The 144,179-nt window shown below is 45.2% G+C and overlaps 1 long non-coding RNA gene across 1 annotated transcript; it reads right to left on the bottom strand.

The window, feature by feature from the left end:
- Positions 1-56,274: 56,274 nt before the first annotated feature.
- LOC144695386 (uncharacterized) lies at positions 56,275-119,878 on the bottom strand. The gene is made up of 4 exons (XR_013579948.1): positions 119,684-119,878; positions 100,037-100,165; positions 89,170-89,290; positions 56,275-56,382 (listed from the first exon to the last, which is right to left on the bottom strand). It is a non-coding gene; the product is annotated as an uncharacterized LOC144695386 (long non-coding RNA).
- Between the last annotated feature and the right edge of the window lie 24,301 nt (positions 119,879-144,179).

Here is a 144,179-nt window from a genome sequence, read left to right as displayed (position 1 = left end):
TGGAACAGCTTGGCTAGGGGCATGGCAAGTTCTGGAGCACAAGTCTTCAGTACTATTGCCGGAATATTGTCAGGGCCCATAGCCTTTGCAGTATTCAGTGCCTTCAGCCATTTCTTGATGTCACGTGGAGGGAATCGAATTGGCTGAAGACTGGCATCTATGATGTTGGGGACCTCCAGAGGAGGCCAAGATGGATCATCCACTTGGCACTTCTGGCTGAAGATTGTAGCAAATGCTTCAGGCTTATCTTTTGCACTGATGTGCTGGGCTCCTCCATCATTGAGGATCGGGATATTTGTGAAGCCTCCTCCTCCAGTGAGTTGTTTAATTGTCCACCATCATTCATGACTGGATCTGTCAGGACTGCAGAGCTTAGATCTGACCGGTTGGTTGAGGGATCGCTTAGTCTCTGTCTATCACTTGCTGCATATGCTGTTTGGCATGCAAGTAGTCCTGTGTTATATCTCTACCAGGTTGACATCTCATTTTTATGTATGCCTGTTACTGCTCCTGGCATGCCCTCCTGCACTCTTCTTTGAACCAGTGTTGATCCCCGGCTTGATGGTAATGGTAGAGTGGGGGATATGGTGGGCCATGAGGTTACAGATTGTGTTCGAGTACAATTCTGCTGCAGCTGAAGGCCCACAGTGCCTCATGGATGTCCAGTCTTGAGTTGCTAGATCAGTTTGAAATCTATCCCATTTAGCACGGTTGTAGTGCCACACAGCACAATGGAGGGTATCCTCAATGTGAAGGCGGGACTTCGTCTCCTCAACGACTGTGCGGCGGTCACTCCTACCAATACTGTTCTGGACAGATACATCAGCGGCAGGCAGGTTGGTGAGAATGAGGTCAAGTATGTTTTTCCCTCTTGTTGGTTCCCTCACCATCTGCCACAGACCCTGTCTAGTAGCTATGTCATTTAGGACTCGGCCAGCTCGGTTAGTAGTGGTGCTACCAAGACAGTCTTGGTGATGGACATTGAAGTCCAAAACCCAGAGTACATTCTGTGCCCTTGCCATCCTAAGTGCTTCTTCCAGCTAGTGTTCCACATGGAGGGGTACTGATTCATTAGCTGAGGGAGGGCGGTACGTGTTAATCAGCATGGGTTTACTTGTCCATGTTTGTCCTGATACCATGAGACTTCATGGGGTCCGGAGTCGATGTTGAGGACTCCCAGACCAACTCCCTCCCAACTGTATACCACTGTGCCACCACCTCTGCTGAGTCTGCCCTGCCGGTGGGACAGGGCATGCCCATGGATGGTGATGGTGGTGTCTGGGACATTACCTGTAAGATATGATTCCGTGAGGATGATTACGTCAGGCTGTTGCTTGACTCGTCTGTGAGACAGCTCTCCCAATTTTGGCACTATATCCCAGATTTTAGTAAGGAGGACTTTGCAGGGCTGACAGGGCTGAGATTGCTTTTGTCGTTTCCGGTACCTAGGTCGATGCCAGGTGGTCCGTCCTTTTTCATTCCTTTTTTGTGACTTTGTAGCAGTTTGTTACAACTAAGTTGCTTGCTAGGCCATTTCAGAGGGCATGTAAGAGTCGACCATATTGCTGTGGGCCTGGAGTCATGTGTAGACCAGACCAGGTAAGGACAACAGATTTCCTTCCCTAAAGGACATTAGGGAACCAGATGGGTTTTTACAACAATCGACAATGGTTCCATAGTCGTCGTTAGACTTTTAATTCAAGATTTTTATTGAATTCAAATACCACCATTTGCGACAAGACCACTATGCCATCACCATGATATATTTCCAAGTCAGGATGGTGTGTGGCTTGGAAGGGAACTGGCAGGTGGTGGTGTTCCCATGTGTCTGCAACCCTTGTCCTTCTAGGTGCTTGAGGTCGCATGTTTGGAAGGTACAGTCGATGGAGCCTTACTTTAGACTAAGGCATGTGTGCCCCTCAAGGAGCTCTAGCCCCTTACAATGTTACCCCACAGTGTTAACTCGTGCCACCCTGGCACTTGTACAGCAATGGTAAGTCTCTACCAAGCCTCCACATGGCAAAACCATCACTGATATATCAGACCACAAAATACCTTCCTTTCACTATCATGTCATCCTGTCAAGCTAATGATGAACCACACACATATACAACACACACACTGACCCATGCTTCTCATCTACTCCAATAACATGATGGCTGAAAGTAGAAGCAGCCAAAAGACAAGGACAGGCCAGTTCCACAGTTCATCAACTGAGACCTTAACATTTTGGTCCAGCCGGTCAAACGAAGGTGGGATATTCTCTTCCTGACAGGCCTCAAACTATCCCCTGACATCACCAAGGGGGCATGGATAGAGATCATTCAGGTGGCCAGCACTTTGGGGGAGCACTGACAGAGGCAGAGCAGTGAAGTGTTGTGTTCTGGCAAGATGAGTGAGACTTCCACCCACTCAATGTATTCCCCTGGAATGCAGCATGAAACATGCAAAGCATCTGGAGAACACAGGGTGCATGTTGCTCTTCAACCTTGGAGCAGTCTATGTTCAGGTTAACCCTGCTGAGGTGCAGGCAGTACAGTCCCAGAAGAGGTTCCGAGTATACCGACCGCATGGCCCTCACAGCCACACAGCCAGACAAGTGAGCAGGCTGTTTCCACCTCCTCCATGCCAACAAGGGGAGCACTGAGTAGGAGTGAAACCTTCACAGGACAACACATCACCTTGAACAATGAGTCGGTCACTGTGGTTTGTAGTCCATTTATGTCGATATGGAACGTATCTGACAAACTCCATAGTAAAATAACTAGTTTATACAGTGACCAGCATCTATTTACATTATTCATGTTAACGATTATTTACTATACACACCGAGGTCATCTAGTTCTCACTGAGGCCTATAGAGGCTGCAACCAGTAGATCATCTATATGTGCTGATTGTATTGGGAATTATGATGGCTTGGTTGCCATCCATGTGCTAGTGCCAGGCATGAGTTCCATCACTATCTACTCAGGCATCCTTCAACTGAACCACTGCAGGATCAGGAGGTCCCCAGTGATGATGATGTCCTGCATGGACTCCTCACCGTGTCTCTGGGCCCTTCTGGCGGCATGTCTCCATCCTCCACCCTGTGAATCAGCCTCTGCCTCGGAATCCACAGCCCGTCTTCTCCACCCTCATCCTCCTCTTCCTCTGATGAGGATATGGGGCCTTCCGCACCCTCTGCCTCCTCGAGCACCAAGCTCCTCTGCTGCACCATGTTGTGCAGTATGTAGCACACAATGACCATCTGGGAGACTATGGCAGGCGAGTATTGGAGCGCTGTACCAAAATGGTCAAGGCATCAGCATCTCATTTTTAGCAGCCCTATGCCCTTCTCAATGAGTGTCCTGGTGTGGAGGTGGCTCTTCCCCTGGACAATTACCCTGCATCTGGTACCCTCTCAAACTTTGAGTTAGAGTCAGAGACTTTGGATTGTTCCAACTCATCAGAATAGTTCAAAAGATTAAAATCAGTTCTAACTCCTGGGTAACTATACTACTGACCCCCTAACTCCCACTGGAACCACCAGACTACCCCGATCCCCCCAACCACCTGGCTACCTCCCCACCCCCTGACTACACCCTGACCCAACTCCCCCGGAGCCTGACTACCCCCCCAACCCCCGACTACCACCAACCCGACTCCCCCATGGCTACCCAACTACCCCTCAATCCAACTCCCCCCTTAACCTCCTGACTACTCCCCTGACTACCCCTTGAACTGACTAACATATCCCAATCCCCTGACTACCCCCAGAACCGACTCCCCCCCCGCACCCCCCATCAAACCCAAATACTGCCCTGACCTGGCTACTTCCCCATCCCAACTGCCCCACAGAGCCCCCTGACCCACCCCAGTCCCTCACCCATTTACCTGCCATCCTAGCCCCTCACCCACTTACCTCAAAGACTTACCTTCTCTCCGTAGCTTCTCAAAGTGGCTTTCGGACCTTTAACTCTCTACTTCCCAGAATATAGCAGCTAGTGCCGTAAATAGGGGGCATGGATTGGCTTTCCATGGTGATTCTGCACTGCAAGTAAGGAATCCCAGAACAGGTACGCTGCGCATTTCTGAGGAGGCCCGGTTCGGGGGTCCCGGTAAGAAATGTGGAGCTCTGGTGCAAGACAAGAAAATAGGAGTGGAGTGGCAAGCCAGTGGTGATTGTCATTCCACAGAAGATCCAGTGCTTTAGCTCACTTGTTTGCAGGAATCTTGTTTGCGGCAAATGAATCACATTAAATATAATTGAGATTTATCATGGCAAGTAATTTTGCACTTCATTTCTGATTAATGCCGACTACCTTCACAACCCCGTTTTTCAAATGGACAATGTCACCAAGACTTACAGAACAGACTGGTTGGGCAGTGAGTTGATTTGCAGCTTCATTACAAACCTCAATCAGGTGATACAGCGAAGGGGATAGAAGGCCAGGAATAGAGGCAAAAGGTGGAATTCAGGGAAATTGCTTATTTAAATGAAATGCATTACATTAGAGAAGCCTGATCAGTGTGAATTGTGTAAGATACACAATTAAAATGCCTACAGTTTGTCTGTGCATTATGTAGTGTGCAGCTTGAAGCGTGCAGAAAAAAATAGGAAGCAGAAATGACCATTCACCTGTATCCATTCTCTCTCACTAATTACCGTATTTATTTTTTTGTACAATGCATCATTGTCTCACATTTAATCCAGCTTTTAGAAGTTTCAAATTTAGATCAGGGACCCATACCGCAAAGTTTGCTGGACAACTATATATTCCATGGCAAGCTCCTGGTGCAAATATTTGTCTTCATCAAAGTAAGGGATGGAGATTGGAACACTTTCTATTTTGGAGAACAAACCTTAGAATCAAGCACTCCAAGGTGAAATGCAGCACTGTTTGCAAACTCCCCTCACTCCACCCCATCTGTGTGTCTCAGTCCCAAGCTCAGGACAGGCAGTGTAACATTACAATTTCCCAGATCAGTCATCTTGTGAGATTATTTAGTTAATGCCAAACTAGGAGCAATTAAGTGATGTTGGCTCGTACCATTTACAAACTGAGCTGAGACCGACCAAACTTAATTCATGAAGACCTCTTACAGCTAGCAGACAGAGGAAACTATTATCCCATATGTCTAGGGTATTAGAGGTATCCATTTAGTCTATTTAGTCTATCACTTGCCACATCATGCACTATTACATTTTAGTCATCTCAGAGCTAAGCAATGCATAGGGTACGGAGGTAAGTAAGTAAGATCAGAGAGCCAAATGCATTGCTGGAGGATTGGAGTGGGTGAATAGGTTTTGATTCTTGGACTGCTGGCCACCAGTACTGGGGAAACAGGGGGCTTTACCACTGGAACAGTCTTCAGCAGAACTGCACAGTGAGACGATGGAACTGAGAGCTTATAATAGTGGGAGTTCGGAGAGAGGGATTAAAATAGTGAGACTTCAGGAGAGGGGTTAAAACAGCTCACCGCCAGGAGCCAATCACAGCCCGTGTTCAGAACAGAAAATTGAGGTGTGACATTACAGGGCAGCAGATGGTGATTGGCTGGTGAGTATTTTCTACTTAGCTTACCTAAACTAGGGAATTTCAATCGGGCTTAATAAAACATTAATTGAAATAGGAGTATAAGCAGCAGCAGGAGTAAAGGCATTAATTAAAATGTAATTTTTAAAAAATTAATTAATTAATTAGTAAAATAATTAATTAGTTAATTAAAACACTGTAAAGATGGCAGGGCAGGTGATGTGTTGTGGCTGCAGTTTGTGGGTGCTGGTGGGCATCAGTGTGATCCAGAGCAACCACACCTGCAGTAAGTGCCTGCAGTTTGAGGAACTTCGGCTCAGAGTTACTGAGCTAGAGTCTGAGTTTCAGACACTGCGGTGAATCAGGAAGGGGGACTGTTACCTGGACACTTTGGATAGAAGCTGGTTGAGGGGTCAGGGGCCTCGCCTGCTAGCTGGAGAGCCAGCGAGAGACCCACGCTGTCGCTTCGTCAGAAGGCCTGATGAACCACAGGCTAATCAGGCAGTGACAAGGCCAGATGGTGGGTCTTCCTCTGGAATCAAGACCCCGAGGGGGCAGAAGTCTCACCTACTGAGAGTTGCCAACCAATCAGAGACTCTTTTGCTCAGTAGCACCACTGGGGAGGCCGTGGCTGCTGGTGAAGGGACAGGAACCAGAGTCCCAGGATCATGGAGCAACCCAGGCAGGTAACGTGGGAGGTGGGGTTTGTGGAGTTGGGGTCAAGGGAGAAGCGGTGTAGGGGGCTCGGCAGCAAAGGCAGGGTGGTGGCTCTCAGCAGGCCTCCCTTCCCAATGTCAAGTCCCTCAATCAAGCACTTGAGTGCCTTTGATCAAGGGACCCCCACCCTCAACCATCCCCATCCCCGAGGTGACAAGCTGGCTGCATGGTTTTAGCTCCTGTGCGCACCTCATCGTGACAGACCCATTACTGGGTTATAACAACTGTGGTGGGATGAGGCCATTATGCAGTCATTAATTGGCCACTTAAGGGCACCAATTGGTGGCAGGGAGCAAAGGTTGACCATGGACCTTCCTGTCTAGAACTTAATTCTGGCAGAGGCAGGAAGGCAGCAGGGTTCGGGTATGCCACCATCCCACCTTATCGAAAACCTTCTGAAACTCTATTTATGCCACATCCACTGGTTTTCCCTCATCCATACTGCTAGTAACGTTCTCAAACATGTTTGTCAAACATGATTTCCCTTTCACAAATCCATGCTGACTCTGCCGAATTCCACCATTATTTTCTAAGTGCCCACTTATCAGATCCTTTATAATAGATTCTAACATTTTCCCTACTTCTGATGTCAGGCTAACAGGTCTGCAGTTCCCTGTTTTCTCTCTCCGTCCTTTCTTTTTTTCACTCATTCATGGGATGTGGGTGTCGCTGGCTAGGCCAGCATTTATTGTCCACCCCTAACTGCCTTTGAGAAGGTGGTGGTGAGCTGCCTTCTTGAACCACTGCAGCCCATGTGGTGTACGTGCACCCACAGTGCTGTTAGGGAGGGAGTTCCAGGATTTTGACCCAGCGACAATGAAGAAATGGCGATATATTTCCAAGTCAGGATGATGAGTGGCTTGGAGGGGAACTTCCAGGTGGTGGTGTTCCAATGTGCCTGCTGCCCTTGTCCTTCTAGATAGCAGTTGTTGTGGGTTTTGAAAGTGCTGTGTCAGGAGCCTTGGTGAGTTCCTGCAGTGCATATTGTAGATGGTACACATTGCTGCCTCTGCGTATCGGTGGTGGAGGGACTGCTTTGTCTTGGATGGTGTCAAGCTTCTTGAGTGTTGTTGGAGCTGCACTCATCCAGGCAAGCAGGAAGTATTCCATAACATTCCTGACTTGTGCCTTGTACATGGTGGACAGGCTTTGGGGATTCAGAAGGTGAGTTACTTACTGCAGAATTCCTATCCTCTGACCTGCTGTAGTAGCCACAGTTCAGTTTCTGGTCAATGGAAACCCCTAGGGTGTCAATCGTGGGGGTTTCAGTGATGGTACTACCATTAAATGTCAAGGGGTGATGGTTAGATTCTTTCTTGTTGGAGATGCTCATTGCCTGGCACTTGTGTGGCGTGAATGTTACTTGCCACTTGTCAGCCTAGGTTTTTCTGCATTTGGACATGGATTGCTTCAGTGTCGGAGGAGTCGCGATTGGTGCTGAGCATTGTACAATCAGAGAACATTCCCACTTCTGACCTTATGATAGAAGGAAGGTCATTGATGAAGCAGCTGAAGGTGTTTGGGTGTAAGACACTACCCTGAGGAACTCCTTCAGTGATGTCTTGAGACTGAGATCATTGACTTCCAAAAACCACAATCGTATTCCTTTGTGCTAGGTAGGACTCCAACCAGCAGAGAGATTTCTCTCTGATTCCCATTGACTCCAGTTTTGCTAGGGCTCCTTAATATCACACTCAGTCAAATGTGGCCTTGATGTCAAGGGCAGTCACTCTCATCTCACTTCTTGAGTTCAGCTCTTTTGTCTATGTTTGAACCAAGGCTGTAGTGAGGTCAGGAGCTGAATGGCCCTGGCGGAACCCAAACTGGGTGTCAGTGTGAAGGTTATTGCTAAACAAGTGTTGCTTGATAGCACTGTTGATGACCCCTTCCAGCACTTTACTGATGGAGGCTAGACTGATGTGGCAGTAATTCGCCAGGTTGGATTTGTCCCGCTTCTTGTCTACAGGACATACCTGGGCAATTTTCCACTTTGCTGGGTAGATGCCCATATTGTAGCTTAAATAGTGGGGTTACATTTCCTACCTTCCAATCCACAGGCACTGTTCCGTAATTTATAGAATTTTGGAAGATGATCACCAATGCATTCACTATCTCTACAGCCACCTCTTTCAACACTCTGGCATGTAGATCATAAGGTCCAGGGGATTGATTAGCTTTCAGTCCCATTAATTTCTCCAGCACTAACTTTTTACTCATACTAATTTATTTCAGGTCCTCAATCTCATTAGCCTCTTGACTGAAGTGGTTAAAACTTCTGTTACTAATGCTATAATTGCCCTGTCTGATTGACGCTTTAAAAGGGTTTTAGGAACAGCCGTTATTTTATTCAAAGAAGATTTTTGAATGGGTGTTTATTCTTGCATTTCAAACTTGCCATTGTTAGTATATGGCTCATTGGTTCTGTAAGTTGTGCATCCTGGGTGAATGGTCATGGAAGGCACATGGAGAAGGCATGGAGCGGGCGTGGAAGGGTCTGGCATGGTGAGATCATTGAGGATCTGGAGGTAGCATGGAGGCCTTGGAGGGCACTTGGGGTCAATGGAGGAGATATGCAGGGCATAGAGGTGGCATGGGTGCATGGAGGATGCATGAATGGTATGGAGGGAGCATGGAGGGCTTGCCGGGGGCATGGAGGACATTGAGATGGCATGGGGAGTAGGTGGGTGGCTGAGGGATGAGGGCTTTTGGGTAAAACGTCTCCTGATAAAACTGGGACCAAGTCCATGAGAACCAAGGCGGGCCTTCTAACCAGACTGCCTCAGCACTCATCAGGTGTAGGTGGCCGCCTGCATCTTGCTTCCAGAGTTGTCAGGCCAGATTCTAGCCTGTGCCGCCCTCCCTCGTGTGAAAATTGGGCATAACAGGGCTCTTTAAACCGAGGCTGGCCTGCTGAGTCGGCAAATTTCCTGACCCAATCTCCCCAGCTTGGTTGCAAAAATCCAACCCTTTGTGCCTGTCTTCACCGGAGAGACATAAGTTCCATACTAGAAATAGAGGGTAACCTAGAGGCTAATAAGAATGAGGAAATGAAGGTAATAAGAGTAGAGAAAAAGTACTGGAGAAACACAGCAGGCTACAATCCGACAATTCCCCAGGACCCGATTGCTTAAAAGGAGATAGCTGCAGAGATAGTTGACGTGCTGGCTACAAGTTTCTAAAATTCCCTAGATTCTGGAACTTTCCCAGCAGATTTGAAGCTAGAAAACATAACACCTCTAGTCCAGAAAGGAGGGAGAGAGAAAACAGGAAATTACAGGCCAGTTAGCCCGACATCAGTCACTGGAAAAGTCTATTATTAAGGAAGTCTTAACAATGCACTTAGGAAAACATAGTATGATCAAACAAAGTCAAAATGTTTTTATGGAAGCGAAATCCTGTTTCTTAAATTTATTGGAGCTTTTTGAGAATGTAACTAATAGGATCGATAAAGGGGAACCGGTAGATGGTCTATACTTTGATTTCCAAAAGACATTCAATAAGATGCCACATAAAAGGCAATACACAAGATAAGAAATCATGGAGTTGGGGTGATACATTAGCATGGATTTAGGATTGTTTAATGGACAGAAAGCAGAGTCAGAATAAATAGGACACTTTCAAGTTGTAAGGCTGTGATGAGTGGAGAGCCGCAAGGATCAGTGCTGGGGCCTGAACTATTTACAATTTATATCAGTGGGAGAAATTGTCCCAGATTTGCACTAAGTGTGGTAGCGGGTATGAAAAAAGGCCTTTTATCCATCGGCTGCAATGGCGGATTTTCACACTGTATCATCCCCTTCCCACCTCATAAATTATGCAGTCACAAGAAACATACTGGATCACTGGCGGCCAGCCTCTGATTTTCCCGCCATACTGTGACCTTTCCTCACTTCGGGTGCCATATATAAACTGCAGCCACGCACACAGTTCTCAATGCCTGCAGCCCAGGACTGCTCCAATGAAGACATGGCCCCAAAAAACCAAGAAGAGTGCAGCCCCCCACCCAATTCAGTGACACATCCCTGGATGCTGTGTGGATGCTGTTGAGGCCTGCCATGATACCCTCTACCCCCCACTCTGGCCGCAGGAGGCCAATCAGTCTCATCACTCCAGTTTGGGAGGCCGTGGCAGAGGTGGTCATTCTCTCTGTGTGCTCTCAGCACCTTTGAGGTGGGGCTGGCCCCCCATCTCTTCAGTATCTGTGTCCAGTAATGGTGTGGTCCTGAAGGGGACAAGTGCTGAAGGCTGCCAAAGGATAAGGTGCACTTTCAAGGCTGCATCTCCATGATATGGCCCTGATCACAGAGCACAATCGATCTGCCCTCAGCCAGACAGGAGTCAGGCATTCACAGAGGCAATGTGAAGGTCTGTGGAGTGTCCTTACTGCATGTTTTTTAATATTATTCATTTTTGGGATGTGCGTATTGTGGCTAGGCCAGCATTTATTACCTAATTGCGCTTGAGGAGGTGGTGGTGAGCTGCCTTCTTGAACCATTGTCGTCATCATCTTCCTGGGGTCTTGCAACAATTAGGGCCCCTGCTGCTTCTCCATGACATGAGCCTGAGCACTGAGGGTATGTGCACTGTCATCAGCCACACAGGAGTCAAACATTCACAGATGCAAAGTGAGGATGTCAGAACTGTCCTCACTGTATCTTGTCATCATCCTCTACAAATCCTGCAGCTATTAGGGCCTCATAAGCACTCCTGCCTCGTCTAACCAGCGTGATAACCTCATCGCCAGCATCAATGCCTTTGAGGACCTCAGCACCCTCATCTCTTTCAATGTCCTCCTCATCGGACGAGGCGTGCAGCTCTTCTAACTCCTCCTCAAACAGGTCTGCCCCCCCACCCACTGTTGCAGCGCCAGGTTGTGCAGCGTGCAGCAAGTGCCAATGATGCGCGATACCTTCTGGGGACTCCATTGCAGTGCTCCACTGGACCTGTCGAGACACTGGAATCTCATTTTCAATATGTCTATCATTTGCTCCACCAAAGTCTAGGTTGCAGAATGAGTCTCATTGTACCGTCCCTGCTGAATTCTGAGGCCGTCGCGCGGGCGTCATCGCTCACATACTCTGTGAGTAGCCCCTGTCTCTGAGGAGCCAACCCTGCAGCCTCTGTGGACCCTGGAAGATGTCAGGGATCTGAGACCTGCTGAGGTGTAGGAGTCATCGACGCTCTCTGGGAATCATTTGCAGACCTATAGGATACGTTTGTGGTGGTCGCACAGCAGCTGAACATTCAGCGAGTGGAAGACCTTGCAGTTGATATATTTGACTGCTCGTTGCCATGGAGAACTAGAACCATAGAACCATAGAACACTACAGCACACAAAACAGGCCATTCTGCCCTTCTAGTCTGTGCCGAAATATTATTCCACTAATCCCATTGACCTGCACCCAGTCCATAACCCTCCAGACCTCTCGCATCCATGTATCTATCCAATTTATTCTTAAAACCTTAGAGTGAGCCCGCATTTACCACGTCAGATGGCAGCTCATTCCACACTCTCTGAGTGAAGAAGTTCCCCCTAATGTTCCCCCTAAACCTTTCCCCTTTCACCCTAAAGCCATGTCCTCTCGTGTTTATCTCTCCTAATCTAAGTGGAAAGAGCCTACTCGCATTTACTCTGCCTATAGCCCTCATAATTTTGTAAACTTCTATCAAATCTCCCCTCATCCTTCTACACTCCAAGGAATAAAGTCCTAACCTGTTTAATCTTTCCCTGTAGCTCAACTCCTTAAGACCCGGCAACATCCTAGTAAGTGCCACTTAAGTGTAGTCGATGGCATCCTGTACCTGTGGAAAACCGAGACATGGGCAAATCCCAGCGCTCTTGTTTCCTGGCTTTCCTGATCATGATTGAAATGCATAAAGTTGTGTGCCTTTGAGAAATTTGTATCCATGACCTCCTGAATGCATTTGTGCATGAAGGCTTGTGAGATCCCATACAGGTCACCTATGAAGCCCTGGAAGGAACCACTGGTGTAAAAATTAAGCGCCGTGGTCACTTTCACAGCCACTGGCAGTGGATGCCCTCCGTGTCCCGGTGGTGTCAAATCCTGCAGCAGGCGGCATATGTGCCCGACCAGTTCCCTAGATATACGCAGTCTCCGACAGCACTGGTTCTCAGTCATCTGCAGGGATGACAAGTGCCATCTATAGACCCTGAGTCTAGCGAGGCGCTTACGAGTGACAGCTTACCATGGATCTTCAGCTGCGAGCGCAGGAGGCCCTGTCACACCTTCATCTTGAGGTTCGTGCTCCTCCCATTGGCGAGCCAGACACCTCTGCCGCTCTCTTCTCCTTCTTCTCTGAGCTCTGTAAGCCATGAGGCAGACCACTAAATCACCAGGCTCCATGATCCTGATGTTCTCCTCCTGCAGGGTCAAAGACAGAGACGAATGGGTTAGCATATGTGTCTAAGTACCTCTCTTGGTTAAGTCTGAAGGCCCCTTCATGCATGCAGGAGAGTGCTGGCCACCACTTGGATAGCCAATGTGCAGGTGCTTCATGGCTGTCCAAAACCCCACTCACCTCCGCCCCACTCCACTTGACCAATTGACGACACCTTCGGCCACTGGACTGCATGCTGTGCTCTCAGCTCAGGCACAGGCATTCTCCTAACCCACACTGCAAGGCTGTGCTGTAAGCCTGATCCATGGGGGAATCTGGTCCGCACCTCCATAAAGACATTGCAAGGGGCTCTGAACATCTCCACCAGAGACTGTGCCATGGCCACCTTTCACAAGCGGATTCTACAACTTTCTCATTTATCCAATTGTTCTGCTGCCCCCTAAAAGTCACATTAATTTGCAGCCTGTGCCCGAGGGGTGAAGAGTTCTGGAGCATTTGGTGGCACTTTCATGCTTTTTGTTGCTTGAGTGGGCAGAAATGCTTCAGAGGCCCGTCTCCAAGCATGTCAATGGAGCTGCTGCTGAAAGGTCTCAGCCGCAGAAGAATGCTCACTTTTGATAAACTTTTCCAAGTCCATGGCTGCTTCCTTCACTTTCCACCAACCCCCCAGCCCCCTGGCATGTGCTTGAGTATTTCCATCAATCTATGCTGCATGGCCCCACCCCCCCATCCCAGCCCCACACACACTGGAGCGCTTGCCCCAGCACCGCATTAAAGCCAGCTGGGAAAATGCGACTTGCCTGTGCCCACCGAATGCGCGGCACCTCTCCCTTGATGTATGGGTGATCCTCATCAGTGCTGTACAAGGTTGTGTGCACTCACCTCGGCGTTCCCCTCAAAGTTCAGCTTGCCAGGTGCATTCCTTTTAAAGGCAGCCATAAATCACATCGTTCTGAATCATGATGACGTGGGGGGTAAATTTGACAAGGGTTGGAGGGATGATTCCAGTGTGCAGGAACAATGATCTTTTTTTATTCGATCATGGGACATGGGTGTCACTGGCTAGGCTAGCATTTATTGCTCATCCCTAATTGCCCTTGTTCAGATGAAGAGACCCAGAGTAATGTATCTAAGTCTGATGATACAAATCTGGGGAATGCAAACTGTGAGGAGGACACAAAGAGGCTGCAAAGAGCTGTAGACAGGTTAAGTGAGTGGGCAACAAAGTGGCAGATGGAGTGCAATGTGGGGAAATGTGAGGTGATTCACTTTGATCCTAAGAATAGAAAAGCAGAATATTTTTAAAAGGCATGAATTTGTAAATGTTGATGTTCAGAAAGACTTGGGTGTGTTCATACAACGGACACAAAATGTTATACAGGTGAGGTGAGGTGAGAGTGACTGCCCTTGACATCAAGGTAGTATTTGACCAAATATGGCATCAAGGAGCCCTCGCAAAACTGGAGTCAATAGGAATAGGGGGAAAGCTCTCCGCTGGTTGAAGTCATACCTAGTACAAAGGAAGATGGTTGTGGTTGTTGGAGGTCAATCATCTCAGTTTCGGGACATCACTGCAGGAGTTCCTCAGGGTGGTGTCCTCGGGCCAATCATCTTCAGCTGCTTCATCAATGACCTTCCTTCCATCATAAGGTCAGAAGTGGGAATGTTCACTGATGATTGCACAATGTTCAGCACCATTCGTGACTCCTCAGATACTGAAGCAGTCCATGTCCAAATGCAGCAAGACCTGGACAATATCCAGGCTTGAGCTGACAAGTGGCAAGTAACATTCGTGCCACACAAGTGTCAGGTGATGACCGTCTCCAACGAGAGAATCTAACTGTCGCCCCTTGACATCCAATGGCATTACCATCGCTGAATCCCCTACTATGAACATCCTGGGGGTTACCATTGACCAGAAACTGAACTGGGCTAGCCATATAAATACTGTGGCTACAAGAACAAGTCAGAGGCTAGGAATTGTGTGATGAGTAACTCAGCTCCTGACCCCCCCAAAGCCTGTCCACCATCGACAAGGCACAAGTCAGGAGTGTGACGGAATACTCTCCATTCGCCTGGGTGAGTGCAGCTCTAACAACACTCAAGAAGCTCAACGCCATCCAGGAAAAAGCAGCTTGTTTGATTAGCACACCTCCCACACACATTCACTCCCTCCATCACGGATGAACAGTGGCAGCAGTGTGTACCATCTACAAGGTGCACTGCAGAAACTCCCCAAGGGCTCCTTAGGCAGCACCTTCCAAACCCACGACTACTACCATCTAAAAGGACAAAGGCAGCAGATACATGGGAACACCACTGCTTGGAAGTTCCCCTCCAAGTCACTCACCATCCTGACTTGGAAATATATCGGCATTCCTTCACTGTTGCTGGGCCAAAATCTTGGAACTCCCTTCCTAACAGCACTGTGGGTGTAACTACACCACATGGACTGCAGTGGTTCAAGAAGGAGTCTCCCCCCCACCTTCCCAAGGGCAATTAGAGATGGGCAATAAATGCTGGTCCTGCCAGTGATGCCCACATCCCATAAATGAATAAAAAAAGGTGCAGAAAGCAGTTAAGTAATCAAAGAGCATGTTGGCCTTTATTATAGGGGGATTGAGTCCAAGTATAAAGAAACCTTGCTACAATTAGTGAGATTAACCTAGAATACTGTGTGCAGCTATGGTCTCCATATTTAAGGTTAGATATCCTTGCATTGGAGGCGGTACAGCGAAGGTTCACTAAATTGGTCCCTGGGATGAGTCGGTTGTCCTGTAATGAGAGGCTGAGTAAATTGGGTCTATATTCTCTGGAGTTTAGAAGAATGAGAGGATATCTCATTGAAACAGTCAAGATTCTGAAAGGGTTTGACAGGGTAGATACTGTGAGGTTGTTTCACCTGATTGGGGAATTGGGAACAAGGGGGCACAGATTCAGGACAAGGGGCCAATCATTTAGGGCTGAGATGAGGAGAAATTTCTTTACCCAAAGGGTTGTGAATCTTTGGAATTCTCTAGCCCACAGGGTTGTGGATTCATCATCATTTAATTTATTTAAGGCTGGGATAGACAGATACTTCATTCTCTCAGGGAATCAGGGAATGGGGAGTGAGTGGGGAAGTGGAATTGTAGCCCAAGGTCAGCCAAGACCATATTGAACGGTCAAGCAGCCTTCTCCTGCTTCTATTTCTTATGTTCATTCTCCAGTATTTTCCTGTTTTTCAACCCCTGAATTATTCTCATTTCATAAATCATCCATACCTAGAAGTCAGAATTGCCACCTCCCCCAGCCCACAGGCAAAGCTGCTCTGCGATTGGCCGCTGGGTGTGAGACTGACCTGCAATGACTCTCCCTCTGGTCTGCCTTCCATTCCTGTGTAAATTCACTCATCACTTTCTGTGGCATTGGGTGTGTCCCAACTGGTATACAAGTGTAAACGCCAATCAGAAATACCTGCCCTAATGCTGCTGAGCCACTTGTTAAGCTACTATCCCTACATTGAGTGAGCTCAGTCCAACATACATTGGCTAATTCTCCTGCGTGGTTCACAAGCCTCCATTGTTTTTCCCCTGTGCATAAGGATGTGAGAAACCCAATTTACCCAGGAACTCTAATGTGCATCATTTTCCTATTGCCAACTATTTTACTATATGTATAAAAATATACTGTCTGATGTTCTTTCTATCCAACATGTTACGAACTGGAAGACATCTAAGCATCAATTCGTGGAACAGGCCAATGATTTTTATGATGATGAAATCAAGTAATGTTTCTCAACAGGAGTTGTTCGCCAAGAGTGTAAAATAAACACTGTCATACAGAAAAAGACAGCTAAGTATTGCCTGTTATTTTGGGGCTTATCTATCAGCTGAGACAAATAATTGTGATGTCGGTCAGCTTTTTTATTTTGCGCTGAAAATAATGAAGTGACAAAGCATGCAAACTTAGGGAATGGAATAGGCCTTTCAGCCTCTCGAGCCATTCAGTTAGATTGTGGAACATCAGCATCCCAATCCCATTAACCCACATTTGCTACAGATCCCTTTGGAGCACTAACCTAACAAAAAAAAACTATCAAAGTCAGTCCTTGAGAGGTTCAATTGAGCCCCTGGGCAGTATTTTCCAGCCCCTCCCACCGCTGGGATCGTCCACTCCCACTGAAAGTCAATGGGCTTTTGGCTGGGCCGCTGAATCTCCTGCGGCGGGTCCCGTTATGGCAGGGCCGGAAAATCCGGGCCCTCGTATCCGCAGCGTGCGGAGGGGCATTAAATTCTGAGCTTTCAGTAGCAACAGCTGTGCTCAGCTTAGTGTGGCCTGTAAATGCTCAGGTATCCTTTTTATGTCTCCTAGTTCGGGGGCCTACATTGTATGTGGAGTATTTTGCTGAAAGGGCCTAAGCTTTTCTGCAGACTTCCTGCATTTGTCTCAGCCAGGGAGAAAAAAAAAACACTCCCCACAGGCTGGATTTGTCAGTTCCAAATCACCTTATGTAACTTGTCGTTCTTTCCACTGCTTTAACGCTGGTACCACATCGTTTTTTTAATTACCTTTTACATTTACGAGTCAAACCTAGTGAGAATTACTTCAGCTTCCCTTCAACAAACAAAAATAATTTTAAACAAAAACAGAAAATGCTGGAAAAACTCAGCAGGTCTGGCAGAATCTGTGGAGAGAGATACAGAGACCAGGATTTTTCAGTCGGCGCGCAGAGGCAGGCCCGACACGCCCGAGCGTTAAATGACGCGCGACGACTTCGGGCTTATGCCCCGACATCATCGCTCTGCCTCGCGATGTTTCGTTTGGCAAGCACAGGCCGGAGTCAGCTGCGCGCCTGCCGATATTTAAAAGGCCTATTAAGGCTATTAAGGGAGTAATTAAGGTCAACTTTACGCTGCCCGTCCAACCTTATCGTTGACGAGCAAGCGAAAAGGCCAAGCGGCCTTTACATTTTTTAGGAAACCTCATCCACGAGCGGGATGAGGCTTCCTAAAGCTTTTATGAAATAAAGAAAAAGTTTTTCTGAAATATAAAAAACGTGTCCCATCTCATTTGACATGAGGAGATAAGTTTAATTAAATTTTTTTCCCACTTATTTATTTATTTCAAAAGCGCTTCAATCTCCCTGAGGCAGCTCCGTGCCCCAGGGAGATTGAAGCGCTCTCTTGCATAAAATGGCGATGCGGAGCCGATCGCAGGCGGTGGTTGGCTCCGCAGCTGCCCCCCGCCAAGCCCGCCCAACGCGGGAAGAATTCAGGCCAGGGTTAATGTTTCCAGTCCGTATGATTCTTCTTCAAAATAATTTTAATGCAACTTGAACAGGAATTACACCTGGCCTCTCCCAATAGCAATGTTAAGATTATGAAAAGCCTTTCCAATTTCTTCACTGATGTTAGCAAAGTTGCAATTTACCGCACACTTAACACATGCAGCTTAACTGACTGAGCATCTTTGCATTCTAGGGGATAGATTTTTGCAGCAATTCTTCTGCTTGTTCATAACGTCAGTGGAAAGAGTTGCAGCAACCCCAGGGGTATCATTTATGCCTTTTTCCCTTTAGGAAGAATGTCAAGGCCTTGAACAGGATGCAGAGAAAATTTACTAGACTGGAACCAGAACTTCAGTCATGTGGAGAGACTAGGAAAATGAGGGTCAGTCTCCTTAGGCCAGAGAAGTTTAAGGTAAAATTTAATATCGGTGGCCAAATTCAGAAGGATATTGATAGGCTAAAGAAGGATATTTTTTTCCCACTAGCGGAAGGGTTGGTAATCAGAAGACACCAATTTAAGATAAATGGCTCAAGAACCAGAGAGAAGATGCTTTTACAAGAGAATGTTTTTGTGCAGCACAAAGGTACAATCTGGAATTCAATGCCCGAAAGGATGGTGGAAGGATATGCAATCATAACTTTCAAAGTAAATTGGATGTTTATTGAAGAGAATAAATTTGCAAAGTTATGGGGAAAGAGCAGGGTACTGGGACTAATTGGATAGGACTTTCAAAGAGCCTGCACAAGACACCATGGGCCGCAAGGCCTTCTTCCGTGCTTCCGTTCTACAATTCACAAGTGGTTCTTCCGCTAGAGTTACAGCAAATGAGTGGGAGTTGTAGCATGGGAATTCACCTCCTAAGTGTTTTCTGCAGATGTCTGATACAGAGAATTCAGTACTAGTTTACTTTCTCAGAGTCAAGGGTAGCCCTGACATTGATTTGTGTCGGTCACAGAAACTCATGAAGTCAGCTGCAATAGTTTGTCAATAGTGGGATTTTGTGTGGGTGAAAAAAGAAATATGATGCTAAAAGTTGAATTTCTTTGTTAATTTTTTCATTGAAGGTATAAGGTTAAATATACACATATAGATATAGATATGGACATACAGATGTCAGAAAGGTTAAAGAGCACATCAGGTGCAACCAGTTTTAATTTTATCAGTGAAGTCCTCTTCAATATGGAGCCCCAAGTATAAATGCGGTCTTATAAATTACTTTTCCACAGTTGGTTAAAGCTTTACACTTTCCAATAAAAACTAATGGCATCCATTAGCTGTTTGGGACAGTCTCTGTATCACAGAGGACAAAGGCATCGTGAAGCATGGGAACACCGGATCTACACCAAGTGCAAAGGGGACTGGAAAAAGAAGTAGATGCTAAGACAATTGAAATGATCGTTAGTTAGGGATAATGAGTCTGTGATGATCTAATTAAATGTCGTAACTGGCTCGAAATGCTGAATGTCCTCCTCCTGTTTCTTTGTAAGTGGCTAACCTGCCTGCACTTCAACATAGACAATATTTTTTTGCAAAGGAATTGATTGAGCATCACAGTAGTTGTAAAGCTATAATTCAGCATTCGTGATCACTCAAATCCTTCACTCAATGTTCACGTTAAATTACTTCATGCTGAGCAACAATGTAAATGGAGAACTGCTTTTCATTTCAGATTATCAGATGAACAGAAATACAAATTCTTCTACATACTATTTTAGCATGGTTAACTTATGTTAAAATTATTTCATTAAAATGATTAAAAAAATTACTGCATTGAAGCCGTCCACAGGACTTCCTGCCGTGGACAATCCTCTGATCATAGAATCATAGAATAACAGAATTGCTGCAGCGCAGGAGACCATTCGGCCCATCGAGCCTGTGCTGGCTCTTGGCAAGAACAACACACCATGTCCCACTCCCCTGACTCTTTCCCATAGTCATGCTTCTTTTTTTCTTCAGATAATTATCTAATTGTCTCCACCATACTCTCAGGCAGCACATTCCAGATCCTAACCACTCACTGAGTAAAAAACTTTCATTTTGTGTCGCTGTTGCTTCTTTTGCCAATCACCTTAAAACAGTGTCCTCTGCTTCTGGGTTCTTCCACAAATGAGAGCAGATTCTCCCTACCTATTCTGTTCAGGCCCCTCATGATTCAGGCCCCTCTATCAAATCTCCTCTTAATCTTCTCTTCTCCGAGGGGAACAGCCCAGGTTCTCCATTCTAATCATGGAACTGAAGTTTCTTATTACTGGAACCATTTGAATGACAAACAACATGCAGAAACATAGCCAGTTGAAAAAAAGTCACACACAAAGGCCACTCTTAGGCTCACTGGTTAGCATCAGTACTCCTGAGTTTATATGAATAAGGTTTCAACCCTCTAGGCTGGCCCAGAAAAAGACCAGGGGAAGAAGCCTTTGGGGCAGCAGGGGACTAAGCTGCTGGCTAGAGAGTCATAAAAAGCCCCATGTTACCTCTTTTCAGAAAGGCCCACCACATCTTGTCCCACTCGGGGACTTGACAGGCCAGAGGTTGGCCTTCCTTGGGATTAAGGACCCCAGGGGTGGAAGTTCTACCCATCAAGAGCTATTGGCCAATCAGAGGCCAGCAGTTCTATTGAAAGGCAGTGCCATGGGGAAGCGGTGGCCCATGGTGAATCCCAGGCCAGAGGTAAGTGATGGCATGAAGGGAAGGTCACAGGCTAGGGTTCTGGGGAAAGGAGGTCGGCAGCAAGGGCAGGGTGTATGCTCTCAAAAGGGCTCCCCCTCTTCCTAATGATGGGCCCCTCGATCAGGCATTAAGTGCCTTTGAAGCAAGGACCCCTCTGAGATCAGTGACCACACACTAGTTTGCTTATCGCGCACCTGCGTCACAAGTCACCCCGCCTGATGCTGGGTTAATACCAGCGGCAACAGGATGGGGCCTTTAAGTCGACACTAAATGTCTACTTAAGAGCCTCAATTGGTGGCAGGTGGGAAGGCCACAAGTCGGAGGCAGGAAGGTGGCGGGGTCCACACCTGCCACCATCCCGCCCGATTAAAGGCCTCCCCCGCCACCAAACTCACCACACGCGAGGGCACAGGATTCCACTCAAGTCTCTGCCCCAGAGCTTCAGCTCTGAATTCTGGGTTGAGAACTAGCAGGGTACTCAGGTCCAATGGGTGTGAGAGGCTTGAGCCCAGCAATTAGTTGCGGGATCTCTGAAACCCTTCGCTGGATAGGGCTAAGCAATCAATTGGCTGGTATAACCTGGTTATGGAAAGTAATCATTCACTGGCAACAACAGCATGCCTTCCCAAAAAAAGGTCACTCTACCATTCCTGACTATCCAGTCATCAAAGAGAATAAATAGTACACAGCCTCTTGCCTATGCAGTCAAAAAAATGAGTATATGCACATGATAAAGCACAAGGAATTGAATGCCTAACATCTAATGTTTAATATTTAATACCTTCCCTGTCAGATTATTCAAAATATTTATTGGTCAGAAATAGCTGGCTGACAGTGATATGTATCAGATTTTTTTTAATTATAGCATTTATGAGAACTTGCTATTGTTGCTATGGCTCCAGCCACAGATTGTGGATAATGTGATGCGCAGGAGTATTTTTGGAAAAATACTGACTCCACAGGAGAAATATATTCAATGCAAAATAAGTTATATTAATAGACTCAGAGAATACAACATGTTGTGCCTCTGTGAACTGATACTTTATTCGATTTCACCAGATAAGCAAATTCAAAATGAAACTGGACTAAATTTAGACTATATAAATCCTGAAATAAGTTGGCTGCTTTTCACTCCAATACATTTACACCAAAGGAAGAGCTTCGAATTATACAGAGGAAAGTTGTATTGATGGAATCGAACCTTCAAAAAGAGTAATAGAACCCATGCTGTGTAATATGTTGGTAAAAATTAACTGCTAGAACACTGAAGATTCACCCCAACCAGCCAGCATCAATCAGAATGTTGTAGATCCACCAACCAGTCAGGATCTACCAGCAACCTAAATGCAACTTTTCATGAAATCTGTTTAGTCTGGTAAAGGATTAACCACACAGTGAGAAGATTTTTTCAAGAGCTATCCATTCAGCAAAGAGCAGTTTACACACTGAAATCCTTCCTACTTTACTGGTAGAATTTTACGGCGACCCCGCCAGTGGATTTTCAGGTGTGGAAGGTTGGTGGGTCTCCATAAAATTCTCCTAATGTCCTTCCTGTCCCTGACCTGGCCAAAATTTTGCATGGCATGAGCAAGGCCTAGTGAAGCCCACCAACCTTCCTCCCAATTGAAGCCCTGAAGTGGCCAATGAAAGGCTACTTGAAGGTCACTTCTCGCCCAGCTACAGTTTTCAGGCTGGGTGGAGGAGGTCAAGGTCTGTAAGCGGGGTTGTGGGGTGAAACTTGGCAGGTTAGCCTACTCAGGCCTCACGTGGGAAGAGGTGAGCGCCTCCTTCACAAGCAATCTTTCCTGATTGGGGGCATCCTCCCCAGGTTTCCCCTCAGCAAATGCCTCCTGTCTCCTGACATTTGTAACTGGTCACTGCACCCCCCCACCCCGGCACACATTCCCACACCCCCCACCCCCACCACCCAACTTATTTGCCTTCCTACCTCCTGCCCTTTGGCACCGTATAATACAATGGAATATATATTAATCTATTCCCCTGAAAATCAATAAAAATAATAATCATGTTACTCATTTTCTCTCTTTTGATCCTGAGATGAGCCACCGACCTCATATTTGCACCATCTCTAAGTCCACTTATTTCCACCTCCATAACATCGCCCAATTTCACCGCTGTCTCAGCTCATCTGCTGCTGAAATCTTCATTCATTCCTTCATTACCTCTAGACTCAACTATTCCAACACTGGTTGATCTCCCATATTCTATTCCTTATAAACTTGAAGTCTTCTAAAACTCTCCAACCATGTCTTAACTCTCAGCAAGTTCCTGTCATCCTGCGGTCACTGATCTACATTGGCTCCCAGAGAAGCAATGTCTTGATTTTAAAATTCTCATCCTTGTTTTCAAATCCCTCCATGGCCTTGCTTCTCCCTATCTCTGTAAACTTCTCTAGCTTCACAACCCTCAGAGATATCTACGCTCCTCTAATTCTGGCCTCTTGTGTATTTCCAATCATAATTGCTCCACCAATGGTCACTGTGCCTTCAGTTGCCTCGGACCCAAGCTCTGGAATTCCCTCTCTAAGTCCCTTCGCCTCGCCACCTCACTTTCCTCCTTTAAGACACTTCATAAAACCTACCTCTTTGACCAACTCACTGGAGGATGAGGCTCCACAAATATCCCCAACTTCAATGATGGAGATGCCCAGCACATCAGTGCAAAAGCTAAAACTGAAGTATTTGCTACGATATTCAGCAAGAAATGCCGAGTGGATGATCCATCTCGGCCTCCTCCCCAGGTCCCCAGCATCAAAGATGCCAGTCTTTAGCCAATTCAATTCACCCCATGTGATATCAAGAAATGGCTGAAAGCACTGGATACTGCAAAGGCTATGGGCCCTGACAATATTCCAGCAATAGTACTGAAGACTTGTGCTCCAGAACTTGCCGTGCCCTTAGCCAAGCTGTTTCAGTACAGCTGCAACACTGGCATCTACCCGGCTATGTTGAACATTGCCCAAGTATGACCTGTCAACAAAAAGCAGGACAAATCCAACCCGGCCAAATACCACCCCATCAGTCTGCTCTCAATCATCAGTAATGTAATGGAAAGGGTCAACAACAGTGCCATCAAGCAGCACTTGCTTAGTAATAACCTGCTCACTGATGCCCAGTTTGGGTTCCACCAGGGCCACTCAGCTCCTAAACCTCATTACAGCCTTGGTTCAAACATGGACAAAAGAGCTGAACTCCTGAGGTGAGGTGAGAGTGACTGCCCTTGGCATCAAGGTCACATTTGACCAAGTGTGGCATCAAGGAGCCCTGGCAAAACTGGAGTCAATGGGAATCAGGAGGAAAACACTCCGCTGGTTGGGGTCATACCTAGCACAAAGGAAGATGGTTGTGGTTGTTGGAGGTCAGTCATCTTAGCTCCAGGACATCACTGCAGGAGTTCCTCAGGGTAGTGTCCTAGTCCCAACCATCTTCAGCTGCTTCATCAATGACTTTCCTTCCACCATAAGGTCAGAAGTGGGAATGTTCACTGATGATTGCACAATATTCAACACCATTCGTGACTCCTTAGATACTGAAGCAGTCCATGCCCAAATGCAGCAAGGCCTGGACAATATCCAGGCTTGGACTGACAAGTGGCAAGTAACATTCATGCCACACAAGTGTCAGTCAATGACCACCTCCAACAAGAGAGAATCCAAACATCGCCCCTTGATGTTCAATGGTATTATCATCACTGAATCATCCACTTTCAACATCATGGGGGTTACCACTGACCAGAAACTGAACTGGACTACAATATATGTACTGTGGCTACAAGAACAGGTCAGAGGCTAGGAATCATGTGACGAGTAATTCACCTCCTGACTCCCCAAAGTCTGTCCACCAAAGACAAGGCGCAGATCAGGAGTGTGATGGAATACTCCCCACTTGCCTGGATGAGTGCAGCTTTGCAGCTCCCACAGCACTCAAAAAGCTTGACACTATCCAGGACAAAGCAGCCCACTTGATTGGTACCACATCCACAAACAACTCCCTCCAACACCAATGCAGTGACAGCAGTGTGTACCATCTACAAAATACGCTGCAGAATTCACCAAGGCACCTTTAACAGCACCTTCCAAACCCATGACCACTACCACCTAGAAGGACAAGGGCAGCAGATGGATGGGAACACCACTGCCTGGAAGTTCCCCTCCAAGTCACTCACCATCCTGACTTGTAAATTTCTCACCGTTCCCTCACTGTCTCTGGGTCAAAATCCTGGAACTCCCTCCCTAACTGCATTGTGGGTGTACCTACACCACATGGACTGCAGCGGTTCAAGAAGGCAGCTCACCACCACCTTCTCAAGGGCAACTAGGGATGGGCAATAAATGCTGGCCCAGCCAGCGAAGCCCACATCCTGTAAATGAACAAAAAAGCTTTTAGTCATCTGACCTGATATCTGCTTATGTGGCTCAGTGTCATACTTTGTTTTATAATGCTCCTGTGAAGCACCTTGGGATATTTCATTATTTTAAAGGTGCTCTTTCAAGGTAAATCGTTGTTGCTCTTGTTGTTGTACACGTGGATCTTAAAGTGCAGCTTCATTCTTACCTAATAAACAGGCTTCTCTTTAAGATCTAACTTAGCTGTACGGCCAGTTGGCTCTGCAACTTTTAAACAACACAGCCATGCAGGTGCTGTCTGTAAGCTTCACACACTGACTGCTGATTGAAACTCTCTGTCAATATAATTCTATATTATTAAAATTCTGATCTTGAGCTGTCAAACAACAGCACAAGGATCCTGGCCAAATCTCGAATGTTTCAGAAACCACTGTCAATCAAAGCCATAACCCAAAATAAGGACTATACTTTGATCTACATCCACATAACATCGGACCATCCCCATAGCCACTATTAATCCAGAGCAGTAAATCAATTCCTCTTTCGTAATAACATTAGTACAAGTAACTGTGCATCTGTGTTAAAGGCTGCTATCTTATTTAGAAAGGGTACTTGTGATTATAAGTAATGACATGGATTAATCAATTAACACTCGAAATAGTGAACCATTAAAAGCTCACACCTTATGGAATCTTTTCCAGGTATCTTATCTGTATTGAAGTGATGGCTTTCTCTGAAGGGGGTGCTCTGTATGTCCCTGGTGTTAAACCATACATATTGTCTCTAGCAATACAAAATCTAAGTAAAACAATGGATGTATTTTTGTCATAGAAACAAGATAACCTTTTTTTCCTCTTTATTTTCTTCCTGTCTGTTCCACAGACATTGAGCATCGTCCAGTATCTTATCCAAGTGGTCAGTCTTCATGTGTAAGGTCATATACTGACAAGGCAATCTGATCATGGAGGAGCTGTCATAGCTGAACCTATTCCCAATCAACCTTCTGATACACAGGCAGAAGTACAATCAGGATGGCCAGAAATTCAAATCCATTTGCATCCAAAATACTGGCTCAAATGTATCCCAATATTAACCGGATGAAAAGAAGTCTAAAAAATCAAGATATTTAAAGAGCTGGGGCTATGGAGTCTTCAGTCCAACCAAACGGATAACATTTATAATGATTCATAACATTTATAATCAATTTCTGCCAACATAGATATATGATTTCAAACAAGTATCTAAATTTATCTGGGGTGAGTTTTTTTTTGTTTTAGCAGCCTAATCCATTTTTAAGGTTTCATTGCTAAAGGTCTAATTAATTTGCGAAAACTACACATTCCAAGGCACTTCCGCACCACAAAGCCCTTTAGTGCATTTAGTAAATTTACTGGTTAGTAACATTCTGGAATTGCATTTGAAATGGATAAAATACCGAAACTGTATTGCCCCTTAAAGGATTAGGATCTAGTGTATTTGTTATACAGAAATGTTTCAACCATACTGGTCCCCATTATATATAAAATAAAAGGACAAATAAGTCTGAGGAAGAAATTTCCCCCCGTTGGGGGGGAAGTGCAGGCGCAGCCTCCAATCGGCACCCCCAATCAGGGGCGTGCTGCCATTTTACGTGGGTGGGCCAATTAAGGCCCGCCCAGCGTGACGTCTGCCAGGAAGCACTGTGCACTCCCTGTGCGGGCTGGGGCGGGGGTGGTGGGGGGGTGGATACCCCCAGCCGGGAGTGCGCTCTTTCACATGTGCACACGTAAGAGCTTACTGATCTCCCTGAGGAGATCAGCTCAGAATTAAAACTTTTAAGGTAAATGTTTAAAACATTTCCCTGACATGTCCCCTCATGTGACACTGTCACATGAGTTGGGACATGTCCATCATTTGAACTCAAAACCTTTATTAAAAATTTTAAAACCCTCATGAATCCCACCCGTGGATGAGGTTTCACACTTTTTCTGAAGCCCGCCAGGGCCCCTGGCCTGCCTGCCAACCCTAAGGTTGGATGGGCAGGTCCATTAATTAGGTTAATTACTTTTTAAATGGCCTCAATAGGCCGTTGACAGGTCGGCGGGCACACAGCTGATTCGGCTGCGCACCCCCTCCCACCCCCCCCCCCCCCCCCTCCCCCAAGACCTGAAAATGGAAATGACACAGGGTGACATCGGGAATTCCACCCAACGTCATCCCAGGTCATTTTACGTGTCGCCGAGCGGGCCCCATCCCGTTTGAATGCCTCTATTAAATTTCCCCTTAACCTCTAAGGGGAATAATCCCAGTTTCTCTAATCTCTCCACAAAACTGCCACCCCTCAAACCTGGTATTAACCTGCTAAACTTCCTCTGTACCTATTGTGCTTTGCACCTCAGAGATATGCAGATATGACTCTCACCAGCTTTCGCATAATGTCCCTGGGATAGAATGACAATAATTTATCATTTTGTGGTTTATCTTAATACAGATTTTATTATAAACATCAAAATGGAATTGTTCTATTTTTCCCTCAAATGAGGTTTTCCCTCATATTTATATTTAAAAAAGAGTGATCATGTTAACATCTTTTGTAACCTGTTCTCTGAGGCAATCTTGTATTCGCTGGAAAATTTCCAACAAAGCTCATCAAATGAGTGTGACTTTGGCTTTTTTTTAAACTGCTTAACATTCCCGCATGCATCACTGCAATGTTGGCTGAATAAATGAACAAGGTCTCAGAACTGAAACATCTATTCTCATGTTAAGTGAAGTGTCCAACTGGAAAATGGTGCACTATTAATTATTAGTGTCAATCTGGATCCACAGGACGTACAAAGAGCTGCCGCTTCCGACAGCCATTTTCCTGCAACTGAAAAATGCAGCCGTGCAAAAAGCAAACTGGGAATATCATCATAGGATCAAAGGATTTATCCTTTGTGCTGGCTCTCTGAAATAGTTTTCCAACTTATTCCCACATTCCAGCATTCTCCCTGCAACTCTTCAACTTCATGACCAATTGCCTTTGAAGGTTCCTATGAAAACTACCTCCACCAGCTCTATAGATAGAACATTCTAAATCTGAATGACTCTCCGTACAAAATAAATTCCCAATTCCTCTTAATTTCTTTTGCCAGTTTTTAAAATCTATGATCCCTCAATACTGACCCAGTTGCCAGAAGAAACATTTTCTCCCCGCTTGCTCCATCAATGCCCCGCATAATTTTGAATGCCTCTATTAAATTTCCCCTTAACCTCTAAGGGGAATAATCCCAGTTTCTCTAATCTCTCCACAAAACTGCCATCCCTCAAACCTGGTATTAACCTGCTAAACTTCCTCTGCACCTATTGTGCTTTGCACCTCAGAGATATGCAGATATGACTCTCACCAGCTTTCGCATACTTAATGCTTGTTTCAGTTTCCCTGTAACCACACCCACAGGCTTGACTCAGCACGCAGCATGGTAAACAGTTGACAGGCACACACAATAAAACATCAAACAATTGAATACAACAGTACCCTCTCCCAGGCCTTGGCACCATTTTGAAAGTGTACCCTTGATAGTTACCTACATTGCAACTGCCATCTGCCTGCCCATTTCACCAGCCTATCCATGTCCATCTACCAATATTCTGCTCACTATTTGATACATTGCAAAGTTTTTCCTTATCAGCAAATTTCAGAATTAAACTCACCGTACCCAAGTCCAGGTCACTGATATGTAAAACAATGCAATTGCCCTAATATTTATTACCCCCAGGGGATACTACTGCATACTTCTTTTTAGTAAAAAAACGCCCATTCACTACTAATCTCTGCTTTCTAACCTATAGCCAATTCTGTACCCTAGTTACCATGGTCCCTTTAATCCCAATTATTTTCTGAATAAGTCTGTGATGTTGTATTTTATCGAAGGCCTTTTAAAAGTTTATATATTTAATATCAACTGCACGGCCTTCATCAACAGTTCCTGTTACTTCATCAAAGAATACAGTCTGATAAGAGAGGCATAATGCTGCATTATACATGCCCCCATCTGGTGCGTTTCTGGCAGGGTGGGGGCATGTAAAAAAGGGTGGGTTGGGTGCCCACCCATTGTCTTCCCACGCACCGATGAGCTCACCCCGATAATAAGGGAGTTGGGTAGGTGCCAAAATTGGCAATGCACCTGCTATATTTAAATAGATATTGAAGGGTCAATTAGGCTTGTTATCAAGTCAATTGATCCCAATAATATGCTGTCCATGCCATAAAATGGTTGGCATGGGCAGCCGGGTGGGAGTGGGCAGCCTGGTGTTTGAAATAATCTCCTCAAAGGGTGGGAAGGAGGGGGAAAATTCTATCTTTGGGAACTGTCCTTTACTGATCGGGGTAGGGCCCCCCTAATTAGAATCCCCCCTTTCTTCCTACCTGCCCGCAGCCTTAAACCTACCCCCTATCCAGCTCCCTGACCTGCCCAAATCCCAGACTTATCTGTTTCTGGGTTATCTCTGGGCCTTCTGTCTCCTCCTCTTGCAATCCCCGCAGCGCCCACTAACGTGCCCTTCGCACTACTGGGACTGATAGAGCTGCCAGCCAATCAGATTGGCCGGCAGCTCCCGAGGGCGGGACTTTCTCCCCAGAGAGGGGCAGAAGTCCCACTCTGTCCTTGTGGAGCCTGTCCCCACCCCACACCCCCAAGCCATCTGCACCCCCTGTAATATTCAACCCATAATTTGTCTTTTACAAACCTGTTCTGGCTATCCCTTATTAACCTAAACTTTATCACATGAAAATTAATTTGGGCCTTGCAATAGATCTCTATTAGTTTTCTCACTGCTGATGTTAGATTGATTGGTTTGCAGGTTTATCCCGCTCTCCTTTTAAACAGGGCTGTCAACATTTTCTATCCAATATTTCCAAGAAGGATTGGAAGATTGTTGTCAGAGCTTCTGCCATCTCCACCTAGCTTCCCTCAGAAACCTCAGAAGCATCCCATCTGAACCGGGTCACTTGTTGACTTTTAGTGATGCCAACCTATTTAGTGCCTCCTTTCTATGTACTTTTATCCTATCCAATCTCTACTCTCTTCTGCTCTGCTCAGACTTTTGCATTTATTAACACATTCTGCTAGCTGACTTTCATGCCACTATTAACACCTGCCTTAGTCTTTAATGTTATCATTGCCACTCCCTTTGTCTTGTCTTGTGTCCGTGACATTTTTGTCAAACCTCTCCTGAGCTCCCACCGGAGATCAGGAAATGGAGGCCTCCAGCAGCCGTGGACCCTGGAACAGCAGGACATGGGTCTTCTTGCTGCAGGTGCTTCCAGGGTCTGGATCTTCACACTGCAGGTGGGTGTCTGCATGAGGTACTGTTTGGTGGCGATGGCCTGTACTGGTTGGGGGGGGAGTTAGACAGGGAGGAGAGGAATGAAGAAGCGGGACAGATGTGAGGCCTAGAGGGGGGCGGGGGAGGTTATGGGTGGTAGGGGTAAGAGAGAGATTCCGCAGGGGTCATGGAATGGGTGAGATGGTATGGAGCGGGCGGGGGGGGGGAGGTGCAGGTGGAGGGTTGTGTGAAGGGCCGTGATAGAGTGCAGACAGGGGGAGGAGGCTGTTCAGGTGTGAACGGGCATGGGGGAGGATGATGAGAAAGTGGTTCAGAAGGAGGGTTCTGTGGTGTCAGCTGATGAATCCTGGGGGGGATACTGAGAGAATTGTTAATAGGAAGGGATGGTGAGGGTTAAAGGGGGCAGTGGGAGCTGGTAGGGTGGGAGGGTGAGGGTCCTATGATGTTGGAGGGGACACAGAAGTAAAACCGGATTCTGAGGGTCAGCAGGATGAGGGAGGGTTTGTCTATTGTCATGGAGATTGGCTCCTCCGGAAGTCAAGGAACCTGGACATTCACCTGCATGGGATGGAGGGTGATGATGGATGGTTGTTGGGTCACTGTGGTGGGGTCTAAGGTCATACCAGGAGGGTTAATGGTTATGGGGGGGAGACAGTATCCACCACGGGGGGAGTTTGGAAGGTGTTGGACTCAATCTGAAAAAGTTTCAGTCACCTTGGCCGCTTGCAACTATCCAGAGCCTCGACATGGAGATCTCAAGATGCTGGACTGAAGCTGAGTCAGCAGGGGTGGGCAGGTCAACTCAACTCGACAACTGAAGGGGAACCCCAGCATGTAGTATTGACAAAGCTAAGGCGCTTCACCAGATGAGCGTGTGAAGGGGAAAAGCTCAGTGTGCGTGGCAGGCTTCTTGCACGTGACTCACAAGGGCCCTGGCAAAGATCCCTGCCTCCCTGCATATGCACGATTCCAGGGATCACAGAACCAGCCTGGGGTGTCCCTCTGAGAATGGGGCTCAGGGAGGACGCACAGGCTTAAGGACTATTAATCGCAATTAAACCACATCAGACCTCATTAAAGTGCAAGTGTAGTCTATTTACAAAAATGTCCTAACATTAACAATCATAGTGCACTGCTGCAACTACATGTGAAATTAGATCTACTTAATCTCGCGTTCCCTACCACTTCTTCTAGCTGCTCCCCTAACATCCACACCAGCTGTGGAGGCAGCCTGCTGACCAGTTTACCCTGTTGCCTTGAATGACCTTGGCGGGCATTCTCTGGAGCCCTAAGGGCTCAAGGGTCCTGGCTTACTTTGGCTGTCTTGCTATGAAACAGCTACTCCCTCTGCAGTCACAAAGGATGAAGCTAAAGGGGTCACAGGCAAAGGGTATTCTAAAGGGACAGGCATCCTCAGAGAGTCCTGAGTGGATGTCGCAGGGGAGTCCAACGGTTGCTCCTCCTCCTTTTGGGTGTCCGAGGGCCCTTGCCTGACTCCTGGAGAAGAAGGAGCACCTGGAAGGAGGTCGAGGTGTCCTGTCCTCTTTTTGTGTAGCCACAGCAAGATCTCACCCATGACTACAGCGATGGAGTGCAGGTCCACACGCATCTCCGACAGAAACTTGGCATTCTGCTGGACCAGGTTCTCCATGGCATTCACCATCCTCCTGATGGAGACCTTCATCCGTGCACATGTCAGCACCACTTCATCAGGCAGAAGGCAGATGGACTCCTCCACCTCACATGCCACTCTGGGTGGAATTTTCTATGCCCGCTGGCGTCAGAGGTCATGGCAGGCGTGAGCGGGCAATACGACAGGAAGGCCAAAAATCGGTTTCACGTCATCGTGAAACACATTTGTAACCATCTGCTCCACCTGTCAATGGCGGCCCAGGTTTCCCGCTGCCAGACAACAGGAACTTCATTGTAATACATGTGCATATCATTATAGGCCCAGCTCACCGGAATCATCCTCTGGATCATCTGAGCATATCAGCGTACAATCACGTTGATGTGTTTCACATCAGCATTTTTAAGGTGTGCAGCTGGTGAGCTGCACTTCAAGGGAAACTCAGACATGACTGCACAGTAACCTCTGTGGGATATCACAAGCCTGCACACAAAAATGCATCCCTGAGGTCACGGACGCCATCTTCACGATAGCACACAACTTTGCGCATTTCGCCTGGGACCAGGAAAGCCAGGATGAAAGAGCGCTGAGATTTGCCCAGATCTCAGGTTTCTCACAGGTGCAGGGTGCCATCAACTGCAATATGGGGTCCACTATGTCAACCGCACTGAATGTTCACTTGGTGTGCGACCTCCACAGATGCATCCTGCAAGCCTGCGCAAGGATCCCCGGGAGTGCCCACAACTCCTACACTCTCAGCAGGTCTCAGATCCCTGACATCTCCCAGGGTCTATAGAGGCTGCAGGGTTGGCTCCTCAGGGACAAGGGCTACCTACAGAGGACGTGATTGATGACACCTGTGCAGCGGCCTCGGACTGCAGCAGAGCGAAGCTATAATGAGACTCATGCTACAACTTGGCGGAGCAAGCCATCGGGATGTTGAAAATGAGGTTCCGTTGCCTGGTGTCAGGCAGCGTTGTCACCTGCTGCGCCCTTTACAACCTGGTGCTGCAATGGGGAGAGGAGCTGGCTGAGGAGGTGGAGGAGCTGGTCGTCTCCTCCGATGAGGAGAAGTCGATAGGGATGAGGGTGAGGAGGTCCCTGAAGGCAATGATGGTGATGAGGCCCTTGCACTGGCCAGATGAGGCAGACGCATTTGGGTGACCCTCATAGCTGCTAGATTTGTGGAGGATGATGATGATATGCAGCGAGGAGACACCATAGATCCTCACATTCCATCTGTGAACGTTTGACTCCAGTCTAGGTGATGGCAGCGCACATATCCTCTGTGACAAGGTTCCTGTCATGGAGACGCAGCGGAGGCCCTAATAGTCGCTAGATTTCAGGAGGATGTTGATGACGTGCAGTGGGGACACTCCATAGATCTTCACACAGCCTCTGTGAATGTCTGACTCCTGTCTAGCCGAGGGCACCTCGCTTGCGCTCCGTGATCAGGGTCATATCATAGAAATGCAGCCATGAAACTTTAGAAGCACCTGATTCTTTGTACGCCTTCAGCACCTGACCCCTTCAGGAGCACAGAGTCACCGGACATAGATACTGAAGAGATGGGGGCCAGCCCTACCTTAAAGGTGCTGAGAGCACAGAAAGAATGATGGAACTCTGTGAAGTCTGCCCACTACATTCTGGCAGCAATGACAGCACCATCGAGGTGCAGGCATCAGTAATGTGTCCAGAAAGTGTGAGGCTGAACCAATGCTTTGGTCTGAAGGCCGCACAGAGCACAGAGAAGAGGCCCTGGACTGAGACACCTGCCTTTATCTTGTGCAGGAACCAAGGTTTCACATCTGAGTGACACAAACACTGCTCATCATAACAAGGAGCCATTGGCAGGGAGACATTCTTGGGAGTTTATTTGCAATAGTGAACATTGTGTTCAAGTGATTAACACACACACCCAGGTTGTGCAACTATACCTTCTTAACTGTCCTAACACTGCTGCTACACCTTGGTGCTCCCTGGACATTCACAGCTACGACCTGCTGTGATGACTTTGACGGGTATCCACTGGATGGTCAAGACCTGGACGGCCCCGGCCTGCTCCTGGGGTCCAGCTGTGTGGCAGTTGTACCCTCCTTAGCTTGTGGTGCTGAAGCTGCTGGGATCACAGGAAGGAGGGATTTGGATGGGCTGGACACTCCCGGAGTCACCTGGGTGGATGTTCCCGGGGTGTGCACCTGCTGATCCTCCTCCCTATGGGTGCCCGAGGGCCCCTGGCTGACTCCTTGAGAAGAAGGAGAAGCTGGAGTAAGATCGAGCTGCCCAACACCCATCTCACATTGACATTGTTGGAGGCCAACTATGGCGTCAGTGATGGAGTTCAGCCTGCGCAGTAGTGCAGGACCAAGGTCTCCATGGTGGCCACAACCCTACCAGTGTTGACCTCAGTGCATTATCATGCCGGCGCTATCACCTCAGACTGAAGGGGAATGGACTCCTCTATCATGCCTTGCAATCTGAGGGGTGCAGTGGACATCCCTTCCTGATGTTCCCAAGCTTGCCTTTGCATCTCCAGCAACCATGACGTAACCGAGTCTAAAGTCCTATCATCTGACCTGGACTCAGCAGGTTTCTGGCCTCCCGCAGTCCTCTGAGTGCCAGAAACCTGGGAAGCCCCTGCCGCTGCCTGCTGTGGATCAGACAATGCAATATGCTCACCAGATTGTGACCCCAAGGCTACTCTAAGACTAGGTCCTACTGAGCTGTGAGTCTCTGCGCTGGTGGAAGGTGTGGGTGAGCGCTGTGATGGTTCCTGAACTGCGGTTTCATCCAATTCTTCTTCTGAGGTGTCTTCGTGGCTTGAGTCGAGGACCTGGGCCATGGACTCAGGCTGTTTCCCAGATGTGCCTGCGAAAGCAAAGGGAGATAATTAGTGCATGACGGTGGCCTGTGAAACAGGACACATCACTCACAGCATGGTTGTCTGATGGATGTTGCACTGCTCACTTGGTAGAGCACCGCCGACCTCACCGTCAGCACAGGAACTGTCCAGACCCTCACCGGCCAGCTGGATGACTCTATTTTCAAAGTCCATGAGGACCTTAATTTCAGGCACTCCTCCATCAGTCTGCGACCTCTCCCTCTTGTTGTGTGTCAGCTTGTCCTGCATGAAAACAGATGGAGAGAGTTTAAGCGGGATGCCTGCCAGGCCAGATGATAAGTATGCCTGGCCTGTGTGGGTGCTGAGTGGTGCCATAGATGGGATGAGGGCAATAAAGATGAGTGTGGGAGAGTGAATGGTGATGTTTCTTGAACTGGCAGTGAGTCAGATCCCAGTGCATGTGTGATGGGATTGTGAGTGTGTGATGAGAGTTGTGACTTACCCTGGCGGAATGGAGAAGATCATTCAACTTCTTTCTGCACTGGGTTGCTGTCCTCTTTTGTGGGCCGTTGGCACTGACCACCACTGCCACCACCTCCAAAGCCGGATTGGTGATGTTGCTGCCCCTCCTGCGGCCAGAGCGGGGGTACAGGGTGGGTTCCCACGGCGTCCAAAAGGCATTCCACGGATGCTTCACTGAACTGGGGGGCGCTGCAGTCTTCTTGCCTTTTGGGGCCATGTCTTCTGCGCAGCATTCGTGGGCTGGAAGCACCGAGAGGTGTGCACGCAGCTGCACTTTAAATATGGCGCCTGGCATGAGGAAGCAGCGAGGTGACAGCGTGGCTGGCGAATGAGAGCGCACCTGCCACGGAAAGGGCTTGTTTCCCAGGAATGCATAATTAATGAAGCGGGATTGGGATGATACAGTGTGAAAAGCCACCAGGCGGGTAAAGCTTTCTTTTTCCCACCTGCTACCGCACTTAGTGCAAATCTGGAATGATTCTACCCTCTGTTGAGGGCCTCCGACTCCTCTGCCTGATGTTGCCCCACATCTCGCAGCTCCCCCAGCATCTCGGGTAGGCCCATCCCAGAGGCTTGTCATCTGACCTGGACGTCGCAGATGCCTCTTCCCAAACGGTCCTCTGAGTGCTGGTGAGTTTGGCTGACCCTACCTCCTCATGCTGCGGACACGTGTCCATGCGGTGACCAACAGAATGTGAAACCCTGACTGAACTACATCTAGTACCCACCAAGGTGTGTGTCTCTGCACTGGTGGATGGTACAGGTGACTGCTGTGACGCCTCTATAGGTGCACTTTCTTCCTCCTCCCTGACGTTCTTAGTCCTCTGTGGGCTGGAGGAGCTGCTGGACAGGGTTTCCTCTTCTGCCCTTGCCCTCTTTCCTGCTGGCACCTGTACTTGCGAAAGGACAGATTGAGTGACCGCATGAGCTGTCTTCAACATGGAGGAACGATGACCCTTAGGTTTCTATGTGACTACATTATGCATAGATCCTTACTGGATGGAGGCCACCTGCCGACCCCTCTATCTGCACAGGCTCGGTCTGGTTCCTCCCTTGCCAGCTGGGCTCCCTGTTCCTCGAAATCAGTGAGTTCCTCAAGGTCATCTTCCCATCTTCTGTATCTCTCTCCCTCTATCTCCCTCTCCCTCTCACTCTCCCTCTCTCTCCCCCTCTCCCTCTCCCTCTCTCTCCCTCTCTCTCCCCCTCTTTTTCTCTCTCACACACTCTGTCTCTCTCTCCTGTTGTCCCTCAAATTTCCAGTGTAAGGAGAAAAAATGGGGTTGAGAGAAATTGGGTTTCAGGGATCTTTCTCATGCTTCCACTTTTACAAATAACCCACTGGATTGTGAGCCATGTGACTGATGCACTGCAGGTTGTCCACAAGGGTCCTGGGGCAGCACCCTCCAGGGTGGGGAGCCCATGCAGATAGAAGGATAAGGCTCACAGAGGCCTGTCATTAGTGGTGCTTGCAGGTGCCCTCAATGCCCAACCCCCTCCCAACCCCCCCATCCCAAACAGCATCTGAACTCTCTGTGTGGAAGTGTCAGAGACCCACAGTGGCCTCTCCACCTGCAGATTAGATGGACTGTGGTGGGGCTATGAGGCAACACATTATCATGTTGACTAACTCTTTTATGCATGGGTCACACAGATGAGTGCCCTTGCACTGAGGTCCATGCCCCCTCTACCATTCAGTGAGGTGAGTGTGAGCAGTTGAGTCCTCACTTACCCTGGTGAACCGGGTGAGCTCATTCATCCATTTGTGGCATTGCAGGGCAATACTCTGGTGGAGGCTCAGGGCACTGACCTCCCGGGAGGCTTCCTCACCTGCAGGGTTGGTCACATGGCTCGGCCTCCTCCTTCCATCCTCGGGGTACAGGATGCCCCTCCTGGCCTCCACCGCACTGAGCAACATGTCAACGGAAGCATCACTGAATCTGAGGGTCGGAGCTCCCTGTGATCGCAGGGCCATCTCCTCCTTCAACCATGGGTATGTGACGAAAAGGTTGATCTCTGGGTGCCTATTAATTATGATGCCCAGATAAGATTGCTTGGCAGAGCTCAGGACATCCAGCCCGCCCTGCCAAGCGATACGTAGGGAAACCCCCAACTGCATAATTAATTAATCCAACGTGAATTCCTACCGGCCTCCGCAGCGGGACCTAGGCATGATGACCTAGATGGTAGTGGCCGTGGGTTTGGAAGGTGCTGTCTCAGGAGCCTTGGTGAATTCCTTCAGTGCATCTTGTAGTTGGTGCACACTGCTGCTACTGTGCATCAGTGGCGAAGGGAGTGAATATTTGTGGATGTGGTGCTAATCAAGCGGGCTGCTTTGTCCTGGATTGTGCCAAGCTTCTTGAGTACTGTGGGAGCTGCACTTATCCAGGCAAGTGGAGAGTATTCCATCACACTCCTGACTTGTGCCTTGTAGATGGTGGACAGGCTCTGGGGAGTCAGGAGGTGAGTCACTCACCACAGAATTCCCAGCCTCTGACCTGCTCTTGTTGCCGCAGTATGTATATGGCTAGTCCAGTTCAGTTTCTGGTCAATGGTAACCCCAGGATGTTGATAGTGGGTGATTCAGCAATGGTAATACAATTGAATGTCAAGGGGCGATGGTTAGATTCTCTCTTATTGGAGATGGTCACTGCCAGGCACTTATGTGGCGCGAATGTTACTTGCCACTTGTCAGCCCAAGCCTGGATATTGTCCAGGCCTTGCTGCATTTGGACATGGACTGCTTCAATATCTGAGGAATCGCGAATGGTGTTGAATCATCAGCGAACATCCCTTTGGTAATCTGAGGTGCAATACACCTTTAAGCGAATGTGAGCTGATTGACCATGTGACTGTCTTACCCAATTGCTGTGTAGCTCGGGCTACATTGTTAATCTGTAGTTTAGAATAGGGTCTGGTTGGAGAAGCACACATTGTGTTCGTGCTCTGTTACTTGTGTAAATAAACAGCATGTGCTTCATCTTACATTGGTCTCTGCATTTGCGGTATATTGTTTGCCAACTCGGCCACTGGTTGATAGGTGAGCAACCATGTTCGCGAGCAAAGCAATTCGACAGAAGGAACATAACTGGCGATGAGGCAAAACATGACCAGTCGATGACACCAAGGAAGCCGCGAAAATTCAACTGCAGTGAATCAGCCGTACCTCGCAGGCCAATTGTAAGTACAGCCTTCATTATAGCCATCAAAGTTATCTCCCTCCAGTATGCCACAGTTTGGCCATATTAAACTATTTAACCAGACAACCAATGACTGGTCACATTATATTGAACGCTTCGCGTTCTTCTTTTTGGCCAACAACATATCAGGGGAGGGAAGAAGCGAACAATCCTCTAACCAACATGTGGCAGCAAAACATACGGCCTAATTCATAGTCTAACAGCACCCACTGTCCCAGATTCCAAGAGCTTTGATGAGTTGGTAAATCTTGTGAGAAGCCACTTTCAGCCAAAACCCTCGGTAACAACGCAGCGTTTTAAATTTAATTTGAGGTGTCGCGCCCCTGGAGAAACAGCCGCTTGCTATGTAGAAGCCTCAAAAGAATTGACAGAGCACTGTGAGTTTGGGATGTCAATTAACGACGTATTAAGGGACTGATTAGTCTGTGGGATTAATGAAGATGCCATTCAAAAAAGGTTGTTGCCAGAAATGAATTTAGACTTCAGCAAGGTGCTGGAGTTGGCGCTCACAATGGAGACGCAGTCGGGAATTCAGAAGCAATCAAGGGAGTACAAAATGGCACCGTCCTTCACATCGGGAGGGAGGCGCCGGTTACAAATGGTGCGGAAGCGCTGGGCTCCAAGGAAAGGCGGGAAACAGCCACCATTAAAGGACCAGCAAAAAGCAATGGTTTAACAGAGAAAACCCATGATAATAATGGTAGAAATGGAACCAGACAGGCTGCAAGCGAATGACAATTTAAAAGAATCGAGTGTTTTTACTGCCATCATAATGGGCACATTATGCAATATTGTAAAAACAGATTGAGACAAAAGTTTAAATAAAAAATTAGAAATCGTGACATCCACATAATAGAAGAACTAGAAGAAACAGAGTCAGATATTTACTCACTACACAACTTAAAAATGGGTAAAACAGAGCCAATCTACATGACAGTGGGAGTCAATGGGAAACCCATCTAAATGGGGGTGGATACAGCAGCATCCACGACAGTTATAGAGGAACATTCATTCAAATATCTGAATGGAAGAGACCACTCACTAAATTCAGATGTCAAGTTAAAGACATGTACTGGTGAGGACATACGAGTAAGTGGTATATGCAAGGTTCCAGAACAGTATGGAAATCAGTCTGTTAATCTACCCCTAATAGTGATAGCAGGCAGGGGACCAAGTCTCCTCGGAAGAAACTGGTTGAGAGAGATTAATCTTGAGAGATTACTGAGATCTCAATCAGGAGCAGGAAATGTAACTATTTGGAAAAAGGAATATGAAAAGACTCAACGAAAGTAATTCGTAGAGGAGATGCTTCAGGACAGAGTTCAAGTTGAAGTCGGTCACCTCCAAAAAGAAAATGAAAACCTGCTGAAGGACTTCCGCATATTGCAAGATTCCCTCAGATCCCAATTTGTACCACTAAAAAGGTTTGAGGAAGAACAGAAAGAATTCAGCATATCTCTGGCTGCGATGAAGAATAAATTAGCTAAGAACGCACAACAATACTTAATTCTCCAGGAAACAACTAACACATATAAAAAAGAAATGGAAGAGCTGAAGAATCAGCTGGATGAAAGTCAAGATGTTTTAAAAATAGAGACCCCTGAGTTTTCAAAGGAGCTGACAGATGAGGAAATGCTGGAAGACTCAGCCACCGAGTTCAGTCATGTTGAGCTCTTACCTGAGCCTAGTCTGGCCAATAGGGAAATTGAAGAAGCTGAGATTAAAGTCAAGAAGAAAACCCATCAAAAGAAGACATGTAGAAAGAAAATGTGGAATTACTAACAAGGCCCTGAATTTTTTTTTATAGAGCAGGAAGCTGATCATACCGCGTGAAGTAGCCTTGCCCAACATCCTGATTTTGAGAACCTTCTTGACAGTTGACCTTCATATTCTTGAACTAGGAGGGGAGGGCAGCAGGAGTGCATGTGATTGGGCCTGAAAGAGGGTGAAAGTATTCCCGTTTGAGTGCACACCACATGTGGAAGGAACTCCCCTTGTTTTGGAAGTGCCTGTAGGACCCGTTGAGCCTGAGAGAGTCGAAGAGACAAACTTACAGGTTCCTACTGGAGAACCTAGTGGACAGGTGCCTCCCAAGAGGGAGGCCTCAGATAAACCATCTGAAGTCGTAGAACTATGGTGTTTGACACGTTTGAAGAAGTCTCCAGGGAGACTGAATTAGTAAATAGTTTATTTATGTAAATAGTTGATATAATGTAAAGGTTGTAAATTGTACTTTCGAGTAAAGGGGAGGGATGCAGTATTTTGAGATGCAAAACACCTTTAAGAGAACGTGAGCAGATTGACTACATGACTGTATTACCCAATTTCTGTGTAGCACGGGCTACAATGTTAATCAGTAGTTTAGAATAGGGTCTGGTTGGAGAAGCACACATGTGTTGGTGCTCTGTTACTTGTATAAATAAAGAGCATGTCCTTCATCTTACATTGGTCTCTGCGTCTGCAGTATATTGTTTACCAACTCACTCACCAGTAGATAAGCGTGCAACCATGTTTGTGAGCAGAGCAGAGTGACCAGACAGAAGGAACATAACAATCCCCACTTCTGACCTTATAATGGAAGTAAGGTCATTGATGAAGCAGCTGAAGATGGCTGGGCCATGACACTACCCTGAGGAACTTCTGCAGTGTTGTCCTGGAGCTGTGATGACTGACCTCCAACAACCAGCACCATCTTCATTTGTGCTGGATATGAATCCAACCAGCGGAGAGTTTCCCCCATGATCCCCATTGTCTCCAGTTTTTCTCGGGCTCCTTGATGCCACACTCTGTCAAACGCAGCCTTGATGTCAAGGCCAGCCATTCTCACCTCACTTCGGGAGTTCAGCTCTTTTGTCCATGTTTGAACCAAGGCTGTAATGAGGTCAGGAGCTGGATGGCTCTGACAGAACCCAAACTGGGAATCAGTGAGCAGGTTATTGCTAAGCAAGTGCCGCTTGATAGCACTGTTGATGACCCCTTCAATTACTTTACTGATGATCGAGAGTAGACTGATGAGGTGGTAATTGGCCGGGTTGGATTTGTCCTGCATTTTGTGTATAGGGCATATCTGGGCAATTTTCCACATAGCCGGGTAGATGCCAGTGTTGTAGCTGTACTGGAACAGCTTGGCTAGGGGCATGGCAAGTTCTGGAGCACAAGTCTTCAGTGCTATTGTTGGAATATTGTCAGGGCCCAAAGTCTTTGCAGTATCCAGTGCCTTCAGCCATTTCTTGATATCATGTGAAGTGAATCAAATTATCTGAAGACTGGCATCTGTGATGCTGGGGACCTCCAGAGGAGGCCAAGATAGATCATCCTCTCTGCACTTCTGGCTGAAGACTGTAGCAAGTGCTTCAGGATTATCTTTTGCACTGATGTGCTGGGCTCCTCCATCATTGAGGATGGAGATATTTGTGGAGCCTCCTCCTCCAGTGAGTTGTTTAATTGTCCACTACCATTCATGACTGGATGTGGCAGGACTGCAGAGCTTAGATCTGACCCATGTGGGATCACTTAGCTTTGTCTACCACTTGCTTCTTATACTGTTTGGCATGCAAATAGTCCTGTGTTATAGCTTCACCAGTTTGACGCCTCACTTTTAGGTAAGCCTGGTGTTGCTGCTGGCATGCCCTCCTGCACTCTTCATTGAACCAGGGTTGATCCCCTGGCTTGATGGTAACGGTAGAGTGGGAATATGCCGGGCCATGAGGTTACATATTGTGTTTGAATTCAATTCTGCTGCTTTGATAGCCCACAGTGCCTCATGGATGCCCATTTAGCACAGTGTAGTGCCACACAACACGATGGAGGGTATCCTCAATGTGAAGGTGGGACTGATTCATCAGCTGAGGGGGGTGCAGGGGGTGCGGTACATAGTAATCAGCAGGATGTTTCCTTGCCCATGTTTGACCTGATGCCATGAGACTTCATGGGGTCTGGAGTCGATGTTGAGGACTCCCAGGGCAACTCCCTCCTGACTGTATGCCACCATGCCGCCACCCCTGCTGAGTCCATCCTGCCGATGAGACAGGTCATATCCCGTGATGGTAGTGTCTGGGATATTATCTGTAAGATATGAGTACATGAGTTTGTGAGACAGCTCCCCCAATTTTGGCACTAGCCCCCAAATGTTAGTAAGGAGGACTTTTCAAGGTCGACAGAGCTGAGTTTGCCATTTGCCATTGTCTTTTCCAGTGCCTAGGTCAATGCCGGGTGGTCTGTCCGGTTGCATTCCATTTTTGTGACTTTGTAGCACATTGATACAACTGAGTTGCTTGCTAAACCATTTCAGAGGGCATTTCACCAGTCATTTCATAATGGCTGTGGGCCTGGAGTCACATGTAGGCCAGATCAGGTAAGGGTGGCAGATGGCAGATTACCTTCCCTAATGATAATCGACAATGGTTTCATGGTCATAATTAGGCTTTTAATTCCAGATTTTTATTGAATTTAAATTCCACCATCTGCTTTGGCAGGATTCAAACCCAGGTCCCCAGAGCATTACCCTGGGTCGCTCGATTACTAGCCCAGTGACAATACCACCACGCCATTGCCTCCCCTTCTGCTAGGTTTTCCATTGTATTCTATACCTGACATGTGCCATAAACCTTCTTTTCTCTGTTTTAAATTACTCTCTAGTTTAGTGTTTTCATTGCAAGGCTCGGAATCCAGTGGTGGCTCCCACTGACGTCTTCCCAACCAGTGGTGAAGTGCTGCTCCGGCAAGAGCTGTGTGGTGGAGCAGAGTGCTGGGGTCCTGGGAAGGAGAGGCTGGCTGCGAGGTCCGGGGCCCTGGGAAGGAGAGGCTGGCTGCGTGGTCTGGGAGTAAGCCTCTGTGGAGCGGAGCCCCAGGTTGTGGGGTGGGATGGGGTAGGAAGAGACTGACGGCTGAGTGTGTGTGTGGGAGTGAGAGAGTGAGTGAGTGTGTGTACCTGTGTGTGTGTCTGTGTGTGAGACTGAGAGAGTGAGTGTGTGTGCGTGTGTGGGTGTGTGTGAGACTGAGAGAGTGAGTGTGTGTGCCTGTGTGTGTGTGTGTGTGAGACTGAGAGAGTGAGTGTGTGTGCCTGTGTGTGTGTGAGACTGAGAGAGTGTGCGTGTGTGTGCGTGTGTGTGAGACTGAGAGAGTGAGTGTGTGTGTGTGTGTGTGTGTGTGTAAGATCAGTATGTATCTAGGAAACGAACCCACTCCTTCAGGAGTGGGGGAGGACTGCTATTGGATATTAAGCTTTTTCCAAGGCAAAGGAAGAATATTTCTTGCTTGCAAACTGCAAACTCTGTTTTGAAAATCATTCAAAAGAAGCTCTTTTAAAAAAAAAGCACAGAAAGTAAAAATAGTGGCATGAAAAAAATATTGATTCATGATAATTGCATACTACTTTTCTTCTTTAAAATAATATAATTTATGTGACCTGGCTTGGTCTTTTAAATTAATAATAGGGTTATACAACCAAGCTTTGTGAAAAGAGGCTTTCATTGAAATATCAAAGTTTATTTAGAAATTCATTTGAACTCAAACTGCTCCCAGATAATTTCTCATTTGTGCATTTGCTTTCTAAAGCATTACCTTCCATTTCCCTGGCATCTTTCTGTTATCTTAAATTAAAAGCAGCCTTCACTTTCCAACTGAACTGAATAAAACAAAATGCAAATGAGTAAATTTTGCTGGTCTTGCAAGGTGTCAGCCTCTCACCTGCCCCTCCTCACCCACACCACCCCCCACCCCCATCGATCAGTGGAAGTGATGAGCCCCAGTCCTATGGAAATGGCTGTAACGTACTTGTTGCTCTCTCTCAAGATGTTAAGATGCCTCTTCATTGCCATCCTCTTGGCCAATACCCACCATGGTGTTAACAAGTCAGCTGGCCCAGACTGTCCCAACAGCAGCCCAGACTGTCCCAACAGCAGCCCAGACTGTCCCAACAGCAGCCCAGACTTCCCCAGCAGCAGCCCAGACTGTCCCAACAGCAGCCCAGACTGTCCCAACAGCAGCCCAGACTTCCCCAACAGCAGCCCAGACTTCCCCAACAGCAGCCCAGACTTCCCCAGCAGCAGCCCAGACTGTCCCAGCAGCAGCCCAGACTTCCCCAGCAGCAGCCCAGACTGTCCCAGCAGCAGCCCAGACTGTCCCAGCAGCAGCCCAGACTGTCCCAACAGCAGCCCAGACTTCCCCAGCAGCAGCCCAGACTTCCCCAGCAGCAGCCCAGACTGTCCCAACAGCAGCCCAGACTGTCCCAGCAGCAGCCCAGACTTCCCCAGCAGCAGCCCAGACTGTCCCAGCAGCAGCCCAGACTGTCCCAACAGCAGCCCAGTCTGTCCCAGCAGCAGCCCAGACTTCCCCAGCAGCAGCCCAGACTTTCCCAGCAGCAGCCCAGACTGTCCCAACAGCAGCCCAGACTTTCCCAGCAGCAGCCCAAGACTTTCCCAGCAGCAGCCCAGACTTTCCCAGCAGCAGCCCAGACTGTCCCAACAGCAGCCCAGACTTCCCCAGCAGCAGCCCAGACTTTCCCAGCAGCAGCCCAGTCTGTCCCAGCAGCAGCCCAGACTTTCCCAGCAGCAGCCCAGTCTGTCCCAGCAGCAGCCCAGTCTGTCCCAGCAGCAGCCCAGACTGTCCCAGCAGCAGCCCAGTCTGTCCCAGCAGCAGCCCAGACTTTCCCAGCAGCAGCCCAGTCTGTCCCAGCAGCAGCCCAGTCTGTCCCAGCAGCAGCCCAGACTGTCCCAGCAGCAGCCCAGACTGTCCCAGCAGCAGCCCAAGACTTTCCCAGCAGCAGCCCAGACTGTCCCAGCAGCAGCCCAGACTTCCCCAGCAGCAGCCCAGACTGTCCCAGCAGCAGCCCAGACTTCCCCAGCAGCAGCCCAGACTTCCCCAGCAGCAGCCCAGACTGTCCCAGCAGCAGCCCAGACTTCCCCAGCAGCAGCCCAGACTGTCCCAGCAGCAGCCCAGACTGTCCCAGCAGCAGCCCAGACTGTCCCAGCAGCAGCCAAGGTGCAGTGGCCTGAAAATGGGCTGACACTGACCTGATCAACCAATCACTGGCAACGAGTATCTCAGCAGGAACAACAGTCACCTTCCGCCAGCTTTGCAGAGGACACTGAGGGAAAACACCTGATAGGCTTAGGTCTGAATTTTCGCTTCCGTGTCGGGAGCGCAGAGTCTGGAAAATTCCTGACTCCACAAACCTGACTCGGGAGAAAGTGCCCCGAATGTTCTGACTTTCATTCAGGGGCCAGGGGGGAGGTTGCGGGGACAAGTGTTGATGGGATTTGGGCCTGTCACCCCCAGTAAGAGCTCGGTGGCAGCCACAAGGACTGCTGAGTATGGAGGCAGGCTGTGTGAAAGGCCAGCTTTCTGGGATATGATCCCAGATGTAAAAAAACACAGTAAAACAAAAACTAGCCCTCACCCCTCACACCCCATCACACCCCACACACTCCCATGCCCAATCCATGCCACCTCATGCCTTTCACCCAACCCCCCATGGCCCTTCATACCCTCCATACCAATCTATGCCCCTGTACACACCCCATGGTCCTTTATAGCCCCTATGCCAACTTAGTGCCAACTTATGTCCCCTACCCATCACCCTTTTGCCCTCGCACACTCCAAGACAGCTCACCCAGTATCCACCATGGGCGGACCTCAGGACCCATGCTAAGATTAAATGGAATGAGATAAAATAAAGTCCTAAATGTCTATTACAGACTTAATTTTTGTTCAAAAAGTACACTCATTCTTAAAAACCCATTCAATGTTTTTACATTCCTTCAACTACATAATCCCTAATAAAAACTAACATTTCATTCAAATGCTTAATACCTTATAAAAACAAGCATGTTTATTAATAGCCCCACATCAAAGATGTTATAACCACTTGAAGCTGTCAATCAAACTGTGAACTGACAAGCACCTTACTGTGATAATGATAGGTTATGAAATCAGTCATGCAGCACAAATCCTATAACAATAGGCACCAGGCTTAAGTCAACAAACAGAGTGAAATAATAATCACTGATTTTTTTCTTAAACTGCAGATTGATTTTTTATATAAAAATTTTAAAGGTCAGGAGATTTAAATTCCTTGACAGCTTGACAGTTCCATTAACAGCTTGACAGTTCCAATGAGCTTATCCACTTTTTATGTACATTCATGTCTACTTCTAACACTCCCAAAGGGCACATGACCTCTCCCAAAGGTGACCCTTGACCTATCCAGAAGGGTGCCCTACCTCTCAAAGATCACAGAGAGCTTCCGACCTTATCCTGAAAGGTCTAAAGTCCACACGTTGTGTTTTGGACATCCCAGTTAGAAAAATTAGAAATATTTGAAGGAAGCTGCACTTTTACATGTGCAGTTGCCTCCATGAACCTCACATGTGCAAACTACAACCTGTCCCCGTTCCCCCACCCTTCCCCCCCCCCAGCAAATATGGTGGGGCAGGACTTCTGGAATCGTGTCTCTGGCATTATTTTGGCTAAGCCAGAAACCTCCGTCTTTGCGAAAATTCACCTTGATATAAGAATAATAGTTATGGGTCAGATGAGGTATGAATTAAAAGCAATTAGTGTGATGGGAATTAAATTCATCATATTAATGTTTGCCACCTGGGTTTACTGAGTGATCTTGTAGCAACTACTGAGACTGCATTATCAGTTTATCCCGGATGTAGTGATTGGTTGAATGTTTTTTTTTAATGCCGATCGAAAGAGTGTTGAAGGATGTGAAGGACTACTAATGCAGAAATGTTCAGCGTATCTTTCACAGTAGGAGAATTAGTAGGTGACTGGAATCACTGCGATATTCATTGATCCCTTGATGTGAGGGGGTGAGATGGCCTAATTCTTCTGCTGCTGCTTACTGGCCTTCCCCCAAGCCTTCATCATAACATTGAGGACAGCAGATGCAACTGTATTTCCTCCAATACAGGCTTCTCTAAATGGTGAGGTTGTGCAGGATTAGAGCATCGACATGATGCAAGACACTCTTTACAGAGCCAACATACCTGCACCTGCTTCAGCATTGGTGCTTCAACAGCCCAGGTGTTCTCCATGGTCATCCTGCTGATCCCCTGGCTTTCAATAAACATGTGTTGCTCAGATATGGTAGAGTTGGGGTGAGGTAGAATGTGCCATGGCTGCAGGGAGTAACCTTTTGCTGCCCAGTAGCTATCCCTCACGTTTCTGGAAGGGTCATTTATTGAGGGGATAGCTGAGTGTTGCAGGATATATGTATTGTGATAGCTGTCTTGCTACATCATACAAACTCGCATGGCCTTACCATGTGATCAGAGACAAGTGGCACATAAGTTGAGTAGTGGCCCTTCTATTCGTGAAGGCTGCCTAACTTGTGCAATCAATGATGCTCTGGATGGCAGCCACTGCTGCAAATCCCTGAGCTGTCTGCTGCTTTGCAGTCAGTGGGGAAAGGTATTGTGCTGATCACCCTTGGAGAACAGGGCATTGGAGATCTGCTTAATGCAGCAGTGCACTGTGGACTGGTGTCCCTTATAGCACACTTGGAAGGAGCCGATGACTCTGACAGCCATTGGTAAAGCATGGCGCCTATCCAACAGGCACCATGTCCTGTTTCAGGAGGCTGTAGAGGTCTGCACCAGCCTGCCTGGATAAGCACGGCCTCCTGCTGCATCAGACAAATCCCAAAATATTGGCCATGTACAGCCTGTGCACTGGGTATTGGTCTCCTACAAGCAGCTACTCATCTGTTATCTTCTAATAGGGCCAGCTGTTAGTTGCTGAGGCTGCTCCAACATTTCCTTCATCCACCTGAACCTACAACAATAATACCCGCAATAAGCAGATAAAAACCACTGAGGGTGAGTAAATCCAAAAATGTCCAAAAGATGGAAACTTGTCCAAATCCAAACAACAGAATTACACACGATCCTGTGATCGATTTACCGAGAAGCAAGTGTCCCTTTAAATATCGCTTCAGTGGCTATGACAGGCTAGGTTTATTTGTCGAGGCACTGAGTGAGAATTCTTCAATTTTGTAGTGCAGTTGTGTTGTGGTCAGAATTGCATTGCATGGCTGCGATTTTGTCCGCTCATGAAACGCCAGCCTGCCTCTGACACAGGCAGCTCCGAAAACTACACGGTAGAAATGGCAGCTGGCAGAAACATATCGTAAACGTAGCAGAAAGCCTTCTACACAAGTTTGAGTGCCCACCTTCCCTGTTTCCTTTGGGACAAAGGATTAAAATTGGCCCCAATTTTCTTTTTGTTTAATGCTATTCTGACCACAACACTACTACAAAATTGAAGAATTCTCACTCAGTGCCTCGACAACTAGTAAACCTAGCCTGTCATAGCCACTGAAGCGATATTTAAAGGGACACTTGCTTCTCGGTAAATCGATCACAGGATCGTGTGTAATTCTGTTGTCTGGATTTGGACAAGTTTCCATTTTCATGCTCTGAGGGGACCCTTGCATGACCCTAACAGGAAGGTAAAATTGCACAGCAGGAAACTGGTCACATCTCTCATTCTTCTTACCTCCCCAGAAACCAGAGACAAGAGAGAAGGAGAATCGATTTCATAACTTTCAGATCAAAATACCACCAGCATTAATCGGCTCTTTTCTGGACCTTATCACTTACATTCACCAAACCAGACAAGTTAACTGGGGCAAATATAGTTATTCTAGATGAAGATGAGGAATTGATTCATAATCCAAGAGAAATCCAGTGGATGAGGTATTGGAGATGGAGCATGCGGTGTCTGAGTGGAGTCATCGGAGGTGTCAGACGCTGGTTGTTGACAATTCAGATAATGTCCTCGGGGGTCCTGCTTTGAAAAATAAATGCTTGCAGAACTTCAGAACCAGATGAAGATTTTGCAAAAACCCTCCAAAGATGTGCAGATGACATGGGTGGCAGCCAGATCCAATTCCATCCTCTGTGGCACGATCGGGGTGGGGGGAGCTTTCTCTATGATACAGAGCAGTATGGAGCAGTGGCACAGCCAACTGGCACTTACATTTCATGAGTATATTGAGGAATGATTTTCTGGGCCACACGCAGAGTGTTTCATATGAGTAGAAGCGGCTGAATCTCCTGAGTGCTGCCTTATAATCTTGGCTTCCCAGGTTTCCGCTATTCCTACTCGTTTTTTAATTCTTTCATGGGCATCACTGGCAAGGTCAGCATTTGTTTCCCAACCCAAATTGTGCTTGGACAGATGGTGGTGAGCCGCTGTTGTCCATGTGGTGCAGCTATGCTCTTGTTCTTCCTGCAACAGTTACATAATGAGAGTTCCCCAGGAGGCAAAACATCTTACAGCCCTAGAGAGGGCTTTAAACTAAACAAGAAGGGTGAGGGATCACGCTTGGGTAGAGGTAGCAATTCAAGGTGTAGAGTCAAGACAGGAGAGCAAAATGGTAATATGAGAAATGAGGGTCAGAGAATGGCAAGAAGGGACAGAGAGAAAAAAACCCAAGAATACATCAACAGGCAAGACTAGATGTTACAAAGGTAACAAAAATACAAAACTTGAAGGCTCTCTATCTGAATACATGTAGCATTCATAGCAAAGTAAGTTAATTGATAGCCCACATTGAAGTAAATAAATATGATCTGATAACAATTATGGAGATGTGGCTGTAGGACAACAAAGATTGGGACCTTAATATTGAGGGGTACATGACATTCAAGAAGAATGGGAAATTAGGTAAAGGTTGAGGGGTAGCACTGTTAATCAAAGAGGGCATTGGTGCAATAGTTAGAGCTGACCTTGGTTCAAGAGATCAGGATGTAGATTCGGTTTGGGTGGAGATGAGGAATAGTAAGGGAAAAAGTCATTAGCGGGAGTGGTCCACAGGCCTCCTAACAGTAGCGACAGTGTAGGACAAAGTATTCAAGAGAAAATAAGGAAGGATGTAAATGCATTGGAGGCGGTTCAAAGGAGGTTAACTAGATTGATACCCGGAATGAGTGGGTTGTCTTAGGAGGAAAGGTTCGACAGGCTGGGCTTGTTTTCACGGGAGTTTACAAGAGTGATGGGTGATTTGATTGAAGTATGCAAGATTTGAACAGCCTTGACAAGGTAGACATTGAAAGGATGTTTCCTCTTGTGGGTGAGTCTGGAACTAGGGGACACTGTTTTAAAATTAGGGGTTGCCCTTTTAGGACAGAGATGAGGAGAATTTTTTTCTCTCAGAGGGTTGTGCGACTTTGGAAATCTCTGCCTCAGAAGGTGGTGGAGGCGGAATCATTGAATATTTTTTAAGGCAAAGGTATATAGATTCTTGTTAGGCTGGGGAATCAAAGGTTACCAGGAATAGATGGGAATATGTAAATCGAAACACAAGAAGGTCAGCCATGATCTTATTGAATGGCGGAGCAGGCTTGAGGGGCGGAGTGGTTTAACTCCTGTTCCTATTTCTTATGTTCCTCCCACTCACTTCACAGAACTTCTCAAAACATGAATCAGTCTTAAGGAATATCTTTAAATTAAGCAAGGCGTCATCAGACTTTCTGGCCCAAGATTTCAAAACAGAACTCATGAAGCATTTATCCATGAAATAGGCTTTCGCCTGCTCAGTACTTTCTGTGATTGATCTATCACTGTGATAATTTGGCTCTTCAAATATTTGCTCTGACATTCCAAATTTTTAATACATGTGCTTTTGTTTGTATAAAACATCTGGTTAATTTCATTTCCATGAAAGTAAAATGAGTGCTATTTGCTTCATTGCAGCTGTCAAATTGTTACAATATTTCATCAGCAGCTGGTTTCATTTCATTTCCAACTTACAGAAGCTTTTTGTCTAATCCCAGGAGTCAACCTATGATTAAACTATTCCCCTCCAGTCTCTCCTTTGTGCTACACACACACTCACTTCACATTTCAACATTGCTGACTCTGTGCACAAGAAAGAAACCTTACATTCCATTTTTCATTTTTCTAATCTGAATTCAGATTCCTTCATGCAATCCCCTTGGCGCTGCTGAAATGTTTTAAGTCCCTGTGCACATCTTCTGTGAAGTGGCAAAACCACACAGAGCTGACCTGATCTCTGCTATCCTAAACCAACTTGATTGGAACTGGACAAATACCCAATTCTTTGAATGCGTCCAAATTGACAAAAGAACCAGAGGGGAAGACGTTTTTTTTTAAATTGGAATGCACTGCTGAAAGGGCAGTAAAAATAGATTCACTAGTAACTCTCAAAAGGGAATTGTATATATACTTGAAATGGACAAATTTGCAGAGGTAAAGAGCACGAGAATGAGACTAATTGGGTAGCTCTCCCAAAGAGCAATGACAGGAATAATGTGCTACAAGACTCCAAATGTGCGATAAGATTCCATCAGGTTTGATCAAAGAATCAATGATCAGGTAAAAAAAGGACATTCCCCAAATAAAATCCTAGCATTCCCCAAATAGGGGTGGGATCTTTTGTTTCAACACGATCTCCATTTAACACCTGAGCTGAAAGACGACCTCTCCAACAGAGTAGCTTTGACTCAGTATTGTACTGACATCCCGTGGCAGCCTAAATGACATACTCAATTTGTACTGGGGGTTAAAGCCACCTTCTTCAAATGGAAATATGCGCAGAAAACTAGAGAAGAAAAACCCTGTTACCCATCACTTCCATGAATCTTCCAGTAACAGCAAAGCTGCACACGGAGATTTTCCCAATCCACACTACTGTACATTTCTTCCGGAATCTTCCAATCCAGGCTGAAGAAATCACAGCACAGCATCTCCCTTTTAACTCCAGCGGGCAGAGTTGAGCCGGGGAAATAAGAGGACACACTCCCTTTTTAACGGTTCCAGCTGCCGTATTCTGGTAAAAGTCCAGTCTTTGAACTATAGAGTGTGGATTAGTGAATGGATGAGTGAATGGGTAAGCGGGTGGGTGAGTTAATGGGTAGGTAGTTTGGTGAGAGGGTGGGTGAGATGGGTAGGTGGCTAGGTAGGTGAGTATGTAGCCATGTCGGCAGAGTAGGCAAGTGGTCAGAGGATAGTCGGGTCTGACCGAGGATTAGTCGGGTCGGGGGGTGGGCGGGTCTTGTCGTGCCTGGTTGAGGGAGTAGTCAAGTGGGTGGGGGGGTTGTTGGATGGTTGAGGTGGCAGTCAAGTCAGGTCGGGAGTTGGTCAGATGGTGTCGGGTTGAGCGGGGGTTAGTCAAGTTGAGGGTTAGTCAGGTCTGATCGGAGTAGTCAGACGGTCAGGGGGTAGTCAGGTCGGCGGGGGGATGGTTGGTGGGGGGTATTCAGGGGTAGTCAAGTGATGGGGAGTAGTAGGACCAGGACAGGGGATATTTGACTGGTTGGAGAGGTGGTCAGGACTGGTCATGGGGGTGTAGTTAGGTCTGATCGGGACATAGGTAGTTGGGGGGTTAGTCAGGTCTTGTTATGGGGGTGTAGTCAGGTCTGGTCAGGGGACAGTAGTCAGGTGGTCGGGTTTGTAGTCTGGTAGTCAGGAGGTAGTCAGGTAGTCAGGGGTAATCGGGTGGCCTGGGGGGTAATTGAAGGGGTCAATTGTGGAGTTACTCAGATGTTAGACCAGGTTTTAATCTGTCTAAAATTTCCTGGGTAACTATCCAGGGGCCAATTGTAGAGTCTCAACTGTGACCCTGATGCCCAACTCAATGCATGTCAAATGTCAATCTTGGGACCCGTACAACTCTGTTAGTTTTAACCAGCTAAATCAGCAGAAGAGCTGTTACATTAATCCTTAAACTGCAGCATATATTAGTAGTTGCTGTGCTATTCTCTGCAGTCATGCATTCCATGTTGTTATTCTGTACAACATGCTTCTCTATACAAAAAACAGTCACTCACGTGTCAATAAAAACTGACGTAAAAGCCAAACACTACAACCTGTGTCAATGACATTGCAGCCTTGCGATGTGGGGTTTATGTGTTGAATAACACATTTTTTGCACCTTTTTGTGTGATTTTCAGTGGTTGAGGCTGTGGTCTTTCATGGCTAATTGCATCAATGCAACACTGTTGCATTTTTACCAGCTGAGCAACTAAGGGAGGCCATTAGTTAGTCCTAAAGGTCTTATTTGGTGTTATGGACACGAGGGCGAGGAGATTTGAATTATTATTACTGTTCCCCTCTTCTGCCCGTGACAGCGATAGTTTTAATTACTGATTAGATTTGTTTCCCTTAGTATCCTTTCCCCTGTTGAAATGGGCCATGACATGTTTCCCAAACCCAGTTTATGGGGTCCAATGTTAAAAATGACCCCACAGCAAATTCTTTAAGGTGAAACAAAACTAGGATGTATTAACACATTCAAAACCCGAAGGATGGATCGTGACACACATTCACACTCATGAGCATACAAGGTAGAAAGGCAGAGAAAGAAAGGGAAAGAAGTTGTGAGTTACTCCAAAAAAAATCAAAAAGGTATTGGCATTAGTTCATGTGAGTAGAGTCCAGTAAGCCAATGTCCAATGAGGGTTCTTTCAGGTGGCTTTGTCTGGCAGAATTCCTGGTCTTTGCCCTAGGAACTTGATTGAAGATGCAGCAAAGTATGCTTGTATTCTGAGACTTAGTTCACTCTGCAGGTGAAATACAGGGTTTCTTCTGGAGGTCAGTCTTTGAGAGAGATGGGCGTTAGAGGCAGGCTGCTAGCCTGGAGTCCAGTTTTCTCTACTGAGGTTAAACAGCAACAAAAAACAGAACCCAAAAGCTGTATAATTAATGCAATTCAAACAGCTCAAGTCTCATGTGACAGGATGGTTTCAGGTCAAGCCATTCAGCCAACGATGTACTCAAAGGACCTTCGTTAAAACCCACTGTATTTTGAGCAGATAACAGTGAAACCATTAACACAACACTGGAGATCAGGAGTCTCAATAGCTCTGCCTTTTAGCAGAGCTGGCTGGTGCAGGTGTCTTGTCTACTAGTCCTTTGTGTTGGCTTGGCTGGAATGTTCATACAATGCAAGCAGTGTCACATTCCAGGAGGTTGATGAGTTAACCATTGTCCATTTTTAAAAACAGAATTTAAACAAGAGAATAAGGAGAAAAAACAAATCTTTAAGATATTTTTCTTCATGCCTTCGCAGCATGACATTTATTTAAAGTTTAAACAAATGTTGAGGTCCCAGTGTTATTTGTACCTCATACCCCAGGAATGTTGCAGTAGCATTTTGGTTCAGCTAGTTTATATACTTGGAATGGACAAATTGGCAGAGCTATGGGGATAGAGCAGAGGAGTGGAACTAATTGGATAACTCTTTCAAAGAGCCAGCAGAGGCACAATGACCCAAACAGGCTCCTTTTGTGCTATAAGACTCTATGAGCTTATGAAATTGTCAGATTTGGCCAAAGATTAGGTGAACATTTATTTATATAGCTCCTTATAACACTCTGAGGATGTCCTCAAATTTGGGTTTTATCAGGTCATCCTGTGTTAATCAGATGTTGTCATAGCTTACAGTAAAACATGGGCCCAAATCTTCTGGTGTCCAGGTCGTCAGAGACTGGATGTACAATGAGTGTGTGTCAGGACACTGCGGAGGTCCTGACACATGGACCTACGTGGGAATTGCCTGCCAAGTCTAAACTTCCAATGGGCAATTCTGCTGCTCTCTGGGACCCTCCATGAATGTCTTCAACTCTGAGCTAGTGTTGGAAGCTTGGGGCAGTTCGGACTTAAGCCTTAACCGCTAAAAATCACACAAAAAGGTGCAAAAAAATGTGTTATTCAACACATAAACCCCGCATCACAAGACTGCAATGTGATTGACACAGGTTGTAGTGTTTGGTTTTTATGTCAGTTTTTATTGACATGTGAGTGACTGCTTTTTGTATAGAGAAGCATGTTGCACAGAATAACAACATGGAATGCATGACTGCAGAGAATAGCACAGCAACTACTAATATATGCTGCAGTTTAAGAATCAAAGTAACAGCTCTTCTGCTGACTTAGATGGTTAAAACTAGCAGAGTTGTACAGGTCCCAGGATTGACATTTGACATGCATTGAGTTGGCACCAGGGTCACAGTTGAGACTCTACGATTGGCCCGAGAACTATTGGTTTCAGAAGAGAAAACAAGGGAGAGGGTGGTGTAGTGGTAATGTCACTTGACTAAGTAATCCAGTAGGCCCAAGCTAATACTCTGGAAGCATGGGTTTGAATCCCACCCACAATAGCTAGTGGAATTTAAATTCAATTAATAAATCTGGAATTCAAAGCTTGACTCAGTAATGGTGACTGTGACAACTATTATCTATTTTTATAAAAACCCATATGGTTCACTAATGGCCTATAGGAAGAGAAATCTGCTGTCCTTAACTGGACTTCAGATCCACAGCAATGTGGTTAACTCTTAAATGCCATCTGAAATGGCCTAGCAAACTACTCAGTTCTGAGGCCTTTAGGGATGGGCAACAAATGTTGGCTTTGCCAGTGATGCTCACGTCCCATGAACAGGTAATAAAAAACACATTCCTGTTTTCTATTCAGCAACATCAAATTGGATGGATGTCAGAGGAGGATAGGATGAGCTCAGTAGTTATGCCTGCTAGGGTAAATCAACCTGCTCTGGCTGACAGATGATACGTAACCAGTTGGAAAAGGGTTGGAGCTTGTAGTAACTGAAGGCATAGCCTCTCCTACTGCCTATCAGGGGTGACGTGATTTTTCTTGGAGGCTCTGGCCAATGAGCCCTAAGCAAGGGTAATCCAGAGGGTTGGGCTTTTTTGTCAAGGACCTGGTCCAAGCATGTAGCAGCTGAAAAGCTCTCTGTAAAAAAGTTATCTGTTTCTGGCTGAAACCTATCCGCTCTGTCAAGTCATTACATTTGGCGATGAGGGTAAAATAGCTCCGAGCTGCTCCTCACCTGGTCACCGTGAATACATCGAACCGTAAGGAAAAAGAAAACACTACTCAACAGTCATGCCGCTCTTCTGCAGAATCGACACTTACAAAGCAACTATGGAAGATTGGAGCCAGTATGTAGAGTGCCTTGGTTTTTATTTCGTAGCGAACAAAATTGCTGCGGAGGAAAAGCAGAAAGCAATCCATTTGAGTGTACATGGTAGCAAGACATACAATCTTATCCACAGCCTGATGGCCCCAAATGCACTCAATTCTAAGACCTTTAATGAATTAGTAGACCTCGCAGAGACACATTACCAGCCGATGCCATCCGTAATAATGCAGAGGTTTAAGTTTAATTCCAGAGTAAAGGTTCCAGGAGAGTCCATTGCAACCTATATAGAGAAGTTAAACAGTTGACTGTGCACTGAGACTTCGGAGACACACTCAATGATACGCTGCGGGACTGATTAGTTTGTGGAATCCACGATGGCACCATTTAGCGCCATTTACTCACAGAAGTCAACATCAATTTGAAGTGCACCATGGAAATAGCACTAAGCATGGAAAGTGCTGCGAGAGGTTATAAGGCTTAAAAATCATACAACAGGGCTTCATGTGGGGCGGGAGCCCAGAGCAAAAACCACAGACACAGTATAGAAGCAAGAGGCAATGTCCACTGTTAGAAACACAAAAAGGCCTAGTAGAAACACTTCAGCAGTGACTCCAAGGGTAGTTTGTTATAGATGTTGGGGTGACCACATACCAGATACCTGCAGATTCAAGGAGGCAGAACGCTATTACTGCCACAAGAAAGGTCACAAAATAAAGCAATGCAGGGCAAAATTGAGTCATCCCAAAATGCAGCAAACCAATATGATCGAATTGAATAATGCAACAGAACCTGAAGCTGCCAATATTGACATCTATTCCCTGTACAAAGTCACAGCGGCAAAAACCAAACCTATTACTGTCACAATCCAAGTTAATGGGAAACCACTAATAATGGAGGTAGATACAGGAGACTCAACCACAGTGGTGGGAGAGCACACATTTAATTGCCTAAATGAAGGTACTCAGCCACTCAATCTGGAGAGGACAATTGCTCAATTGAAGACATACACTGCAGAATTCATACAGGTAAAGGGCATCATCACAGTATCTGTGTCCTATAGGCAACAGACAGCTCACCTTCCAGTGATCATGGTGACAGGTTAAGGACCTAGTCTTCTGGGCTGACACTGGTTATAAAAAATCAAGCTTAACTGGTCTGAAATATTCCACTTGAGAACAGGAGGAGTTCCTGAGCTGCTAAGAAAATACGAGTGTATTTTGTGATGAATTAGGAAAGTTAAAAGGCTTGCAAGCAAAAATATATGTAGATTCTCACGTGACATCCCACTTCTTTAAGGCCAGAGGAGGTGGATGCAGAATTTTGCCAGTTAGAAAAGTTAGGCATCATCCAACCAGTCCAATTTTCAGAATGGGTAGCGCCCATAGTCCCAGTCGTGAAACCTGAACAAACTATATGCATTTGTGGGGACGATAAATTGACCGTGAACAAGACAGCCAAACTAGATATATATCCTAGCCCAAGGATAGATGACTTATATGCAAAGCTAACTAGAGGCAAATCTTATACAAAACTGGACATGAGCCATGCTTACCAACAGTTAGAGATGGATAGCGCGTCTAGAGGGTATGTAACCATCAACACGCACTAGGGTCTGTATCAATATACGTGCCTACACTTTGGAGTATCATCGGCATGTGCAATCTTCCAAAGGACAATGGAGAGTCTTTTGCAAGGACTTCCCCTAGTAGTAGTATACCTAGATGATGTTCTGATCACAGAGTCAACTGAAACTGAACACTTGGCCAACCTGGAAGAGGCGCCAAGAAGATTCTTGGAAGTCAGTGTACAATTAAAGAAAGAGAAATGTACAATCCAAGTGCCAGAAGTTACTTACCTGGGTCACCGGGTGGATGCCATGGGTTTGCATCCAGTAGAAGAGAAAGTAAGGACAATCAAAGATGCAACCTCTCTTGCCGAAACAAACTCAAGTCTTTTTTGGGCGTGATCAACTATTATAGCCGCTTCTTGTCAAACTTGTCAACAGTATTAGCACCATTACAGTTGTTGCTAAAAAAAGAATCATCATTGGTCATGGAATTCACAGCAGGAAGAAGCCTTTGTGAAAGTAAAGAAACTATTACATTCATCATGTTTATTTGTACACTACAGCCCATCGAAAGAATTGGTATTAACATGTGGTGCATCTCCTTATGGTGTAGGATCTGTGTTATCACATAGAATGGAAGATGGATCAGAAAGGCCCATTGGCCATATCTCCAGAACCCTCTCCACAGCTGAGAAGGGCTATTCCCAGCTAGAAAAGGAAGGTTTATTGGTGGTATTTGGAGTAAAGAAATTCCACCAGTACCTGCATGGACAACACTTCACCATTGTGTCAGACTATAAACCATTAATGGGTTTATTCAGTGAGGATAAAACCATTCCACTAACAGCATTAGCAAGAATTCAGCGTTGGGCTTTGATATTATCTGTGTATGAGTATAATTTTATGCACCGTCCTGGCTGGCATATTGCAAACGCATTCAGTCGTCTCCTTTTTCCAGATAGCATTGTACATGCTCAAGGGCCACAAGAAGTTATGCTTATACTGAATTTCTTGGATTCTTTGCCTGTGTGTACCAAGCAAAGTAGAAATTGGATGAACAAAGATCCATTTTGTCGAAGGTCAGAGACCTTATATTGCAAGGGTGGTCGTATTCACCAGCGTCTGAAGAGATAAGACCATTCCATGCCCAGAAAACAGAGTTAAATTGTACAGATGGAATCGTGTTATGGGGATCAAGAGCTGTCGCCCCTTCTCAAGGAAGAGAACCACCCTTGACAGAGCTTCACAGTGCACCTCCAGGTATATCAAAGGTGAAAATGCTTGCACGAAAATATGTCTGGTGGCCAGGCATTGACAGTGACATTGAAAGCATGGTCAAGCATTGTCTCCATTGTCAGCAACAACTGAAGTTTCCTGTTTAAGCTCTCCTACATCCATGGAAGTGGTCTGGTCGACCCTGGGTTAGACTACATATTGATTATGTAGGACCATTCTTAGGTGCCATGTTTTTATTGATCGTAGATGTGTATTCTAAATCGATGGATGTGTATGAAGCCAGATCACCAACATTGAGCAAGACTATGGAAAAGCTGTATCAATGTTTTAATATACAAGGCCTACCGGAAGTCATCGTTTCTGATATCAGTAGTCTTTACCAGTACAGGTTTTCAGAAACTCATAAATTCAAATGGAATCAGGCATATTAAAACAGCCCCATATATCCCTCATCAAATGGTTTAGCTGAGAGAGCTGTGCAAACTTTCAAATCTGGAATGAATTAGTTATCAGAAGGTACTCTAGAAACTCGACTTTCTCGCTTTCTCCTCAATTATCATATGACGCTTCATTCAACAATGGTTCAACGTCATCTGAATTATTGGTGAAACACTGCCTAGTTACAAAGTTAAGCTTGGTGTTTCCAAACTTAGAGGGGAAGGTAGGGGAGAATCAGAATAATCAAAAATTGAATTACGATATTCATAGCAAAGCTCGAAGATTTACTGTCGAAGATACAATTTTCGTGTGGAATTTTGGAAGTGGACCTTATTGGGTTCCCGGTGCAATTGGCTCACAAACTGGTCCCTTTGTCCTTCCAGGTGGAAGTGGAAGGCCGAATTGTTCGAAAACATGTGGACCATCTTAGGAATAGAGAGACATTCCAACAACCAGCTATTCTGCCTGTGATTAACGTCGAACCATTAATCCCTGAGAAGACAAATTGACCTAGAGTGGACATGCCCGATGTCTCTGTAGAGTTGCCAAACCTTGAACTGCTGTTTTCCAATCATGTATCTGGTGCTGCAGTTCCTGATCACGTCAATCCAGTGGAAGAACCTCAAGCGATAGAGCTATGCCACTCTAATCGAATAAGGAAACCGCCTCAGAGACTTAATCCATAATCACCTGAGTTGTGTATATTTGTATGTTGTGGGATATCCAAATGTTCTCTGGAAATAGAAATTATTAAAAAAAACTGAAAGAGGAGGGAATTTAGTATCTGAAGGTTTAGCCTCTCTTACTGCCTATCAGGGGTCACGTGATTGTTCTTGGAGGCTCTGACCAATGAGCCCTAAGCATGGGTAATCCAGTGCAGGGAGCGGGGGCCTTGTCAAGGACCTGGTTCAAGCATGTAGCTTCTGAAAACCTCTCTGTAATAAAGTTATCTGTGTCTGGTTGAAACCTGTCAGGTATGTCATCATTACAGAGCTCCAATCATGAGTGACCTCTCTGGCAGTATCATAATATGTGAAACACCTTTACACACTTTTATAGCTGTAGCCCTGTGTAGTTGTGCAGCTGTTCCATTATTAGCCCAGACCACCGGAAATTTCTGGCACCAAAATTATTCAAACTGAATTGCGAGGAAGAAGCTTAAGAGACAGGTCATAGAATCATAGAATGTTTACAGCAAAGGAGGAAGCCATTTGGCCCATCATTCCTGTGCTAGCCTTCTGAAGCAATTGCTTCTGGAGCAATTTACCATGTGCCACTGCCCTGTCTTCTCCCCATAAACCTGCAATGTTTTTTTCCTTTTTGGATGGTCCAGTTCCCTTTTGAAAGCCTCAGTTGACCCTGCCTCCACCACACTCTCAGTGTATTCCAGATCCTAACCACTCGCTGCCTGAAAAGTTTATCCTCATGTAGTCATTGCTTCTTTATCCAATGACCTTAAATCTGTGCCCTCATGTTCTCGATCCTTCCACCAGTGGGAACAGTTTCTCCCTATCCACTTTGTCCAGGCCCCTCATTAGTTTGAATACCTGTATCAAATCTCTCAGCCTTCTCTTCTCCAAGGAGAACTGTCGCAACTTCTCTACTCTTTCTACGTATAAGTTCCTCATCCCTGGAACCATTCTCATGAATCTTTAATGCACCCTCTCCAATGCCTTCACACCTTTCCTAAAGTGCAGTGACCAGAACTGGATGCAATACTCCAGTTGAGGCTGAACCAATGTTTTATACATGTTAATATAACTTCCTTTCTTTTGTACTCTATACCTTTATGATAAAGCTCAGGATGCCATATGCTTTATTAACCGTTCTCTAAATATATCCTGCTATCTTGAATATTTATGCACATATACATCAAGTCCCTTTGCTCTTGTACCCCCTTTACAGTTATGCCCTTTATTTTATATTGCCTGTCTGCATTCTTCCCACTGAAATGAATCACTGCACATTCCTGAAACAAGATGCTCCCTGTTTACACAAATTCTGTGCCAGGATGCCAGAGCACAAACTATGTCTGAAGTACCCTAACCAAGCTGGAGTAGGTCCTCTTAGACAAGAGGGTGAAGAAGAACGAATACTGATAAAGGATTTTTTTAATAAAGCTGGAATAACTGCTCCCTTATCAGACTGCTGAATTATGTAAACTATCAATCTTGGCTCAGTGGTAACAGTCTCACTTCTGAATCAGTAGTTTATGGGTTCAAGGCCCACTCTGGAGCCTTGAACACTTAATCTGATGCTTCAGTGCAGTAATGAGGGAATACTGCACTATCAGCGAGGTACTGCCTTTAAAAGGAGCCTCTGCCTGCTCTCTCATGTTGACGTAAAAGAGCAGGGAATTTCTCCTGATAATCTTACCACCGCTTATCCCTAAACCAACATTAAAAAGATTATCTTGTCATTATCATATGTGCATGGAACATTGCTGTGCTCAAATTGGCTGCTGTGTTTCCTACATTACCACAGTAACTATACTTTGAAAAATATTTAATTGGCTGAAAAGTCACTTGGGACATTCTGAGGCCATGAAAGGAGTTATATAAATGCAAGTCCTTTTCTATTCTTGAAGTTTCAGTATTTGAGTAAAGAGACTGGAGAACTGGTAGACAGTGGCTAGGTATCCTTCCCTCTCATCCAACCTAAATAGTTCATTATAGCTGATAACTATATTATAAAGCATTTTATTTTACCTTAAGAGATTGTTTATATCTTCCATGTGCTACTCTCCTAATTTTAACATTTTTCTTGGGGACCACTTGAAATTGGAAAACCTGATTGCTGAAGAGTGCAGGCTCACAGGAATCTACACTTTCCATTTGTTGAATCAAGGGACCTTTAATCCCACATTCCAAAGGTTGAAGTTTTAGACTTCGATGGATCCGGAGGTGGGCAGGTACAGAATTCCAGACCACCAGCTGGCGTTCTGGTTCCGCGGCTCCATCCTCAGTCTGACCCACTTCCCGGAGGTGGGATGGGGAATGGCAGGAACTTTCCAGTCAACCACGCGGGTCCACAGAGGAGCAGGGCAGGGAAGGGTGCCAGTGCTTGAGGCAGGTTCAGCTGCAGCTGCAGGCCAACCTGTAGAGGGGCTCCCCCTCTGCTGACCCAGTTGTTAAGAGCATTTTTTATTTTAAATTGAAATATCCATTGTAGGGGTGCCCTCTCTCTCGTTTGCCTTAAAAGGCCAGTTTCTGTTTCTTCAGACTTTCTATTGGACCTCCAGCTTCAAGATGTCACCCGACACCCTTAATTTGACAATGAGCCCGCCTTCCAGTCATGAATTGGCCAATTTAGGGGAAATCACAAATGAGTGACTGCTCCCCATATGGGGGAAATTTAATGCAGAAGTGGTGGACCCCTCTCTCCAGTTTAAAAGTTGGGGACGAGCCTGCCTCCCAGCCAGTTGCCCCATTAGGCCGTTAATTGGCTCAGAGCGGGACTTGCACCCCTATCTGGGAGGAGGCCCCGCCTCTGAGAGCTGACAACCAATCAAATAACTGTCTAGTCCCAGCAGTGCCCCTGGGGGTGGTGGCCACTGCTGGGACTGCAGGCAGTCCCCAAGGAAGAAGAGCCATGGAGCAGAACACAGAAATAAGTCCAGGTTTTTGCTGGAGCCACACTGTCAGTCCCTGGTGAGGAGACTTGTGTGCCAGATTCTGAAGGGCAGGGAGTGGGGCAGAACAGGACTTCTGGGGGGGATTATCTTGGGGAGGGGACTCCATCAAGCACAGAGTGCTCAAACAGGAGGCAGCCCCCACTGCAGCCAGAAACAAGGCCACCAGGTTTTACCAGGCAGCCTTGCCATTTGGGCTGAGCTCTCCCTGTTGCTGGTAAAATACCATTAATTGGTCACTTAAGGGCCATAATTGGCCAATGGGTGAGCAAGGCCAACCAATGTCTCCCTCGCCATTGTTAAAATACCAGTGGAGCCAGGGAGCAGGGTGCACAATTTTACACACCCACCTGCCAGCTTGGTGCTGAGGGCTGTAAAATTCAACCCACAGTGTGGGCATCTGGCCCCATTTGAGCCTGACAATAGGGTCCAGAAGCCTGAGGGGAATATCCTGCCCTAAGGATCCACAATCCCAATGGTTGCCTGCAGGTGCAATTGTTTATGCTTAGAAGTGCAGTCAATAGCAGCAAAGCTTCAAATCTGTAGTTGGTTGAAGTACAACTGCACAAACTGAAACTGGTAAGTAAGGTTCTTCATTGACAAGAGTTGCAGCACCTGTTAAAAGGCATTTAGTAAACCCACATATAAACTTTGTCCACTCTTAATGCTGGCCTGCTATCCATGATAACATTTCTCTCCTATTCCTTGGTGTGTTATGACTGACAGCATTGAGCGTATATATTCTCTGTAAGATGAATACAGACAATAATAAATATAACTCGGTTGATCTTAACCATGAATTGAAACAATCAGTAGCCAGGGTAATTTTCTAAACTCTGTACTCTTCCAATTGCATGTGGTTTATTATCTGGGAAAGTGCCTTCTTCTTCCTTTAGTATCCTCTCACCTTCTAAGGTACTTTATCAAAATCAGCAGTGAATGCATTCTTTTATCCAACTTAGTGAATTACTGTTTTATGAGCAACTCCCTGTCAATTTCTGGTCATCCAAAGTGAAGCCCTATTCCCCCTCATTGTTAATACAGATTTGCATTCACTGTGAACAGCACCTGCTTTTTTTTATGGAATATGTGTGTTTGGCTTCCTTTAATATCAAGAAATAACCTGAAACCTGAATTCAAATTCAATTTTAGAGCTACCTGCCTGTAATTTCGGCTCCACCTACAGAACTGGAGTTGAGTAAAAGACAGCAGGAACATGATTACATGATCATTCAATGGATCAGCATTCGGAGGGATACACATGAAGGCAGTTAACACTCCATGTGGCAACATAACCAGTGCACTCTTGGCCAGTGCCTGAATAATCTCTGCGACAGAGAGGATTCTGCTTCATTATGATGTCTTTGGAAAAGAAGAGGCTTTGAGGTGCCTTTTAAAGATTGAGAAGGATATTGACAATATTTCTCCAGACCAATTATTCACTATGATGAAGTACCACAGGACATATATTGAAAAATAGCAAATAAAAAGGGAAATCAGACTGAACTTTTCATCCAACAAATATTAAAGGCCCCCAAAGAAATAGCAAGGTGGAGGAGGGTAGAATTTAACCAAGAATGGGTGATCTGGGATGGTGCATGTTTGGGTTTTGAAATGCAATATTACTACATGTCCTATCTGACTTGCTGTAGTCATTTGACCTCTGCCACGAGGAACTCTCTCTGTAAGCAGATATTTTACAACCACTTCAATAAAGACTTCCGACTTGAAAGCACTGCAATCTTTGAACTCAAAACAGTGCATGTTTAAAATAAGCAAATCTGAGATGGTAATCATAAGCTGGCTCTAATGCGCCCACTCCCCAAAGGTGTTTATTAGAACAATTAATGTTCTTAGGAAACATTAATAAGGTATTCTCAATTCAATTTTTCTTAGCTTTGAATTTAGTATCTCTAGCACGGGTTTCCTGGGGCTCAGGGAAATGACCAGTGAAAGAGAAGTGAGATAATGATGCAGTTCAGGAGAATATTTAAACTTGTGAATGCCCCATCTGAACAAAACTCACTGATTATGGATGGTGTCTCAGTGGACCTCTGGTAAATGTTTGGTAGAGAATTGTTGCGTTGATATGGCTTTTTCTAAAGTTTGGATACTTTCAAGCTAACAAGATTATTAAAAGTGGCACACTGGATGTGTTTTACAACAGATCAGAAAAGGAAGACCATCTACAAAAGTGACAATGTGCTGTGGTAGAATCTGCAATTATACAGTACAGAGGTGCATAGGAGAGAGTTACACAAGATCAAGGTACACAGAAGGGAGGCCGAAGTTGCAAGAGGCACAACCCACTTCGAGGAGCTTACAGAGGCTCAACACCTTTGACGTCTCAGAAGGGCAATGCTTCCACACATTGGGCAGAATTGTCCCAGAATTGCATTAAGTGCGGTAGCAGGCTTAAAGAAAGGTGTTTTACCCACCGCCTGCAATGGTGGGTTTTCATCCCACATCATCTGCTTCCCGCCTCATTAACTATGCAGCCATAGGAAACCATTTCACTAGCAAGCGGCCTCTGAATCGGTCGCCACGCTGTTACCTCACCGTTTCCTCACTCCTGGTGCCATATCTAAACTGCAGATGCGCACACAGTTTTCAATGACTGTAGCCCAAGGCTGTTCCAGTGAAGACATAGCCCTGCAAGCCAAGAAAAGTTCAGTGACCCATCACTGGACTGCCTTTTGGAGGCCCACCGTGATGTCCTCCGGGGTGGTCCTCCGGGCCATAGCAGGTCCAGCAATCCCACCACACTGGTTTGGGAGGCGGTGGTAGTGGTGATCTTAGGAACTCTCTCCCTGAAAAGGTGGTGGAAGCAGACTCTTTGGATATTTTTAAGGCAGGGGTGGATAGATTCTTGGTAAGCCAGGGGATGATAGGTTATCGGGGGTATGTGGGGTGCAGATTTCAGGTTACTATCAGGTCAGCCATGATCTTATTAAATGGCTGAGCTGGCTTAAGGAGCTGAATGGTCTACTCCTGCTTGTTGTTTATTGTTCATATGGTCAGTGCCAACTCTGCACAGAAGAGGTTGGCCATCCAGTACAGAAAGAGGATGAATGACTTAATCCGTGCCACCAGGGTAAGGCAACCATCTCATCACTCTAAACTCACACACTCACAAGCCCATCACACATTCACTGGCATCTCACTCACTGCCAGCTAACGGGACATCGTCACCCATTCTTACACACATACCCTCACAACTGGCACAACTCCATCTGGCCTCATCTCCTCTGGAGACTGCCTCCTCAGCCCTCACCATCTTGAAGCCATTTGCACAGATCAACATGTACCCACACACACCCTGGGATACCCCCCTTCCCCAATACAGCCCTTGCCCTGCAGCCTCTTCCCTTGCCAGAAGCCATTTCTCCCCCTTCCCTAAGCAAGCTCTAGCCCCGCAGCTGTTAAAAAGCCACCTTCATCAGCTGATCTGGTAGGTAGAGACCTACCCAAGAGCCCCGTTAAAAGTGGTGGTGCTGCCTGCAAAGCCTGGTGCTGATGACTGCGAGTGCTGCCCAAAGCAGAGTATGCAAACAAACGTTGAAGTTCCTAGTGAAGCTCTCCAGGTGCATGTCACTTGTGTGTTGTTGTGAAACACATTGGCGTGCAATCACACCAATGTGCCCGGATGATCCAGCATGGGGGGGATGGTTCCTGCGGGCAATGCTCAAAGGGAGTAGAAAACTCCCTCCACTGAGGTTGTGATGCCAGGTGGTTGCAGACATCTGAAATCTCCCAGAAGAAGACCTATTCCTTGTTGGATCTGGGAGAGACACATTCCTAGCAGCTGAGAAAGTCACCATTTCTCTCAATTCCTTTATCTCCACTTCCTTTTAGGGCTCCGCTGGAGACATATCGGGGGTCTCACAGTCCACTGCACATGAATACAAGATGATAGATGGATTATTTGCCAGGGCTGGAAGCTAAGTAAATGTCCCCTGCAATGACAATAGTCAGAATGAGCGAGCACCTAGATTCTCCTCTCTCGCTGGATTCCCCCAGGTAAAGGATCGACTGTCTGCACATGACAATCTGAGCCCTGTCACAGCAACCAGGTGTTTTATAAACCTCAAGGGAAATTCCTCCATTAATGCACAGTTGGTGTGAACCACAACATTCATGCAGGTCTGCACCAGATTCCCTGGGAGTTGTTATGATGTCTTCATACTGAGACAGTCCAATATTCCAGACCTCTTCAGTCCAGGAAGCAGACATGTAAGGAATTCCATCAATGAGGCACAGGAGCTCTCCAACCGGAGGCACATGACCACCAGGTGTGTCATAGAGTAAACCATCAGAATGTGGAAGATGTTCTTCAGGGACCTGGGAAGGTCTCCCACTGGCACCAACTCTTTCCCTTCGTGAACATACGAACAATCAAACATACAAAATAGGAGCAGAAGTAGGCCATTCAGCCCCTCGAGCCTGCTCCACCATTCAATAAGATCATGGCTGATCAGTTTGTGTTTCGAATTTCGTATTCCCATCTATATCCAGTAACCTTTGATTCCTTTGCCTAACAAGAATCTATCTACCTTCTTAAAAATATTCAATGACCTCGCCTCCACACTTCGTACCCTTTACATACTTGCCCAACGAATCTCCTCATGTACTGACAATCATCACAAAACAAGTTAACTCTTGGGATACAATAATGGGCAAGACATGGCAGCTAATCTATAAAATTTATGTGGCCTTGTAAAAATGGCAACCTTTGGTAAATTACAATTTCTTGATCTTATACGTTCTATCATTTTTACATTCCTATCATTTTTCCCTTGCAGTTTCAGCAGAGATAGAGACAGGATACTCAGATCCCTGCTCTGACTGCTGAGATGCTTTTGGTCTAAAATCTCTGGGCTTCAGAGCCTCTGAAGGCCCTGCCAAAGACTGCTTCACTTGCACCTGGCCCTTTCACCATCATACCTTTCCTGGGCCAACACCACATCATTCCCACTACTCAGATGCAGACCAGTGTGGTGATGATCAGTGACACATTATCAGGTCACAGGTACTGTGGGCAAGATTGTTGTTTCAGGGTCGCAACCCCAACGCCGGGTAAAATACAGGTCGCAAGCGCACACTGTGTCAGAATTAGTCACCAGACAGAATTTTCAAAGGAATGGTCAATTAGTGGGCAGAGGGCACTCTCGTTATACAATTAAAGATGGCAGGGAGGCTTCTGAGGCTAGAGAGCCTGTAGGAGGCCCTGCAGTAACGAGTGAGTGGCAGCCTGCCAATGCCAGCAAAGGAGAGAGAGGGTGCGTCAAGATGGTGGCATCCTCACAGCACTTTCAAAATGTTAAAAAATAAAAAAGTACACAGCTGCCAGGCTGCCTTTGTGGGAGGGGCAGCAGCTTTGGCCATCTTTCAGCAATGGCGCCAGGGGAGTGTGGGATGGGTGCTTAAATGTTTCTGGGCTGCTTGACCCTAGTCTCTTGTTGGGAGGACACCTCCTTTCACTGACTGTGCTTTGGCCACCGCAGGAGGGGGGCCTGCGTAAATTCCAGTCAGCATGGGTGAGGAGCCTAAATACATCACTTAAATGCCTTATTGACCATTCACTGCTTGCAGGTTGGTGGCTATTTCACTCCCAACCCAGGCCATTTTAAAATCGCTCTAAGGCAGAACTGTATCGGCAAATCAGCACACCAGCCAGCGACAAGAAATTCCAGGCCTTCCTGCTTACAGTGCCACCACACTGGCCTCTGAAATTCCATCCAGCATCTGTCATTCTGTTTAGAGTAATGGACTAGTTGTTGTTCAAAATCTGCACAGTAGCGATAATGGCCTGGCTGGATCCATTTGAGAGCCTTCCTCAAAGCTCCATGAAGGGGGTGGGGGTGTGGGGTACAGTGGGGCAGTATGGCAGAAATTCTCACAATGCACCATGCCACAAACTCACTGACGTTGGATTTGGACTCCTCCATCCTCTCTACTTTGTGGAGAGAGTGCATGGAACATCTGTCAATACCTAGCTAAGTTGCTGATGCAGCTCTAGCTTTATCCTCATCAACAATAGCCCCCGGGATTTAGTATCTGTGTCCATCTGAGCAGAGCTCAGAGAATATTGTGTTCCCCCCCACAATGTGGCCTCTGCTATCCCTGACACCAGTTTCTGCTTGCATTCATTTATAAGGTGTGAATCCCCAGGCGATAGTATAACTAACTGTCTATGTGCACCCACTGAATTATGAGTAGCTGTGCTGGTACATGGCTGTACGTCCTATGCCAGTGTACCCTCAGAAGGAATGCGATCCTCTGTAGAATTGTACTCGTGCATCTCCTGTCACACTTGATGTAGTGTAAAAGCAGTGGAAGACAAAAGGAAAGGATATGAATTAGTTGTGCCAAGGTATTCATCTTGGCTATCATCATACTCAGCTTTCCCTTTGCTCAATCGTTGGTAAAGATAAAATCTGCATATGGGTGTCAGAGAGATTTGCAATTCTGTCACCACCTTGTCTCTCCATCTCCAGCTGAGAAAGATTCAGTAATGCCACTTACATATGAGCTGGTCTACTTATGGTGGAGTATCTCCATTCCTCTCCCTCTCCCATGCATTTTGGTGTCTCTTCTGCAAAGGATGAAAAAGTAGGCATGTGAGTGAGTGAAGGTGAGGAATTCACCCCATGGATGCAGAGCATTCGTTTAGGATGACTTTCAGACAGACACATTCCATTGCTTAAAGACTGTGGTGACAATGGTGGAGGGACAAATGGGGGAAGTGATAAAGTGCATAAGTGAAGGCTGAGTTCTACTACAAAATGCGTAAGCATGAGGAGTGATGCGATGGAGAACACTTGGCAAGACAGACTGTAAGAGGTGGAGAAGGACTTAAACTACCATATATAGCTGAATCAGTAAATGTACTTACTCTTCCTGACCTGGTTACCTGCCTTGCATTCAAGATGTGGGCACAATGCTCCTGCTGTTCACTTCGTCAGATACCTCCAACTTTCTTGGTGAAAGCCGCAAATTGCTCCCTCCCATTGCTGGGTTAATGATTGTCCCTCCTGCTCATGACTGCACACAGCAATAATTCCAGCAAGGCATCTGGCTGCCACCCTTCCTCTATGTAGGCCATCCATTCTTGATCATTCATTTGTGACAGGTTTTCCCTGGTGCAGTCATGATTCATGCAGCTTGGAGTTAAAATAGCATCAAGATTAAAATTGGGTCAGAGTTAAAATCATTGTTGGAATCCAAATGTTGACATCAGACCAGACTTTTGAGACACTGTCACATTTTAACCCCCTGCAAGTCCCCTTCTCATCGGGCACGTAGGGAGAGTGACAATCAATACTTGTGTTCTTATTGTTCCTGCAGATCACTAACGGAAACAGCAAACCCCAGCACTTGGGTCGATTCTCCATTTCAGCCATCATCTTCAACTGCAGCTTGCCAAAGAGGACAGTTGGGGAGGCTGGAACTAATATCCTTGTTGCAGCTAATATTTTTTTTGATCAAATTGCATTCTGTTCTTTGCAAAAATATATTTGTTTTATTTAATTAAAGGGTCAGCCATGGACTAACTGGTAGTACTCTGAAGTCTGATTCAGAAAGCTGAGGCTTCATGTTGCACTCCAGGACCTGAGCACAAAATCCTGGGTTGACACACCAGTGCCGTATTAAGGGAGTGCTGCACTGTCAGAGGTGTAGTTTTTTTGGATTAAACCAAGGCCATGTGTGTTCTCTCAAATGAACATAAAAAAATCTCTTGGAGGTATTTCAAAGAAGAGCGGTGGAGTTATCCCTGGAGCCCTGGTCCATATTTATTCCTCAGTCAAGGTCACTAAAGAAACAGTTTACCTGGTGATTATTCACATTCCTGTTTGTGGGAGCTTGCTGTGCACAAATTGGGCTGCTGCATTGCTTCCAGCAGTGTCTATGCCTAAAAAGTATCTGATCAGCTGTAAAGTGCTTTGGTATGATGTGAGGTTGTGAAAGGCACTACATAAATGCAAGTATTATTTTACTTGGGTTCCTGGCATTTTATAGAAAACAATTATGGTGTAAAGTGCATTTAATTACTGTGTCTTAGCTTGGATAACGTCAAGCGCAGACAAACAAGGACACTGCATCAAGCACATTATCTCAGCCCATTGAACTGTCACTCATTGTATCAGCATTTCCCCAACAGTTATTAAAAGCATTTTCTTTTGCGAACATGAAATTTCAATTAATCAGCTAAATTAACCAGAAATTCACCCTTAACAAGTTTTAGGACATGGACATGGAGTGGAGATCCCATGTATCAGCTGAAGCACAGTTGCCATTCTGACAACCAGGCTACCATTAGCAAAGAAAAAGCCCGTGTCCTAGACATAGGATATGAAAGGAGAGAACACTGGACATACATGATAGGTCAATCAGGAAGAAGCAATGGAAACCACTGTGCTGAAAGCTCCCACCAGAATTGCCCATTTATCCTTTTTCAGCTAATCTTCATGTCTGTTATGCATTCCAACATTTAAAACATTTAATTGCCATCTGAACTGCCTTAGGCATGAGGAGTAAACTCTGTGATGATTAAATCTCCCCCTCAGCAGATTGGCAGGTATTTCTCTAAAGGTGCAATGATTGCTGCATTAATGGCTTTTAAAACAGTGAGGCAGTCTGCTCTGTGGAAAATGAGTGACAGATACTGAGGTAAGAGCATAGAGGCATTAGACAAAGCCTGTCTCAGCATCACTCTGAACAAGCACTCCACTAAATGCAATATGTTTGTATGACACTTTGCATGGAGCACTTCAACTTTGCAACTGGAAACCTGCCTCTCTCTAAGACCATATGATGTAAGAGCAGAAGTAGGCCATTCAGCTCATTCAAGATCGAGCTTCAATGAGATCATGGCTGATCTGATAATCCTCAACTCCACTTTCCTGCCTTTTTCCCATAACCCTTGATTCCCTTACTGATTAAAAGTCTGTCTATCTCAGCCTTGAATATACTTAGCGACCCAGCCTCTACAGCCCTCTGCGGTAAAGGATTCCACAGATTCATTAACCTGAGAGAAGAAATTTCTCCTCATCTCTGTCTTAAATGGGTGACCCCTTACTCTGAGATTATGCCCTCTGGTCCTCAACTCTCCCACAAGGGGAAACAACCTCTCAGCATCTACTCTGTCAAGCCCCCTAGAATCTTCTATGTTTTAATAAGGTCACCTCTCATTCTTCTAAGCTCCAATGAGTACAGGCCCAAACTACTCAACCTCTCCTCATAAGAAAATCCCTCCATACCCAGGATCAACCTACTGAACCTTCTCTGGACTGCCTCCAATGCCAGTATATCTTTCTTTACATAAGGAGACCAAAATTGTTCACAGTATTCTCGGTGTGGTCTAACTAGTGCCTTGTATAGTTTTAGCGAGACTTCCCTATTTTTATACTCCATTCCCTTTGAAATAAAGGCCAACATTCCATTTGCCTTTCCTACTACCTGCTAAACTTATATGTTAGCTTTCTGGGATTCATGTGTGAGGACTCCCAAATTCCTCTGTTCTGCAGCTTTCTGCAGCCTTTTTCCATTTAAATAATATTCAGCTCCTCTATTTTTCCTGCCAAAATGCATAACCTCACATTTTCCCACATTATATTCCATCTGCCAAGGTTTTTCCTGCTCACTTAACCTACCTATATCCCTCTTTAGACTCTTTATGTCATCCTCACCACTTGCCTTCCCACTTATTTTTGTGTCATTCACAAACTTCGCAATAGTACAATCACTTCCTTCATCTAAACCATTAATATATATAATAAATAGTTGTGACCCAGCACTGATCCCTGTGGCACTCCATTAGTTACATGTTGCTTTCCTGAAAGTGCCCGCCTTATCTCAAATCTCTGTCTTCTATTGGTTACCCAATCTTCTATCCATGCTAATATGCTACACCCAACACCATGGGCTCTTATCTTATTAAGTAGCCTTATGTGTGGTACCTTATCAAACATCTTTTGGGAATCCAAATATATTACATCTACTGATTCCCCTTTATCTATCCTGCTTGTTAGCTCCTCAAAGAATCCTAATAAATTTGTCAGGCATGATTTTCCCTTCATGAAGCCATGCTGACTCTGCTTGATTATATTATGCATTTATAAATGGTCTGCTATTACATCCTTTATAATAGACTCTAACATTTTCCCAATGACAGATGTTAAGCTAACTGGCCTCTAGTCACCTGTTTTTGTCTCCCTCCCTTTTTGAACAAGAGTGTTACATTGGCAGTTTTCCAATCCTCTGGGACTTTTCCAGAATCTAAGCATTCTTAATAACAAACATACTAGTTCCATAAAATGTAGAAAAAAATTCACTTTGGCACCCTCTTTAAAGTGGTCTTTAGGAGACAAAGGCTGGCATGATGTTATAATTTTCATTGTGCCACCTGACTGAGCAAAGGGAGACAGAGAGAGAGTGAAGTACATACATAGACATACAGCCATTCAGAGAAATGCTTGCAGGTTGATACTGATCCACTTACAGAAAAAGGGTAACACCCAATCCTCCTAAAGATACACTGTTAGCTTCAAGGCTCCAGCTTCATCTGTTGTGTAATGCACCCTATTTTAATTTGTCAGTGTTATAAAATAATTTTTATTTGGCGAGTTAATGTGCTGTCATAGAGTGGAAGAAATGTGGGTTTGCACCTGTGACTCCCTGCATACTGAGAGATGGAAACAGAGGGGCAGATGGATGGGAATAAAATCAAGCCAATTAGGTTGATGTAAAAATGGAAACAAATAAGGAACAAACTGAAAGCTGTACTGCCCAGAAATACGCTCAATGTTCAAAAATCCCCGTTTATATTCCTTGCAATCTCTCTCTGCTGTGTGACTGAATTTGTAATATTCACTTCAGTCAGTCACAAGCCGAACTGTTTCAAATGTAAACGGGGCCTGTTAGCAGTTTGATGTGTTATGACATGGTGCCTTCCATAGAGTCAGTCTGCCGTGTGAGACACAGCGGGGGTATGTCTGTTTTGATTTTCTGGTCCCAGACTGGCTTTGGCAGGAGAGAACTAAATAAAGACCCATTTCTGCTCAGGCAGGCTCAGGAATATAGGTCAGAATCCAGTTCTGTAGGTTCTTGCCCCATTAACACTGGAGGGTGGTGAGGGTGCAGTCAGTTGAAAGTTCAAAACTGGCCTGAATCCTATTGAGGGACTTAAGAGACCCCAAACTTTTAGGTAAAGGCATTTGATCCCAGAGAGCATGTTGACTGCCTTCTCAAAGTGGCCCCATTTGCTCCATCATTGGGAGTGAACACTCAAACAGAACAAGTTTCTTCGGGCCGTCGGTAAAACTTTGCACCACTGTTGGGGCAGCTAAATGCTGCACTGATATTCTGCTTGAGGTTTGGGGAAGGTGTCACTAATGCACTCATCCTGCCATACAAATTACTCACCAAGAGTTCTTCGATAGCACCTCGAAAACCACAATTTCCACCAGCTGGAAAGACAAGAGCAGCAAGTGCATGGGAACACCATCACCTCTAAGTCGCTCACCATCCTAGCTTGGAAATACATCATGGTCCCTTCATCACCGCTAGGACAAAATCTCAGAAATCTCCACTGACAGCATTGTTGGTGGAGTACATTCACCACACAAAGTTCACCATTTAAGGGAGAAGGTTAACCACCCTCTTCTCAACAGCAACTCAGGATGGGCAGTAAATAGTGAAACAAAAGCAAAATACTGCTGAAAATCTGAATTGAAAATAGAAACTGCTGAAAATTCTCAGCAGGTCTGGCTGCATCTAAGGAGAGGGAAACAGAGTTAACATTTCAGGCTGAAAGCCTTTCTCTAAGTGCTAACCTAGTGAACAATGTCCATACCTCAGAAAGAAAGAAGGGCGTTGGGATTTGGGATAAGGCCTCTGGATTGTGGTTAGGACAGGAAAGGGTTCTGATCTACTGCACTTGCACTGGCAGAGTGAACCTGGGAATTCAGGAACATGTAGATATGCTATGACTTGTGGAGCTTAAACATCCTCAGACCCTTCTTTTAATAACTGACCCACACTGTTCTGAAAGGTTGTATGAAGACAAACAGAGCAATGTTAGCTTTTATACTATACCACATAGGCTCCAAATGTACTGTAACCCTGCCTGGAGTAAGCAGTAATGGCAAACCTAATCAACTTAAACCAACATGTGACTATAAGTTATTCCAGTGGTTATAAACTCATAAATTCCAAAGGGAATAGTTGAGTCATGCTATCAAGAAAAACCATGAAAGTTGATCAGTTCCTTGTAAATGAGGTGATGTATGGGTATCCGTGACAAAATAAAATTCATCTTGTCCAGCAGGATGGTGATTTCTGCGAGTGAAGATTGAATATAGTTGCACTGTTATTTTCAAAATAAGTCTAGAAAGATGGGAGAGAAGCTGAACAGAGAAAGAATAATGAGATGCAAAAATTAATGTTTAACAACCAATAGTAATTAATGGATTTCCTGCAGCACTGGATTAAAAATTAAAAACACAAATGAATTGAGCATATTGAGTGTGCTCCTCAGCACAGGTTGGTGAATAGAGTAACTTCATGCCCCTTGAAGACTGTAATATAAATAACATATATTGATCTCACATTGCAGTGACATCAATAAAACTGTGTATCTCAAGTACTTGTGGCACCTGCTAAATAATAATTCCAAATAGAACTGGAGTTTGTAAAAGAAAAAACAACCTGTTGGTTAACACAAGAAACAAAAGAAAAGCTTGCATCTACATAAAACCTTTTTATGACTTCAAGAATCCCCAATGTGCTTTATAGCTAATCAATTATTTTTGGAATATGCGGCAAGTCGGTTGGAATTTTTGGACCCACAGGGTGCCGGGATGAGGAGGGGTGGGGATGCTCAGTGAAGCTTGTGGGAAACCTCAAAGTCAGGATTTACCCTCATGCTATGGAGTTTTGAGTGCACAGTGCACCAGTGACGTCATGTTTCCCCACCCAGGAGTGAGTCTGGTTGTCAAACTTGACTTGAAGTCAGATGGGGAATACTGGAGAAGAGGCCATAGGACCAGGTAAGCCCAAGCTCCAAATGATTAAAGGGAGGGGGGGGGTTGGGGTCCAATTGTAGGAAGGGGGCTGATCCTGGGGTGGGTGTAGGAGCTGTTCCTGTCTGGGAACGGTTGCGGGGGTGAGGGTGCGGGGGAGGGAAGGTGGTGCGCAATTCTGGGTAAGGGGTATCAATCCTGGGGGTTGGGATGCAGGGACAGAGGTCTGAAGGATTGGAGACATCAGGGGCTTGGAGGTGATGGAACACTGGAGACCTAGTGGACGGGTGAGGGGAAATCAAAGTCCTTGGTGAAGGATGAAATTTGAGGTCAGAGGATTTGGGGGAAATTGAGGAGAGACTGGAAGAGTCAGGGAGTGCCCGATCACAGGGGTGCTGGTGAACCAGGTACGCTAGATCCAGCAGGTGAATGGAACTTTGCCTCCTGCTTCCAATAGTCCTCGCCTTCCTGTAGCTGCCAGGATTCTGAGGCTCGAGAAAAAAGGCCATTGAGAGTTAAAATGGAAATGATACGTATGAATGAAAACAAAGCCTCCTTTTTAATATTTAAATAATCAACTCAGCTCCTAAGAGCCAGTTGGTTGCCTGACACCCCCACCCACTTGCCCCCGCTCCTAGCCATATAAATACTGTGGCTAAAAGAGCAGGCTGCTCACCTCCTGACTCCCCAAGGCCTGTCCACCATCTACAAGGCCCAAGTCAGGAGCGTGATGGAATACTCTCCACATTTTCCTGGATAAGTGCAGCTCCAACAATGCTTAACAGGGTCAACACCATTCAAAACAATACAGCCCACTTAATTGGTGACCTATCAACCATTTTAAACATAAATTTTCTCCACCACCTGCACACAATGGCAGCAGTGGTTACCATCCACAAGATGCACTACAGCAACTCACTAAGGCTCCTTCAACAGCACCTTCCAAACCTGTGACCTCTAGCGCCTAGAAGAACAAGGGCAGCAGACAAATGGGAACACCACCACCTGCAAGTGCAAGTCCCACACCATCCTGATTTGGAATATATCACAGTTCCTTCACTGTCACTGGGTCCAAATTCTGGAACTCCCTTCCTAACTGCACTGTTGGTGTTCCTAAACCACATGGACTCCAGTGGTTCAAGAAGGCAGCTCACCACCAACTTTTCAAGGGCAATTAAGGATGGGCAACAATTGCTGGCCCAGCCAGTGCCATGAACAAATATAAAAACAAATATATGCGCCAATAATAGCTTAGGCATCACAGAATTGATATTAAGCTGACTAGCCAGTGGGATACTGGGGACCTCTTTAACTTACAACTCAAATGTCATATTTGTATGTGCAAATGATGCATGCAGCTTACATTTGATTGGCTCAAAACAGCAAGAAGTAGCAATCAAGAAGCATGAGAATATACCAGTGATCAAGTAGTGGGAGTGGGCGGGGATGAAAACTACCAATAATGAAAATTCAAAATCTATTAAAACTGAGCAGAGGTAGCAGCAAGGAGTAGAATGTGAATGAATGAAATTGCTCAAAATACTTCTTTGAAAACACTTTCAGTCACCATCTTTTTGTTGAAAATAAACTTTTAATAGAACAAAGGCATTAAAAATTCATAAGAAAATGATTAAACTTACTTACACGAATAAGGTTTGTATGTTTGAAATGTCTCCAACATTGCTTTCTGTCAGCAAGTTGTGCCTCTCTGAGAAGCTGGAAGGTTGATGAATAGCAAATCTGTAAATTATGCAAACAATATTAACCATAGGATTTCAAATGAATCCTTTCCACCTTTACTAAACTTCCAAATCATAAAAATGAGTTGTAAATCTACTATTCATGACTAAATTTTGTAAGATGTCTCCATAATATAGACTAAATTATATCCCTGTTACGCAAGCCAAGCCACTCATTGTGGATCGACAATGCCATACAACTCTGAGTGAAGTGATTAATTCTTAACTGACACCTTCACAAAGGATGAAGTCAGACAAAGTGATGCATTAAAGGTTCTGATGAAAGGTCATTGACCTGAAACATTTGCTCTGTTCATCTCTCTTCACAGATGCTGCCTGACCTGTTGAGTGTTTTCCAGCACTTTCTGTTTTTATTACAGAAATGCATTAACCAACAGTACTTTATCAAACATCTGTGGTAACATAATGAAAACCATCATAAGGTTAAGCATCGTGGGGTACATTAAGAACTTAGGTATACATTATTAACTGGCAGAATCTGAATTATTACAGGCACAAATGTAGTTTAAGTGCATTGCAGCATATTAGCATTTGTTGGGTTTGCTTTACAACAAGCTTAGGTCTGTGCAAGATTGCGATATTACTTAGCAAGTTTAAGTTTATAGTACATTTCTAACATGCCAATGACATTTCAAGCATTTGGCTGTCCCCCAGAAATATGACATAAAACCTTTTTTTAGTGAGTTAGCTGCTGTAACATTGAAAGGTCTTTCTCTGTAAAATTTCTCTGGGGAAACCTGCAACAGTTCATAGTGTGCAGTCATTCTCTTCTTCAGTTGCTTTCTTCTCATTCTTCTTCACTCTATGTAGGGCGAAATTTAATCAGAAGAGTGCAGCTCCCAACAACAGGACCAGAAATGGGCACCAATTCTGCTCACGGTCAGGTGTTGCATGACATGCAATTAACATTCAAATCATGCTTGTGTGTGGCAGGCGCCCAAACAACATGCAATCAAGTTACAGGAGCAGGCAGGAAGCACTGTCCCCTCCCATCAGTTCAGGGTGGGGTATAAATGTCCCACCCCTGCAAGCATCCAATGTCTGCAAGCTGAGAGAATTGTTAGGTAGAAGCAAACAATATTTTTGAATTATAGCCTCCATCCCCCCCTTGACAACCTTTTGTGAATTAACCCTCCCCCCTCTCCAACATCACTCCCCGATCTCCCTACAGCAATCACCTTCCTGGTGTTACATTCCTCTATTTGACATAAATGTATCAATCACACAAGGATTGGTGAAATAACAATGTGGTAAATATACATCATAACACAACATCCCCCTTTTCTCCTAAACTAAAGGTTTACCCTAATGAACCAAGAGCAGGGATTTTTCACTCCTGTTTGCGGCAGGCATCATAGCGGGCAGGAGCAGAAAATATCAGGAGATCGCAAAAATTTCACACCATCTTAAAACCTGTTCACTATCATCCGCTCCACCCATCAATGGCCGTGTTTCCTGCTGCCACACATCAGGAACCTAATTTCAATGCTTTAGCATCTCATTCTAAGCCCTGCCCGCCAGAATTGTGCCCCACGCTGGATCATGACTCACAATCACGCTGACATGTTTCACAATGGTACAGAAGCAACGTGCACCTGGTGGTCTGCACTTCACTCGGGACTTCAAGGTTCATTTGCCTACCTTGGTTCAGGCAGCACTCGCGGTCATCAGCACCAGGCTTTGCAGGAAACACCACACCACTTTTAGGGGGCTCATAGGCAGGTCCCTACACAGCAGACCTGCCGTAAGGTGGGGATGGCTTTTCAACAGCTGCAGGGCTAGGGCTTGCTTGGGGAAGGGGGGTATCCCAGGCTGTGTGAGGAGCAATATGTTGATCTGTGCAAGTGACCTCAAGATGGTGAGGGCTGCGGAGGCAGTCTCCAGAGAAGATGAGGCCAGGTGGAGGTGTGAGGGTGTGTGTGAGAAAGTGAGTGGCAATGTCCCTTGAGCTGGCAGCGGGTGAGATGACAGTTAATGTGTGACAGACTTGCGAGTTTCTTTTTATTCATTCATGGAATGTGGGCGTCACTGGCTAGACCAGCATTTATTGCCAACCCCTAATTGCCCTTGAGAAGGTGGTGGTGAGCTGCATTCATGAACCGCTGCAGTCCAAGTGGTGTAAGTACACCCACAGTGCTGTTAGGGAGCGAGTTCCATGACCCAGCAACGGTGAAGTAATGGTAATATATTTCCAAGTCAGGATGGTGAGTGGCTTGGAGGGGAACTTCCAGGTGGTGGAAGTCCTTCTAGAAGGTAGAGGTCGTGAGTTTGGAAGGTGCTGTTCAAGGAGGCTTGCTGAGTTCCTGCAGTGCGTCTTGTAGATGGTAAACACTGCTGCTACTGTGCATCAGTGATAGAGGGAGTGAAGATTTGTGGATGCGGTGCCAATCAAGTGGGCTGCTTTGTCCTGGATTGTGTCGAGCTTCTTGAGTGTTGTGGGAGCAGCACTCATCCAGGCAAGTGGAGAGTATTCCATCACATTCCTGATTTGTGCCTTGGCAATAGTGGACAGGCTTTGGGGAGTCAGAAGGTGAGTTACTCGCCCCAGGATTCCTAGCCTCTAACCTGCTCTTATAGCCACAGTATTTATATGGCTAGTCCAGTTCAGCTTCTGGTCAATGGTAACTCCCAAGATGTTGATAGTGGGGGATTCAGTGATGGTAATGCAATTGGATGTCAAGGGACGATGGTTAGTCTCTGTCTTGTTGGAGATGGTCATTGTCTGGCATTTGTGTGGTGCGAATGTCACTTGCCATTTGTCAGCCCAAGCCTGGATATTGTTCAGGTCTTGCTGCATTTGAACATGGATTGCTTCAGTATCTGAGGAGTCATGAATGGTGCTGAATATTGTGCAATCATCAGCAAACAACCCCACCTTTGACCTTATGATGGAAGGAAGGTCATTGGTGAAGCAGCTAAAGATAGGTTGGGCCTAGGACACTACCCTGAGGAACTCCTGCATCTTCCTTTGTGCTAGGCATGACTTTGACCAGTGGAGAGTTTTCCTTTTGATTCCCATTGACTCCAGTTGGGCTAGCGGTCTTTGATGCCACACTCGGTCAAATGCTGCCTTGATGTCAAGGGCAGTCACTCTCACCTCACCTCTAGAGTTCATCTCTTTTGTCCATGTTTAAACCAAAGCTGTAATGACACCAAGAATAGAGTGGCCTTGGCGGAACACAAACTGAGCATCCGTGAGTAGGCTATTGCTAAACAAGTGCCACTTGATAGCATTGTCGATGACCCCTTCCATCACCTAACTGAGTGTGTGCGTTTAGAGTGATGAGATAGTTGCCATACCCTGGCAGCATAGATAAGATCACTCATCCTCTTTCTGCCCTCGATCGCCGACTTCTTCTGTGAAGCTTAGCACTGACGACCACTGCCACCACCTCCCAAGCCGGAGTGGTGAGGCTGCTGGACCTCCTGCGGCCAGAGCGGGTTAGATGACATCACGGCAGCTCACCAAATAGCATTCAAGGGACGGGTCACTGAGCAGTTCCCGGCTTTCGGAGCCATGTCTTCACTGGAACAGCCTGAGCTGCAAGCATTGAGAACTGTGCGCACAGATGCAGTTTAGATATGGCACCTGGAGTGAGGAAACAGAGTGACATGAGATTCAGAGGCCACCCACCAGCGATACAGCGTGATTCCTGTGGCTGCATAATTAATGAGGTGCGAAGGGGACAATATGGTGAAAAAACCCACCCTTACGGCTAGCAATTCAGGGAAAATTCTGGCCAAGGTGTCAAAGACAACAGAAACACTTGTCCCTGCAGGTCCTGAGCCAGGTTGATATTTTGAACAGTAGTGTAGTGGCCCATTTTTAAGACATCATTAAACTGTTTATTTTACATTATTTTACATGAAATAACAGAGAGGGAAACCTAATAGGAAGATGTTTAATTGTTTGTTGAAAAGCGAATCACAAATGCAATGTTAATAAATCTTCAATCTTAGAATATGTAAAATAATCACTCAATTGCAAAACAGTGGTAACTATATTGGACTAGCAATCCAGAGTATGGGAGCTCAGATCCCAGCATGGTCAGTTTAGAACTTAATTTTAGGTTTAAAACAATTCTAAAAGTAAAATTCTAAAAATAAAAGTGGCCATGAAGCTGTTGGTTTATCATGATAGCTCCCTGTTGTCCTTTTGAAAAGAAAACCTGCTGTCTTTACAAGTCTAGCTGAGACATAACTCCAGATCATTGTAGCTGATTCAACTGCCCTCTGAAGATGCCTAGCAAGCGACTCTGTAATAACAAACTGCTAAAAAAAAGCATCTTCACCATTCGGACTGTGCAGTTCAAGAAGGCCTAATACCACTTTCTCGGGCTAGCTAGGGATGGGCAATAAATGTCGGTCTTGCCAGTGACACCATGTAATGAGAATTAATTAAAACAAACTTCACAGGGCAATTCCAAGTAAAAACAATTGCGTATGTCCTTGAAATTTGAGAAGTAGTTGATTTCATTGCATAAAGGTAACTTTATTCACAGCCAATTTGTCTTCCCATAAGGTGGAAAATAGTTCAAGAAAATGATCTCCTGGGGTAGGAGTACGCGGTAACTCAATTCTCCTCAAAAGTCTCAAGATGTTCCAGGCTGCCAAATCGAGTAATCTACAATTAACACCCAGATGAAGGTCATAACCAGCAGTAGAAGGCAAAATTCACAAGCAAAGCTAACACTACTCAATAAATTAACTTTTCTGTACAAAGAATTGACTTGCATTAATTATTTAGCGAGATATTCATCCATCATTGGGATGTTGATTTGAGTTTTGGAATGAGCTATCCCTTAGTGCATGTTAATTTAAGAGATTAAGATAGCAACTATGAAATTGGAAGAACTTTTCATATTCATTTATGTATTTAAGAATTAATGCTGCTTTTAAGTATGTGCCTTGTCCCTGTCAGTACAATTTCAAAATTGTACTCTGTGGACCGTGCAAACCCCTCAGCACTTGGAATATCTGATCAGACTGTCACTGCACTAGGTTGGAGTATGTTTGGGTTGAATGGTCTCACAGCTCTGGCCTCAACATTGCCCCAAGCCCCATCACCAAGCTATTGCACCTTGTCTGTCTCTGCAGCCTTTCTACAATGAAACCACATTGACAGGTACATTATGAATGCTCTCAGTCCTCTCTGGGGCACATTGTAGAGTATCCCAATGTGCTATAAGTATGTTGCGTAACCATCTTGTGGTAATCAGATGTGCAATACACCTTTAAGAGAATGTCAACAGGTTGACCATTTGTTTATTACCCAATTTCTGTGTAGCGCAGGTTACAATACTAAGAGTAGATTAGAGTATGGTCTGGTTAGAGAAGCAGACATCATATTAGTGCTCTGTTACCTGTGTAAATAAACACTGGGTAGAATGTTCAGCTCGGCAAGCGGGGGCGGGGCCCGCTTGCCGAGGTGTAAAATGACATGGGGTGATGTTGGGCGTGCGTCTCTACGTCACTGCGTGTCATTCAGATTTTCAGTTCGGCGGGCGGGAAGCCGATTCGGCTGCGTGCCCGCCGAACTGACAAAGGCCTATTAAGGCCATTTAACAATCAATTAAATGAGCAACCTGAGCTGCCCGTCTAACCTTAAGGTTGGCAGGCAGGTGAAGAGCCTAGGCGGCCTTCGCATTTATCATGGAACCTCATCCACGGGCGGAATGAGGTTACATGAACGTTTTTAAAGTATTGGAAAAAAATTTATTAACATTAATGGACATGTCCCAGCTCATGTGACAGTTTCACATGAGGGGACACGTCCTTAAAATTTTTTCCTCCCTTTAGTTAATGTTTTATACATGAAACTAATCTCCCTGAGGCAGCTCTGTGCCTCGGGGAGTTATCTGCACTCTTTCGTGTGCATGCGCGAAAGAGCGTAGGCCCTGACTCAGCCTACTCCCCCCACCCGCACAGGGAGTGCCCAGCGCTTCCGGGCACGCATCACGCTGGGCGGGCCTTAATTGGCCCACGCACGTAAAATGGCGGCATCCAACCGATCGGGGGCGCCAATCAGCTGCACGCCTGCCCGCCCCCGCCCGCCCCATCACAACCCCCCCCACCGAGAGGGAGAAAATTCTCCTCACTAAGTGCTTTGTCTTATATTGGTCTCTGCATCTGCAGTATATTGTTTGCCAACACACCAGCCATTAGATAAGCATGTAACCGTGTTTGTGAGCAAAGCGGCCCAACTGTAGAACATAACAATTGGCGATGGAGCAAAACACAACCAGTCGACGGCACCAAGGAAAGCCGCGAAAACTCAACTGCAGTGAATCAACCGTGCTTTACAGGGCAATTGTAAATACAGCCCTCACCATAGTCATCGAAGTTATCGCCCTCCAGTATGCCACAATTTGGCTGCATCAAACCATTTGATCAGACCACCGATGACTGATTACATTATATTGAACGCCTCATGTTTTTCTTTTTGGCCAACGACAGATCGGGGGAGGAGAAGAGGCGTGCAATTCTCTTATGGACATGCGGCAGTGAAACATACAGCATAATTCGTAGTCCGCCAGCACCCAACGCCCCAGATTCCAAGAGCTTTGGTGAGTTGGTGAATCTTGTGAAAAGCCACTTTCAGCCGAAACCCTCGGTGACAACGCAGCGTTTTAAATTTAATTCGAGGTGTCGCACCCCTGGAGAGACAGTCGCTTGCTATGTAGCAGCCTTGAAACAACTGACAGAGCACTGTGAGTTCGGGACGTCGATTAATGACATGTTAAGAGACTGATTAGTCTGTGGGATTAATGAAGGCACCATTCAAAAGTGGTTGTTGTCAGAAATGAATAGACTTCAGCAAGGCGCTGGAGTTGGCGCTTACAATGGAGATGCAGTCAGGGATTCAGAAACAAATCAGGAGAGCACAAAATGGCGCCGTCCTTCACATCGGGAGGGAGGCGCTGGTTAGAAATGGCGCGGAAGCGCAGGGCTCCAAGGAAACGCGGGAAACAGCCACCATTAACAGACCAGCAAAAAACAATAGTTTAGCAGAGCAAACCCATAATAATAATGGCAGAAATTGAACCAGACAGGCTGCAAATGAACAACAATTTAAAAGAAACGAGTATTTCTACTGCCATCGCAATGGGCACATTATGCGATATTGTAAAGAGAGATTGAGGCAAAACTTCAAACAAAAAGGCAAAAATCGTGAAATCCATATAATAGAGGAACCAGAAGAAACAGAGTCAGATAGTTACTCACTACACAACTTAAAAATAAAACAGAGCCAATCTACATGACAGTGGGAGTCAACAGAAAACCCATCTGAATGGAGGTGGGTACAGCGGCATCCACGACAGTTATAGAGGAACATACATTCAAATATCTGAATGGGGGAGGCCACTCACTAAAGCTGGAAAATTCAGATGCTAAATTAAAGACATATATTGACAAAGACATATGAGTAAGTGGTATATGCAAGGTTCCAGTACAGTATAGAAATCAGTCTGTTAATTTACCCCTAATAGTGATAGCAGGCAGAGGACCGAGTCTCCTCGGAAGAAACTGGTTAAGGGAGATTACTCAGATCTCAATCAGAAGCAGGAAATGTTGCCTTTTGGAAAAAATGATCATGTAAATACTCAACAAAAGGAACTCGTGTATCTGAAGCTTCAGGACAGAGTTCCAGTTGAAGTCTGTATCCTCCAAAAAGAAAAAGAAAACCTGCTAAAGGACTTTTGCATATTGCAAGATTCCCTCAGATCCCAATTTGTGCCACTAAAAAGGTATGAGGAAGAATTCAGCATACATCTGGCCAAGATGAAGAATCACAACAATACTTAATTCTCCAGGAAACAACCAACAAGTATAAAAAAGAAATGGAAGAGCTGAGGAATCAGCTCGGTGAAAGCCAAGAAGTTTTAAAAATAGAGACCCCTGAGTTTTCAAACAAGCTGACAGATGAGGAAATGCTGGAAGACTCAACAACCGAGTTCAGTCATGTTGAGCTCATACCTGAGCCTAGTCTGGCCAATAGGGAAATTGAAAATAAAACTGAGATTAAAGTCAAGAAGAAAGCCCATCAAAAGAAGACACATAGAAAGAAAAGATAGAATTACTAACAAGGCCCCGGAATTTTTTGTTTACACAACAGGCAGCTGATCATTCCGTGTTGAATTTAGCCTTGCCAAACATCCTGATTCTCAGAAACTGCCTGACAGTTTCCCTCCATAGTGTTGAACTTGGAGGGGAGGGGCAGCAGGAGTGCAAGCAATGGGAAAGAGAGTGAAAACATTCCCGTTGGAGTTTACGGCACAGGTATAAGGAACTCCTCTTGATTTGGAAGTGCCTGTAGGATCCGTTGTGTGAGAGAGAGTCACAGAGACAAACTTACAGGTTTCTACTTGGGAACCTAGTGGACAGGTGACTGCTGATAGGGAGGCCTCGGATAAACCATTCAAAGTAGTAGAACTATGATGGTTGTCACGTTTGAAGAAGCCTCCAGAGAGACTGAATTTGTAAATTGTTTATTTATGGAAGTAGTTAATATATTGTAAATTGTACTTTCAGGTAAAGGGGGAGGGATGTGGTAATGTGAGGCGCAATATGCCTTTAAGAGAATGTGAGCAGATTGACCACGTAACTGTATGGCCCAATTGCTGTGCAGTGTGGTTTACAATGTTAAGAGTAGTTTAGAGTAGGGTTTGGTTGGAGAAGCACTCATCATGTTAGTGCTCTGTTATCTGTGTAAATAAACAGTATGTGCTTCATCCTATATTGTTCTCTGCATCTGTAGAATATTTTTGCCAACTCACCAGCCGTGAGATAGGTGTGTAACTGCATTCGCGATCAAAGCGACCCAACTGTAGAACATAACACATCTGATCTATGCATTTCACTACACCTGTGTTTTGAAGGATCCTGAGGGTGAACAGAGGAACCCTTATCCTCCAATGGTACCATTTATAAAGCTAGGGTGTGACTAAGCCATTGGAAAGTCCCAGTCTCCTGTCTTGATATATGTGTGTTAGGTGGACTGATCCCAATTAGTGTGGCAGAATTTGATGCTACATTTATCAACCATAATCCTGGCTAGAGAGGGGTAAACTAGAAAGGATCCCCAACCCTGGTTGCTATTGGATGATTCCATCGGTAAAGGTGTGTGGCACAGGTGAGGACATAGCAGGTTTGGTTGAGATTCCACCTATAGCCAAATAGCTTATCAATAGCCGTTTGTTCAAACCATGCATGAAATTGGCCATTTCAACATGGTCTTCAAAGTTGACTAATGCCTCTGGAAGTGTATTCTATCATAAACCAATAGGTTCAGGAAAGGAAGTGAATAAATTAGAAATATCGAAGAATTTATGTAAGAATGAAAAAGTGACATTAACCATGTCTTTAGACAGTACTTACCACTAACCAACCCTTCATTTTGTAATATCAGTCAAACAATTGGGTGGCTGATGATCGAGACAGGTGCAATGACATTTTTGAGATAACATATCGACTTCATTGAATAATTTTTTTTAGAAGTATTAGGTACAGTATTATGAATTGATGCCTGTATCTGTACATGTGCTGAAAACTCATTGATGGGAAATACAATCTTACAGCAATAGGAAAAGATAGTCTGTTTTCCTTTCCTATAGGTCTTCACTTTATTGCAGAAAGTAAGTTATTTTCCAGTAACACCTTCAAATCCAGACATTTCTTACAGAAGGTGGTGAAGAAATGGGAGGAAAGGAAAGGTCATAAAGAAAGGGAAATAGTATCAATGTTCAAAAGCCAAAAACAAATGGAAGCTAATAAGTTCAGGAATCTGAACTCAAGAAGCTGCAGCTGGTTGGTATAATCTCCTGGCTGGTGGGACTCAAGTACTTTTTGATGTGTAGTCATTGTTGTAATATAAGAAACATGGAAATGAATTTGCATACAGCAAGGTCCCACAAACAGCAACGAGACACTGACCAGATAATGGAGGAAAAATGTGGTTGCATAGTGCTGCTACTAACCCTATAGCTATGTTGATTCACCAGGTGTAGGCAGCAATGCAGGCTGTCACCTTTACAGCCCGCATTGTGTTCATCGTTGATACCATTAAAGAACGTTGTGCAGGCTACACAGGTAGCAGTTCAAGATAATGCTTACAACTGCACAATACAGTTCAGAATACAGGATAAATAAGCCATTGTGATGGCAAAGAACACCAAATTGACATGAATGAGAGGCCTGAGTGCAATGAATCCAAGCCGACTGACAATACAAAGCTAGGTGGGAAAGTCGGCGGTGAGGATAACACAAAGAGACTTCAAAGGAATACAGACAACCTGAGTGGTGAGTGGGTGAGAACATGGCAAATGGAATACAATCTGGTCAAGTGAAGTTATCCACTTTGTTAAGAAACATAAAAAAACAGATTTTTTTTTTAATGATGAGGTTTCAAGAAATGAATGTACTCGGAGTTCTAATACATGAATCACAGACCCAATCTGGCAGCTATGTCCTTTAGGACCTGGCCAGCTCGATCAATAGTGTTACTATCGAGCCACTCTTGGTGATAGATATTGAAGTAACTCACCCAGAGTACATTCTGTGCCCTTGCCAGCCTCAGTGCTTCCTCCAAGTGGTATTCAATGTGGAGGAGCATTGACTCCTCAGCTGAAGGGGCATGAGGGGTGTTGGAGGGGGTGGGTGTTGGGGTTGATGGCAAATTTCCTTCCCTTCACTCATGCCCTTAACGAACTAAGTAGGCTTTTACGACAATGGTTTCATGGTTATTATTACCGAGGCTAACTTTTTTAATTCCAGATTTCTTAATTGAATTTAAGTTCCTCAGCTGCCGTGGTGGAATTCGAATCTGTGTCCCCAGTGGGTTTTTGGATTACTGGTCGGGTGATATTACCACTACGCCACTGCCTCCCCTTACCTGTGATTTGTTTAAGTGTGTAGGCCCTTTAAATTTCTTGCACAGCCCCACACGTAGGGTAACTTAAAGAAGACAAATTATGTGCCACCTGTGCAGGTTGCTGCAGGCCACACAACTGTACAGCTTAGAATGTACATTGCATCCAGCTACAGCAAGCAATTCGAAACACAAATGGTCTGTTAGCTTTTGTTACAAAGGGATTGGATTGTAAGTGTGAATAAGTCCTACTACAATTATACAGGGCATTGGTGAGGCCACACTTGTGTACGGTTTACGTTTTCTTACCTATGGATGGACAAACTTACCCTAGAGAGAATGCAACAAAGGTTCACGAGACTGATTCCTGGGACGAATGCATTGCTCCATGAGGAGAGTTTGAGTAGACTCGGCCTATCTTTCCTGAAGTTTAGAAGGATGGGAGGTGATCTAATTGAAACATATAAAATTGTTAAAGAGTTTGACAGGGAAGATGCTGAGAAAATGAATCAAGAAGTCACAGTCTCAGAATAAGGAGTCAGCCATTTCGGACTAAGATGAGAAAAGACTTCGTCACTCAAACGGTCATAAGTCTTTCGAATTCTCTACCCCAGAGAGCTTTGGATGCTCACTGCATGAGCATATTCAAGACAATAGGTCGATAGAATTTTGGGAACTAAGGCAATTGAAGGACATGGATAGAGGTAAGATAGGAGATCAGCCTTAGTCTTGTTGAATGGTAGAGCAAGCTCAAAGGGCCAAATGGCCTGCTGCAGCTCCTATTTCTTGTGTTCTTACAATTCTTCATCATCATCATCTTCCTGCATGTAGCTCTTGACACTCAGTCATTAACTAATCTATGATAAATCATTTTTGCATCTTCATTTTATTGGAAACAAGCCCGATTGAAAAGGGAATGTTATTTTTCTGTGTTTCTGACTTCCTGTTACCACATAAGGAGTTGTTTTTTTCTAACTGTGTCAGCTCTGGCAATGTGCATAAAGTTCCAATCATTGTGACTTTTTTATGTGCTTTTGTTTCTTGGGGCGATAATCTCCTAGAAGTAGAATGAGTCAAGGGGCTGAATTTTAGGGTCCCATGATTCAATGATTCTGTGATTCGATGAAACAAATGGACTCTTAATTGGTCCGTCTGTGTTTCTAAACTCGGTTCTGTGAGCAACACCTGCAATAAAATAATAGTAAAATACCGCAGCCTGTTATTTGGGGTCTACGGGAACAGAGGCAGGCAGGGGTTCAAAATATTGGCACTGGCCCGTTTTAGTAGACAGGGAGAAGGAGGACCTACAATCCTACCTGATCCATAGCAAAGGCCAATTAAGGTGGTTAAGGAGCTCATTAAGGTGGATGTTGTGATTTTCATGGAGGCACATGGATTGGCTGCCGCATACCAGCTAAATGGAGATGGATCCACAGTAGTGAACTAGTCACGGCTGCTGAAACAATTTAGCTACACTCCATAAAAGAGTGAATGATGCAGAAGGGGCCTCACCAATTGGGAAACAGGTGCTATCAACTCCATATGGGTGGTGGGGAGAGTGGACAGTAAGTGCTCGGGTCCCTGGAATTGGAGAAAGGCTGCCAAGCACAATTGGTGGGGGGGGGGGTACCTGATTGCAAGGGAGGCTGCAGCTGGTAGTGGGGTAGATTTTGGATCCAGTCACGATGAGGGGCAATACCTTCCACAGGATGGGCAGAGCCTCAGGCATCAGGTAGGTAAGAGAGAAGGACAAGGGACAGGAAGGAAACAGAGGCCATGTCCTCAAAATCAGGTCTACTGCTGAAGACAGAGCTACCTGGAGATGACTGACACCCAGTGCCACAAGACACTATGACTGCGACTCTCCAGGCAGATGATCACAGACGCCTGTGCCCTTGCCCCATTCACAGCCTCCTGCAGTAACTCCAGGTTGGCGTCTGAGAATCAAGGGGCTATCCTGTCCTGGGTTCCAGGGCCCTGACTCTCCCGAGACAGTCTGGAATTCAGATACTCTGTGTTCTTCCCATCTGTAGTAACAGCAATCAATTGGTAACACCTGCTATGGTCTGTTTAAATCGTGCTGTGGTCTGTTTAAATCGGGCTGCACTTAAGTAGCCCTGCATATGTTCCTGCCCCCATGGAGGCTAAATGGCCACCAAACCCATCTCCATGACAATTACGGGGTGTGGATATGAAACTGCAGCTGATTACTGTTTTCCAACACCACCACCCCCTACCTCCCTGCCAGGACACACAGAAACGGTCCCAAATTTCATTTGCCAACCTCGCAGAGTAAATCCATATGTGGATGGTTACATGGTCCATGATGTAATCCTCTCTTAGCAAACTCACAGTTTCTTATCTTTCCTTTAATTGTACAGGGTCCACCATACTTTGCAGATATCATTCGGTCTGCAGCAAACAACATTAGTTCAGTCTTGCTTCTGATTGCTATTTGGCCAATAATTCAAAAGGGTATGAGTTTCAGATAAAGTCAGAAGTAAGGTCATCTACGATGCGCCTCTGTGAAATAGTCTTACAACGTTAATTGTTGAGACCCACCCATGGTCTCTTGGCTGAAGTACTAGGGGGTGCCAGTGGAACCATGGCCCAACATGAATCAGTGCCTCCTGGAAAGGAAAAGAGAAAACCCTCCCAAAATTGCATCATGTGAATTTCTAATAACTCTCTGATCTCAGAAAACTGCCTGTCTGAAAGAAGCCCATTCAGAAAGCACAACAGAGGAATCCAAAATGATTAACATTAATTTTCAACTGAATCGCTATCATTCCACATAAGAGGTAACATTGTAGTAATAATAAGGAATTTCTACAGGTTAAAATAACAATTTCAGAATCAGAGCTATTGCTGTGCTCCTATGCAGCATCACCTATTAATAATGAGTTCCCCTCTCCTTTCTTTTCCTTTCCCTCTCATCTCCCCCTTTCATCCTCCCTCTCTCTTTCTTTTCCTCGCTCTCTCTCTGTCTTCCCCCCTCTTCTCTCTTTCCCAGCTCTCTCTCAATTTCAGTGTATACAATGTCAATGAATCACTCAATGCAGCACATTCTATAATGATTTTGCTCGTGTGTTGATGTACTATTTACATCATTATACCAAAACAAGGAGCCTTTGTTTCCACCTACAAGATATAAGTTTCATGCATAGTTTTATTCTACCCCATAAATGCGACCTTAAAATAAATTTTTAGGTGGTTAGAACAAATAAAGAATGAATTGAGTTTTGAGAAACAAGGCTGCCAATGGGTAGCCATGAGAAATTCGGAGAAATGTGTGCTTAAATTTGTTTTAGTTGTGACATCAAAAAGCTGCCTGTAAAGGTATTCTCAGCCTGAAACAAAGCAGTCAACAGTCCCTTATTCTTTAATAGTGCTTCTTTACCTTATCTTAGTCTGTAGTAATTCATAGATGGTTTCATCTCCGCCAGTATTGTTGCTGCTGCTCAACCTAATTTTGCCAATATGTCAACTTTGCTTGATTGCTTTTTCATTTTGAACATCAAGAAAGATTTGGCAGCAATGCTACCGAGTTGGGACAATAGCAAGTGATCAAATTGCTGTGTGCTTTTAATCATCCCGTTCACATGTAAGATTTCAACTGGAGATTCATTTAAAAAATTATTTTGTCCCAGTTTTAAGTTTGGCAAGTTTGGCATTTCCACGAATATATTAATGATTGGGGCACAGGGTATCTCCTAAATTCTTCTAAGTGGCGGCATGGTTCCTGGTACAGAAGAGATATTCACAATTTTGCTATGTTTTCAAATTTCTAACTATTTGGTCTGAAGGGAATTTGGGGTTAAGCTATATCATGATGTTAAAAAGTTAAATTCAGCCAAGGGGTTTACAAAGCCACCTGGAATGCTAATGAAGTCCATTCATTGAAACACAAGTGTAACAGTTAACATAATACTCACAACACCAAATTGTTTAAGGCAGTAGGGATGTCCTTAGAAAGTATAACATTGGATTAATTTAATTCACTGAGCACAGCAGCTTGCTTAAACAGGGGAGATTTCTCATTTGTTGTTCTCTCTCTGTGGAAAAAGGACAGTCTGCAGCAAGATTGAGTTTTGAATAAGTTAATGAAGTAGAAGGATCTTGATTTTTCTGCAGCAAGACGAAGCTTGTGATTGACTTTATATTGATTCGTGAAGGCATACAAACTCTAATAAGAAAGGTTATTGCCAGGCAGTCAGCAATACTGATTGGTAAAGTGACGTAGGTCCTAATTAATGGCAGAGTTTGCATATTATCCTTATTTCTGATGTTACTAAGAGCAATAGCAAATAGATAAATCCCACTGTTCATGTATTTCAGATAAAATAAACCAGTTGGTTTACAGTTGGCCTCATCTCATTATACAGTTTATCAGTCAGCTTCCAAAAGTTAGAGAAGTGCATGAGGGAGATTTATAGGTAATCCAGTACAATGAAAGGTCTTCCTGCTACACTCCTCCGGGTAGCATGCACTAAGAGGGCATTGCAACCAAAGACTTTCACTGGATTGGTCCATGATGATGCTTCGCAAAGTACTGCAGTGGTTTGCTGTTGCATTCTACAGTATGGCTGACCAGGAAACTCTCCCACTCTTAAAGCCTTCCACCAGGCGTATTGGAAGGATTTACAGGCTGATAACAAACATAGCCACATTATGAACACACCTTCCTCACCCATCAAATCCTGGAGTGGGACTTGAGCCCGCAGTTTCTAGTGCAGAGGCAAGGACACCACCCACTGCACCACAGGACCTCCACACTGCTGCTCTATGTCACCCTACATTTGATTAGGTATTGGACAGTGAATCTATTGTTATGAACAGGGATGAGAGAAAACTGAAACTCCTGTTCCCTTCCCTTACAGTCTTTAATCAATGTGTCTTTTTAAAAGGAAGATCTGTGTGTTTCTTAGCCTTTGAGTATACAGTGTGAATAACCAGCAGTAAGCTTTTTATGGGTTTAAATAAAGGTGGTTATTTATTCACGTGTCTGCCCCAAAAATGTAAGGCCATGTCACTCACTCACTCACTCATTCACACACATGCACACACTTACAAACATGTACACACTTGAGGAAAATATAGTTAAAGAGGCTAGTGCACTTTTACAAGTTACAAACAAAAGAAATAGTTTGTAAGTCACATGATTGGCTTGTCTCAGTACAGGCCTGGTGAAGAAGATGTTCTTTTCCACTCTTGTATCGTAGCTAGATGAACTCAATAGCAAAGTAATATATCAAAGTCATTGCAGGATTCCCTTGAAGAGATGGATTTTCAGCAGGTCACAAAGTTAGTTGCTTGTAGTATTATTACTAGGAGGTCTTTTTTCTGTAATGGTGGATTTAAAAAGGAATAGGCTTGGAGACCTTAGGATGTTGCAGTCTCCAGTTTCAAGCATAGATGTTGCTGCCTTTTCTGCTGCTGCTGTTCTGTAAGATTGGTTACATGAAGACAGTTTCAGTCAGGTGACTACACGATCAATACTTCTATTGTCCACCCGGAATGATTTGAAGTTCAAAGCCATTGATACACAATGGGGAGTGGATGGTGGCCATTCACATCCACTTATGATTTAACTAGATTCTGCAACTTCCTTTGTTACACATCGAGCTTAGAGACAGTGCATCTAGGAGTCCATTGATTTTGAGTTTTGGATATGTCCCCAAACAATAGGAGGTCTGAATTCCACAATGGTTTCACCTTGGTATGTCCATTCAAAGGTGGCATTCCCGGCCTGTCACTCAATTAGCAACTTTCCGTAGAGTTGAGATACTTCTGAGTCTATGCAGAAATTGTAAAACTCACCTGACCCTCAGCAGCCATCATAGCAACCTTTTAATGTCCATTTTTTTAAAAAGGCAGTTCCAGAAAATTCTATACTGAATACAGTCCATGTTTAAAGTGAATATAACATGATGATGATACCATATGTATGTTTATAGGAGATATGAGGTCTACTTTATGGAACAGGAAAAGCTGAACTCAGACAAAATATCCTTGTGCAGGTAAAGCATTTATAACAGCTGGAATGATACATGGCCCTGGTATAGAACTGACACAATTCCACTGCGCACTGCAAGCAGAGGAATTTCCACCTCTTGGGAAGTGGGGGTGGTGGGGTGGAATACTAAGGAGAAGAAACTATGCTTCAGTTGTACAGAGCCTTGTGAGAGTCTATCTGAATACTGCATTCAGCTTTCAGCACAGGCTTCAGGATGGAAATATTGACCTTGGATCGGGTGCTGTGCAGACTCACCAAAATTGTACCAGGGTTTAAAGCGTTAAGTTATGAGGGCAGGTTGCATAAATTAGGTTGTATTTCCTTGAGTATAAAAGGTTGAGGAACAATCTAATTGAGGAGGTTAACAGGAGAAAAGGATTTGATAGGGCCGATATAGAGAAACTATTCCCTCTGATTGCGATACCAGAACAACAAGGCTGTTGAATATAGGGCAAAAGTTTTAGCTTGGCGGGATCGGCTCGTGCGTGAAATGACGCACGTTTACGTCAGGCGAGCGTCTTGACGTTAGCACGCACTCGAGTGATAGCTTGGTCGGCGGACACACGCCAGAATCGGCAGCGCGTCTGCTGACAATTAAAAGGCCTCTTAAGGCCATTAAAGAATCAATTAAGTTAAATGTTTTGCTTCCCATCCAACCTTACGGTTGGCGGGCAGGCGAAAAGGCCACGGGTGGGATGAGGTTTCCAAAAAAAAATAAGAATAAAATAAAAGTTTTAAACTTTAATTAATAACATGTCACATGAGGGGACATATTTTATTACATTTTTAAATTCTTCATTTTTTAAAAAAAAACTTCTTCATCTCCCTGAGGCAGTTGTGGGCCTCGGGGAGATTCTGAAGCGTGCACTCGCGCACATGTGTGAAGTTCGCACTCGCCCTCCTCCTCCTCCCCTTCCCGCCCGGGCAGCGCTGAGCACTGCTGCTCACGTTTAATGCTGGCGGGCCTTAATTGGCTCACCAGCGTGAAATCACCTTCCAGCCCAGATCGCGGGCGGCACGCCCCTGCTGAGCCTGCCCGACATGGGCTAAATTCTGTCCAGCGACCCAGGAGCTAAATTGAGAAGCAATTTTGCAGACAAACTGTAGTGGAAATCTAGAATTCTTGCCCTCAAAAGGCTGTGACGCTTGGTCAACTATCATTTTCAAAACGGATTTTTTTCCTAGGTAATCGTGTCAAAGGATATGGGGAAATGTTCAGTAAATAGAGACACAGATCAGCTATGATCTGCATTCACTTGAGCAGCTAAATGGCTCATGCCTAATCCTATAAATTCTTGCTGCAAAAGAACTAAAAATTTAAATATTTCAGCTTTAATTCTCTCAGTCATACTAAGAAGCAGTGAAAAGGATGCAGGGATGCAGAGGCAGCAGTAACCTACCCAAGGTATAGAGAAAGGTTTGGAAACATTGCCTAACAGTACCAATGAGGAATGCGGAGTTTTCACTGACTAAAGCATTCTCAACCCTGTTGCAGCAAGTGATAGTTAATTCTGCAGGTCCGAGGCAGACTCATAGGTGAACACTACCTTTTGAACAGGTTCAATGGCAGGAGTAGCAGGCAGATTATTTTTTTGCCTTGTGGTTGGCTACTAACAATTGTCTGACGGATGGAAAATTTGGCTTTCTGCATTATGGAAAATCAATCTTTCCCAGATGATTTTCCTTGCACACTTGATTATTTACACCCAAGCTCAAAGGATGTGAAGCTTTGAAGCTCAAGCCCTGTGTCCCTGTGATAAACATGGGCTATACCCAAATCCTCTAGGTAATTGGAAGCCCAGGCATATTATCTTAATATTGTATAGGAGAGAATCTGACATGAAGCAAACCGTATAAACCCAGTCCATGGATCTAAATGAATTTGCCCTGTACTTTTTTTTTATTCTTTCATGGAATGTGAGTATCACTGATAAGGCCAGCATTTGTTTCCCAAACCTAAATGCCCTTGAGAAGGTGGTGGCGAGCCACCTTCTTCAACAGCTGTATTCCATCTGGTACAGGAGTGCTGTTATGAAGGGAGTTCCAGGATTTCAACCCAGCAACAGTGAAGGAACAGCAATAAAGTTCCAAATCAGGATGATGTGTGGCTTAGCAGGGAACTTGCAGGTGATGGGGAGAGATCGCAGGTTTGGAAGGTGCTGTTGAAGTAATCTTAGCAAGTTGCTGCAGTGTATCTTGTAGATAGTACACCCTGCGCCCTCTGTGTGTTGGTGGTGGAGGGAGTGAATGTTTAAGGCGGTGGATGGGTTGCCGAACAAGTAGGCTACTTTTTCCTGGATGGTTTTGAGCTTCTTGATTGTTGTTGGAGCTGCACTCATCCAGGCAAGTAGAGAGTATTGCATCACACCCTTGACTCAGGCCTTATAGGTTATGGACAGGCTTTGAGGAGTCAGAAGGTGAGATCTCGCTTCTGAATTCCCAGCCTCTGACCTGCTCTTGTGGCCACAGTATTTATTTGGCTGGTCCAGCTCAGGTTCTGGTCAACGGTGATCCCCCAGGATATTAAGGGTGGAGAATTCAGCAATAGTAATGCCGTCAAATGTCTAGGGGAGATGGTTAGATTCTCTCTTGTTAGAGATGGTCATTGCCTGCCAGTTATGTGACACATATGTTACTTGCCATATATCAGCCCAAGGGTCAATGTTGTGCAGGTCCTGCTGCATATGGACTCGGACTGCTTCAGCGTCTGAGGAGTTGTGAATGGTGTTGGACATTGTGCAATCATCAGTGAACATCCCCACTCCTGACCTTATGATGGGGAGAAGGTCTTTGATGAAGCTGAAGACGATTGGGCCTAAGGCCTAAGCTCTGAGGGGCTCTTGCAGTGATGTCCTGCGACTGAAATGATTGATGTCCATCAACCACAACCATCTTCCTTTGTGCTAGGTATGACTCCAGCCAGTGGAGAGTTTTCCTCCTGATTCCCATTGACTCTAGTTTTACTAGGGCTCCTTGATGTCATACTCAATCAAATACTGCCTTGATGTCAAGGGCAGTCACTCTCACCTCACCTCTTGAGTTCAACTCTTTAGTCCATGTTTGGACTAAGGCCATAATGAAGACTGGAACTGAGACACCCTGGCAGAACCCAAACTGAGCATCAATGAGCAGGTTAATTCTGTGCAAGTGCCACTTGATAGTACCGTTGATGACAAATGCCTCCGCTTTGCTGATGATCGAGAGTAAACTAATGGAGCAATAGTTAGCAGGATTAGATTTGTCCTGAGATAAAAGCAAAATACTGCGGATGCTGGAAATCTGAAACAAAAATAAAAATAACTGGAAAAACTCAGCAGGTCTGACAGCATCTGTGGAAAGGAATACAGTTAACGTTTCGAGTCCGTATGACTCTTCACCTGTTGAAGAGTCATACGGACTCGAAACGTTAACTGTGTTCCTCTCCGCCGATGCTGTCAGACCTGCTGAGTTTTTCCAGCTATTTTTATTTTTGTTTTAGATTTGTCCTGGCTTTTTTTTGTGGACAGGACATACCTAGGCAATTTTTCAAATTGTTGGGTAGATGACAATGTTGTGACTGTACTGGACCAGCTTGGATAGGGGTGCAGCTAGTGCTGGAGAACAATGTTCAGTCCTACCACCAGGATGTTGTCAGGGCCCACAGCCTTTGCAGTATTCAGTGCCTTCAGACATTTCTTGATATCATGTGGAGTGAATCAAATAGGTTAAAGGCTGGCATCTGTGATGCTGGGGACCTCAGGAAGAGGCCAAGAAGGATCATTCACTTGGCACTTGTGGTTGAAGATTGTTGCAAATGCTTCAGCCTTGTCTTCTCTACTATTGTGCAGGGCTTCCTATTATTGAGGATGGGGATATTTGTGTAGCCTCCTCCTCTGGTTAGTTGTTTAATTGTCCACCACCTTTCATGACTGGATGTGACAAGGCTGCAGAGCTTAGCTGTCGATCGCATGCTGCTGTTTGGTATGCATGCAATCCTGTGTTGTAGCTTCACCAAGTAGGCACCTAATTTTTGGTATACCTGGCGATGCTCCTGGTATGCTCTCCTGCACTCGTAACTGAACCAGGGATGGTCCCCTGGCTTGATGGTATTGGTAGACTGAGGGATAAACTGGGCTCTTGTTGACCTCAGTGGCGTTCAACATGCAGGAGTACTGATTCATCAGTTGAGGGAGGGGGATCGTTGGTAATCAGCAGGAGGCTTCCTTGAGGAGAGTGGCTAGTGGTAATGCTACAGGGCTGATAATTCAGAGGCCGAGGCTAATGATCTGGGGGCATGAGCTCAAATACCACCTTTGCCACTGGTGGAATTTAAATCCAATTAATTAATAAATCTGAAATTAAAAACTAGTCTCAGTAAAGGTAACATGAAAGTACTGGCTTGTTGTAAAAACCTATCTGGTCACTAATGTCCTTTAGAGGAAGAAATATCTGCCATCCTTACCCGGTCTGGCCTACATGTGACTCCAGACCTACAGCAATATGATTGATTCTTAACTGCCCTCTGAAATGGTTTAACAAACCATTCAGTTGTACCAAACTGACACAAAAATCAAAAAGGAATTTAAACAGATGGGCTACCTGGCATCGATAGAAATACTGGAAACAAAATCAGCACACCGTGCCCAACCAACCCTGCAAAATCAGCACACCGTGCCCAGCCAACCCTGCAAAATCAGTACACCGTGCCCAGCCAACCCTGCAAAATCAGCACACCGTGCCCAGCCAACCCTGCAAAATCAGCACACCGTGCCCAGCCAACCCTGCAAATCAGCACACCGTGCCCAACCAACCCTGCAAAATCAGCACACCGTGCCCAACCAACCCTGCAAAATCAGCACACCGTGCCCAGCCAACCCTGCAAAATCAGCACACCGTGCCCAGCCAACCCTGCAAAATCAGCACACCGTGCCCAACCAACCCTGCAAAATCAGCACACCGTGCCCAGCCAACCCTGCAAAATCAGCACACCGTGCCCAGCCAACCCTGCAAATCAGCACACCGTGCCCAACCAACCCTGCAAAATCAGCACACCGTGCCCAGCCAACCCTGCAAAATCAGCACACCGTGCCCAACCAACCCTGCAAATTCTTCCTTACAAACTTCTGGGGGAGAAATTGGGAAAGCTGCCCCACAGACTAGTCAAGCAGAAGCCTGACATAGTCATCCTCATGGAATCATACCTTGCAGACAATGTCCTAGACACCACTATCACCATCCCTGGGTATGGCCTGCCCCACCGACAGGGCTGAGCCAGCAGAGGAGGCAGCACAGTGGTGGATTTGATGAGGGAGTTAGGCCTTTCCTGCAACCTGCCAAACAAAATAACAATAAAAAGCCTTTGTTTAGTGTATTTCACATGCTCAGGACATCTTAAAGCACTTTACAGCTATAAGAGCATTTTTGAAGAGTAATCACTGTTGTAATGTAGAAGACACAGGAACCAACTTGTGCACAGCAAGGTCCCACAAATAGCAATGTGATAATGACCAGGTAATCTGTTTGAGTGGTATTGGTTGAGGGATAAATATTGACCAGGGCACTAGGGAGAACAACCCTGATCTTCGTTGAATAACACCTTGGGACCTTTTCCATTCACCTGTAAGGGCAAATGTGGCCTTGGTTTAAGTGGTATTGGTTGAAGGATAAATATTGACCAGGGCACTGGGGAGAACAACACTGCTCTTCGTTGAATAACGCCATGGGATCTTTTCCATTCACCTGTAAGGGCAAATGTGGCCTTGGTTTAATGTCTCCTGCAAAGATGGCATTTCCGACATTCTCTCAGGACTAGACTGGAATGCTGACTTAGAATTTGTGTTGAAGCCTCTGGCATAGGATTCAAGCCCAGAACTTTTTATTGCAAAGGCAAGAAATTTACAACTGAGCCAATGATGACACCAAAACAATATTCTACAGCAATCTGATCCTGGGCACTGTAAGGAACTTCACTAAAAAAGCACTATGGGAGCATTGTCACCACAGAGACTGAAATGGTCCAAGAAGGTGTCTCGCCACCACCTTCTCGAATACAACGAGGGACGGGCGATAAATGCCAACATTGCCAGTGACACTCATATCCCCAGAATTAATTTAAAAAATAAGAACCAAGCGACAGTATCTGATCGGCACATGTTAAGTTGTATACACCTGTCATGACAGCTCATATATTTGAGAGTTGAACTGGTTATAAAGGAGATAAAAACACCTCCTTCTTCCTTAACCGAGGTTTTCCACCCACGGTCGTTGACAGGGCCCTCAATTGTGTCCGGCCCATCTCCCGCGCATCCGCTCTCACGCCTTCTCCTCCCTCCCAGAAACATGATAGGATCCCCCTTGTCCTCACTTATCACCCCACCAGCCTCCGCATTCAAAGGATCATCCTCCACCATTTCCGCCAACTCCAGCATGATGCCACCACCAAACACATCTTCCCTTCACCCCCCCTGGCGGCATTCCATAGGGATCGTTTCCTCCGGGACACTCTGGTCCACTCCTCCATCACCCCCTACTCCTCAACCCCCACCTATGGCACCTCCCCATGTCCACGCAGAAGATGCAACAGCTGCCCCTTCACTTCCTCTCTCCTCACCGTCCAAGGGCCCATACACTCCTTTCAAGTGAAGCAGCATTTCACTTGCATTTCCCCTAACTTAGTCTACTGCATTCGTTGCTCCCAATGCGGTCTCCTCTACATTGGAGAGACCAAACGCAAACTTGGCGACCGCTTTGCAGAAAACCTGCGGTCTGTCCGCAAGAAAGACCCAAACCTCCCTGTCGCTTGCCATTTTAACACTCCACCCTGTTCTCTTGCCCACATGTCTGTCCTTGGCTTGCTGCATTGTTCCAGTGAAGCCCAACGCAAACTGGAGGAACAGCACCTCATCTTCCGACTAGGCACTTTACAGCCTTCCGGGCTGAATATTGAATTCAACAACTTTAGATCTTAAACTCCCTCCCCCCATCCCCACCCCGTTTCTTCCCCCTCCCTTTTGTTTTTTTCAATAATTTATATAGATTTTTCTTTTCCCACCTATTTCCATTATTTTTAAATCTACAACTAATACCTTGTCAGTCTTTCCACCCCACCCCCACTAGAGCTGTACCTTGAGTGTCCATCCATTCTTAATTAGCACATTTTCTTAGATAGTATCACCACCTTCAACACCTCTTTGATCCTTTTGTCTGTGACATCTTTTGATTATCTGCTCCTATCACTGCTTGCTTGTCCCTACAACCACCCCCTCAACTTCTCCCTCCCCCACCCCACCTTAAACCAGCTTATATTTCACCTCTCTCCTAACTATACTCAGTTCTGTTGAAGGCTCGTGAGGACTCGAAACATCAACTCTTTTCTTCTCCGCCGATGCTGCCAGACCTGCTGAGTTTTTCCAGGTAATTTTGTTTTTGTTCTGGTTATAAAGGAGCTGTTTTTACATTATCCTCATCTCAGGCAGATCCAGCAGCTGCCTGGACGACTTGCATTTTCTGCTTTCAGCAGCTCGCAACTCCTGTGTGATACAATATGCAATACAACTCTAGTGCATGCTGTACCTAACAATAAATATCACAGACAAGTAGGTCAAACAATCCTTCGATCAATGATGCTTACAATGGATAATATTTAAGAAGCATTAACCTGAGCCTGAGCTGCGCGAATAACATTCCTTGACAAAATAAGGAACGCTGTTATTTCAATGTCAGTTTGATGAAAGGGAGTTACTTGATAACAATAACTTGGATTCATATAGCTTTTTTACTTAGTATAACATCCCAAGGCATTTCACAGCAGTGTCAGCAAGCAAAATATGACACTGACCCACATAAGGAGAAATGACGGCAGATGGCCAAAACATTAGTCAAGGAAGTAGGTCTTAAGGAGTATCTTAAAGAAGGAATGAGTGGTTGCAAAATGGAGAGATTTAAAGTGGGAATTCCAGAGCTAAAAGCCAGCTGAATGCACAGTGGCCAGTGGTGAGGTGATTAAAATGGAGGATGCCCACAAGGCCAGGAGTGGAAGTGAGCAGATATCTCAGAGGGTTGTTGGGCTTGAGGGTTTGTTTATTCATTCATGGGATGTGGGCATTACTGACAAGGCCAATATTTATCGCCCATCCCTAACTGCCCTCAGGTGAGCTATCTTAAAACTACTACAGTCAGTGTGATAAAGGTACTCCCAGAGTGCTGTCTTGTAGAGAGTTTCAGGATTTTGATCCAGCAACAATCAAGGAATGGTCAGGATTCAACAGGTGTTATTTATATGGTATTTATATAGTATTTTATATGACTAATCCAGTTAAATTTCTGGCCAATGGTAACCCCAAGGATGTTGGTAATGGAGAATTCATTGATGATAATATTGTTAAATGTCAAGGGGAAGTGATTAAACCCTCTCTTGTTGAAGATAGTCATTGCCTAGTACATGTGGCATCAATGTTACTTGCCAGTTAATTATCAGCCCAAACCTGAATGTTGTCTAAGTCTTACTGCATGCAAGTGCCAACTATTTCAGTATCTGAGGAGCTGTGAATGGTACAGGACACTGTGCAATCATCAGCAAACATCCCCACTTCTGATTTTATGATGGAGAGAAGGTCACTAATAAAGCTACTAAAGATGTTTGAGCTTAGGACACTACCCTGAGAAACACCTACACATTTGTCTTGAGGCCGAGATGATTAGCCTCCAACAACCACAGCCATCTCCTTTTGTGCTAGGAATGATTTCTGCTAGTGGAAAGTTCTTCTCCTGATTCCCATTGTATTCAATTTTACTCAGGCTCCTTATGCTATACTCAGTCAAGGCAGTCACTTTCACCTCACCTCTGGAATTCAGCTCTTTTGTCCATGTTTGGATGAAGGCAGTAAGGAGGTCTGGAGCTGAGTGTTCCTGGCAGACCCCAAATGAGCGTAGGTGAGTAGGTTGTTAATGAGTAAGTCCTACTCAGTGGCACTGTCGAAAACATCTTCCGTCACTTTGCTGATGATTGAGAGTACATTAATGGAGCAGTAATCTGTCCTGCTTCTTGTGAACAAAACAAACTTGGGCAATTTTCCACATTGTTGGGTAGATGCCAGTGCTATAGCTGTATGGTAGCAGCTTGACTAGAGTCACTTCTACTTCTGGAGCACCAGTCTTCAGCACTACTGCCAGGATGTTATCAGGATTGATGGCCCTTGCTATATCCAGTGCTGATAGTGATAGTGACGGTCAGTAAGAGGTGCACGGTCAGTGAGGGGAGACGTCGACCTGAGTGAGACGGAGACCGAGTGAATATATTTGGGAATTTGGTTCAAAGTGGGAATTTAATTGGTAAATCTTTTTCAAGTTCAATTTTAGAGTAAGAGTCAGCTTCTGACCTAGAACTAGCAGCCTTTAAGTAAGTTAAATAGCTTAGTTAAATAGGCAACTGCCTTAGAGGCAATTAATTGTCAATCACCTGAAAGCCCTTGCCTGAATAGGTCCCTGAATAGATGTTGATTACTGTAGCAGGAAGCTAAGGTAGAGAGTGACTCATCACAGCTCTACGTAAGGAAGGGACTTGTAAAGTGCATGGTCAGTGAGGGGAGACTTCAGCCTGAATGAGACAGAGACTGAGTATTTGGGAATTTGGTTCAAAGTGGGAATTGTTTGCATCGGGGCAAAAAGGTGCTTTAGATAAGCTTTACTGCAAGAAGTAAAGTATGCTGAGTGGGGAGTTCGGTGAAGGGTGGGGAGAAGGTGCTTTTTTTCTTCTACTCTTTTTCAGCCCCCAGTATTTGATTTCCACTTTGGTGCAGTGGAAGGAACAGGTAAACCAGTAACTGGTATCATTAATGCTGTTTAATCAGTATTGTAAGTACTATATTGTTTTATCAGTATCGTAAAATTTACTGGCAATGCCAAAACCCACTGGGAGATGTAGGCAGTATTAATTATAATTAATTAATTAGCAATTATTAATTAATTAATTAACACATATTAGAGATAGCAGGACAGGTGATGTGCTGTGATTGCAGGATGTGGGACCTTCTGGATACTGGTGTCATCCAGGGCAAACACATCTGCACTAAGTGTCTGCAGCTGCAGGACTTCAGCTCTGAGTTATTGAGCTGGAGGCCGAGCTGCATGCACAGCGGCATATCAGGGAGAGGGAAAAGTCACCTGGACTCTTTATTCCAGAAGGCGGTCACGCCCCTTAGGATAGAGTCTTCTGATTTGATCAGTGGTCAGGGACAGGTGAATGTGACTGCAAGCAAGGCGGGTAATGGGACCCAGAGGGCAGGAGTGCAGGAGCTTCAGCCCTTGCAATTGTCCAACAGGTTTGAGGTTTTTTCAGCTTGTTTGGATGAGAGTGGGGGTTGCAGGGTGGATGAGCGAACTGGCCATTGCACCACGGTACAGGAAGCCATTCAAGCAGGGGGAGTTACAAGGAATGTAGTGGTAGTATGGGATAGTATAATCAGAGGGATTGACACCATTCTCTGCAGCAAAGAGCATGAGTCCAGGTGGCTGTGTTACCTGCCCGGTGCCAGGGTTGGGACATCTGCTCATGGCTGGAGAGGAACTTGCAGTGGGAGGGGGAGGAACCAGTCATTGTGGTCAATGTATGTACCAACAACATAGGCAGGACAAAGAAGGAGGTTCTGCATAGTCAGTATGAGAACCAAATGAAGAAGCTGAACCTCAAAGGTCATAATCTCTGATTATTACCTGAGCCACATGCAAATTGGCATAGGACAAATCAGATTAGGGAGATGAATGCGTGGCTCAAAGCCTAGTGTGGGAGAAGTGGGTTCTGTTTTGTGGGGCACCAGCACCAATATTGGGGAAAGTGGAATCTGTACCGTTGGGACAATCTACACCTGAACCGTGCTGGGACCGGTGTTCTTGCAAGCCGCATAACTAGGGAAGTAGGTGGGGCAAGGGTACAAATTTGGGAAGGTCTGGTAAATCAAAGAGTAAAGACAAGGTAAAAGTAAAAGGTATTATACTATTACAGGAAATAAAAAACAGACCAGACAGGAAGGGATAGAGGGTACAAATCTAACAGTAAATCAACAGATGAGACTTGAGGTTAGAAAAAGAATAAAAGGATAAAACTAAAGGATCTGTATCTGAATGCACGCAGCATTCGAAACAAAACAAATGAACTGAGAGTGCACATAGAAATAAATAAGTAGGGTTTGACACAAAGACATGGCTGCAGGAGGACTTGTATTGGAACCTGAATATTAATGGCTATAGGACATTTAAGAAGGACAGGAAGCAAGGAAAAAGTGGAGGGGTAGCATTGTTAGTTAATGATGACATTAGTACAATAGAGAGGGATGACCTAAGTTCAGGAAACCAGGATGTGGAAATAGTTTGGGTAGGGATGAGAAATCGTAAAGAAGTTATTTGTGGGAGTCGTGTACAGGACCCCTAATAGTAACTACATGGTAGGATGCAGCATAAAGGAAAGCATAATGGGAACTTGTCAGAAAGACACAGCTATAATCAAGGGAGATTTTAATCTACATATAGACTGGAAAAGTCAGGTGGGAAAAGGTAGCCTGGATGAGGAGTTCATAGAATGTTTCTGGGATAGTTTCTTAGAACAGCACATTCTGGAGCCAACCAGAGAGTAGGCTATACTAGACCTGGTATTGTGCAACGAGTTGGGATTGATTAATGATGTCATAGTGAGGGCACCCTGAGGTAGCAGTGACCATAATATGATTGAAATTTACTTTCAGTTTGAGGGTGAGAGGAGTGGGTCCAAGGCTATGTTTTTTAAACTTAAGTAAGGGCAATTATGAAGGCATGAAAGCAGAGCTGGCTAAAACAAACTGATAAATTAGGTTAAGGGATAGGTCAATAGGGATGCAATGGCAAACAATTAAGGAGATACTTCTGAAAACACAGAATAGATACATTCCAATGAGTAAAAAAAAGTCCAAGGGGCAGTCACACCATCCACGATTAATTAGGAAAGTTAAAGATAGCATCAAACTTAAAGAAAAAGTATGTAATTGTTGCAACGATAGGTGGAAGTCCAGAAGATTGGACAGAATTTAAGGAACAGCAAAGAATGACTAAAAGATTAAAAGGGGGGGAAAATTAAAGTACAAGAGAAAGCTAGCCAGAAATATAAAAACAAATAGCTAGAGTTTCTATAAATATTTTAAAAAAGAAATGCATTAACAAAGTGAGTGTTGGCCCTATAGGAAGTGAGTCTGGAGAATTGATAATGGAAAACAAGGAAATGGCAGATGAATTGAACACGTATTGAACAAGTAATATCCCAGAAGCAGCTATAAATCAGGAAATGGAAGGGAAGGAGGAACTCAGGAAAATTACAAATGCCAGAGAAGTGGTACAGAGTAAGTTGCTGGAGCTGCAGGCTGACATGTGTTCGGGTCCTGATGGGCTTCATCCTAGGTTATTGAAGGAAGTGGCTAGTGAGATAGTTGATGCATTGGTTTTAATTCTCTGAAACTCCCCAGATTCGGGGAAGGTCCCATTGGATTGGAAGGCAGCAAATGTAACTCCATTATTCAAAAAGAGAGGGGACAGAAAGCTCATGGCACAGGGGTTAACATATTGGCATGGATAGAAGATTAGCTGGCTAACAGGAAGCAGAGAGTAGGCATAAATGGGTCTTTTTTAGGTTGGCAAGATGTAACGAATGATGTACCACACAGATCAGTGCTGGGACTTCAGCTGTTTACAATTTATATAAATGACTTGGATGGAGGGATGGATGGGATAGTTGCCATATTTGCTGATGACATAAAGATAGGCAGGAAAGTAAGTGGTGAAGAGGACATAAGGAGATATAGGACAAAAAGATATAGATAGGTTAAGTGAGTGGGCAAAGATCTGGCAGATGGAGTATAATGTGGGAAAATGTGAAATTGTCCATTTTGGCAGGAAGAATAAAAGAGAAGCATATTATCTAAATGGTGAGAGATTGCAGAGCACTGAGATACAGAGGGATCTGGGTGTCTTACTGCATGAATCACAAAAAAATAGTATGAAGGTAAAGCAAGTAATTAGGAAAGCTAATAGAATGTTATCATTTCTTGTGAGCAGAACTGAATACAAAAGTAGGGAGGTTATGCTTCAGTTATACAGGGCACTAATGAGATCACATCAGGAGTACTGTGTACAGTATTGGTCCCCTTATTTAAGGAAGGATGTAAATGCGTTGGAAGCAGTTCAGGGAAGGTTTACCAGACTAATACCAGGAATGGGTGGGTTGTTTTATGATGAAAGGTTGTACCGGCTAGGTTTATAACTGCTGGGGTTTAGAAGAGTGAGAAGCGACTTGATTGAAATGTATAAGATCCTGAAGGGTCTTGACAAGGTGGATGTGGAGAGGATGTTTCCTCTTGTGGGAGAATTTAGAACTAGGGGTCACTATTTAAAAATAAGGAGTTGCCCATTTAAAATGGAGATGGGACGAAATTCTTTCTCTCAGAGAGTCGTGAGTCTTTGGAACTGTTTTCCTGAAAAGGCAGTGGAAGTAGAGTCTTTGGATATTTTTAAGGCAGAGATGGATAAATTCTTGGTAAGCAAGGGGATGATAGGTTATCAGGAATAGGCAGGATGCAGATTAATGTTACTATCAGATCAGCCATGATCTTATTAAATGGCAGACTGAATGGCCTACTCCTGCTCCATGGTTCATATGTTCATATATATCTGAGCAGATAAGGAGGGAGCCTATGATGAGATTTGAAAACAAGGGTGAGAATTTTAAAATTGAGGCATTGCTTAACCGAGAGCCAATGTAGGATTAGGGTATAAATAGTCTTTTTTTTTTGCCCCAGCAGCCTTGTGAGTTCAGCCTTGGAAAGGCTGTATTTTTCTAGCTGCTGTAGGAATTTATTGTCAGTTCTATAGTAGGGAGGAAGGCAACACTAACTAGAATCCTTCTGTTTTTGTGTTTATCTTTTGTACTTGTACAAGATAAACGCACAAGAAGGTTTTGTTCCCAGTCAGTACTCGATGAGTGCAGCTGATTGCTGTACAGAAGATCAATAGATAACTTTATTTTATAGACTTGGCAGTCAAGGCTCAATTACAACCATAAATTTCAGAAAGATTAAATGGAACCAATTTTAAGTTACCTAATGCTACTTAATATGTATAATAGGTTAAATATAGCACAAAAGAATTTAGTGACACACTTTGACCATCATCATTCTCAATTATAAGTCATTTTCTGCAAATAGTAGTTCAATGGTACAGGTGTTGGGAAGGACAAATGATGGGCAGTGTTGGATTCAGCACAAACTACAGAACTACATCTTGTCTGATCCAGCCCAGTAGTTTAAAAAGATGGAAGATAAGTAAAGTCAAATTTGGAAGGCCAGAGGAAAGCCTTTCTCTGTTGCACCCCACAAAACAAATTTCCTTTCCACCACTCTTTGTCTGCCTTACTGTCTCCTTATTTCTCTTTTTCTGCCTGCATCTCTCTTTTTCTCTCCCTCTTTCTGTCTCACTTTATTTTTCCTATTCTGACTTTCTATTAATTTTGCCTGAATTTTTTTCAGTCTTTCTCATTTCATTTTCCACCATCATTGTTTATTTTCCACTTTACATTTTTCTTCCTTTGAATTCCCTCCCTAAACTTCTCCACCTCTCCAGCTCTCTCTGCTCCTTTCAAACACTACCACTGTGACCAAGCGTGCCCTAATTTTCCTTTGTTGGATTGACATCAATTTCTGTCTGATTTTTGTCTACAGCTTCTAGTTAAATTTAAATGGTCAAGGACAGGTGCAAGTGCCTCGTGGAAAGTCAAGTGCAAATAGCACACAATTCTCCAGCTTAAATGCATTGGCATAACTGTTGACAACACCAGTCTCAAATGTGTCAAGACAGCTCATTAATTGTGGGAGAGAAACATTACATGTACACCAAATCTAGAGGGAGGTCCACGATGGACAGAAACATCCTAAAAGCCTTAGGAAATCTTCAAGTCATTTCAACACTTTGGCAGATTTTGCAAAGGGTAAAAACTGGGGAAGAAATAGAAGCAATTGGCACTGTGGGGGAGCAAGAGAGAAAAGCCAAGGAAGCTGGGGCAGGAAAGAGAAACTTGCAGAGCAGACAGAGAAAGGAGAAGGCAGGGTATTGGGATTAGGAAGGTGTTCAACTAGATTAACTATTGAAATCTCTGGAATGGAGCTTGAACCCACAACCTTCTGACTTGGGGAAAGTGTGCTGTCGCTGAGTCAAGGCTGACGCAAAAATGGATGTTGTTGTTAAACTATAAAATCGCTTTTTGACGTGATTCATCCTGGTTTTCGGGCTGCATGTGGTTGCTTTGCATTGCACAATGCTTGTTTCCTAAAATGGATCAATTAGTCCCCTTTTGGAGGTTTGCTCTTTACTGCTGTATCACTGCTATTCGAGGCACGTCACCTGAAGTAGGCTGACCTCCCTGTTCCCTACACATCAGTATCCTCCTGCTTCAGCTCAGCACAATTCCATAATCTACAGTCAACAAGAAATGTAAATGTTGCTTTAAGAGTGATACCAGTACATGTTTGCTCCTGTCAGGAAACCATTGTTAGAGGAGATGAAGCTGTTGTATTCCGAATCCATTTTAAATTGGAAATTTGTTTTTGGGAGTGAACTTTAGCTTCTTCAGTGACTTGGTGAAACAAGATATCTGTAGAGTGTCAGCTAATCTGTGAGGCTGTAACTGTCATCTAATAAAAATGCCGTGGACAGCTGTAATCTTCTCATGGATTCTTATGTTTATTTTTTTCTGTGCATATAAATAGAAATGATAGTTTCTGTTACATTCTGCGGTTGTGCTGTGGAGCCTTACTGAGCCTTTAAGGTATTATTACCTCAAAATACCAATCTAAAATCAAGAGCGTTGACCATAGAGAAGGTGATGTAATGACCTTTAGCCAAGGTGAAGTTCAGCTTAAAAGGAGAGATCATTGTAACCAAAGTTAGAAGATTAAACAAAAGGAAGAGATCTAGAAAGTTGAGCTGACTGGATGTAACATGCTCAGCATCACCATGTTTTAGCTGTATATAGCTTATAACCTTTAAAAAACTGCAAGGGTTTGACTCCTGTATCGTGGATCCTTATTTCTGGTATTGACACAGGATTGCAGTTTCTGTTGAAATGGTTGCAAAAATATATTTCTAAAACGTACACATCAGCCTCCACATTTCGAACATGTGCAAATTGTACTGGGCATACATCATCTGCAATCAAATAAGAACACAGCAGATAATCCACGGACATCCGGTCTGTCCATCAGCAAAATGTAGAGTGGAGAAAGCAATGTGTCGCCAATGTTCCAAGAATGGAATTTCAATTCCAAAAATCAACAAAACCACAAATCCGGACAGAGCGAGAGAGAGAGCGAGAGAGAGAGAGATAAGTGCAACCTGGTGAGTATAGAGAGAGAGAGAGAAAGAAAGAAAATCTCAGGTGCAGAGAGAAAGAGAGGGAGCCACAGACGCACACAAATAGAGGGAGACTGCAGGGTTTGATAAAGGAAGAGGGAATTTTTTTTATGCATTCATGGAATGTGGGCACGCTGGCTGGGCCAGCATTTATTGCCCATTGCTCATTGCCCTTGAGAAGGTGGGGGTGAGCTGCCATCTTGAACCGCTGCAGTCCATGTGGTGTAGGTACACCCACAGTGCCACTAGGGAGGGAGTTCCAGGATTTTGACCCAGCGACAGTGAAGGAACGGCAATATATTTGCAAGTAAGGGTGGCGAATGATTTGGAGGGGAATTCCAGGTGGTGGTGTTCCCATGTGTCTGCTGGCCTTGTCCTTCCAGATAGTAGCAGTTGTGGGTTTGGAAGGTGCTGTCTAAGGAGCCTTGGTGAGTTCCTGCAGTGCATCTTGTAGATGGTACACACTGCTGCTACTGTGCATCGCTGGTGAAAGGAGTGAATATTTGTGGGGTGCTAATCAAGCGGGCTGATTTGTCCTGGATAGTGTCAAGCTTCTTGAGTTTTGTTGGAGCTGCACTCACCCAATCAAATGAAGGGTATTCCATCACACTCCCGACCTCTGCCTTGTACATGGTGGACAGGCTTTGGGGAGTCAGGGGGTGAGTTACTCGCTGCAGCATTTCTAGAGTCTACCTGCTCTTGTAACCATAGTATTTATATGGCTAGTCCAGTTCAGTTCCTGATCAATGGTAATCCCCAGTATGTTGATAGTGAGAGATTCAACAATGGTAATCCCATTGAATGTAAAGGGGCATTGTTTAGATTCTCTCTTGTTGGAAATGGTCATTCCCTGGCACTTGTATGGCATGAATGTTACTTGTCACTTGTCAGTCCAAACCTGGATATTGTCCAGGTCTTGCTGCATTAGGACATGGACTGCTTCAGTATCTGAGGAGTTGCAAATGGTGCTGAACATTGTGCAATCATCAGCGAACATCCCCACTTCTGACCTTATGATGGAAGGAAAGTCATTGATGAAGCAGCTGAAGATGGTTAGGCCCAGGACACTACCCTGAGGAACTCCTGCAGTGATGTCCTGGAGCTGAGATGATTGACCTCCAACAACCACAACCATCTTCCTTTGTGCTACGTATGACTCTAACCAGCAGAGATCACAGATAGACACAGGGAATGAGCAAGAACCACAAAATATACACAGGATAAGATATTGAGATAGAGAAAACAAGATTTTAAAACAAAGATAAGAATTTTAAAAATTAAGGTGTTGTTCACTTAGGAGAATATGTAGCTCAGTGAGCACAGGAATGATAGGTGATAGGATTTCGCATGCGTTAAGACACGGGAAGTAGAGTTTTGTATGATCTCAAGTTTCTGAAGGATAGAATATGTGTGGCCTGCCAAGAGTGCATTGGAATAATCAAATCTAGAGGCGAGAAAGACATGGATGAAAATTTCAGCAGGAAGGGAGTGATAGATAAGGCAATGTTAGGAGATGAAAATAGACGGTGTTATTGATGGCAGTTACATCAGGGTTATGGGGGTGAGGGGGGCGGGTAAGGCCAGCCCCAAGAACCCATCCAATTTGCAAATAACTTCAATTAAGCCAGCTAGAGAGCAGCAGGAATGGAGATGGAAAGCTGGCAGGCTGGTCAGCACTGTCGCTTTCAGCACCTGCCTCAGTCTGTTCCCACCCCCAGTGAACCTGAAACCTAAATGTTTTGCATAATTTCTTTACTTTTCAATTCTCTCCCCCTCAAAATAATCCCCAGTGTTTGGTTACTTTTTTATGGCCTTGTTAACCTGTGAAGCTACTTTTAGTCATTTATGTATTCGTATTCCCAGGTCCATTTGATCTCTACCCCATTTAGATTCTTATTTTCTAAGCAATATCAACATCCTTAATTTTCTTGCAAAGCATAATACCTCACATTTATTTATACTGAAATTCATTTGTCAATTATATGACCATGCTTCAAGGCGGGTAGGTGATGGAGTAGTGGTATTGTAATACCAATAACCCAGAGACCCAGGGCTCTGGGGACCTGAGTTCAAATCCAGCCATGGCAGAGGGTGGAATTTCAATTCAATCAAAATCTGGGGGAGAATTTTCTCCCCATCAGGGGGTTAGTGCAGGGGCAGGCACACAGCTGGGCACTCCCATTTACATGGGCAGGCCAATTAAGGCCCCCCCAGCGTGACACATGCCCGGAAGCGCTGAGCGCTCCCTTTGCGGACGGAGCGTGGGGGTAGGCTGAGTCGGGGCCTGCGCTCCTTCACGCATGTGCATGAAAGAGGGCAGATATCTCCCTGAGGCACGGAGCTGCCTCAGGGAGATTATTTTCATGTATAAAACGTTGAATAAAGGGAGAAAAAGATTTTAAGGACATGTCCCCTCATGTGAAACTATCACATGAGCTGGGAGATGTCCATTAATGTAAATAAAAAATTTCCAACAATTTAAAAATGTTCATGAAACCTCATCCCACCCATGGATGTGGTTCCATGAAAAATGCGAAGGCCGCCTAGGCTCTTCGCCTGCCTGCCAACCTTAAGGTTAGATGGGCAGCTCAGGTCACTAATTTAATTGATTGTTAAATGGCCTTAATAGACCTTTGACAGCTTGCCTGCGTGCCCGCCGAACTGAAAACCTGAATGACGCGCGGTGATGTCGGGACGCACGCCCGACATCACCTTCCATCATTTTACACCTCGGCGAGCAGGCCCCGCTCCCGCTCGCCAAGCCTGGAATTAAAAACCCAATGATGACCATGAAACCATTGCCGATTTTTGTAAAAACCCACCTGGTTCACTAATGTCCTTCAGGGAAGGAAACCTGTCGTCCTTACCTGGTCTGGCCTATGTGACTCCAGACCCACAGCAATGTGGTTGACTCTTAAATGCCCTCTGAAATGGCCTAGCAAGCCACTCAGTTGTAACAAACCGCTACAAAGACACAAAAAAAAAATGAAACCGGACAGACTACCTGGCATCGAGCCACCGGAAACGACCACGGGAATCGCAGCCCTATCAACCCTGCAAAGTCCTCCTTGCTAACATCTGAGGGCTAGTACCAAAATTGGTATAGCTGTCTCACAGACTAGTCAAGCAACAGCCTGACATTGTCACCCTCACGGAATCATACCTTACAGATAATGTCCCAAACTCTACCATCACCAGCCCTGGGTATTTCATACAAAACATAGGAGCAGGAGTAGGCCATTCAGCCCTTCTAGCCTGCTTCACCATTCATTGTGATCATGGCTGATCGTCCAACTCAATAGCCTGCTCCGGCTTTCTCCCCATAACCTTTGATCCCTTTCACCCCAAGAGCTATATCTGACTCCTTGAAAACATACAATGTTTTGGCCTCTACTACTTTCTGTGGTAGTGAATTCCATAGGCTCACTGAGATAAAAACAAAAAACTACTGCGGATGCTGGAAATCCAAAACAAAAACAGAATTACCTGGAAAAACTCAGCAGAAACTGAGTTCTGCTGAAGGGTCATGAGGACTCGAAACGTCAACTCTTTTCTTCTCCGCCGATGCTGCCAGACCTGCTGAGTTTTTCCAGGTAATTCTGTTTTTGTTTTCCACAGACTCACTACTCTCTGAGTGAAGAAATTTCTCCTCATCTCAGCCCTAAATGGTCTAACCAGTATCCTCAGACTGTGATCCCTGGTTCTGGACTCCCCCACCATCGGGAACATCCTTCCTGCATCTACCCTGTCTAGTCCTGTTAGAATTTTATAGGTCCCCCCTCATTCTTCTGAACTCCAGCGAATATAATCCTAACCAACTCAATCTCTCCTCATATGTCAGTCCCGCCATCCCAGGAATCAGTCTGGTAAACCTTCGCTGCATTCCCCTATAGTAAGAACATCCTTTCTCAGGTAAGGAGACCAAAACTGCACACAATATTCCAGGTGCGTGGTCTCATCAAGGCCCTGTATAATTGCAGCAAGACATCCCTGTTCCTGTACTCGAATCCTCTGGCTGTGAAGGCCAACATACCATTTGCCTTCTTTACCACCTGCTGCACCTGCATGCTTACCTTCAGCAACTGGTGTACGAGGACATCCAGGTCTCGTTGCACATTCCCCTCTCCCAAGTTATAGCCATTGAGATAATAATCTGCCTTTCTGTTTTTGCTCCCAAAGCGGATAACCTCACATTTATCCACATTATACTGCATCTGCCATGCATTTGCCCACTCACTCAGCTTGTCCAAATCACCTTGAAGCATCTCTGCATCCTCCTCACAGCTCACCCTCCCACCCAGCTTTGTGTCATCTGTAAATTTGGAGATATTACATTTTGCTCCCAAACCTAAATCATTAATATATATTGTGAATAGCTGGGGTCCCAGCACTGATCCCTGTAGTATCCCATTAGTCACTGCCTGCCATTTGGAAAAGACCCATTTATTCCTACTCTTTGTTTCCTGTCTGCCAACCAGTTTTCTATCCATCTCAATACACTACCTCCAATCCCATGTGCTTCAATTTTACACGCTGTATAGTCCTGTTAGAATTTTATAGGTTTCTATTAGATCCCCCCTCCGGCTTCCCACTGGCAGGACAGACCCAGCAGAGGTGGCGGCACAGTGATATACAGTTAGAGGGAGTTGCCTTGGGAGTCTTCAACATTGACTCCAGACCCCATGAAGTCTCATGGCATCAGGACAAACAAGGGCAAGGAAACCTCCTGCTGATTACCACTTACTGCCCTCCTTCAGCTGATGAATCAATACCCCTCCAAGTTAAATATAACTTGGAGGAAGCACCGAGGGTGGCAAGGGCACAGAATGTACTCTGGGTGGGGGACTTCAATGTCCATCACCAAGAGTGGCTTGGTCGCACCACTATTGACCAAGGTGGCTGAGCCCTAAAGGATAGAGTTGCTAGAGTGGGTCTGTGGCAGGTGGTGAGGGAACCAACAAGAGGAAAAACAAGCTTGACCTCATTCTCACCAACCTGTCTGCCGCAGATGCATCTGTCCATGACAGTGTCGGTAGGAATGACCGCTGCACAGTTATTGTGGAGACCAAGTCGCGCCTTCAGATTGATTATACCCTCCATCGTGTTGTGTGACACTACCACCATGCTAAATGGGAAAGATTTCGAACAGGTCTAGCAACTCAAGACTGGGCATCCATGAGGCATTGTGGGCCATCAGCAGCAGCAGAATTGTACACGAACACAATCTGTAACCTCATGGCCTAGCATATCCCCCACTCTACCATTACCATCAAGCCAGGGGATCATCCCTGGTTCAATGAAGAGTGCAGGAGGGCATGCCAGGAGCAACACCAGGCATAACTAAAAATGAGGTGTCAACCTGGTGAAGCTATAACACATGACTACTTGCATGCCAAACAGCATAAGCAGCAAGTGATAGACAAGCTAAATGATCCCACAACCAACAGATCAGATCTAAGTTCTGCACTCCTGCCACATCCAGCTGCGAATGGTGGTGGACAATTAAACAACTCACTGGAGGAGGAGGTTCCACAAATATCTCCATCCTCAATGATGGAGGAGCCCGGCACAGCAGTGCAAAAGATAAGGCTAAAGCATTCGCAAAAACAATCTTCAGCCAGAAGTGACGAGTGGATGATCCATCTCGGCCTTCTCCGGAAATCCCAGCAACACAGGTGTCAGTCTTCAGCCAATTCAATTCACTCCACGTGATATCAAGAAATGGCTGAAGGTACTGGATACTGCAAAGGCTATGGGTCCTGACAATATTCCAGCAATAGTACTGAAGGCTTGTGCTGCAGAACTTGCCCCGCCCCTAGCCAAGCTGTACCAGTGCAGCTACAACACTGGCATCTACCTGGCTATGTGGAAAATTGCCCAGGTATGTCCTGTACACAAAAAGCAGGACAGATCCAACCCGACCAATTACCACCCCATCAGTCTACTCTCAATCATCAGTAAAGTAATGGTGCTATCAAGCGGCCCTTGCTTAGCAATAACCTGCTTGCTGATGCCCAGTTTAGGTTCTGCCAGGGCCACTCAGCTCCTGACCTCATTACAGCCTTGGTTCAAACATGAATAAAAGTGCTGAACTCTCAAGGTGAGGTGAGCGTGACTGCCCTTGACAAGGCAGCATTTAACCGAGTGTGGCATCAAGGAGCCTGAGTAAAACTGGAGTCAATGGGAATCAGGGGGAAAACTCTCCACTGGTTGGATTCATACCTAGCACAAAGGAAGATGGTTGTGTTGTTGGAGGTCAGTCATCTCAGCTCCAGGACATTACTCAGCCATTGGTACACAGGTACCATGGGCTCTGCACAGGTTACGAGAGAATCTTGACCACATGCTCAGGCAAGGAAGGGGTTTCACACCCTCCTGGCATCACAGGCATGCAAAGAGCGACCAAGATTTCTAGACATTATTGGGGGACCTGATCATAAGGAAGCCAGAAATAGAAGCACAATGCTCAAATTCCGGGTGCAATAGTGATGAGGAGTGACATGCTGCTCAGGAAGGGCAGATCCCAGGTATCAGGAGAGGTAAAGGAGGCAAGAAGGCCACAGAGGTAATACTCCCAGAATGGGATCTACCAGCGAAGAAGGAGCTACTCTGAGATGACCAAGACAAGGCATCACAGGAGCCTGCGACTCTCCAGGCAGATGGTCATGGAGATTTGTGCCTTGTCGTGGAAGAACTTGTACCATGCAGCACCATTCACCATGCTCTGTCAGTAATCATCAAAGGCACCGTGACATTAAACCTCTTCACCTCTGGCTCTTTCTGAGGATCAGCTGCAGACCAGCAAATGGCTGCACACTACTGCATCTCGCAGGTCACTAATGTCCTTTATGCAAAAGTTGGACAGTACATTCAGTTCCAGACAGATGGGACCTCGTTGGCACAGAGGGCAGTGGGTTTCACCTCCATTGCTGGATTCCCACAGGAGCAGTGCATTATCGATTGCCACCGTCTGGCCATCAAGGTACCCAATGAGCGGTCGGTGAGATCCATCAGCTGGAAGGGCTTCCATTTCTTCAACATTCAACTGCTCTATGACCATAGCCAGAGCTTCCTCCATGTATTGTCACGAGGCCATGCCACTTCACTTTTGAAAACATGATTTTCAAACTTTCAATTGATTGGAAATTTTGTGATTTGAAATGAGACAGAACAAACTACTTAAAATACAGGGCCACCTTCCAAGGTGAAGGTGAAAAACAAACAAGCCATCTTCAGGAGAGTGCAAAGAAAGAGTCATTTCATATAATTCAGAGACCCATCAAAACTTATCACTGTCCAAGGAAGAGTCATTAAAATGCAAAGTGCCGGATATTGAAACAATGGCTGCTACAGACAAACCCACCCAAAACCCTTTGGAAATACACGATGGGTGAAGCATAATAGACCAGGCTGCAGTCACTGCAGAAAGATTGCAAGAAAGACTTCAACAAAGGAAACAGACTGAAAGCTCTCTCTCTCTCTCTTTCTCTCAGAACAAGTGTATTACTTGGTTTAGGAGCTAACTTAACTAGAAAAATACCAGCGAACCAAAATCTCGCAATAATTGCAACATCTTCAATATAAGAGCATAAGAAATAGAAGCAGGAGTAGGCCATTCAGCACTTCGAGTCTGCTCTGTCATTCAATGGGACAATTTTAGTTGCCCTTGAGAAGGTGGTGGTGAGCTACCTTCTTGAACCACTGCAGTCCATGTGGTGTAGGTACACCCACAGTGCTGTTAGAGAGGGAGTTCCAAGATTTTGACCCAGTGACAGTGAAGGAACGGCGATATATTTCCAAGACAGGATGGTGAGTGACTTGGAGGGGAACTTCCAGGTGGTGGTGTTCCCATGTGCCTGCTGCCCTTGTCCTTCTAGGTGGCAGTTGTTGTGGGTTTGGAAGGTGTTGTCTAAGGGGCCTTGGTGAATTCTTGGCTGATGATCTACTTCAACACCATTTTCCTGCATTATCTCCATCTCCCTTGATGTTTTTAATATGTAGAAATTTATTAATCTCAGTCTTGAACATACTCAACGACAGAGCCTCCATAGCCCTCTGGGACAGAGAGTTCCACCTGACCACATCCACAAAACCAACTAATCCAAACCAGCTGCAATATTTTAAAATCTACACCTCAAAGACAATCAAAGGACACTTAACCCATACTCTTCACATTTTTTATTGGACTCCAGCTTCCCTTATTTCTGATACCTGTGTGTGTTTTTATTATTTTATTTTCTTGGGCTTAGGGGTTAATAAATTTGCTCTTTCTTTGACTCAAGAAACCTTGTTTAATTGGCTCCTTATTACTCACAGCCTAAATAGTTAAATACATTTGGATTCGGAAAATACATGAAAAAGAAACTTAAACCTTTGTTGTGACCAACCGAGGAGGCTGAATAAAGGGGAGCCAGTTCACTCCTTCTCACCTGGTCGTACCAGTATGCACTCACTTTCCTGACAGTTGTCAAGACTCCCTCATCCTTCGATTGTCCTGGCTGCCACAGCTCTTCACTCCAACCTCAAAACCCCATGGTGGGTTTTTGGCAACAAGGTTATCCCTTGAAGAAATGGTTATTCACTCTTTACAAAACCCTGAGACAGAGCCACAGAGGTGTTCCAGTCATTGCCATCTGCTCATGAGGACCATCATCAAACAAGCCATCGGGCTTCTGAAAATACAGTTCCAGTGTCTGGACCAGCTGGGTGGCATCCTACAGTATACTCTTGCAAGAGTTTCACTCATTGTGTGGGCTGTTGCACTCTCTATAACGTGTCCATCCAGATAGGTGTAGGCATTGAAGAGGATGATGCCCTGAAATGACACAGTTCATCAGAGGAAGGGGAGGAACAGGAGGGGAAAGGGGAGGAAGCGGAGGAAGATGCAGAACACTAAGGTGCCCCAGCTGTACAAGGGGGCGGCCAGGGCCAGTGAATGACTGGAGAGTCTCATCAGAATACCATCAGCAACAGGGAATATTTGATCCAGGCACATTTCAGCTGAGACCTTCTAGCCCAGAAGGCTGGCATGCTCTGGATCTCATTTTTAGCTACCTGTGGGAACACTTGCATTGAAGATACAGCTTTGAATAGATCCACCCTTAACTGTCCCACTTCACAGACTCTTGCTTCCCTTCACCATCTCCTTTTATCTCCTGTCCCACCATTAAATGAATGGAATCTCACATGTCCGGCATTATACGTCAATATTTACATGGTGTTGAAAAAGAAAAGTGCAATCACCTCAGCCCTTAGGGGCACTTCTGATGACTGAAGGGGAGCACCAGCTGCAGCGTGATTGGAATCCCCTCCAAAAATTTCTGCACCACCAGAACTACTGACTGGTCTATCCTAACAAGTGGAGCATCCTAAGTGCATCAGTGTGCAGTTCCTACATGCACTCAAAGTATTTCCACATATGACTCTCCATGAGTTTGGCCACTTGCTCAGTGGAGGAACTAATGTGTTCATAGCCCTGAGCTATGATGGTGCACATGGTCTGAATGGACTCCTACATTCTCAACCCATGACTCTGCAATGCCTTAGACAACTCTGACCTGTGGGAGCACACCTGTTGCCATCAAGCTAAGTAGATCTTCTTTCCTTTTGAATCTGTGCTCAGCTAAGCATGGTTGTGTCTGTCCTGCAATAACCACAGCTTCTTCTCCCACCTCCTCCTTTTACTTGTGCCATGCTCATCACCCTGTGCCACCCTGCCTAAGCACAAACGAGAAACCACCAAGGTGACTGTATCTCACATGTTGGAGGGTGCACTTGTTAGACATGATGGTGCTTTCTCTGATGTCTCTCCTAGCAATGCTTAGCCTGGCATAGACTTAGGAATCTGTTCTTCGCCCTCGACATCTGAAACTGTGGACCTGTGGGAGCCACAAGAAGAGACTATGAGAACTTGCCTTGGAGATCTTGCCTCTGCAGTGCTGAGGCTTCCCAATGCAGCTGAACAGTTGGCATGTTGCCGGATGAGTGGAATGTGCTGCATCGCTTCATCGAGACATTGCAGCCCATCTCACCTTCCCCAACTTCCTCATGTGCCATCTGGCAATCTCCATTGCTTCCTCCTCCACAATAGTAACAATGTGTAGTTTGGGCACTCACCCTTTCATGGGCATCATGTGCTCTTTTCTCCTATAAGGACTATAGAGGGAAAGATCGGGCCCTATGGCCAATGCCAGTGACTTTTTGACATAAGAGTTGCAGGTAAAAGTTCTGACAGGCCCTCAACAGCACTGGGGCTCTGAGCCACGCTGAGAGGTCCATATCATACCCTGAGCGTACATTACTCCCATATTCCGGAACAGCATGCACCCTGAGGCTCCTCAGCCGGTGTATCTGCTACCCATAATGTTGCACTCACCTTGATCAAGTGGAGAGGTCATTGAACTTTTCTGGATTAGTTGCTCCTGACCACAGGCCTGCTCACATTCTTGGCCACTTCAATCCACATCTGCTTGGTTTTGGAGCGTAGCCTTCTCCTGCCACCCTCCAAAATGAGGGCTTCCTCTTCCTTACTGCTTCAAGGAGGACTTCCAAGTCAGCATCTGTGAAGCGCAGGGCAGCCTGCCCAAAATTCTAGCTCTCTGTCTCTCCTCTGGGATCCCTCTTGTTTGCATCCTTGAAGTTAAGTGGTTACGACAATAGTGGCTGATGCAGTCGGTTTAAATCAGGCCCACACTCACTCAGTCCCCACTTCTATTTCTCTCCACCCCCCCCTCCTCCCCGTGGTCACTAATTGGCCATCCAACCTGACAACAAGCCAATCAACAATCCACCCCCATCAAAATCCAGGCCTGTGACCATTCCACACTATCCCCCAGGGTGCAATTGAAGCCAGGAATGATCTTGAAGTCCATTTCACAACCCTAGAAGGTAAATCAGGCCCTTGATAAGGCTACATCCAGAGTACTCCAAGCAATTCTGGTCACCATATTAAATAAAGGTATAGCGGCACTGGAGAGGATGCAAAAATGTTTTACGAGGATGGTACCTGAAATCCTGGTGTTTATCTATCAGGAGAGGATGAAAGGAGAAGCTTGAGGAATGACTTAATAGAGGTCTTTAGGATTATTAAATGTTTTGACAGTTTAGACACAGAGAGAATGTTTTCACTTGTGGAGAAGAGCAAAACTAGAGGCTATCGATATTAGATAGTCACCAAGAAATCTAATAGGCAATTCAGAAGTTCTTCATCCAAAGAGTAGTGAGAATTGTTGTCATATGGTGCACCGTGGTGTCTCAACGATGAGATCTTGAGACCTATATATTTAACTGCAAGTCCTTTATTGTTAACATTTAACTATTTACAGATCCAAGGTATGGGTCATGCATGAGGCTAGTTCCCGAGAGTTCTCTCTAGGCTGTTCTCTCAGTTTATTACCATGTGACTCTATACATCATACCGTGGGTGGTGCTGTTCTCCAGTCCCACGTTAACCCTTGCTCTGCTGAGCACCTTTACATTACAATGGCATGCAGGCACATAACACAACAAGAATGTAGAACTCAGTACCATAGGGAGTGATTGAAGTAAGTGGAAGGATTTAAGGGGAAGCTAGACAAGGATATGAGGGAGAAGGAAATAGAGGAAAGGCAGCAGTAGTGTTAAGTGAAGCATTAATGTCGGCATGGACTGGTTGGATCAAATGACCTATTTCTGTGCTGTATATCCTGTGTAATGTAATTCCATGAGTTCCGGGAAAGAAGGGCTTGGATTTGGGAGGCAACCAGGAACATGGGAGCAGGGGCAGGTCATTTGGCCCTTCATGTTTGCTCCACCATTCAATAAGATCGTGGTTGATCTGGTTGCGGTCTCAGTTCCACTTTCCTGTCTGCCCCCCATTACCCTTGACTCCCTTGACTATTAAAATCCTGTCTAACATGTTTTGGGATTTTGGAGAGATGCGACTGTTGCTTGCAAGGACAAAGAGGGTTAGGGGCTTGTTTTTGAGGAGAGGGCTAATGAAAGCAGATTTACAGGAGACTGGAGACTATCTGAGTAGAAAGCGTTATTGGCAACATCAGTTGACATGGAAAGCAGGAAGGGAAGTGGAGTGGTTGGCAGTTTAATGGAAATGAGTTGAGGGAAGAGGAGGTGAATCCCATGGGCGAGATGAGCTCAGCGAGAGCAGGAGGGAGATGGAGAACAACTAGAGGAGAGTGTGAGTTCAGGACTAGTGCATGTGGGTAAAGTTAGAGGATGTTTGTTGGAGGGCTATGGAAAGGGAGAGACAACTCAACCTTAGTAAAAACAAGTCCAAGGGGAGAATTTTCAGCATGTCGGGCACGCTGTACGGGAGCGGGCACGGAGCCGATCACTGCCCGCAATCGGCTCCACGCCGCCATTTTATGCCAACGGACCAATTAAGGCCTGCCCAGCGTGAATCGCGGCTCCCGAGAACAGCGGGAGGGGGCAGGCGTGGTGGGGCTTCAATGACCGCTGGGTCCAATGACTAACCAGCAGCTTGTTTAAAAACCACGCAGGCAGCCTTCCAAATGCTGGCAACGATGGCGCACCGGAGGGTTCCTGAGAGCAGTCTCGGAGAGCAGGCCAGGCAGGAGGACAGGTCGGTGGGGCATTGTGCCCGAGATTCTCGGGTGAGTGCCTTATTGTCCTCCTCGAGGAAGTGGCAGCACAGCACAGAATCATCGTGCCAAGGGACGGGAGGAGGAGGCCCTCCCATATGACGAAATATGCCCGGGAGGAGGTGGCAGAAAGGATCAGCGCACATGATGCGGTGAGATGCACCTGCGTTCAGTGCCGCAAGCGGTTTAATTACCTCTCGCGACCAGGAAGGGTGAGTACCATGTTGGCATGGGTCACTTAGCACAGCAGCTAGTGTTGGCCCCCCCTGGCACCCCCCCACCCCCCCACCCCACCCCCATCTCTGAATGTAGTTGCTGCATTGAATCATTCACGGCATGTAGCCTTCGCTGGGTGGGCCAGCATTTATTGCCCATGTCTAGTTGCCCCTGAGAGGGTGGCGCTGAGCTGGCTCGCGTATCCGCTGCATGTAGTGCACTTACACCCACAGGACTGTTTCGGGAGTGAACTCAAGGATCAGTACCTAGACACAGTGCTGGAATGCCAAAACATTTCAAAGTCAGGATGCTGACTGACTGGGAGGGGAACTTTCAGGTGGTGGGGCACCCATCCATCTGCTGCCCTTGCCCTTCTAGGCGGTAGTGCTTCCTTGTTTTGGAAGGTCATGCAGTGTGAGCGGCAAATATGATAGAGGCAGCATCTGGGCAAAAGGGTCAGCGGTGGCTGCTTACGGTGAGTGTACGTTGGCCCAGGGTCACAATTCACATGAGCCCTGCAATGTTTCACTCAGGTGGGGGTGGCAGGGATACAATGGCAATCCAGATACAGGGTGGACTAATCAGTGCTCCTCTCTCCTTTCAGGGGAAGACCACACACAATAACTCTGAGTGGATGTGGACTGGCGGAGGGCAGGCACATTTATTCATTCTCACCAGATACGAGCAGGAGGTTCTTGAGCTGGAGAGGTGCCATGCGCCCAGGTCTGCCAGCAGCGGTGAGATTGGGGTGCCAGGGGGAGGAAAGGGTGCCATGCACTGAGGTTACAATGTCTGTCATTACAACCATTCCACTCTTGACCATATATTGAATTCAGCATCCAACATGGGTTTCCCACTGATTATGAAAGGAGGAACACATCCTGATCGGGGGCCAGGCATGCACATTAACAGTGTTATGACTTCAACTAATCAAATGTCCTTGTTCTTCCTTTCAGCCTCACTGGAGCACAGCCAGAACGAGGAGGCAGAGGGCCCACCACTGAGACCTGAAGGCCCTGAAGAGATACACGCACCAGCGTCACACTATCTCAGCCAGGCAGGCACCAGCGCAGATACCAGCATCTTCATGAGATTAAGAACATCGGCTAGTGTCCCAGGGCACAGTAGTGAGGGCACTTCACACTTGCTTGAGGTGCAGGCGGCGACAGAGAGTGCCCATGGCACCGGCATTCGGAGGACTGCAGTGGACCAAGAACATGCTCAGTCGGTGGCTGATGATGGGCTTCTGGAGTCGTCCCTGAGGCAGCAGCTGCTGGATGTCCAGCAGGGTGTGCGGGAGGATCTGGCGGAGATACTTGAGGCAATGCGTGCCATGGTCTCCATAATGGAGGAGTCCATGCGGAGCATGAGCAATGCATTGACCCTCACGGCCGAGCGCACTTGCCTCCTCAATGGAGAGAGTGGCGACAACCAGGGCTTCCTGGGGATGCTTTCGGACCTGCAAGCCCTCACAGCGGCAGTGACCTCAGGTGGTCAGTGGCAGTGTGGGAGATGGATTGGGCACCAAGTATCCCAGCTAGGTGCCCACCCATCAATGGTGAGCAGGGAAGTCCAAAGCGACCTGACGTCGGCGCAGCAGCTGCCTATTGTCTCTTCAGGCTCCTCTCAGGGCGCTCCGGATGAGGGCACCAGGTTCTCCGCCCCTCTGCCAGTGACCATGGCATCTGATGAGGCTGCAGTGACTGGGGAGATGCCAGCTATGCCACTGGCTGCTACCTCCCAGGCGGGGCCTTCACAGGCTCCACGGGCCAGAGGACTCCCACCAAGGTCATCAAGAACAACAGGACAGCAGAGTGAGCAGGCTTTCTCCAATGCCAGTGCCAGTGAGCGGGGGTGCACCTAGACGTAGCACCCGGAAAGGTAAGCTTAAGGCACCTTAGGCACACCACGGGCTTCTCACTGGTGGTTTTATGTTTCCCCGGTATTAGCTGATTATTAGTCGGTGTGCCTGCTCCTGTCCTCCCAAAGGCAGTTCCCCTGGAGGCTGAATATGGACTCCTGGCCTCCTCCCCCTTCTGGCCCTCTCTTCCTCCTCAGAGGAGATGCCTGCAGTGGTGAGCACAACTCCCATTCCCAGGGTAAGGGAAGGCTGCCTGAAACCTGCAAGGCTCCAGAGTCCTGACCTGAAGCCTGTTATTCCTGTACAAGCAGCTCTGAAGAGATTTGAAGTTCCCCTGTTCACACAAGCAAGTAGCAGCAAGTTTGATAAGTAAATGGCTAACAAATAGCATTCGCGAGCCCACTCACCCCTCTTATACCGCCCGTGGATGAGGTTTTTAAAAATGTGGCCTACCCGCCTGCCCATTGCGCTCGTGCAACGCTCTGAAAATCGCACGGGCTCCGAAAAATCTCGGTGTATTAATGGCTCAAGGGCCTTAAGTGGCCCGTTAATTAATGGCGGGCGCGCATCGGTGATCATCGCGCACCCACCCACTGAAACATCGTGATGGCGCGGTGACATTGGGACGCTTGCCCGATGTCACCATGTGTCATTTTAAGCGTCGGCGTGTCGGGCCTGCACGCCTACACCAACATTCTGGCCCATGAATTCCTACCTTAATTATTGGAGGTGAGGGTGCAGGATGCATGGGAGAGGGATTTAAGAAGATGGTTTGCAGTAGAAAAAAGAAGTCAGGGGTTATCTTTGCAACCCTCTAGATCATTATAAGATATAAAAATAAAATTATTTTGCTCCAGAGTTTGTTGGTTATTCTTTAACAATTTTATGTTTGCCCCCTTTTTCATACCATACCACATATAGCATGACATTGGCTGCTTATTTAAAACAATCCAACATAACAATCAGTCAGGCACAATGCATACGGAGACCACAGGGTGTCTGCTGACAGCTTGCTTTGGAAAGTGGAGCTCCTGCAGTTTGGATTCATGTTAGACTCCCACAGTGATAGGACAGATGAAAAGAATCACTGTTTTTTTCAAAGTTATTTACAAATATCTTGCTTATTTCTTGTAAATGCCATCATGTTTACCATGTGGGAACTTTAGCCTAGTGGTAATGTTGATCACCCATTCACCTCTCATATCAATGGACAAGTGGTAATGTTATTAGATTAGTAACCCAGAGGCTTGGACTAATGTTCTGGGGACAAGAGTTCAGAGCCCATCACTATAGCTGGGAAAATTTAAATTTAATTAATAAATCTGGAATAATATGTTTGTCCTATTAATAACGATCATGATAGCAAAAGCCACCTGGTTCTTGTATGACCTTCAGGGAAGGAAATCTGCCATCTTTTTCTAGTCTGGCCTATACGTGGCCCCAAATCTACAGTGGTTGACTCTTAACCGCCCTTTCAAATGGCCTAGCAAGCTACTCAGTTGAATCAATCATCGATTGATAGCATTGTAACTCTTGTAGAGTTAAAACAATTAACTAAATTAACAATAACAAGGGAGAAATCAAGCACAGCCCCTAAGTCAGGTCAGCTGTAAAATCAAGGAAAAACTTTAAAGAAACCTTACAAACATCAAACCAAGATGTGATTAAAGGGGTCAAGGTGTACCTACACAACATGAAAAGTAGCTGTTCAAGAAGGTGGCTCATCACCACCTTCACAAATTATATGCAAGAAGGGTGGGATACCAGATATTCTGCCTTAAGTATATTTCTATTATGTGATTGCTATCTAGAATGGAATTTAATGCCTTTCCCTGAGGCAGGTTTGGAGGCAGAAGGGCATTTAATTGGGCAGGAGGGTGTTGGATGGAAACCCTGCCACCTTCCTGTCTCTGCCCAAATGAAGCCTGAAGATGGAAGGCTCGTGGACAGTCTTCCCATCCCACCGCCAATTGAGGGCCTTAATTGAGGCATTAATTGCCCACTTAAGCACCTCATTCCACCACTGCTGATATTCGTGGTGGGTGGGGCAGCCCCCATGTGGGAAGCCAGGAAAGCAAATGCTGTCATGTTTGCTTGCAGGCTCCCAGTGGGTCCATCTTTCAAAGATATTCAGTGCCTGATTGAGGGACCCAACATCCAAAAGGGGGGCCCCACTGAGAGCCATCCACATCCTTGCTGTCAACCCCCCTCCTACCCTCTCCTGCAACCCCTACCTCACAAGCTCAATCCTGCCCTCGCTCACCTGGGGCCTGCAGGCTCCCTCAGCGATCCTACACCTCTCCCTGGGTGCACTGCCAGCAGCAGCCACTGTTCCCGCTGGCGATGCCTGCAATGGAGATCTGCTGGCCGCCGATTGGCTGGAAGCTTTCAGGGACGGGAATCCTGCCCCTGGACTCCTGGATCCTAGCGAAGGCCCAGCACTGGGCACTATAGAGACTCTTAATACCAATGGGCCTTCTGAAAGGAAGCGGACTGCAGTCGGCTCTCCAGCCAGCAAGTGAGACCGCATCACTTGCATTAAATGCCAACTTGTATTTGATTGTCTTTTGTTCAATGAATTTACTTCAAGATGTTAAACTTAAAGTGATATCTGAGGGTGTGATTCTCATTGAAGATTAGGCAGACCCGATGAATGAGAGCTATAAATAATGAACAGACAGATTTCATTAGCTCAGGAACATTACTAAATGCTTGCCTAAATCTCCAGATCAGGATAGACGTTCCTCAGGGTCTGGAAAGTTGGAACGAGAGTGATCTATAAGATATGAGTCAAAATAGTCTAATATAATGAGGGCAAGAAAATCTCAGAAATGTAAATCCTCCACTCTTTTTACCTCATCAGCTTGGAGAAATCTCACTGATGCCAGAAATACTTCCAGTGGAGAGTCAATATTGATTGAGAACAAATGTATATTGGGCCTTAAAGGGCCACTGAATGAGATGGAAACCAGTTCAACCTGATTTCTGCCTATTTATGCCCCCGACGTACCTTTCAATTGTGCCTTTGTGAATTCTGGATCTCGAGGGCAGAATTTTCCCAGTCTCAGGATGTCAGGCCTGGAGGGCTGGAGGCTGGAACAATAGTAGGGAGCCACATCAGGATGGCTCCCTGATGCATTCCCACCATCAAGATCTCCAGTGGCAGGCAGGGCGACAGATCAGCTGCCTACTAAACAGGTAACCAATTTGCGTGATACATAGAGGCAATTTAAAGAGCCCACCAGCACTTTGCCAATGGTGAAGTGGCTTCTGCCGTGTGGGGAGACTGCCAGCAAAATGGAGGTGGCCTCCCAACGGCTTTCCTCTCCATTACAGGAGCCTGCTTGCTTGACCCCTCTGGGATCTTATTTTAAACTCATGCCTCCAAGGGAGCCTTTATTCTGAGGTGCCCTCTGGATCCCTGACCTGCCTTAGCAGTGCCCACCTCTCTCAGATGGGCTATCAAGGCTCAATAACTACCATCCCTCCGATTGGACCGGCAGCATTGGGAGCTGCCCCCACTGCCCCTTCCTCCCCCCCCCAACACTATCCTTAATAAGATGACAAGCTTAAGGGGGCATCCAGGAGGCTGCCTCAAGGAAAATTACTCCTCCATCTGGCTTTCAACAAGTGTGGACGTGGGACACTGTTTGATACCAACATTGGGGCCCCAAAGCCACAGGAAAATCCAGCCCCAACTCTTTTTCAATGTGGTTATCTCAGGGCTCACCATCTCCATCCTACAAAAACTCCAATTCATTAATATCCCATCCACCACTCACATCCTAATCTTCACAAAGCTCCACTCCCCTAAACCTTCTCCCTTGGCATCCTTCAATTTATGTCATATTAAAACTGCTTTATTAATGTGAAATTGTAGTTCATGTAAACAGCACAAAGGCTGTAAAATCAGTCACACCTTTGTTTATGTCAAAATAAGTTGTTTTAATACTGCAGAAATCATAGGTGAGCCTGTGTTTGGAAAATGGGGTCCAATGTTAGAAAAAAACAAAAAACTACTGCGGATACTGGAAATCCAAAACAAAAACAGAATTACCTAAAAAAACTCAGCAGGTCTGGCAGCATCGGCGGAGAAGAAAAGAGTTGTCGTTTCGAGTCCTCATGACCCTTCAGCAGAACTGAGTAAAGTTAGGAGAGAGGTGAAATATAAGATGGTTTAAGGTGGGGGGGGTTGGGGGGGGAGGCGGTAGGGGGGAGAAGTTGGTGGGGGGGGGTGGTGGTTGTAGGGACAAGCAAGCAGTGATAGGAGCAGATAATCAAAAGATGTCACAGACAAAAAGAACAAAGAGGTGTTGAAGGTCTTACCTTGAGTATCCTGCCATCCATTCTTAATTAGCACATTTTCTTAGATAATATCACCACCTTCAACACCTCTTTGTTCCTTTTGTCTGTGACATCCAATGTTAGATAGCTGACTTCAAAATGACATTGGCACATTGGAATGTGTTGGGAAAAAGGTGACAAAGATGATTTGGGGCTTCTAAACAATGAAGAAGTTCACAGGTTTAAACTGGCTTTCATTGTAGAAGGGAAAATTGGGAGGCACCGATCTACAACTTTATCCATACTATGCAGTATCTTAATTAGACATTAGAAACTTATATTCACTTAAACTGCAATCCCGGAGCAACCATACATATAAAAGGATGACAATCCTCAAGCAATAATAGAGATTTGAAGAGATTCTTTCCTGGAGAGTAAACATGAAATAGAACATCATGGGAATACCAGAAGAACATTGTAATAAACTACACTGATGGACTCTTTAAACTGAGATTGAAGGTTTTTCTAATCATCTGTTTCTGTGGCTTTTTTTTTGCTGGAGCCATCTGTGGAACACAACTAATGGGCATCGAATAATAGTAGTTGCGAGATTGCTCTGACACTCCAGACTTTTTGTTCAACTGTCTTTCAGATCAGGGAGAGATTTCCTAATTTTCTTTTTCCAAGCTTTACTTGTTCAGCTCCCCCAGGAAATCAAAGTAAACATTAGAACCAAACACCTTTGCCATCTGTAAAATGTGGAAACATTGAGAGCCTATTAAAGGGCTACTTAAAGGATAAATGCACAGTGTCACCACAGGGCAAAGTATCTGGACAGGCTCAGGTCTTGAAACAAACTCATCTGCCACACTGGGGACACCCTTCGACCATGTGCTTAATGTTTTTAGCTCTTGAGAGTTAAATCTGGAAAATCAGCTGGTCTAGGTGGAGTTCCAGCCAAGCTTATCCAACTCTTTGCCCGTGAGTTTCATGTTTCATTATGTGATGTCTTGAACGCTTCTCTTGCTGTGGGAATAGTTCCATGTCAATGGAAGCAATTGTTGTTCCAGTGCTGAAGCAACAATCAGTAGCTGGACAAACTATGCCCCATTATCTTGACAGACCACTTCCCTAAGATTGCAGCGCAGTTCATGATTAACTGGTCACTATCAGTCATTGATCCCCTACTTGACAGTTATCAGTTTGGTAGCCAGGCTGGAAGATCAACAGCCCACTGCCTGGTCGATGTTGTGAACTTCCTTTGTTAAAATGCCAATAAGCTGGGAACGAGCTCAATTATTATAGCAGATTTTTAAAAGTCGTTTGACAGGGTTAATCATGCGATTAAGAAATTGATAAAGTTAAATGTACGTGAGATTCCTGTCCGATGACCGCATTCAGACACCATGACTGTCTATCTGAAAGTGTTCAATTAACAGTGGGTGTGCCTCAGAGCACTCAGCTGGAGCAAATTGTTTTCTCAGTCTTCATTAATGATGCTGTCTCTTCTTTTGGTGTCAAATACTGGAAACATGTGAATGATACGATATAGATGATTTTCGGTCGCAGGATGTAGTCAATGAGGTTCAGGGAACTCTTGACTCCCTCAATGAATGGTTTGGGGAAAACAGTATGCAGTCAAATATAACTAAATGTAAGACCTTGTGAGTAGACTTCAGTAGACATGAGCACATGCTCCTTGACATAATGTTATGCAATTATACTCTGGCAGAGATGAAAGCCTTGAAAATCATGAACATACACATTCAAGCCAATTTGAAGTGAGATAGCCAAAAAAAAAGCAAATAAACGGATGTTCATTCTCAGATCCATCATCCCTTTTAGGCTTGAATGGAAGCAAAATACTGTGGATGCTGGAAATCTGAAATTAAAACAAAAATGCTGGAAAAACTCAGCAGGTCTGGCAGCATTTATGGAGAGAGAAACAGAGTTAATGTTTCGAGTCACACCAACTCTCTCCACAGATGCTGCCAGACCCGTTCAGTTTTTCCAGCAATTTTTGTTTTTACCCCTTTTAGACTTCCTGTCTATGACCTGTTGGTGATCTGCACTGGCTGTATCCACCTCTTGGTTGAACACGCTGTGCCTATGGGGCAGCCTGGTCTCAAGCACATGCAAGCCACCCAGATGGAAATAATACAGAAGCTTGCCCTGAGATTGAGCTTAGGCCCTTAGTAACTGTCGTACAGCAGTGCCCTTCATATCACAGAGCTTCAAATTCTACAAACAAGGAGAATTATTATTTGTAGACTATTGGTTTGTCATTTTAAGATAATTTTAATTCAACATTGCCCCTTTTTTAATATCCTGCTCAATTTATTTGTCTATTTTTGTTGCTATATGATTATTGCATGTTTGCATGCTTTTAACCTGATTACTTAGCCGATTTATGAATTTTTCGATTCAGTCTTCAGACTGTGAACATGTTTCTTGAGTAAAATACCATTATTATTATTTTGGTTTTAATATCTTTAATCTCTTTGCCTTCTCCTCTACTCAGGACACTGGCCTATCCTGGGCTATGACTCTGCTGTTCGCTGAAACTGACGTAAATGTGGTGGAACATCGAAAGGTAATGGAATACTAAATTAAGTGGAACAAATTCCACCTGATTTCTGTCTATTTTAGGCCCCACTACATATCTTGATTGGATCTGAAATGGGAAATGGAAGCTCACAGTTAAAGAAGATGGATCCTTCATTTGTGTAGTAAAATGTGTCATCCTGCACACAATCTTCAGGTTTTCATAACGCAGGGCTCCAAGTTCAACAAATACCCAGGGAAATCCGTCATACACTCATTCTAGCTGCTGACAAGTTCAGATAGAGTTCAATTAAAAGGCACAGAACAGTAAGGTAAATTGTTTAGGCTACTTCTAAGCTGATTATGTTCTTTCTTTCCTGTTGCCTTTCAGCCATGTAGACTCATTTCAGAATTTGTTCTTGATTTTTTAATCTTTATTCCCTAGTACAGCAACATCTGGATTCCCGAGGACAGATGCTAGGTAAGTCTGGCTGCTCAAGATATGTTTCGTTCCTTCCTTCTTGGACCCATGTCTGCTGGCAAGCACCTCAAGCAGCATTACCCCCATTTTAGTTGCCACTAACTAGTACGATGGTGACCTGCTTCATCATCCTTTTTACTTGCCAGTTCCCTGGTCCTTCAGCTTTAACAAAGGCTGCTAATGAATTGAATAGGCTCTTGAAGCTCCCCAAAGCTCCCATAACCCGTGCCTTCAATCATGCACTTCTGCCCCAACACCAAAGTGCTCCTGAGACCACTTGAGTCAGCAGCTGAGGTTGTGACCTTTGGATTGACCCTTGTGCTTTGGGCAAAGCCTGAATTTTCTTTTTGTGAGATGCCCTTTTAATTCCAAAGTAAAATTGGGGAGTTTTCTGAAAAGTGTGTAATTGGAGCTCCTAGCAAGCATTTTCAGTTCCAAGAAATGTTCATGTGACCCAAGGTTGCTATGAGAATGAAAAGTAAAGAAGCAAAGGGTAAAAATAAAGATAATTGGATATCAAATTACAGCTGGTCTGAGCAGGCACAGTGCAAAACAGATTCTGGTGGAGAAGCAGGGAGAAAACTCTGAGAATAGAGCAGGGAATCTGTGTACACTGTGTGTACATCCATTAGCAGCCTTTGCCAAAACTGAAGGGCCAAGGGACTGACAGGTCAAATTAAAAGAAAGGAAACGTTGGGTATAGACAAGAGCCTGAATATAGAATGCTGTTTGTGCAATACAGTTAAAAAGGACAGAAAGCTGAAGACAGGGAGAGCAGGGATTCTGAATGGGAAAAGACTGCTGCTGCTTTAGCTTTGCCAGAACCAACCAGACCACTTAAAGGAGTTGGATAAAGGGGTCTCTGGGGATCAGCGTCACCAAGACTGTCATGAACCTAGCCAAGGAGGTTCTGCAGGGGTGTGCTGTTTGGGTGTCAACCATATTTGGGGACCTCAGATTGAATATGGCTGCTGGTGAACATGGATCAAGGGCTGAAATGATTGAGTGGGAAAGTGAAAGATTGTACATGCTAGAGGTCAAATTAGAAAACTTTGGAAAGACTGTGAGGCTACATGCGGTGCCATATTTTTCTGCAAAGTTGTGTGAGTGCTTGTAACTATGTGAGGCAAGAAGAATCATACGAACTCGGAACGTTAATTCTGTTTCTTTCTCCACAGATGCTGTCAGACCTGCTGAGTTTTTCCAGCCTTTTCTGTTTTTATTTGAGGCATATCTTTGTTGTGTCAGCTATTTAAAGTGGTTTACCTTTTTATTTGAAACATCATTTGCCCATTAATTAATGTTTGAATTATGTTGATTTTGGTTGGTTTTGTAAAGTGAGATATTGTCCATCGGTTTTTCTTTCTTTTAAAGGTTATTGGTCTGTACAGCAGTTGTAACACCTTATAGCAGAAAACTGAATGCTACTTGCATGACTTTCTGAAACTGGTATTTGGTCCTCTTCTTATACAGTTAAATCTGATTTAGAACTTTAGATAAAAATTGACCACAATGTTTTTGGACCCTTGGGTCCAGCTCCAAAACTTGTTGCTGTATAATTTCTTTTGAATTTCATTGAATTTAATTAAGAGCTTGAATTTTCAGGCAGAGTATACATCAGTTATTGATCAATTAGATTGTTTTTTAAATTTATTCTTTCATGGGATATAGGAGTCACTGGCAAGGCAGGCATCCCTAATTGCCCTTGAACTGAGTGGCTTGCTATATCATTGCAGAGGGCCCTTAAGGGTCAACTATATTGCAGTGGTTCTAGAGTCACATGTAAGGATTTCCTTCCCTGAGCCAAATGGCTTTTTACAACAATCAATGATAGTTTCATGGCACCATCACTGAGATTAGCTTGACAATTCCAGATTTATTATTTGAATTTAAATTCCACCAACTGACGTGGTGGGATTTGAACCCATGTCCTCAGGGCATTGGACCTGTAGATTACTAGCCCAGTGACATTACCATTACACCTCAAGTCCTCAGAACTAGCTGACACCTGTAAACTCAAATTGACCCTGACTATAAGAAGCCAATTTAACCATTTGGAAATATAGATGAACACAGTCTATTTCTCACTCCATGGGCAGAATTTAATGCCCACCCCCAAGGTAAGTTTAGAGGTGGAGGTAGTCACCTGGACAGGAGGGTGCCAAGTGGGGACCCAACTGCTTTTCCCATATCTGACCTAATTAAATCCGGAGTGGGGAGGCCTGTGGATGGCCTTCCTGTTCCAACACCAATTGAGGTCCTTAATCAATTAATGTCCACTTAAAGGCCACTCGAAAAGACCAGAAAACAGCACCTGATCGAGATACCCAGCATCAGGAAGGGAGAGGGGTGCACACTGAGAGCCATCCTCTGCCCTTTCCTCTGAACCCCTTGCTCCCACACCAACCAGCGACCCGCTTATGTGACCACCCCCATCCCACCCTCGGTCACCTAAATCCTGGGTCCCTTTCTGCTCCAAGGTCTTTGTTGAATGCATTGCCAACAGCCACTACAACTCCCCCATGTCACTGATAGCAATGAGGAGCTGCCAGGGACTGATTGACCGGTAGCTCTCACAAGGGTGGGATTTCCTGACTGGCACTCAAGGTGGGCCTTCCTTAAAAGAGGTGACGTGGAGCTTTCACCAGCTCTCAGCCAATGGGTGGGAACCCCATTGCCTGGACTAAATTCTGTCCCCATGTCTGTGAACAGGACAACTTATTTTTATGTAGCTTTTTAATACAGAAAAGAATCATAAACTTGTTACAGGTGGTGGGGGAAAGAGAATAAAATAAAGTTGATACCAGCCACAGTGGGAGAGTTTGGAAAGATCACTGACAATTTGGTGAAAAAAAAATAGTCTTGAGAGGTTTTTTTAAAGTTGGCAGAGAAGTGTGCTCTGAATTACTGTCAATGCATCTCTGTAGGTGCCCCAGGAGTCAGTGGAAGACCTGTTTATTGCTGTAAATAAGATTTCTGCCACACTTACATTGAAGTTATAGTGGCCTATTGGCAGAAAGTCCAAAGAAACTCAGAACTTTAGTAATATGTAGAAAACTCAGCTCAAGGCCATGCCGTGGCTGAGGTTTCATCTGGTCTTGTTTAGCCTGAGTGTGCGGCTGGGTCATGGTCACTGAAAATCAACCAGGAGTGGGAACCTTGGTTGATACATTTGTTTTCTTTCCCATCCAGTGTTTTGAGCCAAGTCAACCTCCAACATTGCCCTGGCTAAGATTAGAGAACTTAGCACAGACCTGAGATGGAACCTGCAACATTCCTGATCTGAACGGCTAACTTCTGCAGGAAGTCTTACCATTAGCAATTTAATTGCATACTGGACAATGCATTACGCACTTGGTACCACACTGGGAAATCCATTTGGCAGTTGGGACCTGCATTCATTGACTGAACCAGAATTGGATTATATTTTGGTGTCTAAATTAAAACTAGGATAGGAATAATACACTTATAGCCATGGACATGATTAAAATTAGATTAAAATTAAATTTAAAAATAGACTGACCATGTCCTATAGGATATGGAATAGACTGGTGGGAATTGACAGAAACAAGTACCAGGTGCCCTCCGGCAATGACAAAACATGAGGTAGCCATCCACACAAACTACAAAGACCATTTGTTTCCAAGACTGTATATCAAAAACCATTCTTACCAAGGACAATCCAACAATGGATTGATCAATTATTGCCAAAGGAAATAGTCTCAGCCCCATCAATGGGAATCTTCAAGACCCATCCTTAGATTATTTCCATTTATAAGTTTTCATTACCAGGACAACTATCTCAGCAGGTCATGCTTGGCTTAGCCAGCGCTACCCATATAAATGTTGGCAAAAATTGGATATTAGTCTGTGATGCCGACATAACTAAAGCAGAAGCTGCAGAATTACTCAGTCAATTATCCTGGTTCTAATACTGCACTAGAGGGTTTCACATGAGAGAAACAGAGCACAAGAAGTGAAAAACAATGACCAAAATAGTCCTGATCACCTCCAGCAAAGCGTCTTTCATTAGCCACACAATTTTGAACTGGAATTATTGCCAAAAATATGCACAGCTGTGAGGAACTGGGTAAACGTGCACAAACAGCAATACTTAAATGACTGCGGAGCTGTTTAATTCTATGCAGAAGCTAAACCTTGATTACAAAAAAATCTGGCATTGATTCTATTTTTGTACTAAGTCACAGACCCTGAACGTCACACCCATTGTCTGAGAGGAAAAATAAGTTGAAACCGGTTGACAGCTGCAACTGTATCTAACCAGACTAAATCAACATTGTCTGACATCAACCAGAACAACTGGGAAATCCAGCTGGAAATCAGTCGGTGCTCGATTTTGTCAGTAGGATTTGGCTGTGGCTGGTTGTCATTTACTGCGAACAGTTGACTTGTGAACTGGGAACTGACTGGCTGAAGCCTGTAGACACCGTCCCCCAGTCTCTGCATGGTCCCTATTCTGTGTGTCGCGTCAGATTAGTATTCCCCATTTTTTGTGTGTTATCACATTAGAATGAACTGTACACCCTTGACCATATGCTGGTTGTTGCATTTTGATCGGTATAGCTTTGTGTTATCAGATTGTACTCAGAGGAGGAGGATGAAGATAGGAAGCAATGTAGACAGCTCCTTTCTGGCCAGGCTGTCCGTGAACAACTCATCCGACTGCAATACCAGTAAACGCAATTCTCCACTCACCATCAGTCCCACACCTTTCCTTCCCTCTGTCACTGGCCTTCACAGGATCCATTTGGGCATGATGTAAAAATAAAAGCACCCACAAAAAAGCATTCCAAACCAAATTTATAGTTTTAATTATGTGGTATAAAAACAAACCTCCCCCTTGTGTATTCCCTTCGTATGTGCCTTTGTGCGTATCTGCATATCCCAGTGCAGATGGAAGGTTGCTGACTTCAGTCGAGGAGGTTGAAGATGGCCTTTCAGAGTGACCCCTAGAAGGCCTGGTTGCAGACAACAGCATCTTGGCATGGGGTGTACCAGTTGGGGCTGGCTGACTGACAGGCAATGGCAATGGATCTGGCAGAATAGCCGAGATGGGAGGACAGATGTTGTCTTCCTGAGGCAGGACAGCATGTCTGATCCATTGCCGCTCCCCTGAGATGTTCCTCAGCAATCCTGGCAATCCTGCAACCCGCTTTGAACACTGGTATCTGCGGTCATGACAGCAGAAGCCTGAGCTTCCATGACAGCAAGCTGCACTTACAGGACTTTGGTCTGAGATTCTGATGCGGCTTCCAGATATTGGGTGACTCCTGCTTGTGCTGCAATGCAAGCCGAGACATTGGCCACCAGATGCTTCATCATGGTTGGGTCAGCCAATGTGCTGATGGAGTTGTCACCACCACCATCAACGGCTGTCCCTCAGTTCCAGGATGATGTCTACTCAGGGTCTCAAGTTTCTGCCATGGGTCTTCATGTGACTGAACAGGCCGATTCTTGACCCACAGATCTTTGGACACATGGGGCAGGATATCCCATGAGGTAGTGGGATCCAGAGTGCAGAATTTGCTTCCTTTTCTTTCCCTCTCTGCCACCGTTCTCCCTCATCATTAACATGTTGTGTCTCAATGCATGATGTAACTTGACGGACAAGTTGTCATGATTTTGAATGATTGGTAGCAAGCTCCTCTCAATCATTAATGTCAATGCTGTCACTTCAAGGAGAATTTCAGAGTTTCATTGGATTCTTTTCTTTGTCCTCCCCTAGATTGCTGGCTATTTGAGAGTTGAGAAAACAGGACATGGTGGGAGAGATTCTTTTTGGCCATCCGGACACCATCTCAGTCCATCGAAGTTGATTTTGTAGGGGTTTTTCCTGAATGCTTGTGGAGCTGGCTTCAAGAAAGGCACTAATCTTTGTTTGATGGTCCTCCTAATGAACCCAGAGGATGCAGCGGAGGCATTGCTGATGGAATTTCTCTACCACTCTGTGTGTCACTGATACAGAGTCCAGGTGTCTGCAGTACAAGAGTGTGGTGATGACAACCACTGTGTTGGGTCTCCTTGTCAATGGTGGCCTTTTCAGAGAGGTGGCTGCCAAAGTATGAGAAGTACTCAACATTTTCCAAAGGGTGGGTTCAAAGCTTTGCACAAAGCCCTGTGCCCAGTTGGAGCTGAATTCCTCCATGCTCCTTGACATTGACAGTAAGCTTTCTGGCAGGGCTTCCAATGCACCAAGCATTTCACTGTGCATATCCATCAGCCTTCTCCTGCAGCCTGTCCCATCAAACTCTTCATCTGAGTCCTCTGCAGCAAAGCTCCTGTATAACCTTGACATCCAGGGAGTTGCTGCTACCTGCCCTTGTTCCCTTCCCTATCTGCAGTCCACTCATACATATGCTGCCTTTAAGCTATCAACTAAAGTGTCAGTTTCTGAGCTGAAGGTTGAGTGTGAGACTGAGAAATGGGGAGAATTTTCTCCCCGTCGGGGGTGCTGAGCGGGAGCGGGAGTGGGCACGCAGCCAATCACCGTCCGTGATCGCAGCTGGTTTCACTCAGGGTGTAGTAATAGTGCCAATGTAAAGAGTCGGCTCATGGAAATTTTCAAAGTTATCGTTTCTTTTATTTCCAGCTTTTGGGTTAAATAGGGATCTTGTAGTTTAGTTGGCGCTCCGATGAATGTGCCACCGATACTAGCCAGTTGTATTTTTATTTTATTTTACTTATTTGCTTGTTGCTGTCCGTGATCGGCAGCACACCGCCATTTTATGTGCTGAGCGTTCCCTGTGGGGGCGGGGGGAGGAGGGAGAGTCGGGGCCTGTGCTCTTTCGCGCATGTGGGCAAAATAGCTCAGAAATCTCCCTGAGGTACAGAGCTGCCTCAAGGAGATTGGTTTGATTATGAAGAATTAAAATTTAAAAAAATATTCAGACATGTCCCCTCATGTGACAGTGTCAATGAATTTTAATAAAAAATTTTATTCAATTTTTAAAGCCTTCATGAAACCTCATCCCGCCCGTGGATGAGGTTCCATGATAAATGCGAAGGCCGCCTGGGCTCTTCGCCTGCCCGCCAACCTTAAGGTTGGATGGGCAGCCCTGTTAATTGTTTTAATTGATATTTAAATGGCCTTAATAGGCCTTTGACAGCCGACTCCAGTGCGCGTCCGCCAAACTGAAGATCTGAATGACCCACGGTGACGTCGGGACACACGCCCGATGTCACCATGCGTCATTTTATGTGTCGGCGAGCGGGGCCCAACCCTCGCACACTGACCAGAAAATTCAGGCCATGGTGTTTCTTCACCATAGGAATAAGTAACATGGAAGCCAACTCGACTGAGTACAGCTTTGACAGAATTCTCAGGGTTTTAAGAGTGAAGGAATTCTAAGTGCTTTGAGGGTTGATCTCTTTCTAAAATCTTATCAAGTTTTTCATTTAGCATTTAATTTGAACTTTAACTTGTAGTTTCTTTCACAGTGTTAGACAGTAGGAAACTAATTGACTGCTACTGGCAGCTGCACAGTTAATTCGGTGACTATTAAAGGGGGTTTTTATAGGCTGCCTCAGCTCTTTAGAATTCTCACAAATGTAAGATTTCCCAGGTTTGGAAGCCAGGTACCTAAATAGGCAGTCAACTAGACATAAGTAATTTTAGGATGGTTTATTAAGTTTATTAAAAAGCAACAGTTTAGATATAATGCATTAACTAATTAGATAGAACAACTATGTGACCCGTGACAGTCGATAGCAGTTTACCAGTCCCAGGGGACAGACAAACAAATGAAGCTGATCTCTGCAGCCCAAGGTGGTGGGGGTCACAGGCCTTCACTGATTATGGACAGCAGCCTTCCTATCTTTCTTTATTTGTCTTTCCTTCGGGTCGGTTGAGACGTCAGGAGGCTCTTGGTCTCCTCTTAGGCATTGGCTCTTCTTTTCCCCTCCCTTGATATACCCTATTTCTGGGGGCTGGTAGCTTGCCCAGTGAAATTCATCTATCTACACCCTGTTGACCAGTGGATACAGGACAGGTACCCACACTGTCAAGGTGGTTACCAGCTCCCCCCTGTTCGCCACCCTGCTCGAAGTCAACTTTTTAATTGACATTTGCTGAGGGTCATATCCTAGTCCTTTCTAAACAATTGCATAGATAAGCGGGTGCACCAGATGCCATCCTAACAGCTTAGGGATGTCAACATGGCAGCCTGAACTAAGACTGTTTAGAGGTCAAAGTCTTTAGAAATCCTCTTTCCAGAGAAAGAATTGATGCTGCTTAGCTAATCCCATAAAATGCAGAAAATACCCACTTATTAAAGGCCCCAATTTCTTACACAAATATAATAACAGGAGGCTTTTGCTAATGCATGGAGTACAAAGCACAGAGGCCAGCTGAATGAGCTACAGCTTTGACAGCCCTTAGCTCAAGAATTTGGTGAATGTGGGAGAACTACTGTTCTAGTCCCTTAAAAGATAAGGAGTGCTCTGAGAAAGAGGGAGAGAGAGTGAGAGGCTGTGAAACATGACAGCTGACGTCTAGAGTTATTAATTAGGTGAACAGGGAAGCGCTTGGTTGGTGAGTTTTACACCTTTCTTTCTTTGAACTGTGGCAGCAATTTTAACTAGCACCAGGGAGATATAAGTGTAACACTTAAACTATTATGAGCATTCAGACTTAAATAGAATAAAAAAATAATGCTTTCAAAGGTATAGGTTTATAACATTTTTGAACTAATTTTCTTGAACTATGTTTCAAAATCACAAGGATCTGAATACTGATAACTGATGAACAGGCAGATACCCATCAATGAAAAACAAAACTTACAAACTTAATTTCTTTCCATTCAATTGTGTTCTCGTTTTATAGATACCCCACTGAAGCTGAATCCTCCCAATCAAGTTCATGTTTCACCTTTTAAACTACAGGACAACTGGCCTCTTTCATCCAGCTCCCTGTCTTACTTTAAATATGATATCAAAGGTTCACAAATTGAGTTATCTGGTCGATACCCACAAAGATGAATCTTTCTCACGGTCCTCAGCCTTTCCCCTCAGTCTCTTTATCTCTTTACTTCAATCCACAAAAAAAACTATTTGTCTCTTTCACCCAGACCTTCTGTCTTTAACTCAACCAGTAGATTAAAGGATTACACATACCGTGAACGATACTCACAATACTTTAGTTTCTATTCACACCTGGAACATTGATCAGATGTCCAGGAGAAAAGAAGTAACTTCTGAACTATTGACTTACAGCGAGGAACAAAGGAAAGGTGCACTTTTCTTAACTCCTATATATGTGTTCAAAACATGTGGTGATCAGGGACTGGTTACTCTGCACGGTCAGCTCGGTGAGTGGTCAAAGGTGAAGTCACCTCTCATGGACAGAGTCCCTATGAACAGTTTTAAAATGCCCCTTTTGACTATTACAAAACTTCCAAACATCGCACTGGTGTGTCTTCACACTGTTTCAAGGTCCTCACTCCCCTGATCACAATGATGACCTCATTAAACCAGAAAAAGTTTCAAGATTTCCTTAATGAGATTTTTTCTGAGTATCTTGATAAACATAGGTATTGCTAACCTTGACCCCTTATAATTACATGCTTATTGGTCAGTTCATTACCTTTATCCCACCTTAAGAATACATGCTTGCCTTCACAGATGCATTGACCATCACTAGTATTCACTCACTTAACCCTTCCACAAAGTTCAAGCTAGCAAAGTTAATAGTAGCCAATTCGAGTTAATGTCACAATGTTTTACGTACATTTTCACAGCATAACAGACATACCTATAACGTGTAGCTGAAAATTGATCAGTTATATCGTCATTTCAATTACTTCAGTCCATTTTACAAAGTACTGCATTAAAATTTATAACTTAATAGTTAAACTATTTAATATAACTACAATATAACTACAAATAATTGTTGAATGATATTTCAAAATTTGAAACCCTAATTAGTTAAACAAAATACGATAGAGATAGCAGAGCAGGATAGGTGATGTGTTGCAGCTATAGCATGTGGGACTGGTGGACACCAGTGTGACCCATAGCAACCACATCTGCAGTAAGTATCTGCAGCTCGAGAAATTTCAGCTCAGAGTAGATGAGCTAGAGCTGAGCTTTGGACACTGCAATGCATCAAGGAGATAGAAAGCTACCTGGATACTATACCTGCTCTAGGAGGCAGTCACACTTCTTAGGTTAAATACTTTAATTTTAAATACTAATAATTTTGTCCATGGTCAGGGATAGGAGGATGTGATTATAAGTGAGGCAGGTGCAGGGATCCAGCAGCAACAAGACAATTGTGAAATTTGGCAGTGAGAGAGGTGCTAATGGCAGGGTTCTAGAAACCTAGGAACAGGAGAAGGCCATCCAGCCCCTTGAGTCTACCCCACCATTCATTGAGATCATGAGTGATCTGCAACCTAACTCAATATACTGACCTTTGTCCCATACAACTTAATAGTTTTATTAACACAAATAAAATAAACAATTGACCCAACATCAACCGTCATTTATGGAAGAAAGTTCCAAACTTCTATCACCCTTTGATAGAAGTTTCCTAACTTCACTTCTAAAAAGCTAACTTTTAGGCTATGTTCCCTAGATTCCCCAATCATTGGAAATAGTTTATTTATATCCACAGTTTTACATACTATCTTGAAAACTTCAATTCAACTACCCCTTTGCATTTGGCAGTCTCTGGCTCATGAGATGATGGTTGGTGTGGCCCAGTCTAGCATTGTAATCTCTGCCACAATCACTGCAGAGGAAGACACTGAGCTGAGGAGGTGCAGGATACACTGACCTCGAGTTTTTTCTGGGCCCACTTCCCGGCAAGCTGAGCTTTCTGTTTCTTTTCACTTCTTCCAACATCCCTCCAATCAGTCAGCATCTAAAGGTCAGTGACCCCTTATCTTCTAAATTTCAGGGAATACAATCCCAGTTTGTAT

This window comes from Cetorhinus maximus, chromosome 21, assembly GCF_964194155.1.
Source record: "Cetorhinus maximus chromosome 21, sCetMax3.hap1.1, whole genome shotgun sequence".
Taxonomy (NCBI): Eukaryota; Metazoa; Chordata; class Chondrichthyes; order Lamniformes; family Cetorhinidae; genus Cetorhinus; species Cetorhinus maximus.
Note: the sequence above shows the minus strand (reverse complement) of the source record. Positions and strands in the feature narration are given on the sequence as shown.